Below are 113955 nucleotides of genomic sequence, written 5' to 3'. Positions count from 1 at the left end.
GACATCTGGAGGGAGCCCAGGCTGTGTGAGTGGGACTCAACTCGGGCCAGTAAACTCAACCGCCACTCACTTCACAACACAAGCCATGTGACTGCAACAATGAGCACTGTGTGTGCGCTGGATGACTTGGGGATGCCGGGCGCTGGCCTCGGGCGAAACCTCACACCGCTGGGTGTTTCATGGCCAGAACAGCAAACAAGTTACATAAAAATGTGTTAAATGGGCCCATCATTAAATCCGTGTGGTTTTAGGAGGTCTCGGACGCAGTGCCAGCACTGACAGAGAGCGTGCAGTAAAACATCATAAAAGCTCATTAGGAGCCCCAGTCGGACACACTAAACACAGCGGCCATCCCTCCCATGCATGTGTGAGGTGACTGGGCATTTGAAGTGGCAGGGCTGAGGGTGGCATGGAGCAGTGCAGTGCCGCTACAGCTGCCAGGCTGCAGTCAGCTTTGGGAACTGGCAGCTGCTGGAGAGCCCTGTCTCTGACCCTATTCATCTCCTCAGCAGGTGTCACATCAGCCCTCTCTGGGTCTCTCTCTCTCTCCCTCTCTCTCTCTCTCACACACACACACACACACACACACACACACAGGCTAGAGAGGGGGGTCGGCTGGAACTACTCACAGTATGGCCGGGAACAAAGAGGAGAAATCAGGAAAAAATGCAGTCTCTCGGAATAACTCTCACCACAATGCCTGGAGAAGAGACAGACCCCCCCTCACACACAGAGAGACTCACATGCGCACACACACTCACAAATTCACCAGAAATGCAAGAAAAACCTGGTTCCTTTCTTTCAAAAGCACCCTCCGAAAGTGTCTCACAAAGGCACAAATAGAAAACATTTTAGATAAAAGGTTCCAGGCCCCTTTTATGGGAAGGACCTCACACCGAGTGGTGTGTAATTCCTACCAGAAACCGAATTTATTTACCGAAAAATAATAAGATTTAATGCCAAGTGCCACGCTACAAATACATGGCACCAGAAGGAGGGAGGGGAAGAGGAGTAGAGGAGAAGGAAAGAAAGGAGAAATCACAAGGGAGTGGAAAGTTTCTTTCTCTACGGCAAGTTATTCTGTTTATGCAGGTCTCCCTCCCTGCCTCTCTCTCTTTCTCTCCTACTCTCTCTCTCTCTAACATGGCAGTGGGAAGGGATGCTGGTACCCTGGTGGAACGCTCTTTCGCCGGTACAGCGGAGGAAAACAATAAGTATGTAAATGTAATTTGGACATCTGCAATTACAACAACCCTCCTGGGCCCTGCTGTTTGGGAATTCAGCGCCCAGCTCCACTTTCATTATGAAACAATATTACCATTTCCCAAGCAGCTGGAGCACTGACTCGCAGGGCCGCAAAGAGCCAACCACAATACAGCCGGGGGGGAGGGGGGGGGGTTGGAGGACAAGGGCTGGGGGGAGCAGGAGAGATGCTAGTATATCCTGCCACCCACGTTGCAGAGAAGAGAGCGCTCTCTCTCCCTCTCTCCCTCTCTCTCTCTCTCCCTCTCTCTCTCTCTCTCTCTCTCTCTCTCTCAAACACAAGCACTGAACTGTAAAAACCACAGCAACCCCTGTGTTACCCCTACTGTCCCTTTCCCTCAGGCTGATAGAAAGCAGACGTCCTCTTCCGCCAGGGCTTTTCCATGGCCAATGCCCCATTACCACCCCCCTGCCCCAGCACCCACCCCCGCGCTCTCCTGCTGAGGCCCTTACTGGGCAGTGACAGACACCCGCTCCAGGAGACGGAACACCCTGTTTCCATGAATGAAGTCAAAGTTGAGAGTGCTGACCTGCCCACACCCAAGGGACTGTGAGTCCAGCGCTCACTCCTGGCATGGAATGAAAAAAAATATTTTGAAAAAGAGAGAGAGGGAGAGAGGGAGTGGTGATTTCAGCACTTTCCTGGCCAGGGTTGCCCTGGGAGTGACACACACACAGTGACACTCTGGAGGAGCAAACCTGTGAACTGCCTCCTCCCAACCCTCAATCTTGGCAGTTTTAGGAAATGATCCAGACTCATTTCTCTCTCCCTCTCCTCTCTCACTTTCATTGCTCTCACTGAGTTATTCAGTGCTAATTAAGGCATTAATAGTTATTAGCTATTAAAGAAGAAATTCGGCAAGTTTGTGGCCATGTACTTGGGTACTCCCAGACATGCCCCCAGAGCGCAGTAGCAGCACTGTGCTGCCTGGTTACGTTAGCTAGCTCGAGCTAGGTAAAACTGATTGTTTTTGTTTTTCTCATACCAACAGCACTCGGTGACCTTGAGAAATGGAGAACTATGTATATAGGGGCTACTCGTAGGATTTCTCCTTTAAGAAATATTTAAGAAGCATTTAGGTAAAACAATTATATTAGTGAAATCATTCCAATCTGGGATTTGTACACATAGGCCTACTCAAGAATTTTGAACACAGTCAAAGACATAAAATATAGTAAGCACTGTAACAAATGATGTTTATTTTTCCTCAATCAAGTTAAGTTACCAACAACTGGTGTATTTATGCAACTCAATTGAACAATGGACAGTAATAGCTGTATTGAACACACCTCATCAGCAGGAAAGACATACAGTATGAATTACACAGTTGAGATTGACAAACCTGTGACATCTATGTGCTAATCAAACTTACTTAATTTCACATTGAGAGCACAGGGGAATTGTGGAAATGTTCAAATAGGTCTTTTACGTCTATTAAGTCTATTAAGTTGTTGGTAACATTGTGAAATGTGCATTTTTATCATTTCTGTATTTTTAGTAAAGGATCATTGGAATTTCAAATACTCAGAATTATTTTCGCTCTAAACAAGCGAGTCATGACTAAAGTAGTAAAAAAGTGTTTCTACTTTTGGTTTACTTCTAACACTTATGGTGGATAATGAAGCATACATGTCAATGCACAATTTTTTTATGAAACAAAATTGTGTAGCTCCATTCTATAGGCATAGGACAAGAGTTTTAGAAAACTGGTTAATTTTTTTCAAATGTAGGCCTACACGCTGCTATGTGTAGCCAATTCCATTTGGTAGTGAAGCTTTGATTGTGGCAACATATAGTATGCTCTGTGAACAGAATGCTTTAGTTACTTGTGCCTGGTGTAGTCATTTGAATGATCTGGCAAAGGATCTTGGGAATCCAGGTAACACTCAAAACAGTTGAGTTTCTCTTTAATCTTTTTATTTTTTAGTTAGAAAAAAATAATAGATATGACTTTTTTTCTAGAATTAAATTGTGTTACATAATGATTTTGGGTTAGTTTGATTATTTGGGTTTACAGTGAGGATAGAGAATGCTAAAATGGTCATATTTAAGAGAACCAAGGTGGACTACACAAAGGAATACAAGAGAGTTTCCCGTTTTATTTAAAAGCAAAGTGAGTCCATAGATAGAGACTCTTGGGAAGAAGCTGAAGGAGTGTCTTTTTTGTGTTTTCTTCCAAATGGATGTGGCTCTGAAACTTCCAGTGGACTTTCCCAGTCTCCAGTTCACACCTATGTGATGCTCACAGATTTAATAACAGCCCTCATGCAAAAGAACTTGCTACAGCCATAGATTTAAAAAAATCTCTCTACATCATCACCCACATGCAAAAACAACTCAATTCTCAGTCTACACCCAAGGCTTGTGTGGTGGCTCAAGTGGCCACAATCTTTTCCCACCATGGTGGCAAAAACCCCAACAGGAACACCCAAAAAGCCGCCCAGCGTAAAGGGTGGCCGGAGCTGACCGGAATACCGCGGTGGCGTAATCGCGTGGGGTATGTGTGTGGAGTCTCCCTGCCCAGGGAGATTATCCTCACCCAGCAGGAAAGATTTCAAACTAATCTAGAACGGTATGCCTCTCTCCACCACTCATGACAATTCACTTTCAACTATTATTTTTTTAAGGACGGGGTGTAAGGAAGTGGATTGGGTAAAGTGGGGTTTCTTTTGGAGGCCGACTGACTCACCATTCCTTTGAGTGGCAATTAAGCCAGAGGGGCATGAGAGAGTGGGAGTGAAAGCCAGCCCAATCCTAATAACAACACATTTGGAGGATCCGGTGGAATCGCCCAAGGAGACCAGAGAAGAGAACACTCACCCAAAATGTGTCCAAAGGGAAGCACAAGAGCTGATGGGTGGAGAAACGCTAACATGGAGAAGGCCTGCTGATCACATGACAGTGCTAAGCGTGTTGGTGGCCTAACCCTCTGCTCTCTCCTGAGGGGGCTCTGCTCAATTAGCATCGTCCTCTTTACTTGTATCACTTCTGTTTTTGTTCTCTCTCTCTTTCTTTCTCTCTCTCTGTTTTCTACACCAGCTCATTCAGCACCAGAGTAGTACCCTACATGGGAGAGAGCGTAAATGAGAGAGGGAAAGCCCAAACTGAAGGAATTCATTACATGAAGATGAAATCAATGAAAGGGGAAAATGGTGATGGACATAAATTGAGCTCACAGAGAAATTGGTCAATAACCCTTTCGGAGTGTGTGGTTGCAGGCAGCTGTAGTTTGAGGAGGTTGGCAAAGAACGAAGACCTGGCAGAACGGGAGGGGTGGGTGTTGGGTGCCATAGAGAGGCGTGGCACTGAGGAGGTGTGGCAGGACAGGGTTTGGCACTGACTGGGCCAGAGGGGCGGCTGTCCTGGGCTCTCAGGGAGGGGCGACGCAGGCTGGGGCGCTGGATGGAGGGGTACAGGAGGGGGGCGACGCAGACTGGGGCGCTGGATGGAGGGGTACGGGGGGGGGGGGGGGGTGTGTTGGCAGTGAAATGGATGGGTGCAGTTTTAATTAGCGCTGTATTGGAAGTGAAACAGTGGGAGCGTTGTGAGGCAGAGCTGAACAGCTGCAGCATGATACTGGGGGACTGAATGACTTGATCGCTTCTCTTCTCACAGCTAGATGTTGCCCCACTTCTCTCTTCTGCTGTCTTTCACTCCTCTCTCCACTCCAGCCAACTCAGGTGTCCAGCTGCCTTGTTATATGAAAGCTGGGCTGTATTGTCAGACAGATATTAAAACACACATACACACACACACACACACACACACACACACACGCACACTGTCTCTCTCCCTCTCTCTCACACACACACACAGAGAGAGAGAGAGAGAGAGAGAGAGAGAGAGAGAGAGAGAGTATTTGGCAACAGGCACTGTTGGGACGTGTCAGTGAGAGCTCAGGGTACCTCTGTACCCTCTGGAATTGCTTGACGGCCATGGGCATTGGCCAAGACCCTGTCACTGTACAATCTCTCTTACAGGATAAAGCAGACAATGTGGTGAATACACTCTCTCTGTTTCTCCCTCTGTGAGAGCAGCAGTCAGTCAGACATTCCTCATAGGTACTGATGAAAAACCAGGCCGGCCCTCCACATTGGGCAAAGTCCAGGTCTCAGGGAAACAGCCAGCAAACCTTTCTTTTCTGTTCGAATAAAATCTGGACTGCGATTGCTTTCCAGATTGTGTGAGAACATCTAACATTCTACCATGTCCATGAAGGTGAAAAAAGGTTCAATCTATTTTCCTGATTAACACAACTTATTAAATAAAGAAGTATATAAATATAGAACAGATATCTGCTAAAGCACCATCATCTCAAACATCAACTGATATTGAATGGCATTAATGATATATCCACATAGATTCAAGTTATTAAGGTTTTAGAGAGAACTAACAGAACAGTTGCATATGCTCACTGGTATTATTCAATTTACTTCAATCCAGTGATGCCTTACACAGCCTTGAATGAAAAAAATAAAAGATAAGATTATCTGTAGTTCTCTGAAACAAATGTTTTAACCACAGAATTGAAAACCTTTCCTGTTGGGCCAATAAGTGTTCTTAGTTTACAGCTGGTCAAAGCATCCAGTTTACATTATTGTCCTTTCTTACATAGCTGTGTGATCAGTGACTTCTCCTGATGTCAGAAATATTGAAAATATATATTCATGTTCATATATTCAGATGAATTAATTTAGCTGTGGTTGCAAGAATGGGAGACATCGAAATGTTTTGAATTTCATTTTTTAATTGAAGTGCTTAAAGACTGTGTTCTTAAATTTATTATTACTGATCTCCAGGAGAGACACCCACTTTTGCAATTAGTCCCTCAGTGTTACTCCTATTACCGGTACTCTTCACAATATACAATATTGTTACTCCTCATCACAGTATACAATATACAATAATACAATATACAATATACAATTAGTCCCTCAGTGTTACTCCTACTCATCACAGTATACAATATACAATAATACAATACAATACACAATATACAATTAGTCCCTTAGTGTTATACTATCATTCATCGCAATATACAATATAGGCCTACTGTTACTCCTATCACTCATCGCAATGTACGACAGTCTGAGTTATATGACTTTAACCCAAACTAGTGTTTCAAGTGTGTTATATGAGTTTGGACTACAACTCGTGATCAAACACTTGGACTAACAACCCACAGAGCCACCTGCCTAAACCCCAAGATGACCGCACCACCATCCACAGATCCACTCAAATGTGAAGACATTTTAAATATTATATTACTCGTGCTCCTTTGCTCTGTCTATTTTGGCACCTTGTAGATCAACACTTCTTAAATGTTAGCTAGCTTACATCTATCCTTTGCGGATCAAAGAGGTTCCAACCTACATTCAGTGAGGTATTTGACTAGGTTTGATGTGTAAATCATCTGACATGGAATGAGTCTTGAGGTCTGGTTTTCCATGTCCCACTGAAAGGCACCCAGCTTTCTGGTAATGACTGCCAAGAGGCACAACACCGTCCACTTGGACACCACAGTTGAGTTGGAAAGTTTTCATTAAATAGCACAATATCAGCCCCTAGTGGACAAACTAATCTGAACGCGCTGACAAGCGCAAAAGGAAATCTTTTTTTAATTGAGCCCACGGTGGCACCTAGTGGAGATACACAAATCCACAATCAATGAATTACTGTTGGAAATGAATGATAGACGGCTTTCATAATTTTACAGTAGCAATGCATGTAATTACCTACAAATCTCACAGATTAACATGGATTCTATATCCCAGAATAACTGTCACAGTAGCACTCTCTCTGATATGTATAATATAAAACATACAGATCAACATGAAGAAGGTCAACTGTGTGTTATGTATGTTTCCTCAAGACCAGCATTGACTTTGATATGTCAGACCAGCTGGAACATCATCACCACAGGACGTATAGGCAACTTCTAAATTATGCATCTGCTTCAAAGAAACTTTTAGGCCTTTACATGGATCAAGTCCCACTGTTGTATGACTTTCAAATACCAATTATGTTAACAGTAAACTATGTAGATGATGTATACCAAATCTTTATAGGCCTATGTAACTAGGCTATCTGATGGTGACTTGCAATCACGCAAGAACTTTCTAAAGCAAAAGACAGACAGAAAAGACAAAACAAAATCTTTGAAAATAAAGTTTAGGAAGAGAACATGAACTTGGCGTCACTATCATATATTTTACAACTGAACTGTTCAGATTGATTGTTTTAAGTGTGTTAGATTAAAACCCACATGTCATGTAATAACATTCAGCGATCTGGTATGATAATAGATAGAAATTGTAAGGCCACAGCTAGCATATCAGTTATTTACAATAGAATTAAGCAAAGAAATAACTAATATTTACATTGATTTTAACACAAATTCTCGGTCAGCAGTAGTATAACCTATTTAATAGAACATGAATAGAGAGCGATGTAAGGTCCCTTCACTGAATGCTGAGCTCTTTCAGCACACTCTCGCAGCAAAGTGAACTGGTCATTGTGTGAGCGCTTCACCACTCAACATAAACAAAAGGATGCTTCCAAGAGAATTGCTGACTCAATCCACAGTGACAAAATGAACTCAAATCACTTTTTATTTTCAACAAAGCACTAATGTTAACTGCCATGCCAGTGGCTGAAAGTGCTGAAAAGTCATGGTTGTGTCTCTAAGATGAGATTCCTGTTTTGCTGTCACCTATGGCCTGCTAATATACCATGTACTAAATATGAATTGTAGCCTACATTGTATTAAATGACAATTAAATGACAGTTCTTTGTCTTAGAGAGTGTGAGCTGTCATCAAGAAAAGCAGGTGTGGACTAGGGGTCATATCACAAAACATACCACATATAGGGTTTCCATTTCAAGAAAAGTAAATGTTATCTTGAAATTATAAATTATATTAATAAAAATATTAAGTATAGGGGTACGTTCTGTTTAGCAAGATAAGCAGGTCTAATAATAATGCTTGATTTGATTTCAGTGGCAGATTTTGAAGGGCAGGCGAAAATCAAAAAGGGCACATATCTCACAACATCTATTTACTTCCTTTCACACTATTCAGATGTGCAGAAAATATGCTACGTAGTTCAAAAAAACATTTATTCTACATAGTTCACAGCTTCTCTGTAGGCCTACAAGCCATCCTTAAGCAAGAACGTGTTTTAGAAGAGTGTTCAAGCATTACAAATCTGTATATGCGAATTTAATAGCCTACAAACTATTTTAAAAGAACCCGCAGGGTGGCATTACAACACCACGTAGGCTATTACGCCCCATGACAAGTGTCAAACGATGACATTGTTGCTCAGTTGTAAGCTGGAATGAGTTTATCCACCTCTCAAAAGAGTTTATTCACCAATTGCAACTTTTACCATTCAAAAACCACCATGTATTATCCACATTCACAATATATGCACTCATCAACATGCTAGGAACCATTTAATAGCTTACCACTGGTATTAATAAAAACATTAGACAATAACCTCCACCATCAAACACGTTCTGAATGCCTTTTTAAAAAATCGATACTGCATGACGCAGTCTCCTACAGTAGATCCCAGAATTGATACTTTACCCACCTCTTATTTTACCACTACATCCCTGGTTGTAAGTAAGATCTTTTGGTGACCATTTGGTGAAATACTACATGATTTTGAGACAATAGCTATAAGACTACTTAGAGCATAAGTTGGCTTAGCATGTGATTAGAAAATGTGAAACTGTTTCTTCTTGTAGGTTGAGAATGCAGTCAGGCAAGGTGAGACAGGGACAGCATGCACTGATGTGCAAAGGAAATGGAATAGTGGTGCAAAGAAGAATGTAGGTCTGGTAAAGGCAAAACATATCAATTTCAAGCGCCACAGACCCCAGGACACATATTCCCACCCATCAAGGCGAGAACAAACCAATTCCACGCCATCTCCCCGACTCTTCAGAAACCATGAGGATTTCCGAAAACACATCAACTCCGCAGTAATGGCCCCACTCTATCAGCTCCAAACTAATGGTCTTATCCAGCTTGCTGACAGAGCGGATGCAGAATGGAAATTCATGAGGCACGCATTCAGAAAATGTCCCACAAGGATGACACAGAACCATTGTTTTTCATTTTTTGTTCCGTCGCCCAACCACCACACCAGCTACCCGAGAGACACAGAGTATAATCCAAATTAAACATATTTTTGTTCCACATTTACATTCATATAGCATTCATTCATTACCTCTGACCTCTGAACTTGCATAAGCAACCTTCAGGTCAGGCTAGGCTAGGCAAGGGATGGGTGTTCAGCCCATTTTGGCCTCCTCAGTTGACTTTTTCCTTTTCATTTTTTCCATGTCCAGAGGGGATCATAAAAAAGAGAAATGTTGAATGTAACACTTTTAAGTTGGGCACAATGTGGAATACTACATAAGAAAAGGGGGAAATGTGTTTACATGTCATGCTGTCCTTCCAAAAGGGTAATGAAATTGGCCTTTTTATGGACAAATCGTTACTTAAGTTAACTCTGAATAAAGGGAATTGCTCAAGGGGTATCACTGGGCACCCTCCCTATTCTTATTGAGTAACCCCACAACAAGACTTATAGGCCTATTACATAGTGATCTCTCACTGACCTCATCCACAAGTGTTAAAAATCTAGGAGTTAGAATTGATCAAGAACTCTCACTAAATAATCACATACAGGTAAAACAGATCACCATTTAACTTCTTCCAAGAATTTCAAAAACTACAGTAGGAGGCAGAGCTTTTTGTTACCGCGCACCCCTCTGGAATAATCTCCCTCAATTTGATTAGCAGGCACCCTCCCTATTTCTAAGTCTAGACTTAAAACATACCTGATGGGTTAGGCCCTTGAGTCGTGGATCTGTCCAAGTTTTCTTCCTATACCTATCTCCAATTCTTTTATTTTTTGTTTGAGATTATTTGTTGCCCTTTTTATGCCTTTAATTGGACAAGACAGTAGAGAGAATGACAGGAAGTGAGTGGGAGAGAGAGTTTGGATGGGATCCGGAAAGGACCACAGGGCCGGAATTGTACCCGGGTCGCCGGTGCACGGTGCAGGTGCCCCAGCCAGTTGCGCCACGGCCGGGGCCGTATCTCCAATTCTAGGGAGTTTTTCCTCGCCACTGTTACTCATGGGCTCTCTTTGAATGTTTAACACTCTGTAAAGCACCATGAGACCATGAAGAAACAGCAAAGAAAAAAACAATGGATAAAACCAGGTTCACCAAGATTCTGACCTTTGGCTCCCAAACTATGATAAGCATAGCTTATTGTCATGGTTATACCTTTTGCAGGTGACGCTTTTTAAAGGTTCAATATTGTAAGAGGTAGTAAAAAGTGCAACACTGCTGCTTTAGAATCACCACTTTATTTGACTAAAATGACATTTCAGCACTAGGCCTTCATCAGAATCCTGCAAAATACAATTGACAAAATATTCTAAAGTAATTCAATACGTATTTGAAATACATATAATTGAAATACTGCTCATGTCTGCTCCTAAATAGCAACATCATGTGATGCAGGACTAACTTGGTGTAGCTGCTACTGTCAAAAACGTCTTTGCTCTGTGCTGCCCTGATATCCACAAGTTATCAGCATGATAACTACCATGAATCTCTTGTAATATCACTTTGAGTGCCATTATATTGAGTGTAATACAAGTCAATGGAAGAGTTCTGAATGTAAAAAGTAGTAGGCCTTCCAAGATAGACTGAAATAAGGCCTATATCCAGAGCCCTATAGAATGGATAATATATAGTAAGTAAGTCAATACAACACTTGGAATGATAACAAAATGCTAACCAATTCACTGACATAAATATAACCACAAAAATAACAACTTAAGTTTGGTTCCCCTTCTGTCACAATTCAGAACTCTCTCACTCTCACATACTGCACGCCACGGAATGCCAAACTATAGCAGAGAGAGTTAGTAGCGGAGTCAGTAATGAAGGATCTTTGACTATAGGCATATTATTGTTTCATGGTATTCCAAATGGTCAGTTCTCTTTCTTAATATTCCAAACAGTAGGCTATTGATTAAAAATGGATTGAGGCAGCTCCAGTTGTTATCTATTAACAGTCCCTCAGTGGTATCACTCTGAATTGGTGTGTGTGAATGTGCATATACAGTAGGATGTAGGATGATCTATTGGCAGAAATGGGATGTATAATTTCAATATAATCACCTCTTCAAATCGCTGTGTTTTCCTTAGCCTATCTAATCAAATGTGCAACAGGCCGCTACACACCACTAGGCTCCCTGCCATTGTGAACTTATTATGGCGTACAGGCTTCTCTGAACTTTTGAAGATACCATTATCCTACCAATCCAATAAGCTATGTGACTTATCACAACCTTAATATGTCTGACTCAATATAATCATAAGCCTATAGGCCTACTAGGCTATTAGAAATAAGAGGGGTGTCCCACGTGTTCTTCATTGGCCATGATGCTGTTTACTCGAATCCTCCAGAAGTCCACACATAGCCCCTAGCGTATTGTTTGCATAGCGAATACCAATGTTGATACTCACAGGCACAGGCACAGACACACTCAAACACACTCACTCACAACACAAAAAGACACACAGGCTCACACAGGCTCAATGGACATGTGCTCACAGTCACACAAACACAAACAAACACACACACACACACACACACACACACACACACACACACACACACACAGAGGTGGGCACAAATACATCAAAAACTATTTTGTTACAAATTACAAATACTGGCTAATAAAATATAAACGATGATTGAACTGACAACAAGCAAGCTTTGCAACAGTGGAATCAACTGTGACAAAGCAAACTACCCACCATCATTTTCCGTATTCAATGAAAGTAGTACGACAAATTGAACAGGTTAGCTTTTTTAAATTGAACAGCATTTCCCTTTTTGTGCTATAAATGCATGCCTATTGCCTTCATACGTGACTGGCAACATGGGGGACAAACAAAGTAACATTCTGTAAGGTGTCTTGATATACAGAATTAATTAACTGGGTGGTGAAAACTCCACTGTTTCACATCAGGAAAGTTTTCAGGGGGGGGGGGGGGGGGGGGCAGCATGTTGAGATGGGTAGATGGGTGTTCAGGCCTGTTTCAGAGCTTGACAACAATGAGGTTGAATTTACAGAAGGTATCCAAGTGTGCTTAAAGTTTGTAGCAGCAGTGTGGTCAGCAGTTTATGTACCAGGTATCATTCCACTCAATGCCAACTCATCTACATCCAAGCTGGGCTTGAGCCCAAGGGACATTACCGGGCACCCTCCCTATTCTACTGAGTACCCTAGGCAACAAGAAACCGCAAAGGAAAAAAAGCAATGTACAAAACCAGGTTCGCCAAGATCTGACCTTTGGCTCGCGGACCATATTGCATGGTTATAGGTAAGAGGCTATATCTAACTGAGTGATGCATTTTTGGCTAATTTGAGGGGGGGGATTACTATTAATATTTGTGTTAAGTATTTAAGCATTAAATACAATTCCTCAAAGTATTTTGTTACAAATTACATTTGTTTCTTTCCAATCCTGCAAAATACACTAAAGTAATTAAATACGTATTTAAAATAGGCTACATATAGCCTAATTGAAATACTGCCCATGTCTGCGCGCACGCGCGCACGCACACACACACACACACACTCACACACACACACACACACACACACACACACACACACACACACACACACACACACACACACACACCACCCTCACCTACACATAAATCCACACAGAGAGTGCAACCTATCTGGATGTCAACCTTTATTTTCGTAATAAACGTTTATATACTGTGTGTGTGTATATATATACAGTACCCTCCAGAATTATTGGCACCCTTGGTAAAAGTTGACTAAAAATAGGTATAAAAAATAATCTTTAGGTGATTTATTGTACTCCCACAATGAAAACAACGAGGAAAAATATACTCTGCAAGGCAAGCAAATTTATTCTGAGAAAAAGGAAAATCTCATAAAGAAATAAATATTTTTAACAAAAACAGCTTGCTCACAATTATTGGCACCCCTGAAACATATTATGTACAACATTTAACAGGAGCATTTTCCTATGTAAATGCAACATTTTAAAGTAAATCAGAGTGTCTGTGAACTTTCAGAAGTAGTTCATGACGTTCTTTTTCACTATGGTATGAAAATGAAGTCACTCAGAGGCTAAATCCTCTAGTCATTTTTCAACATGACTAGAGGATACACTAAATTACACTAAATTAAAATAAAAAGAAATTGTGTTGACATTTGTAAGTAAGAGAATGTCTATGGAAACTAGGTATTTTGTTGAAAATGCCTATATTTTCAGTTAAAATTATGACTAAAAGGTTCTAATAATCTGGAAATGTGGCAACATGCTTGGACAAAGACCCATGGCTATTTTGCTCCCACGCACAGTATAGAGGATGGTATGATTGGCAAAAAAATCCATAAGAACCACTGTTGAGAGTTACAGACAAAGCTATCATCTTGGGGTCACCAAGTCCCCCCAAAAAATCTTCAAAAGTGACCTCACTGCTAATAGATTATTTAGACAGCATGTCAGGTTAAAGCTAGTAGAGTCATTTAATGAACAATGTAAATGGCAGGAGTTACTGAATGGTACCATGACATGTCTGGGAGTGTGGTCTATTGTCAGATGAAAATAAAATTATGCTCTTTTGCTAAAAACACTTAAGGTGTCTTTGGCGTACATAGAAGAATGACTATACTAAAAAGAACCCCATGCCTAATCAGAATTATGGTGGAGGGGCTGTGCTATTGTGGGGCTGTTTTAATTCCCAAAGGCCTTGGGAACCTAATTAAGGTGCATGGCATCATGAACACCAAGAAAAACCTGAACATTTTCAAAGGAAATCAAACAATCTCTGCCAAGGCCCTAAAAGTTGGTCATGATTGGATCATTCATCAGGTCAATGAACCAAAACAAATGCACAGATCAAAACAAATATGGTTTACTGAACACAAAATCAAGCTTCAGACATTGCCATAGCAGTCCCCTGATCTAAACTCCATAGAAAAACAGTGGGATGAGTCAACGAGAAGAATGCACAAGTGTGGACCTAGCAATCTGGACGATCTGGGGAGGTTTTGTAAAGATGAATGGTCTTAAATCCCTTACTTTGTATTCTCAATCTTAATGGGGTGTCAGAGAAAAATATTATATGCTGTTTTATTGACAAAGGGAGGTTTAAGAAGGTATTACAAGTAGGGGTGCCAATAATTGTGAGTGACGTGTTTTTATTAAAAACATTTATTTCTTTATGAGATTTTCCTTTTTCTCAGAATAAATTTGCTTCCCTTGCAGAGTGTATTTTTCCTCGTTGTTTTCATTGTGGGAGTACAATAAATCACCTAAAGATTATTTTTTAGACCTATTTTTAGTCAACTTTTACCAAGGGTGCCAATAATTCTGGAGGGTACTGTATATATATATATATATATATATATATATATATAATGTAACTTTTTCTCATTTTAGCTATGGTGTGAAATCTAACAGTTTTCAGAAGAAGTGCAAAAACACAGCAGAAATGGATGAAAAGGAGAAATACGTTTTGTGCAAGCTATCACAATTAGGCCGCGAGCTAGATAGGCCTACCGTGCACCCCCCCCCCACCTCCCAACAAAACCATACTTTTTTGAAAGGTCTGGGTGTGTAGAATATGAATCTGAATGTTAACATTGAAAATTTTGGGATGCACTACCTGTTTTAGCCCTGAGAATAGGGAAACCCTAAAAACCGATTATAAGCGATTCTAACACATCAGATGGTCCTAGTCAATCAGAACAGCTTTTAAGTGACCTATTACACACTCAAACTTCACATATGAAGACTTAGGTCAAATGTCTACCATGCTGCTTATTGGTAGGTGTCTTAAATTAACACAGGTAAAGCCTTATATTGATATAATGAGCCAATTTCATGTATAGGCCACAAAGTAGATATGACTACCATACACCGCCTACCCCCTTTTCTAACAAAATCATGCTTTTGTGAAAGGTTTGGATGGGTAAAATATGAATTTAATTGTTAACATTGAACATTTTGGGTTGCACTACCTGTTTTAGCCCTATGAATAGGGAAACTCTAAAAACCGATTATAAGCGATTCTAACACATCAAGATGGTCCTAGTCAATCAGAACAGCTTTTAAGTGACCTATTACACACTCAAACTTCACATATGAAGACTTAGGTCAAATATCTACCATGCTGATTATTGGTAGGTGTATTAAATTAACATAGGAAAAGCCTTATATTGATATAATGAGCCCATTTCATGTATAGGCCACAAAGTAGATACACCTATATACACCCCCCAAACCCCCTTTCTAAGAAAACCATGCTTTTTAAAAAAGGTTTGGATGTGTAAAATGTGAAACTGAATGTTAACATTGAACATTTTGGGTTGTACTACCTGTTTTAGCCCTGTGAATAGGGAAACCCTAAAAAACGATTTCAAGCGATTTTAACACAGAGATTATCACAGTCAATCAGAACAGCTTTTAGATGACCTATTACACACTCAAACTTAACATAATGAAGACTTAAGTCAAATATCTACCATGCTGCATATTGGTAGGTGTCTAAAATTAACATAGCTAAGGCCTTATATTGATATAGGGAGGTAATTGTATAGGCCACAACCTAGATACGCCTAACATACACCCCCAACCCCCTCTCCTAATAAAATTCTGCTTTTTAGAAAAGTTTCAGTCTGTAGAAGACGAATCTGAATGTTAACATTGAACATGTTGGGTTGCACTATTTGTTTTCACCCTCTGAATAGGGGAAAAAAATATTTTAAGCGATTTTAACAGAGGTTGTTCTAGTCAACCAGAACAGCTTTTAGATGATCCATTACACACTCAAATTTCACATAATTCCGCACTAATATGATGACTTAGGAGAAAGAACACCCTATACTGCTTCTTGGTAAGTGACTACATTTAATATAGTTAAGGCCTTGGGCCCTATTTTCATGATGCAAAACCTGGCAGAAAGTGTGTAATAATAACAACGCAAAGCTTATTCCTATCGTAGAGTTTTTCGCCATGCGCGTCTCTTTTATTGAGCAATGTGCCAAGGGGTGTGGGAATTAATGACTTAAGAACGGGTCTGGCACATTATCTAAGAATCATTATCTTACATCAACTAAAACGCATTGCACTACTGACCAAGGGAAACCTGGTCAGAAATCAGTGGCGAGTTATTATTTTAAGAGTGCATTATCAACAATGATACGGGCGCTGATTGTTAAGTTGCGCTGCTTGCTCTTAAAGGGAATGACCGATGACACTTGCATTAGTTTAAAGGATGTTTTGCCCGAAAAACACACCCATTACTGATTAAGAAACATAGGAATGGCTTGTTGTGCCATTCGTTATCCATTTGATAATGAAAACACTCCCAATGTGGACAGGACAGCCTACTAAATTTAAATAAACTTTAAATAAGTGACCATGAAGTGTCGTAATACAGCCCCTTATGTTGATTTCATGAGCCCATTTCATACCCAGCATGCACATACACACACAATGACTATACAAGAACTATGTAAATACAGCATGGAAAAGAACCATACAGCATGCACACACAAAAATGTGCAATACAGCATGCATGCATACAGACACACAATAACTACACTGAACAAAATAATAAACACACCACTTTCACAACATTTCTCTCAAATATTGTTCACAACTCTGTGTTAGTGAGCACTTCTTCTTTGCCAATATAATCCATTCACCTCACAGGTGTGGCATATCAAGATGTTGATTAGACAGCATGATTATTGCACAGGTGTGCCTAAGCCTGGCTACAATGAAAGGCCACTATAAAATATGCAGTTTCACAGTATTGTCTTCACATACAGTGATTTTGCCTTTTGACACCGATGTTCTAGGCATGTCAATAATTCCTCCGCATAGGGTTGATCAGGTTGTTGATTGTGGCCTGTGGAATGTTGGTCCACTCCTCTTCAACTCCTCTTGCAAAGTTGCTGGATATTGGCAGGACCTGGAGCATGCTGTTGTATATGCCGACCCAGAGCATCCCAAACATGCTCAATGGGGGTGACATGATTGGTTAGTATGCTGGCCATGCAAGAACTGGGATGTTTTCAGCTTCCAGGAATTGTGTACAGATCCTTGCAACATGGGGCTGTGCATCATCATTCATGCTGCAACATGAGGTGATGGTGGTGGATGAGATGCTATGGATGGATGCCATCAATAAAATGCACCTATGTTCGTTGTCCATAACACACGTCTGCCCATCCCATAAAGCCATACATGCTGTCTGCCATCAGTCCTGTACAGTGAAAACCGGGATTCATCTGTGAAGAGAACACATCTCCAAAGTGCCAGACGCCTTCGAATGTGAGCATTTGCCCACTCCAGTCAGGTACGATGACAAACTGCAGTCAGGTTGAGACCCCAATAAGGATGACGAGCATGCAGATGAGCTTCCCTGACACGGCTTGACACTTTGTGCAGAACCGATTGTTGCAGCAGCTGTTTGGGTGGTGGGTCTCAGATGATCTTGGAGGTGAAGATGCTAGATGTAGAGGTCCTGGGCTGGTGTGGTTACACATGGTCTACTGTTGTTGTGAGGCTGGTTGGATACAGTACTACCAAATTCTCTGAAATGCCTTTGGAGACGGCTTATGGTAGAGAAATGAGCATTCCTGCAGTCAGAGGGAGCAGCCAACTGTATAGGCTCCCTTAAAACTTGCAACATCTGTGGTATTGTGCTGTGTGATGGATCTACACATTTTAGAGTGGTCTTTTATTGTGAGCCTGCCAACCTAAGGCACACCTGACATCTAACAGTAATAGGCCACACCTATGAGGTGGATGGATTATATTGGCAAAGGAGAAGTGCTCACTAGCACAGATTTATGAACAATATTTGAGTGAAATAGACCTTTTGTGTATAAAGTCTTAGCTCTTTGAGTTCAGCTCATTATAAATGGGGGCATAAAACAAAAGTGTTACTTTTATAAGTGTGTTTGGTGTAGTTACAGTGTCTGTTTACATGTTGTAGTTCATTGTGTGTGTGTGTGTGTGTGTGTGTGTGTGTGTGTGTGTGTGTGTGTGTGTGTGAGAGAATGCTATATACAGTAGTTCTCTTGTATTAAGTTATTGTGCATTTGTGCCTACCATACACCCCCAACCCCAAAGCAGAGGGATTGGGGGTGTATGGTAGGCGTATCTACAGTAGATTGTGGCCTATGAAATTAGCTCCCTATATCAATATAAGGCCTTAGCTATGTTAATTTTAGACACCTACCAATATGCAACATGGTAGATATTTGACCCAAGTCTTCATATGTGAACTTTGAGTCTGTAACAGGTCATCTAAAAGCTGTTCTGATTGACTAGGACCATCTTGATGTGTTAGAATCGCTTATAATCGTTTTTTAGGGTTTCCCTTTTCATAGGGCTAAAACAGGTAGTGCAACCCAAAATGTTCAATATTAACATTCATATTCATATTTTACACATCCAAACCTTTCACAAAAGCATGATTTTGTTAGAAAAGGGGGTAGGGGGTGTATGGTAGTCGTATCTACTTTGTGGCCTATACATGAAATGGGCTCATTATATCAATATAAGACTTTGCCAATGCTAATTTAAGACACCTACCAATAAGCAGCATGGTAGACATTTGACCTAAGTCTTCATATGTGAAGTTTGAGTGTGTAATAGGTCACTTAAAAGCTGTTCTGATTGACTAGGACCATCTTGATGTGTTAGAATCGCTTATAATCGTTTTTTAGGGTTTCCCTATTCATAGGGCTAAAACAGGTAGTGCAACCCAAAATGTTCAATGTAAACATTCATATTCATATTTTACACATCCAAACCTTTCACAAAAGCATGATTTTGTTAGAAAAGGGGGTAGGGGGTGTATGGTAGTCGTATCTACTTTGTTGCCTATACATGAAATGGGCTCATTATATCAATATAAGGCTTTGCCTATATTCATTTAAGACACCTATCATTAAGCAGCATGATAGATATTTGATCGAAGTCTTCATATGTGAACTTTGAGTGTGTAATAGGTCACTTAAAAGCTGTTCTGATTGACTAGGACCATCTTGATGTGTTAGAATCGCTTATAATCGGTTTTTAGGGTTTCTCTATTCATAGGGCTAAAACAGGTAGTGCAACCCAAAATGTTCAATGTTAACATTCATATTCATATTTTACACATCCAAACCTTTCACAAAAGCATGATTTTGTTAGAAAAGGGGGTAGGGGGTGTATGGTAGTCGTATCTACTTTGTGGCCTATACATGAAATTGGCTCATTATATCAATATAAGGCTTTGCCTATGTTAATTTAAGACACCTACCAATAAGCAGCATGGTAGACATTTGACCTAAGTCTTCATATGTGAAGTTTAAGTGTGTAATAGTTCACTTAAAAGCTGTTCTGATTGACTAGGACCATCTTGATGTGTTAGAATCGCTTATAATCGGTTTTTAGGGTTTCCCTATTCTCAGGGCTAAAACAGGTAGTGCATCCCAAAATTTTCAATGTTAACATTCAGATTCATATTCTACACACCCAGACCTTTCAAAAAAGTATGGTTTTGTTGGGAGGTGGGGGGGGTGCACGGTAGGCCTATCTAGCTCGCGGCCTAAATGGCAATATCCTCCATGTGTGTCGATAAGTGTGCTGGGGGGTCATCAACTCTGCTTGCTGAAATAAAAGGTCATCTACCGTAGGCTATGCCTCCCATAGATAGGCTTCAATTCTGTTACCTCAAATAACACCGATGCAAGTGGACTTGGTTCGCGGGAAATTACGTCAAGCGACAGCGCCTACGGTTTGACGTCGACGTTTACGTACGGGCGCGCCATATTGCATGATTTCCTCCCCGGCTTTTTGCTGTTCAGCGAGAGCACCACGTTGCTCTGTAATCGTTGCATTTTTAGCCAAGCTTGTAACAGATAAGGTCATCTAGAGGAGTCTATACGTTTGTTTGCGGTAAGTATGAACGGAATCAGAAAACGATGGCTAACTATAAATCTCCCAATGAGTACATTGATTCATTTGTAGGCTACATTGCCATCTCGGTGTCGTAGTTACCATGACGTGGTGGTGCTAGCGTTAGCTTGGTCAAGGGAACGTTGCTAGATGATGTTATCTTGATTAACTAACTAGCATACACACCAACCAGATTAGCAAACTAGCGTTACTTTCTAGGCTATGGACATTAAGGATGCATTCGTGCCCGGATTCTAGTCAAGTTTTTCAACGACGTAATGTTCAACATTATACGTTGTCTGACTTGTGTCAATTTGAGAGTTTGACAGCATGTTAAGTGTGCCGTTAGAATGATAACTTAATTGTTAACGTTAAAAGTTCATGCCGATTCCAATTTACTTGAAGGCGGGGATTGTAGTTTGTCATGTGAGAAGCAAGAGTTCAAATACCTGCTTCAACAATGCCAGTCTGTCGGTAGATGTCATGATGTCCACGACCATAGGTTTGGCTTCCAGCTAGCTAACGCCACCAAACCTACGATGTGCCACCTAGCCAGCTAACGTTATGATTGCGCAGACATTAACATAACGCTAGTCAAGCCAAGTCAGTTATCCTCGTTCATTTGCTCGAATGCCTCAATTTATCTATTGTTAGTCCTTAGTTTAAAAACATCTGATGGATATGGTTACCACTCTGTTGTTTACGGGCTACTCTTTGGGAAAAAAGCTAACCTCAGAATGGTAACTGGTGGTAGGCAGCATGCTAACTCTGTTAGCTGGGGTAGGTTAACGTTACTTTACCTTGTTATCCAGGGAAAGGGAATCGAGATATCTGAGCCGGGTGGTTAAAGAGTTGTGTCTGATTAACATTAGACAAGCCAATGACTCGTATTATTTGAACAGTGATAACTGTTAAGCTCACTGTTAATGCCTTAGCTGATTAGCAATGATTGAAAAATGAAGTGTTAACTAACTAACCAGATGTTAGTGAATTAGAGACGATTAGTCGTTAAGGATACATTTACATGTTTTAATTGACGTCGGATGTTGTTTGTCGCTGTGCAATATCTATTTAATGCTCTCTAGGTGTATTTTGTGAAGTTCCTCTGGGTCAAGGGCTGTTTAAATACTTTTTTTTAATCAGAGGTCTTGATTATAAGGCTTACTGAATGTCCCGTGATCCCATTGTTTAAGAAATGTATATCTCCACAGAGGTCCCAATTCGGGCAAAGGAGTCTGTTCTGCTTTGTTTTGGAAAGAGGCAGGCAGAATGTCGGAAAAACCGACTCGAATCGCCATTGTTAACCATGACAAGTGCAAGCCAAAGAAATGCCGGCAAGAGTGCAAGAAGAGCTGCCCAGTTGTCCGAATGGGTAAGTCAAAACTAGAAGAAGGCCTATTGATCTGAAATTAGCGTTGTGATTTAGGCCGTTGTTTTCTTTCTTTGGGCGCAAATGTACGGTTCTGTAGACTGAACCAGACTAATTTGATATACAGTACTATGTTGTTTACTCTATGATCTCATGTTGCAATTTAGCTTGAATGTTATTCTTCACGTGTAAGTCATTTTAGGGAAAAACATGGTATCTACCAGACTTGTGACTTGTGTTTTTATTTTCTAGGTAAACTATGCATAGAGGTGACCAGTCAGTCCAAAATTGTGTGGATTTCTGAATCTCTCTGCATTGGCTGTGGTATTTGCATCAAGGTATACCATTGATCTTTTCACTGTCTTTGTATGTAGTGGCATTTGTACCTTTTTGTGTTGGACTAATTTTGTGATTTGTGCTTTGTTTGTGTAATTATTTAGAAATGTCCATTTGGGGCCTTGTCAATTGTTAATCTGCCAAGCAACCTTGAGAAAGAGACAACTCACAGATACTGTGCCAACTCATTCAAGTTGCATCGGTGAGTTAACTATTGTTTTGTATTAGTGCATGTCAGCAGTAAATCATGTAGTTTATTCCCTGTGATGGTTCAACCTACGGTCCAATTCCTTCTCATTGAATACTATCCTTAACCTACTAAATTAGCTCACTAACATTAATGTGAATGTTATGTGAATGTAATTGTCTATGTTAGGAAAGCATAAGGGTAGTGTTGACTCATCGTTTGAGCTCACTATTCTGTAACTTGATGTTTCATGATGATGTGACAATAATGGCTCACACAACTTTGCTGTGATTCATGTTACATTGTTTTAATGTGTTTAACGGGATTTAACGTTATGGACTAATGATTCTACAGGTTGCCTATACCTAGACCAGGTGAAGTCTTGGGACTGGTGGGTACCAATGGTATCGGGAAGTCAACCGCACTCAAGATCCTTGCTGGGAAACAGAAGCCCAACCTGGGGAAATTTGATGTGAGTCGCAAGTTTTGATCACCCTCATGGCTTTCCTGACTAAATTACAAATTGACCTTCATGAGCATGAATGTGTTATGAAGCACAGCTGTTGGATGTTATTTTGTTTCAGTATATAAAACTGGTATCTATTTTGTGTAAGAATGCACCTTCATAGAATAAAATTCTCCCTTGCCACTGTAGCTGTACGGTAAGGGACAGGTTGTATTTTGAAGACTGAATTGTTATCATATAGGCCCCACCAGATTGGCAAGAAATCCTGACCTATTTCAGAGGGTCTGAGCTTCAGAACTACTTCACCAAGATCCTGGAGGATGACCTGAAGGCTATTGTGAAACCCCAGTATGTCGACCAGATTCCCAAGACCGTCAAGGTTAGTTGAGAGGCATCACATGCATTTTCCTATATATGTAAAGGATGTCAGTACACTTTACCTTGGTTTGTGTCCTATGGTTACTTTTTTCCATTAGGGGACTGTTGGTGCTATTCTGAGCAGAAAGGATGACACTAAAACAGAAACTATAGTCTGTGCCCAACTCGGTATGTGTGATTAAGTCTCGTTTCATATTTTTTAAGTATGGCTAACTATTCTACCTGATCATGCTGATTGGGTATGTGGCTGCTCATTAACAGAGCTTCTGTTGTGATGTTTTAGATCTGACCCATCTAAGGGGGAGAAATGTGGAGGATCTGTCTGGAGGAGAACTCCAGCGCTTTGCCTGTGCTGTGGTGTGCATCCAAAGAGCAGACATGTGAGTGGTGGCCACATGCTGATTTGCCTGCTCTGTATTGTGTGGAACGGCAGGCACCTCAAAGACACAAATGTGTATTATATTATAACATTACTGAGAGAACAAATGGAATGACTGGGGTAGGGTGAATGGTCAAGACATGGCTGTACAAATTATTGTGTGCACAATAACATACATCCTCTCACTGAACTTGGCTCTGGGGTTATATGTTTTTCTTTGTATTTTCATCAGTTTTATGTTTGACGAGCCATCCAGTTATCTGGACGTGAAGCAGCGTTTAAAAGCTGCCATCACCATTCGTTCTCTTATCACTCCAGACAGGTAAGGGTGTGTGTCTGTGTGTGTACGTGGTTGTGAGTTCCATTTGCACAATTATTTGGCAATCTCAGTATAGTTTCATGACCTAGCATTGACTTTTTGGAGCCCAGGTACATCATTGTAGTGGAACATGACCTGAGTGTACTGGACTACCTGTCAGACTTCATCTGCTGCCTTTATGGAGTGCCCAGTGCGTATGGGGTCGTCACCATGCCTTTCAGTGTCAGGGAAGGTAAGACCAACTTGTAGTCTTGTAGTTCTTCAATCTTTATTGCATTCAGCAATATGAATTGGAATATTGTCCTCAAATGCATTAAAGATGCTGAATGATCGGAGATCTGTTTAATCAGGAATCAACATCTTCTTGGATGGGTATGTTCCTACTGAGAATCTTCGCTTCCGAGAGACGTCACTGGTTTTCAAAGTTGCCGAGACTGCAAATGAGGAGGAAGTGAAGAAGATGTGCCGCTACCAGTACCCTAACATGAGGAAGGCCATGGGGGACTTTGAATTGGCCATTGTGGAGGGGGAGTTCACTGACTCTGAGATCATGGTTATGCTGGGAGAGAATGGTGAGTGAGTAGTCCGAGCGGTAAAAAGGAAAATGTTGAAATGGGAAGGTTCACGATGAGTCTGGCACTGTAGCATATAAAAGTTCTCACTTATTTTTTTGTTCATATTTTAGGAACTGGGAAGACCACATTTATTAGAATGCTGGCTGGCCGACTAAAGCCAGATGAAGGAGGTGAGAACCAGTAGCTGCCATTTTAGATATAATTGCAAGGTGGTGTTTCGGGGAAGATAAGCTGACGTAAACCTGTTATTAAATCCACTGTGTCTGACTTACAGGTGAAGTACCCATCCTGAATGTTAGCTACAAACCTCAGAAGATCAGCCCAAAATTCAAAGTGAGTCTGATCTGACAGTAACTACAGACCAAACAGATTTTATTTGTGCCCCATACACTACTGTGTTCTGCAGTGTTTCCAGTAGATGTCAGTATTGCATCCAGTGCTGCTTGAAAGTATGTTTTATCAACTCCAGTTTTTAAATGTGTACTGTCAGGTGTGTGTATATGTATCAAATACATGGGCTTGTTTAGAGGGTCCAAAAATGAGTGAACCCCAGCTACATTGGTAAAAGCAAGTAGGTAATTGATTTATGTAAAACATATTTGCTGAAATGATCAGTTAAGTACACTAATCAAACAGACTTCCTTTGGAAAGGGTTTGAGCAGCCATGATTAAAAGAGAGAGGAAATCCACTAAACCACTAGTGCCAAGGCATACACAGGGATCATCAGTTCCAAAAGGAGAGGAGATATTCGAGGACATAAGGAAGAGACTAGTGAAAGCTAGTAAACTAGAAAGACCCTCTAATAAAAGATTCCAGCTCCATTTATCCATTGTGAGACAAATTATTTGCAAATGGAGGGCACTCAACATCACAACAACTGACCATGTCTTAGGGTTCACAAACGTTCAAAAAGGCACTGTGTTTTTGAACTGAAGAGATTTGATAGACTTGATATTAAGTTCTAAATTAGTTCAACTGATCTGTTTGTATGTGTATGTGTATGTGTGTGTGTGTGTGTGTGTGTGTGTGTGTGTGTGTGTGTGTGTGTGTGTGTGTGTGTGTGTGTGTGTGGTCTTTTAGGGAAGTGTGCGTGCCCTTATGCATGACAAGATCAGGGATGCTTACATGCACCCTCAGTTTGTCACAGATGTCATGAAGCCCATGCAGATTGAGAGCATCATTGACCAGGATGTAAGTGACCCAACTTTTTAAAATGATTCTTCTATTCTGTAATGTGTTGGCTCAATGTCATAGGTGCAGAGGTAGTTCAGGGCGTTCTCCGGCCCTAGTTCTCCATACATTTGGAATGGGCTTTAGTTCATATCAAATGTTTCCATTACTCCTCACAAATATTTTGGTTAAATAACTCAAGGTACTTAGTATCTGATCAACTGGTAAGTCAGTATTTTATAGTGCAGTTATTGTTTGCAGGTCCAGAACTTGTCGGGAGGAGAGTTGCAGAGAGTAGCCCTGGCCCTGTGTCTGGGCAAACCTGCTGATGTCTATCTCATCGACGAGCCCTCTGCCTACCTGGACTCTGAGCAGCGTCTCATGGCTGCTAGGGTTGTCAAAAGGTGAACAGCCAAAAGACGCCTCAAGAAGAGCCTTTAAGGGTTTAAATTGTTGTACTTACATTTGCACTGACATTTACTCTCCAGGTTTATCCTCCATGCTAAGAAAACTGCATTTGTTGTGGAACACGACTTCATCATGGCAACCTATCTGGCTGACAGGGTCATTGTGTTTGATGGAATCCCATCAAGAAGCACAACTGCAAACACGTAAGTACATCTATAAAAAGATGTGGTGTGGGATTGGTTAGCACTTGGGTGGGAGACCTCCTTGGAAAACAAAGTTGCTGCTGGACAGGGACCAAACACTGCAAATATGTGCTAAAACAAACTATACATTAGCCTTTATTTTTGTTTGGGAATTAAATAACCTATTCCTACCCTAGACTATGTTTGATTAACTGTATTAAAGTGTGCGCACTAACGTTGAGAACAAATATAAGCTGATTTCGTTCTAACATAGGCTATTTGGCTGTAACAACAAGTGAGGGAGACATGGCCAAACAAAAATATTGTGAACCAGATAGGCATGTGTTTTAAATCTGTTTTTAAGGTTTTATTCTGATTCTGGTTTTTAAGGTTTTATTCTGATTCATTTTATCAGTGAATATGTATGTCTAGGCCTTGGGATTTTACGTATTACCCCGGAGTAGCGTAGCGTACGTTATTTAGGCCTGATGCTATTTATTTTTGCGTTATGCACATGAGTCGAACACTGAATTTATTTGAAAAATGGCCTAATCATGTAATATCGTTCTTTACATACTCTGCCTAACTGTTATTTAAGGTCACTATTAACAGATGGGCCTGATATTTGACCAGCAATGTTTCTATTTCCTAGACAATTTGGTGAAATGCTGGTCACGCACAGTGGCACCAATGTTTTTCTAGCAGAAATGCTCCTGTTGGAAGTATTAGGTGGCACTCTTCCCTCTGACCAAAAGTCGGTCCCAGTGACCTAGTGCAGTGATGGGGACACTGCTATAGGAGATGCCATCCTTTGGTCCTGAGTCGATGTGATCATTAAAGGGACACTTCACCGATTAGCATTAAGCTTTGTATCTTTAGAAAACCAGTCATGTTTTTAAATGGTCGTTCCCTCAGTTTGCCTTGAGATGGGAGACATACGGATTTCAATGAAACCCATGAATAGGACTTCCTGCTTTCAATGATGTAAAATGATGATTTTTTACATCAGTGAAAGTAGGAAGTCCAACATTGAAATCCGTATTTCTCCCATCTCAAGGCAAACTGAGGGAATGATGCATGACCATTCAAAAACATGACTGGTTTTCTAAAGATACAAAGCTTAATGCTAATCGGTGAAGTGTCCCTTTAAAGATCCCATGGCAGGGATAGGGGGTTCCCCAGTGTCCTGGCTAAATACCCAAACTGGTGTGTGGTGAGCATTCTGGCCAAAATGGCTGTGCATCACCTAGATGAGTGCTAGACTTTGGTGGTGATTAGTGGGATTCCTCCTTCATTGTATAGGGGCATAAGGCATATAGGTGGATACATCACCTTGATAAAGCAGTGTAAAATACATATATTTACAATAATGTCTAATAATTATTATAAGACCCCCCCAATACAGTTCAGTTTGACTTAAATGTCTGAAAGACATTAATGTGTGAATTCTTGACCTTTCAGGCCTCAGACTCTACTCGCTGGCATGAACAAGTTCCTCTCCTTGCTGGAGATCACTTTCAGAAGAGACCCCAACAACTTTCGACCAAGGATCAACAAACTCAATTCCATTAAGGTATGGTGATGACACTTGATCCGATGCTACGTTGCAATATACACCTTAGTAGGCTGTGCAGATGAAGTACTTTCATCTCAAACATTATGATTTTTGAAACCTTATAGGAAAGATCGAAAGTTTTTTTTTTTTCTTAAATGCGTTTTGTTCTTCTCCCCAATTTTACCTAAAGGACGTGGAGCAGAAGAAATCCGGAAACTACTTCTTCCTTGATGACTAGCCACACCTCCTTTCCCCATTGCTTTGACCTGCCGTGCTATCCATCCCACTACAACCGTCTAGCATAACATATACAGCTTGGAGAAGAGAGGGGCCGTAACCTGCTTCTGAGGGCCCAAGAAGGGGGCACGGACCACAGACCTGCTGCTTCTGCTTCCAGCCTTCACGTGTTGGTGCTCAGCTGGGCCTTTGTCATCCCTCCAGGAGTACCAGCAGCTATACAAAAAAATGTTATTTTATCTTTCTGATTTATCATATTGATTCTTTTTTTTTTTTTTTTTTTTTTTTTTTTTAAGAAAGAATATTCCTCTCCTCAATAAATGCTAGTTCCCCTACCTCCTCTGCATGGCTGTACCTGAGTGTATGTGAATATGTAGAGGTTTGTCCATCAGAGAGCCATTTGTAAAAACGTACTTCAATCAGCTCCTGTCAGCTGAAATATGATCAGGTCATGACCAGATCCTCACATTTACAATGGTCAGCAAACTTTTGAAACTGACCCTAGACCAGTGGTCAGGGGCATGATGTATCAACTTCTAACCTCCACTGGTGATGGAGCATTGATATCTTAACTGATTATTCACCATCTATGCTCAAGCCATGCTCCTGGCTTTACATTGATTGCATCCTTTCCCAGCTCCATGATACAAAATGGTCCTAAGGTATGGCTAATAACTATTAATTATAATGTTTATTACAGTTAATTCCTAGTGACATTTCCTTCTTTGTCACAACAATTGGAAGTGCACTGGAATTCAGAAAGGTTCCATTTTTTCGGTCACCATTAGCTTAGTGTGTATGAGTGTGTTTGTGTGTGTATGCGAGTACTAAACCTGGGTGGTAATTGTTGAAGGCAGTCTCATTTCTCGAAGCCTGAAGTGGAAATTGTATCCAAACAAATGAAATAAAATCCATTTACATAGATTATTTTGAAAACTAGTGGTCTTGCTCTCTGAAAATGATACTCTTGAGTGTGTGAATCTCTTGTTCATTTTCAGGCTCTAACTACACCTACATGTACATGTCAGGCACCCCATCACCTGTTGATATTAATGTCCCGGTCATTGCAAGTAGTTGAAAGACATTCTGCATTATACAGTTGCCTATTGACATGTAAGATAGTATGATATATCAAAATCAGAATGTGTTATTAAACTGTTGGAATCCTAAATGGAAGTTTGGGAGGAGTTTGATGAAATATACAGTTTAAAGTTATTCATTATTTAAGTAATTAATTCCCAGCCATCCTATTCAAGCTGCAACATTTGGCCTGGACCCCACCACCTCCCATCTGCCTGGTAACAGCATTGGGGCGTAGGCCTACGCATGGATTGTGCTTGACTCCACCACCCTCGCCAGCGACCTTGCCAAACACTTCTCACTTTTGCCTATTTCAACATGTGTTATTGTAGCAAAAGGAGGGTTCAAACATTCTTAATTTCAGTGAGTTCAAGGGTGCTTCTCACTCTTTCTATCTATCCTCCCTTCCTTCCTTGGTCTTCCAGCTTGTTCCCACTGATCTAAGGAACACTGGATAGACCATCCCATTTTTACCGCCCCATGATTCTTTATCTAGATCTGTGGGAACGAGGACCGAGGAAGGAAGGGAGAATAGATAAAAAAGACGAATGAGAGGCGCTCTATGTAAATATTGTGTGTATGACCAACCAGCAGGTGGCACTGAACAACAACCGACCAACAGTCATGAGGAGCACATGGTACATTATTGTAGGAAATGTGAATTTATATATTTTATTGATATTGTGAATTTATATTTTTAATTGCAGACTAAACGACAAACAACTCTAGAGTAGCATCATGATATCAAATTGTGCACTTTGTGATAAGAACATGAAACCTGGTACATACAGTATAGTGAATTACAGTATAAGAGAAACATTTTGAGGTATTGGGGCATTTCCTATAAAGTAGCCCTGCAATCTTCAAGCCAAGTTTTCACAGCAAATGGCAGCAGCACTAATGGTCACAGTCAAAAATATTTTTTTAAAAGGTTTGTAAAACATCCATCTGTGACAAAAAAACAAAACAAAAAAAACGTATGGGACATAATTATGTTTTGATTTTAATCTAAATATGTGTATGGGAAATATAGAGGTCATTCTGTGTCAAATCACCCAGAATTCAATGTTGTTAGTATAATAGATTATTATATATAATATATATATTAATGTGAACATTTGTTACATTCATGTGACCCTGCACATTCACACTGTAAGCTAAAATAAGAGTCAGTTATAGCATGTAGAAATGTGAAATAGCTGTGCTGGTCCGGTCTTTTTTCATCATTCATGGATAAGTGGCAATGTCTTCCATTTAATGTACTTGGGACTCCATCATCATCCAACATCCATAATGATCATCACCATCCACCATTTCATGACTGATCCAAGCCATCACTTCCCATACTAGATCATGCAAATTATTTTCCCAGACTACACTATCAAAAAAAATCAACTCAGGTGCTGATGCTGAAGTTGATATTTTTAGAGGAATCACGTTTCTAGATGGTGGTGACTTTGAGAGTTTGGAATGTAACCAAATACTTACTCCAATGACTGGCAACACAGAACATGTGAAGAGGTACTTCAGGATTAACTATTTCAACGCAGTCGACTACAGTCTCCACATGACATGCTGCTGAGGAACGCTGCATGTCATGTGGATATATTTAGAGAAAACGTTTCTTTTACATGTAGCCCAAGTATTGAAAACGTCAAGACAGACCAGAATTTAACACTATAGCTGCATGAGATTGGCTTATTCGGTTTCACTTCACTGGAGAGGCCTCGCTCATTTCAGAGTTCCTGCCTTGACGTAGCTTCCCGATACCTACAGCTGAACACAGGCCCTATCTGTGTACAAGTTCCATGCTTTTATCGCAAAGTGCATGATTGGTCCAATATTTAGGACTCTATTGCTGTACTATATTAATAAAAAAAAAAGAAAGAGAAAGCTGTTTCTCAGTGCAGTGCCTTTAAGATATATATTAAGGTTGCTTTTTGGAATTGAAATTAAATGACTGGAGTTGTTCAAGAACTGAGCTCCAAGATGACAAAATACAATATGGCCCGAGTGACCAGAGATCGATTCCCATCCCCCAAGAGATGTTTCTTAGGTGACATGCACAACAGAGAGGTTATCAGAGGGCAAGAACTCAGCTGCAGCTGGTTGGCCAGTCTCGGTCCTAAGAGCTCGTAATTGAACTTGATCGATGGCACTTTCCAAGGGCTAGGAAAGTGTGGGGGTGGGGAGGGCGATGAGGAGAGCAGTGTTGGGGAGAGGAGGGCTTCCTCTATATCTGCTAAATCTGATCCAGGGTGAGCCTGGCAGAGATGAGCCAGTGAGACAGCTAGTTAACCAGGCTAACGGCTTGACCTTTGACCTGTGCAGCCCACAGCTGCTGCCTGTTGCAGGGGCAGCCGGGACTGTGGTGGGGAGATCAGCGTGGTGTCAGACAGTGACCTCATCTCTCGGCACACCTCTAGCCCATTCCTCAAGTGATCACAGACTGAAACAAGGTCATGTTGAAGGAAACTGAAGTTTATGTTAAGCTCTCTGAACAGGTGAAAGCCAAAAAACACAATCTGCATAAAAGCCCACCAATTCACTAATGCTAGACATGGAAAATTAAAGAACCAAAATTATTTCATTATCTATTTCATCTTTGGGATTTGGCTTTATTGTAGCTGTGTGTGTGAAATAAGCATGTAAAAAATTGAGATAAATACTGTGATGGATATATCATTGGGTGTCATTCATAGTATCCTTTTCCCTAATATCTGCCATTATCAAAATAGCCTGTTGGGTTAAGTTCTTGTGTTGTAAAGTTTCATAATCATAATGATATTTTGCAATAATTAAAAATATAAACTTTATCACATTACAATGTGATATGTAGGTGACAACCGAATGGACTTCGTCACAACTTTGTCTCAGAGGATATTAAACATTCTCCTTCAAAATAAGTTGAATTTTAGGTTTGAACACATTGCCCACTGTTACTGTGATCTGAAGCTGTGACTCCATTCACCAGCAAGTGCTACAGCAGCTGTTGTGGTATTGCCAGCTCCAGGTCTATAAGCTCACACAAATGTGCAGACATACCTCATACACAATGTTATGGGGTGAGGAAGTGGAGTCCCAGGAACTAAGATTTGGGTGTGCAGGGGGCAGTGGGGACATATGGGGTATGTGTATGGAAGGGGGTTGGGTGGGGTTGTCCAACTGTGTAAAGCCGCTTTGACAGCCCATAGGAGCAGCTCAGCTTACACTTCCAAAATACCATCTATTTACAAATGGCACATTGTTCATTTTAACAACTGCACATCAGTGTTGGACCTTTACTGAGCATAGTGCAGCGTAATGAAGGTGTCAGCTGGTGTGTGTGTGTGTGTGTGTGTGTGTGTGTGTGTGTGTGTGTGAGAGAGAGAGAGAGAGAGAACTCAGGGCACTCATCTACACAGTGCTCAACTGTGCACTCGACAGTGCCCTCACTACCTCTGAGTTACTGTGTAACCATAACAATGAAAAGGCAATTAACAGTAGGCCTACACAATTATTGTGACAATCAATGATATCCTCTCAGATATTCAGACGCATTGTATTGCACTTCACTATGCGCAGGCACTAAAATGAATAATGTTGTTAGCTGGACTTGTGAAGGTTTTTTTTTTTTTATCACTCAGTCTTTCACTGCTTAGGCTACCACACCATCACAAGGGATTTGAAGATGAAGACCAAACTTATAATATTAGCCAATAAGTTTCAAATTGTTGCAGAGTTGTTTTACAACTCACAATTCATTACACACGTTAGCCTACCTGCAATAATTCAGGGAGATAGACTTTCACTAAAACCTTGCATCTCGAATCAAACCCGTTAAACGGCTCCACTAGGACAAGAACATGGCTCTTATGTAGCCATTGCATATTGATTCAAACAGAATTTACTTACGCTATTTATTTATGAATAGCTTACAAGTGGAGCGATGCATGCTTCAACTCCTGTAAAGCGGAGCCTCCCTGCAGAACTATCATCCAAAATGTCAGCAGCCACAAGTTTCATTAACCCAATAAGCAATACCCTACTACAGACAATTCAATAAAAGTAGGCTACACAGGCTGATGTTTCATTGGTCACAGAACTACCCGAGCAAATAACAGTTACGACATCAGGCTATAACAATACTAACATATAGACACATCACATACAAATGACACTCGGCTGAAATGAACTATTTTTTTCTTAATTCGGAATCTGTGACAGACACCGTCGTTTGGTCTGTTCGTCTACCAGCTTACCCTCACGCTCTTGACTCGCACTGTTTTCCCAGATTTCACATTCACGTGCAGCTTACTCGCGCCTCACTCAGACATTCTGTCGCCAGCCGTGTGACGTAACCAGCGCGCTCGGGGCTTCCACTTTCGTTGTTTTCATCCGCCGAGAAACCGATCCAGCCTTCAGGAGAATGTAGTTCCACCTCTCACACTGGTAGTTCAGCCATCTGTAGATGGGGGTGAACTTGAGATTTCAATTCTACCAGAATCCTAGCCATACATTTCAGAAAAAAACAGTGTGAATAGGTAACATAGTTTGTACAAAAGTCAACTTATTCGACTGTTTTCGGTAGATTAACTGCAGTGCAACATAAAATTTGCTTATGATATTCTTCACAATTGATTATCACTCTCCTCTCAAGTTTGTGAAGCTGTTACTGTAGGCCTACTGATGTTAATAATAATATGTTAATAATAGGCCCACATACATAGAATAAACAAGATTATCTGCTATTCTAGATTACATGCACCCCCCCCCCCCCCACACACACACACAAGTATAGCACATACACTCATTTCATAATTAATTAATACATAATATACTAAATAAAAGAGGAAAAAACATATGACTGCATTAACCTTCGGCAAACATCTATAGGCCATATTATGCACTTAAATGGACAAACCTGTGAGAAATCCATATTCATATCCATGCTGTTTGCCCAGAACTGTGTATTTTTTCATAATTCTGACATTTCTCTTAAATAACTTATTTACAATCTCTACAGAATATGTATTTCAGACAAGCTGTAACAATACACTTGGCTAACAACTCCACGAAAGAATACATTGTTTCACAGTTACATAATCTCATTCCAGTAGGCCTGCAAATGTTAGATGTGTAAAAAAGTAGGTCTCATTATTATGGTACCGCCCCTAACTCTATCCCGCGGTGTGATACCTTATTCGTGCGGAGGGTGAGGCGGTTCCGCGACACACTGACGCCAGGCGAGAGCAGATTGAGCCCTATGATTGAGCCAGGCTGTAGGACGGACGCGCGGAGGGAACGCTTGGAAGTGGCACTCGAGGTAGGCTACAGCAAACTTCTTCTAGTCTTCACTAACAAAGCATGTAAAGTTACGAAGACGCAGCGCCAGTAGTGTATTATGCATTCATATAAGACAAGGGCATCTTATTCAACATACCGTTGATATCCTTAAGTATCTTCTTGGAGCTTCGAAACTTTTGTCTTTTATAAGGGACGTCGACAGCATGTTGGGGGCTGTCGTTACTGGAAACATTTTAATCAAACAAGATAACTTTTCTGTTTTTGTCATTGTGGATACTGTCTACATCTTTAAATGCATACGAGAGATAAGATAGCCTACAGTTGATCTCCCATCTTGTGTTTTTCGTCTACACCCTACGATGTCTGGCTCATATTTTGTATGCATCATAGCCTATGTGTTTGGCTACCATAGTCAAGCGTTCATTTCTTGACGGGGAGATGTCATGTTTTTTGTTGTGTTTTTTTTTACAAATGTTTTGCTAAGTGTAGAATTATTGAAGGTGTAGAATAAGTGATGTAGACCCTGATCAACAAGGTGTCTAGTTTAAGACTTTGCAGTCTACATTTTGGAGACTGTAAGACTAATGTGTATTTTAGAAGAATGTGCTATTTTAGCATACATTGTAATGTGTGTGTCTGTGCACGCATGTGTGGGTGGGTGCTCTGTGGATGCAGAGGCTGTTAGTCCTGGGCCAGAGCTCCTGACATCATTGAAGATGACATATCAGATTACTCACAGGACGCGGAATTTGTCCTTGTCTGTGATTTGGTTGAATTGTTTCATTCTCTCACATTCCTCTCATGACTTAGGGTTATGTTTTCCGTTTGAGTTGGTCTCTGGTGACTGGAGGTATGATATTTTACAGTCCACATGTAGCCCAGGTATACTTATAGGCCTAATCGTTTTGTGTCTACCACTGAGGCTTTTTTTAATGCAGGGCATTACATTGCATTACACTCATTATCACAACCCTTTCTTGAATGTACAAATATCCAACATATGTTTATTCAGAAATGTAGATGACTGCTCTTCACTGGAATACTTAAAAGGCTGCATATCTGAAATGTATGGACCAAGAAGGCGTCCTCCAAAGGTTGGCCTGTCCCATGTCGGTCCTAGAATCTACTGGATGTTATGATGAATAGATGACTTTCTCAAGTGTATTTCTCTCCCCCCTCTCTTCATTCATTCTTCTTCCTGTGTATTTATTTATTTCCCTCCATCGCACTTCCCTCCATTTCTGGCTACATTCTGGTGACAGTTAGTGTCCTTTCCTTTATCTCGTCCAGTCAGCCTCTCTTCCTCAGAGATATTGTAATTTCTGTCCCTGGGATATCCGTCTTTTACCATGCATCATAAATTACGTCTGACCAAAACCATGTATATGGAGGTTCCGAGATGCTGGTGTGTGTCTCCAAAGATAGCACAAGCTGCATCACATTTTCACCACCACAGCCCATTTCTTGTGCAAGTACTCTGTCTCTGTTCATTTCTATTTCCCTACTCCTTTCTTTCTTGCTGCCCCCCCCCCTCCCCTCCCCCCCAAGCTATCACTTGAACGTCTCAATTGAACTGCCAGCTCTTAATGGAGAGCCACAGATCCAGGCCCTGATAAATAATGTAGGTTCTCTATAATGCGGCGTCCCCTGGGATTCGAGAGAGAGCACCATTACTGCCCCCTCATCCTCTGCTGCAGGGGGCTAAATTGATTAACAGCACTGAAGCAGCGCAAAATGATACATGCAGGAGTAGGGGTGGTGCGGGATAAAGCCTGTCATGTGATCAAGCAGCGTTAGCCTGGCAACACTAAGTGAGCATGGTTTTGCACACTTCCGCTAGTGTTTTGGCATTGGATTTGACATAATAATAGTAGAGTATGTGTATGCAACAAGAGACCGGTCATTTGGTGTTTTTAATCTGTGTTTTTTTTTTCTTTTTTTTTGTTCATGAAGATGTGCTTTATAGCCTACAAACGATTGTATCTTACATCCACATTAGTTTCATCTCCTTATTATTCCCTAGACAACCCAAAACATCTATTGTCCTTAAAACACAAATACAAATAGGATACAGATCTATATGTGGTAGAGTTAGTGGTTGCACATATAGATTCTGCGATGAGGGGCTCATTTGGAATGCTCTTGAAGATGACAGTTGGTGTCATTGTGCTCTCAGACTCCAGATGTTTGGCTGATGTGCTTTCCTGGAATTGGTCATAGAGCTGGATTAAAAGTTATTGTTTTTTTCCTTCATCCTATCCATCTGGTGGCAAACTGCAAGGTCTGTAAGAAGTTATCAACACAGATCAGTGATGCACGGATCAGTGGAAAGGTAGTCTTAAAGATGGTGTTGGGCTCTACTATGACTGCGTTTACATCATACTCCGATTTCGGAACCCCGGATAAGCCCTTATCCTGGTTACGAGTATTCCGGTTATGCTAGGTGGTGTACTCCCAGAGAAACCGGGATACTGTTCCATGTATACACCTTATGCCGGTTTCTCAGGCAAAACACGTATTGCATTAGTAACCGGGATACGGAGTGCTAATAGAACGTTATTGTTGGTAACCGGAATACTGTTATTCGTCATGTAAACAGGGATATTAATAACCGGGTTTCTCTGTGTTCATGTAAACACCATATCCTGAATATGATCAAAATCGGGATAAGCCTCATAACCGGAATGCTAAAGTGCATGTAAACGCAGTCTATGTTGACAAAGTTATAGTTATCTAGTCTTAGGTATACATATAACAACATTTCCCTTTGTTCAGAGACTGTTTTGTCAAATATAGTTATTGTATTGTAGAAAAAAATGTAGGAAGATATGCAATGATTGTTCTTGCTCTGACATATAGTGTATTGAATGTCACTGTCCATCAGACCCCACTGAGAATCTGTCATCAGTTTCACCTTGGACATTCAGTTGAGATCATGTAACTTCTGCGAAATTATTTCCTGATTCTATTTTATTGAACTCGCATAGCGGCGTTGCAATAGCCTCCTGCAAGTCTTCTGTGCCTGTCCCCTGCACTCCTTGTCCATCCCAAAGAGAGGTCTGTGGCCGATGCACAGACCCCGGGGACGAGTGGACGGAAAGAGTCACCACTCCCTCAATTGTTCCTCTCCCCCACCTGCATGGAGCCCTGGTGCCTCCAGGAAGTGAGATCAGTCAGTGCTAGAGCAGAGGAGGGGTTTTGCCATGGTGGCTACTCAGAGAGGATATAAGATGTTTCCTTTGATGCCTCTTCATTGGAGAAGAGAAGGATGTGGCTGCCTTCCTCTGCAGTCCTCCCTGGTAACAACACGGGGTCCAGAGATTTTAAATTAGCAGTTGGCGCAGAGATTGGCCTGCTATGCTAAATATAGTTGAAAACTTTTTAGCTTTCCTGTCGCTGTGGACCATGATAGCAGCCACAAACCCCACACAACCCAGCCCCCCTCTTGGGATATAAACAGCACCTGTTTTCATAGCATGTCTCTCAATCTTCGTATGCCACACTCAGAAACAAACACACACACACACACACACACACACACACACACACAGTCCGTAGACCACTCAGATCTGTAAACTGTGCCAATCTCCTAGTGTCAAATCCAAAAATAAGATTCTGTTCTTTAGGCCCTGGGACCTTTAGGAGAGAGGCCAGGATTCAAAAGTGTCTGGTTTTCCTCTTTCTTCATAGATACAGGATTTTCAGGCTTCAGCCTGACACAGTTTTGACATTCTTTTTGTGGCTCAAGTGATTAAAATGTTGCATATGAGGTAGCAGAGGATCTCTTTGAAAGGGCCATATGTGTTAGCCATCCACACATGTAACTAAGTCACCATGTTCTGCACATGCCTAGTCTGCTCTCTCCTGACTGATTCTCGTGCAGGCATCTGATGATGTTGAATGCATAGCTTTCTCTTTATGTGCCTTTTTCGCACGTTATTGCCAACATCAGTGGTGATACTGGAACTTGTTTGATTGCATTTGGGTTTGTAAAATAAATGCAAGAGTTTTCTCTGTGTCTGCTTTGAGATGTCCCAAACTATTTAAAGGGTGACAAATACCACATTCACACTTTTCATAGAGTATCACATTACATGAATGCAGTGAGTCACCACTGCTTCTTTCTAGTCAACTTCAAAGCGGGGTGTGAACTTTCAAGTCATACGTTCCTGTTTCCCTCCAAATTCCCACAATGTCTGCTCCTCTCTGCTAAATGGGTTTCCTGGGACTGCCTTAAAATTGCACATCTATGGCAAGTTCAGTTCCGCTAGCATTTCCTGTCCCATTGTCATGCGTTGTGTTGATTGAGGTTTCTGACAAATTCACAATAATATCTGTCTAACCATTTACTGAAAGGGCAATCTAATATTATGGCGTAGTTTGTGGTTGTGAAAATGCATTAAGAATGATATAGTAACAGGACATGGAAAGCACACCAGCACCATTGGAATGGGCATGTCAGTTTTTTATTGGACAAAATTGCAAAATGGCAAAACCCCTCTATACTCCCCATACGGACAGCTCTGAAATAGTAATGTAATTAGTTACAGTGAGAGAATAATCATTCTACATCTGATTCAAAGAAGCCTGATGTTAGGATGAGCTTTGAATAACCTAATGTAATGATAATATCTGTTTTATCTGTCCAAAATCATGCCTAGTGTAGCTCATCTGTTGCAGAATGTTTTGTAGAGGAGAACAGAGGTGCCTTTTATGCCTTATTTGAAAGGTTTCTGTGTAGTGTTTTAACAAAACCTCTCTTTCTGTGTCACTTCTCTTTCAAGGTTTCTTGGGTATTTTCTCAGATCTCCCTGATCATCAACTCCAGAGGACCAGGAGTGTGGTTTGGGTGCCTTTGACGTGCCTCCCCTCCACTAGAAGTGTGGTTGTGTGTCCGTGTATGCTTATGCCTGTGAGTCCTGCGTGGGGATCAGCTGGAGTCTTCTCCTCTCTGTGAAAGGCCCCGACCAGGACAGGTGGTGTGGGGGGGTGGGCTTTGGTTGCCTGGGCGTGCAAGGCAAAGCCGCCACCATGAACGTCACATCGCTGTTCTCTTTCACGAGCCCGGCCGTGAAGCGGCTGCTTGGCTGGAAGCAGGGTGACGAGGAGGAGAAGTGGGCAGAGAAGGCGGTGGACGCGCTGGTCAAGAAGCTGAAGAAAAAGAAGGGCGCCATGGAGGAGCTGGAGAAAGCCCTCAGCTGCCCAGGCCAGCCCAGCAGCTGCGTCACCATTCCACGCTCACTGGACGGACGCCTCCAGGTGTCCCACCGTAAGGGTCTGCCACATGTCATCTACTGCCGCGTGTGGCGCTGGCCCGACCTTCAGTCTCACCATGAGCTGAAAGCACTGGAGTGCTGCGAGTTCCCTTTTGGTTCCAAGCAGAAGGATGTCTGTATCAATCCCTATCACTACAAGAGAGTAGACAGTCCAGGTGAGGCCATCTCCATCTCTATCCAGAGCAATTCCTCTCTATTCCACAGAGCAGGGGTCCCCAGATGGTGGGCCTTGTGAGTGGCCCGTGCCGGCGTATGTGTTTGGCACGTGTATGAATAGAGGGAATCCTCACTGCATCTGGCTTGTGGAGCATTGAATGGCGTCTGTTCACATTGATTCTGTTAAATGCGTCATATTTCTCATTCAAATTAGCAGAGTAATGCGAGTGACTGAAATAAAATAGAAACGGGGCATCTGACAAAAGGTCTGCTCTAAACACAGCGCTGAACACCACAGCACACCACCAGCTTCACGTCTCATAGGCCTACTGTCAGAATATTCCAATTGAAAACAATGTAGCCTAGCCAAATTAAACTGACAGTTTGTGGTAAACAACTTGGCAAGTGCAGCACACTGGTAACGTTAACTTTACTGTAACATGCAAGCTGTAAAAAACGTATTCAGATCAACTACAGTACGCCAGAATGGATCCCTCTCTTTTAGTGGAACATATAATCATGGCAGGTGTGTAGGATTGATCTCAGCCTACCTTTTATTTGAACAACCAGTGAATTTCATCTGATTGTAATGGTGCCCTTTGATGTGCATTTAAAAGTTAGGCAAACTAAAGAATTAATAAGATAAGCATCTAATTTTGCCAACACATCTAAACATGATCCATTCCATGGTTAAATAACTTGTGATCTAACACTGTCTAGCAAGGTAGCAAGCGCAGAATCATAGAAAGCTAAAGGATTTGGGTATATCAATGATGTGATGTAACCTAGCAAAACTTATCCATTCTAAAATATTTATTCATTTATTAGTTCTGAACACACGGTGACAATATGGGCAGGTATCATATTGTCACAATAATGTTTATTTGCTTTCGGAGGTGCAGTAAATGAAAATGGGTCATGACATCAGATATACAAATGTGTGTGTGAGTGTTAGGATGATCATTTTTACATTTTTAAATGTGTGCGGGTAGATGTGTGTTTAATCCTGGATGCTTTGGCCCTTGGTTTGGCATGCTTGACATCATTTGGCCTTTGGGCCAAACTATTTGGGGACCCCTGCCATAGAGTAAGGTGAACCTATTTGTTTTACACTAAGAATAAATGTTAAGCGGTTCTGACACCTATTGGAGACTGATAATATGGGGCTTTGTTCTCATTCTTTGTTCGCATCATGGAAATAGCCTGGACACTTCTCTGGTGGAGGTCAACACCAGTGCCTAAAGCCCTTTAGGGTGTTGCTGATGTAACATGCTCACATGTTTATGTATCATATGTTTATATAATTACCTAAAATTAAAAAAAGTGAAGAAAGAAAAAGAAATTGAAAATGTATACACGTATACAATATATACATGTTTATCCACGTCATGATATTTCAGGTGGTAATGTCATGATATTTCCTGCTCTGCTTTGAAAATGGGCCCTTGTCTTGTGTTAACTTGATTAAGCTGAACTGACAAAATATTAATCTACAGCAAAACAGCAATAATCAGTTTTACTGATCACCTGAAAGCATTTATTTAAACCACACACACACAAAACAAAGATTGGCTGTGTTCCTATAGTCCAGAACTCAGAAGACTGTTAGAGATCAGATTTTTTAGCATCTCTCTGTTTCACCTCCCTCATAACTGGTGCATTCAGCGTCCACTTCGGATCTGGAGCTTATCGGCATTCCCTTTATCTTCTTACTCATCCTTCCTGTGGCCTCTGCAGATGTGCGGTCTGCTTGTTCTCCCCACCCCCTCCCTCTGCTCTCACGCTCCTCCATTTGTTAGCCAGGTGATTCTGCTGCAAAACACTTCTGAAGAAGGAAGGGTGGTGGAGGGGTGCACATCAAAAGCGCAGCCCTCTTTTGTTGGCTAAGCAGAAGATGAGGGTCAGCTGACGAGACAGAAACAGCTGTCTGCAGGCTGTGGTGTGTGTGTGCAGGCGGGGTGTGCAAGTCTGTGTGTGCATACATGTGGTTGTGTGTGAGCAGAACGGGAGCAGGAAATTCCAGCCAGGGGAGAATGAGGCCTTTGTTTCATGGCAAACTCTGTGTGTGTGTGTAGGTGTGTGTGTGTGCATGCGTGCGTGTGTGTGCAAGTGGGGTCTGTCTGTTTGTGTGTGTGTGTGTGCTGCTGCCTTGCAGGCACAAGTGAACATGTGGCCATGGAGAGGAAGAGTGTTACAGGAACTCCCTCACACACACACACACTTGCAGGCACACACAGAAACACATTCACTCACACTCTCACACACAATAGGAGGAAGGAGTGGTTGCCTAGCTTTAGTGCTCTTGCTAAGGGTGCGTTGTAGTCAAGATGAGGACACCTGTCTCCCTTCCAAACACAAGCCCTCCTCCAAGTATGGAAATAAACAGATGCAGCCAATGACTCCCCTAAACCAGTTATTATTGGACAGACTCAGTCTAGTTTCACAAAAGGATAGCAGACGCCATATTTATATGCAGTTGAGGTGAAAACTGGTTTTGTGTACAATTAAAGACTCCCTGTTGCCAGGGAAGTCCTGTAACAGGATTTAATTTCACTCAGGATTTTCTTTTTTTAAGAAAACACAACTAATGTGTTGCCTCTGTAAAGAGTAGGTCTGCAGCTGTTTACTTCACAGAACCAGAGTGAGCACATGTCTGGTGCACACGTTCCTGTATAACTCCCCTATTGTTTGCACAATAAATATCTGTTGATGGAGTCCACAGTTTCATGTATTTAGATGAATGTGATGAAGACGAAAAGCTGTCTAATTCATGGTGGAATTTGCCAACCCTCTCACCTTATCAAGGGAGAGACTTAGAAATGACTTCTGTAGAGTGAGCCTCTCTTCTCTGTCTGTAGAGTGAGCCTCTCTTCTCTTCCTCAGTGCTGCCTCCCGTGTTGGTACCACGCACCAGTGAGTTCAACGCAAAGCTGAGTATGCTGCCTCGCTTCCGGAACCCTCTACATCAGGCTGAGCCTCACATGCCTCAGAATGCTACCTTCCCTGACTCCTTCCCACAGCAGCCACCTCAGCCACCAGCCGCCAGCCTGCCCTTCGCTCCACACTCGCCCACTAACAGCTACCCAAACTCTCCGGGCAGCAATGCAGGCAGCAGTGCCACTTTCCCACAGTCTCCCTCCAGCTCTGACCCCGGCAGCCCCTTCCAGATGCCAGGTGAGGCCCTCTATTGCATTACAGTTCTATTGAAATATTGTACATGACTATATTCCTATGAAGACATACAATCTATTTTAATTGTTTCGAACAATATTAACACAATGGCATTATACTGATTTGATTACTTTCAGGTAGGTTTTCAGGAAAATTACAGCACTGAAACAGCTCTTGTTAAGTTTTTAAATTACATATGCCTCAATACAGATGCAGGCAAAACATCAGTCCTAGTGTTAGTGCAGCATTTGACCTTTTGATATTCCACTGTTGACTTATTATTACACATACTAGAACACTGGGTTGGATTGACCGGTATCTTCACAAGATGAGCTTCTTTGTTACCATCGGCAACTGTACCTCAATACCAACATCCTTGACCAGTGGTGTTCCCCAGGGGTCGGTCTTGGGGCCACTATTATTCAACCTGTATATGCTCCCACTTTGACACTATCACAGCTATACTGATGACACCCAAATTTACTTAGCTCTTTGGCCAAATTACTATGGTCTCCTTGAATCTCTTTGTCAGTGTATTGACCAAATCAACAACTGGGTGTCTCAAATTTTGTGTTCAGCTGAACAAAGAAAAAACTGAAATGATTATATTTGGTGGAAAGGAGGAAAGACTTAGGGTTGCCACTCTCTTTGACACAACGGGGCTCAAAGCAAAGGATACTGTTAAAAATCTTGGTGTCTTTATGGACAGTGACCTAAATTTTAACAGTCATATGCATTCATGCATTTATCTCCAGCAGGATTTATTATTGCAATGGACTTTTCACAGGCCTTCCTAAAAACACCATCAAACAGCCTCAGATGATATAAAATGAACAGGTGATACGAAAGCTAAAAGTACTGACCACATTACTCCAATACTTAAGTACCTGCACTGGCTTCCAGTAAGTCACAGAATTGATTTTAAAGCACTACTGCTTGTTTAAATCACTAAATGGAACGGGACCTTACTAATTACCTATCAGATGTTTGGGTGGTACCCACCTGCAAGACCTCTCAGGTCTCAGGAGAAAACCTTGTTAGTAAAACCAGCTGTTAGAACTTAACATGGTGAAGCATTTTAGCCTTTAGCTGCTATGCAGTTCAACTCTAGAACCTCTAGAATCTGATATTAAAAAGAGCCCAAATGTAGCCAGTTTTAAATCTAGACTTAAGACTAAAGTGCTCTCTGATGCCTTCTACTAACTCATATGCTGTATTGAATTACACATTCTGTCCTTTAATTATTCAACCTTGTGCATTTTGTCTAAGTTTTCTTTAATTATATTATGTACTCTACTTTTTAAACTGTTGTTTAAACTATTGCCCTAATGCCCTTTTATGCTTTTACTTACCATTACTCTTTGCTTTTATTTATGTAAAGCACATTAAATGGTCCCTGTGTATGAAATGTGCTATAGATAAACCTGGCTTGCTAGAATTTATTTAATCAATCAATGACAGTTAATGATAGTAGGATTATATTTTTCTGTAAATTACAAAAACAGCTGGTACACTCAATCAGATGCAATTGTGGTAAGAATTACCTATTGTTCTCTTTCACTTTTTATGTCATTCGGGGAAATTCAACTTCACTAGTAGTGAATACTGTCTTCATCTTAACACGGTCTGGTTGAAAATCACTGAGCCTGTAAGTTAAATGAGTAATTGTTAATATGTGTTTGTGTATTCATGTTTTATTGTATAGAAACCCCTCCACCAGCCTACATGCCCCCAGAGGAACCAATGACCCAAGACTGTCCTCAACCAATGGACACTAATCTGCTGGTTCCCACTCTGCCTCTTGAGAACAGCAACCGCCCAGGTACTTTAAAGGGATCTATGTGTCTGAGGAGCAATCCAACTCTGATCAAAATGCAATTAACTCAATTTAGCTGCTAATATGGTAAGCATTACACTACCAAGTGAAAGAAGAATTCCTTAGAAGAATGAAGAGTATTTTGGAGAGTTTACTAAATGCATATAGTCAATATAATATCAATACCTCATGTACTCCTCAACAATATTTATATTTGCCATCCCTTAGGCCAAGGAGTTTACTGTTGTCAAGAGCTTTGCTGCTGCAGTAATTCCGTAGCAACTGTCCTTTCTGACTTGTTTGCCTCAGATTTCCTAAGTGGTGATTAGGAAGAGGCACCACCACCATCAGAGTTGATCTAATTCCAAATCTAATTTAGTTGTTGACCTACCTAGTCTACATCCAGAAATGTTTACAAGAAGGAACCGATAAATACATGCTTGAAGAGCAAGGTGCAAAAGATTAGTAGTAAGTCAAATTCTTTTAAAGGTTAAAAAGTTTTTTTCACAACATTTTGCCAATTGTTAGTAGATTTGTCCTTGATTTGAACCTAATCTTCTAAAATGCTACAGTTAAACTTTGCATCAGTTACAGACCTACAGAGGACTACTGCAGATTCAAGGATGTTAGCAAGAACAAGTTGAGTTAGGAAATGAGTGCAGATGTGGGGCTAGGAAGTGATGAGTTTTGGGTGGCTGAGTGGAGGGCCAGTGGGTGGCTTTGGCAAGCTGCATCCTGAATGAGTATTTGTGTGGGTGGGGTAGCTACATTCACACTTCTATTGTTGGAAGCTTCTAGAATAAGGGGCCTAGACAAAACACACCTGGCGAGCAGAACCACATGACAGAGGAAGCAGGGGAGAGGTATGCGCTAGATCAACACAGCCAGTTCCCTGGCCATTGGCATTGTGTAGCTGGCAGAGCCTGCCAACAGATACCGCTTTGAGGGCACAGAATCAGCAGTCAGCACTTGCACACATCATGCATTCATGTATATAAAGACCGATGTGAACTTCTATGTGTGTCTAGATTTACTTAGACATAATGATCCATGTGACTTTTATGATAAAGCCTTTTACATTACAATTAGTGATTAGCAGTGCTCGCTCATGATTTGATAATAGTATTCATTTCATTGCCTTCCCAATCCCACCCCATCTCTCTCTCCCACTAGCTTCCTGTCACTCATCACTGTCCTATCTGAATAAAAGAGAAAAAAAATCTCTCAGGCATATGATTAAGTGTTAGTCCACTCTGTTTGTCTATCTAAATCATACTCATTGGGTGTGCTTGTGTATTTGTCTTGCAGATGTGCAGCCAGTGGCTTATGAGGAGCCCAAGCATTGGTGCAGTATTGTTTACTACGAGCTAAATAATCGTGTTGGCGAGGCCTTCCAAGCGTCTTCTACTAGCGTACTGGTGGATGGCTTCACTGACCCCTCCAACAATCGCAGCCGGTTCTGCCTGGGCTTGCTCTCAAATGTCAATCGCAACTCCACCATCGAGAACACTCGACGCCATATTGGCAAAGGTACAGTTTTGGTACAGCATGTAAATAAATGGATCATGTTGTTGATCATGTCACAAAAGTAGTCTCTCTGAATACTACAGTTGTATGAGCAATACATTATAATACAATTACTGATCCAATCATTGTATGTCGAGGCACAGTATATGACATGGAGATGTATTCATGGTTATATCCTGGCTGATCTCTCTACAGGCGTGCATCTATATTATGTGGGTGGAGAGGTGTACGCTGAGTGTTTGAGTGACAGCAGCATCTTTGTGCAGAGCCGTAACTGTAACTACCACCATGGCTTCCATCCTACTACGGTCTGCAAGATCCCTAGTGGCTGCAGCCTCAAGATCTTCAACAACCAGGAGTTTGCGGAGCTACTGGCCCAATCGGTCAACCACGGCTTTGAGGCTGTTTACGAGCTTACCAAAATGTGCACCATCCGCATGAGTTTTGTAAAGGTATTACATACACTTTATCTGACAAAACAGTCTACTTTTCTAGACTGGAGCACGTATAGAAGCCTCCCCCAACACATACGGACACAAATGACACATGTCTGACTGTGCCTCTGTCTTATTTGTCTTTGCTCTTCTGTCTTGCTGCAGGGCTGGGGCGCAGAGTACCACCGGCAGGATGTCACTAGCACCCCCTGCTGGATTGAGATCCACCTGCATGGCCCACTGCAGTGGCTGGATAAGGTCCTGACCCAGATGGGCTCTCCTCACAACCCAATTTCCTCGGTGTCCTAATCGTAACTGAGCCTGGGTGTAAGGGTGGGCTGGGGTGGGGTAAACAGAGCACACACACCCCCCCCTGGGCATCCAGAGCATTAGTTTGACTGATGGGGGGTGGGTGGGTGGGTGGGGTGGGGTAGCTCAGGTGGGTGTTTGTACTCAATTTCAGAGTATGCATCAGATCAGTTCTACAGGGCCAGTGTGTATACTGGTTTTCAGGAGTGAATTTCATATTGCAGTCAGTTGCTTCAACCAGTCCCTTTGTAAGCTTTCTGAAAACTGGTTCACACCATGCCCCTTAAGAACCAGTCTGTGCAGCTCTGTTCTACTTGAAGGAGGTCTAACTAGGGCATAATGGGGTAGAAAAGACTGACAGGGGAGTCTTCAGAGTTGTTATTTGGGAATCTGGAAGATACTTGATTTAAAAACAAAGTGTGACCAAGCGTAATAAAAAAAAAAAATCAGACTAGCATACTCATTGCCAAGTATCCTTCCTCTAGAATCTTCTGGTGGCCTTCTTTTTGCTATTGCATTTTGTTTATCTTTTCTCTGTCTTTTTTCCAGTTCCTCCTCCGCTCTCTCTTTTAAAGTTTACGTCACAGTATTCCATGTGGGAGCCCCTGGAGTGTTCCATGGGGAGTTTGGGACAATGGGTGTGGGGGGGTGGGTTGGTGGGGGGGCATTTTTTATGTGTACAGACTTTGAATAGTGAAGGAGACAATGAGGGGTATGTCAGTTGAATAAAAACTGAAAATAAAAAAAATGTTAAATTAATGTAAAAATGGATGTCACTAGATTTTAGATTAGGCGAGTTTACATATTCAGGTTAATAAATAAACCAGTGCGCCAGATACTTATAGGTGGTTATGTCATGATGGCGGGAGGAATGTCACAGAGATTGTTAAGCAAGTGACAGAAGGATTTGGACACACATGATCTGCTCTTTAAATGACATGCAATAGTGTAATTTCCTGTCTACAGGCATCAGTGTGACTTGTCATGGTGTGCTCTGTTCATCATACTATTGTGTCTAAGGGAATGTGCAAGTTGGGCAGAGCCATTTGAAAATTCTGTTGTCAATGTGCATAAAACATATGCAACAGTCAGCTTTTTGGAAGATTGCCTCACAATTCCAAAATTCTTAATGTGATATCCCTGATTTTTTTGTAAAAGCAATCAATTGCTGTAGAAGGGGGTGTGAAGACAACAGTGGGTGGTCATTGAATAAACATGTTTCGCTACATGTTTCAGTTGTGTTAAAGGTGAGACAAAAGGCTTGGTTTTAGATGCACTCATCCCCTAGACTAAGTGCTATGCAGTCTTTATCTTTCTTGCTTGTTTTATCAGAGTTTGTTTGGTCACATAAAGAACATTTTAAGCCAACAATGTATTTTTTTCCGGAGAAAATACAGGCAAGTCAGTACTGACTTGCAGAGTGGATACCATAAAGATGCACTGCTCTTGTTTCTTTGACTGAATCTGACTCAGCTAAATCATGTACCAATTCAAACAGTCATGTTCTGCCTGAGCCTCTCCAGTTAGTTCTTACTGGAAAAAGTAAACATTTCATATCTGTGCTCTTGTGAGTTGCTGTGGGTTATAAATTGATCTTTTTCTAGTAAAATGCAAACTAGATCATACTTATTTCTTGTCCATTGTTTAGGCAAACAGAAATCCCATCCGGTGTTAATGTAAACATTTTTGTATTTTTGAGATGTTTTACTGTTTTTTTATATGCACTTTCACAGATGGCTCCTTTCTGCATTTCTCGTTTGTCTTTTTTTTTTTAGCTGGTTTTGCTAGTAGTAGGCCTATTCCCAGAAAGCAGTTTTATTCCATGAATATCAAGTCTACTGGAAGATTCAATTAAAAAAAACTGTTTCTTTATTTATGTATTTTGTCATTATTCTTCTACACCACTCCACCATTAAGCTGATGATACACAAGGCAACTTTTGAGAGCTGACAAAGTGAGCTTTGGTGAGAGAGTAGTCTGGCTATCACCAGACTAAGCTCAATCTTTTAAGATTGAACATTAGTCTGGGGAGTCTGTACTGTATTTTACGGCACAAGAGGCTTGATCAATGGGCATAATTCAAATGATAATGCATCTGGATAGCCCTTCAACCAATAAGACCAACGATCCAGGTGCACCTAGAGGATGAGCTGGTTTCTGACCCCTCCAACAAACATGGACAGGAAATAGGAGAGATAAATGTGCAGGTTTCCAGCCTGAGCTGCAGGGCGAAATCCTATCGCCGACAGGTCAGGCTGGGTTTACCCAGTCTAGAGAGTAGGTGCTCCAGGCACAGGGGCAAAAGGATCTAGGATGTTGGTGAGGGGGGCACAGTCACATCTTTCATTGAATGATGGGAGAAAAAAAAGATCCACCAACATTGTTAAACCCTCTCCGGCCCTTCAGACAGACTGGGCTGGGTAATTCAATAACTGCTAGAACAGGTAGCCTAATGTAGGCTATGTGATTATACGTCCCAGGTTCAGACTGCTGATACACATAGACAACATAGCCTACTCTTGTCCACCAGTCACACACATAGACCTAAAAGTCACACACAGCCAAGTAGTTTGGTAAAGAAACTGACTGAAACATGGTACGCTAACTCATCTGATAGCTGCACCCAGAAACTCGGTTCTCAATCCCAATATCCTAAACCCTTAGGCTCACGCCTACACTTGACTGCCTAGAGTTCAGCTTTTGGTAGAATATTCCGACATAGAGCCAATCCAACAAAACGCTTAGCTTAAAATATAATAATAATTAAAAAAAAAAAAAAAAAAAAAAAAGGTAGGCCTAACACACCACAAACTTTCGTTTGCGCACCAAAACGTTCTTAGGTAGGCCCAGAGTGGGTAGGCCTACACGGCTTTGGGTAGGCCTACACACGAAGAGACGTTCACGATTATGTTTCGGCTGGGAAAAAAGTTTTTCACCAGACCTCATGAACGCACCATTAGAAACTGTCCCTAGAACTGCGACGTGTCTCAGTCCAAAATTCCCGGATGTTCCTATTCAACCTATGTTAACCAGATAACAGAGCAGGTTAGCTAACGTTAGCATGTATATTGCGGGTGCGATACCAGGAGCCAATTTCTCTGCTATTACCAACACAAGTTTAAAGAAGCGTTCTTTGGTTGTCATAGATGTGCCAGGTGTGTCCCGTTTAAGGTACGTTCACTGTAACATAACGTTAGGGAACATAATTAGCTGTAACGCCTACTAAGAAAGTAGACAATGTTTATGTAAGTTGGTGATGATACGGTGTCCAACTAGCTGGCTAGCATCTTTGGTCAGTATCAACGTGCACATTGGGGGTAGATATGATGTTTGTTATGGCTTGCCAGCTGATTTATCAAGCTACATACGGCTGTTTTCATATTAAGTGCATTATTAGTGGATGCAAATTAAGTTGTATATGTGCTGTCTTTGTAGTGGTCTGTTATTGTGAATAGCTGCAGACTGTTAATAACCACCGAGTCTCGTTCAAGTGAATGAGCTGCTAACTTTCGCTTGGCAGAAAACTTGGCTAGTAGGCTGTCACTTATCAAACTGAAATATGAAGTGCAGGTCGAGTTCACTGTGCATGTAAACTTTAGACCAACTCTAAAGTTACGTGTGCATTGCACGTAAATATGCATAATAAAACAAAAAACGTGATACCTAAAATGTCGTTTTAAATTCCTCCTAATATACCATAATACTAAATACCTTTAATGTTAGCGCTCTTATACTAGGACCGACTCCATTAATTGACAGTCGTTCTGGAGCAATTTGGGATTAAGTGGTTTAAATTGCGTAGGCAGAATGGTCGGGGGCCTAGATCACAATTTTCAGGTGCCACATAATGTATTGCCATGCTTCTATCGACAGACCAATGTAACCCTCTGGATTATCTTAATGAGATAGTAATATGAGTTGGGCCAGTATAGGCCTGAGAGGAGTTTTGTGTACAGAATTCCCAACAGTGGCCAATGATAACCAAGCCACACATAGGTCATTCTTATTTGATAGATGTGACAGATGGCAGGTGTTGCATGGCACTGTAAAGTAGTGGACTATCAAGGACGCCAAGAATTATGTTTGAATCTCAATAGTTACTGAGATAACATACTGTGAACATACAGTACAGGCCAAAAGTTTGGACACACCTTCTCATTCAATGAGTTTCCTTTATTTTCATGACTATTGACATTGTAGACTCACACTGAAGGCATCAAACTATGAATTAACACATGTGGAAAACAAAAAAAGTGTAAAACAACTGAAAATATGCCTTATATTCTAGTTTCTTCAAAGTAGCCACCTTTGCTCTGATTACTGCTTTGCACACACTCTGCATTCTCTGGATGAGCTTCAAGAGGTAGTCACCTGAAATGGTTTTCACTTCACATGTGTGCCCTGTCAGGTTTAAGAAGTGTGATTTATTGCCTTATAAATGGGGTTGGGAATCAGTTGTGTTGTGCAGAAGTCAGGGGTGATACACAGCTGATAGTCCTACTGAATAGACTATTAGAATTTGTATTATGGCAAGAAAAAAAGCAGCTAAGTAAAGAAAAATGAGTGGCCATCATTACTTTAAGAAATGAAGGCCAGTCAGTCCAAAAAATTGGGAAAACTTTGAAAGTGTCCCCAAGTGCAGTCGCAAAAACCATCAAGCGCTACAAAGAAACTGGCCATCCCAGGAAAGGAAGACCAAGAGTCACCTCTGCTGCGGAGGATAAGTTCATCCGAGTCACCAGCCTCAGAAATCGCGCGTTAACAGCAGCTCAGATTAGAGACCAGGTCAATGCCACACAGTTCTAGCAGCAGACACATCTCTAGAACAACTGTTAAAACGAGACTGCCTGAATTAGGCCTTCATGGTAGAATAGCTGCAAGGAAACCACTGCTAAGGACAGGCAACAAGCAGAAGAGACTTGTTTGGGCTAAGGAACGCAAGGAATGGACATTAGACCAGTGGAAATCTGTGCTTTGGTCTGATGAGTCAAAATCGGAGACCTTTGGTTCCAACCACTGTGTGGACTGCAGAGTGAAGGCAAAAGGGCCAACAAGTGCTAAGCATCTCTGGGATGTTGGAAGACCATTTCAGGTGACTCTTGAAGCTCATCAAGAGAATGCCAAGAGTGTGCGAAGCAGTATTAAAAGCAAATGTGGCTACTTTGAAGAACCTAAAATATAAGACATATTTTCAGTTGTTTCACACTTTTTTGTTAAGTATATAATTCCACATGTGATAATTCATAATTCTAATGCCTTCAGTATGAATCTACAATTTTCATAGTCATATAGTATGAAAATAAAGAAGGGGTGTCCGAATGAGAAGGTGTGTCCAAACTTTTGGCCTGTACTGTACATAGAAATACTTTGGAGGTGTAACTATTAAAGAATTTGTTAAATATTCAATGTAGTGGCCATTTCTTGTGTGCAGTTCAGCTGGTTTTTACCTGAGCATGCATCCAAGAGTGTCAAATTTCAGAAAAAACTGAACTAGGGTGGAGAGTGATTCCTTTTCAAACCAGACATGGTGTTGATATGACGCATAGGGCCACAAAGCTGGAAAACCATTCCAACAAAGTGAAAATGTTGACAGTAACATTTCACTGTCAAGCATAAAGTTGAAATACCAGTTCATTTTATTTATTTAACCTATCAGGCTGGGCTCTCATGTGAATGATCGGCAAGTCTGTCACCACAAGGCATGTCACAATAGGCTATGTGCATGGAAGGCTGTTCAGCTACCTTATTTGTTTCCGATGGAGCGTTAGCTGTGTTCTAACTGCATTTCCTGTTATAATTTGCTCCTTACATGTTCACTCCAACATTGAAGATATGGTTTAACCAATAATAACAGTTTCAACACACACAAAATCCTTTTTCAGCATAGTCTGCTCTTTCACTAGGTGCAACAACCAAGCGAGTCCGTGTAGGCACTACATACATTAACAATAGCGTCAGTTTCAAACACACCTAGCTCCACCGGAAACAAATGAGGTACCTGAACCGCGTTCTGTGCATATAGCTTACTATGTATGGTAGTATACCATGTCATCATTCACATTTTGGCCCAGATGTTCAGAATAAAGATGTTGAGAATAACACCCTGATGTTGAGAATAAAGTTGAAATAATATTTTAAGAGTAAAGTCTTAATAAATGTCAAGGTTAATGGCTAATTAGCTGGTTTGAATTGCAGTGAGCTCAATGAGAATGAAACCAGCTAATTAGCTAATAGCTAATAAAGCATGCCAAACTCTTAGTATGTTAAGGGTATAGTGTTGACATGGGGTTATTTGAATTCCAAAGGCCAAGGGGACTTTATCAGGGTGCCTAGTGTCCTGGATCTATGAAATAACTGGCCTTTAAAAATAAAAATAAAAATCCCCTATGGGAATTTAACATGGGCGTTCCAATACTTGTGACCCCCTGTATTTTAAGGAAAACATTTATTTATTTACAATACATTATTCATTCACAAAGAAAATTAATGTCCTTAAAGGTTGAATAGTTCCTCATTGTTTCATTTAAGGCATTAAGATACATTTCCAAAAGATGATTTTATATTTAACTTTAAGCATGTGTTCTAATACTTTTGGAGGGCACTGTATGTACACATATGTAAAGGAAAAAAATATGTTATTGACGTTACAGCTTTCAGTTAAGAAATTTTTTTTTTTTTACAATGCTGAACATTTGACCATTTGATTACTTCCAACTGACTATATTTCATCAAAAATAAAGATAAAGGCTTCAACCTTACATCATTTTTTTACAAGCTCCTAAAAATGTTGTATGGTATTTTATGTCCAAATCCCACTTTTCTCTCCCTGCAGCATCTGACAGTCTTAGAATTACATTCAATTCAAAATAGGGTAGAGTGAAATCAGTGTACTAAGCTCACTTCTGAAAAAAAAGTCAAACTGTACATCTAAATGCGGCCTGTTGGCGGTACTATGGAGGCGGCAGTGGTGGGACTTTGGATGGAGGATTTGTGCGTGTGTGTGTGTGCGTGTGTGCCCGCGCCTGCCTGCATTCGTGTGTATCGTAGCCCTCCCCCGCCATCACTCTTTACTGCCGGATGCTGAGTGGGTGGGATCTAGGATGCTGAGTGGGTGGGATCTATTGCTTTATTTGTCGTGCTAGGCTGCCAATCACAGCTGCTAGCGTGTGTGTAATGCCCTCCTTCTGGGGGTGTGGTGCTTTGTGAGGGGAAGAGGTAATCGGAACACTGCTCTCAAAAGACTGCATGAACCGGGTGAAAAACGAGAGAGACGGAGGAGAGTAGGTGATAGAGGGAGGCTGTTTTTAAGGCACAGCAGAAGAATACAGTTGCTTACAGATTGCAGAAGGAGACATGTTCCCTGGTATTGAAGGCCGTAACCCACATGTGAGTGCTACCGTTTCTGTCTTGGTCCTCCCGGTCCCTGCCCCCATCCTAATGCCTAGTGTGCTCCAGTCTTGTGATGCTACTTCTTAAAAGAGCTCTGGCCGTGCTGCTTTGATGACAGAGGACTGTAACTAGGCTGTTAGCCCTATAATGTTAGCATGGGGGAGTAAAACAGGCTGCTTAAAGAATGTGCGACTGGGTCCAGCAATTATGTTCCAAAATCTTATTTGTAAAAGACTGCTTCCTCTTATTTTGCACTGTTGTACTGAGTGGCTGAATCAGCCTAGTCTATGGCTATGATGAGCTGTGTAATGAATTCTGTGGTTTTGTTGGCATGAAGGACCATTTCACACTGGCTGTTAAGTTAGGCGAATGGTAAGGAAATATTAACAACACAGTGTCTGGACTATTATGAGTAGTAATCAGGCTCTCAGATGACTCCGCTAGAACAGTGTAGAAGCCCTCAATTAGAATTCATTCAAGGGGTGGAATAAAGTAAAGAGTGGTAGGCCTACAGTGTTGGTTGATCCATTGGTTGATTCAAAGGACTGCATTAATTGGGCTTTTTCAAATCGCTATATTACTGAGTAACTTTTCATTAGGCTATTTCTCCCCATGTTCCTTCATGAGAGCAGTTTGTTTGTCAGTTCAGTCGGCAGGAGGGGGCTTCCAGCTGATGATACAGCTCTTTATAGCAGTTTAATGGTCAGCAGACCGTTTAAGGTTCTATGGACATTCTTTGAAAATAGTCTCAGTTTGTCATGGAATTGTCATGCTTTTGTGTGAGTGCAGTTATCCAATTGTAAGCTCTGACTGCTCTGGCCTAAGGCCATGGTTAGTCCTAACTTGTCTGTGCTGTAGGCTACATAATTGTTTGCCTTCTTGTGACAGAATGGCATTCTGTCACAACTAGCTAATTTCACAGTTACATTTAAGGTTAAGGACCCCCCTCGAAAATGAGATGCATCATCTCAAAGGGTTTATCCTAACAAATAAACTTACACATTTACATACATGCTCACACCACATTCAATAATGATGTCTTCTAAAATGAGTCCCCTTGTTCATTCACGCTATTGGCCAGGTGCAAATTGGAGAGGTCGCACTTACCACAAATCAGGAAGTGAGCCCTGAATGAATAGAGAGAGCTACCTGTTCGTGAACGGTGAAACGTTGAGTGCGATTGAGCTGCTGAGTACGTTTCGGTGTTTGGTGAAGCATTTTACGATCGACCAGTTTCGCGATTGGAACTCGGACGTGGATCGGACGTGGACTGTACAGGTACCGATAAGGAATAGCAGACCTGCCTATTTATTAGGAATAGTGCCTGGGCCTGGCTAGCCCTTGGTCGGGGGGGAGATTGCGCTCCTCCTGGGTCAACCACTGTTCTGTCACACAGGCACGCTCATGCTCGCTCTCGCACACACTTTATCCCGCATCCACTTTTAAATTTTCATTTTGTTTATTGACTATAAGCCTACTGTTTGATGTGACATCGTATGACTGAACGAACTTTGTGCTGGTCTTTTCTGTTAGGCTACCGTTTATTGAACTCTGTGCACTGATAGTGCGTTAATGCGGCGGGGAAGTGGGAAGGTTCCCACTTTTAAACTCGCTTCCGAAGTGAGTGTTCACTGTCTTTAGGGACGTCAAAACATTCCCCTGGCCCTGGGAACTGTCCCTCAAGATAGTGGGCAAGAAAGATAGTAAAAGCCCCCACTTCAAACTGCAAAGTTCTCCCTTCAGGTGTGACTTGAACCCCTCAAACTCTAGAATTCTCCCACTTCCCAGATGCTCATGAACGCACCCTTATTTATATGCTTTGCTCACGTTAAAATTGGTGTCTTTTTGAAGTGTTTTATATGTACCACTGAATAGTGTTGTGTTTGCTTGTGGTGAAATACTAACTCGAACTGATTTTTTTTGTAATACAAAAAAGTGTGACACAATTTTTAACAATAGGCCTATACAGTGCCCTCCAAAAGTATATCATATATAAAATCATCTTTCGGAAATTGATCTTAATGCCTTAAATGAAAAAAAAAGGGAAATATTCCACCTTTAAGGACATCACTTTTCTTTGTGAATTAATTATGTATTGTAAATAAATAAATGTGTTCCTTAAAGTACAGGGGTCATAAGTATTGTAACGCGCATGTTAAATTCCCATGAAGGATTTTTATTTTTTATTTTTAAAGGCCAGTTATTTCATAGATCCAGGACACTATGCACCCTTATAAAGTCCCCTTGGCCTTTGGAATTAAATTAACCCCACATTAACATGGGCATTCCAATACTTATGACCCCTGTATTTTAAGGAAAACATTTATTTATTTACAATACATTATTCATTCACAAAGAAAATTGATGTCCTTGAATATTTCCTCATTTTTTCATTTAAGGCATTAAGATACATTTCCAAAAGATGATTTTATATTTAACTTTAAGCACGTGTTCCAATACTTTTGGAGTGCACTGTATTTGGGATATTTGGTACAGGGTTCTTTTCTCATCAAGTTCCTGTAACTGCTCTGCTCTGTTTGACCAAGAGACTCATTGTGTCAATATGGCCTTCTCCCAAACATGGAGTAGTTTGTTGAGGGACTGTGGAGTGCTGTACTTTTATCAATGATTATCAGGGCCTTAGCAGGGCACTGGGGGAGGGGATAGGATAGGAGGAATGACCACTTGTTAGAGAGATAGTTTGGTAGAGGTGGGAGTTCATTCTGAATTGTGTTGATTGGTGAAAATACTTGTTCACTGGAATCAGGACCAAGATTATCATTAACTGCTTTTCAGTCAATTGCATACATTCCCTATTTCTTATTATTATTATTGATTAATGGCTTTCTCATCTTAAATTGTTCACCTGACTTTTAAAACACAATTCCACATAACAAAATATTGAGGAGGTGTTTGATTATAGTCTAGTGATTATTACCCATTTGGCTCAAGGAAATCCTATATTGATAACAGTGTTGTACCTGAATACTAAGTATCCTCACAATAAAAAGTGACTTAGTTGTGTTTGCCCCTTTAAGTATTTGTTCTCATTTGTTTTCATGCCTCAGCGACTCACTGAGAGGAGAACTCATGTAAGTATGGTCCACAGCCTGGCAACCTTCTGGCATGGGGATCTCAGGCTTGCATAGATACCAGCGTTGTATCTCATGCCAGGACTGTGCACTGTGAGCTGAGCACTGAGCTGCATCCTCTTTCAACACAAGCCCTGAGGAACTCGTGTGACCTCTGTTATACATGGTCTCACCTCAGTTGGAAAGATGATAACTGCAACAACACAACGATGAGTCTATGACATAATTAGTCTTAATCAGAAGTCATGTCCTCTTTGCAAACAAATAAAGAAAAAAAGTTTTCGGTAGAGAGACCAGATGTAACAGATGTCAGATGTTGAACTTCCCTTTTGCTGGATGGTGTGTCTTAGAGATCTAGTTTTGTGTATCTCATGCTGTCTGTTCTTTTGTTCTGAAATATTATCTGATTCGTGGAACTAGTCTGACAAGTACAAGTCTGACAAGTCTGTACTATCTGTCATCCACACCAAGAGTGACAAAAGGGATTTTGGCATGCATTGTATTCTCACTCACAGTTCTTTGTTAACGTACATTCAGTTAACGTACATTCAGTTAACGTAATTTGTGTATGTGGTCTGTAATTTGTTTGCTTACTAACTGCTCTCTCACAGGGATGAGACTGCCGATCGTCAACAAACACATTAGTTTCTGACAACATAATAATCTTCTTTGGTTCTCTCTTTTTGGTAGGAGCTGTATTACCTGAGCATGCAAAGGGAGAGAGAACGAGTGGAGAAAATGGAAAATAATGGCAAACGGAAGCTGAAGGTGTGCGTCGCTACCTGTAACCGTGCTGACTACTCCAAGCTGGCACCAATTATGTTTGGCATCAAGGCCAACCCAGAGGTTTTTGAGCTTGAGGTGGTGGTGCTAGGATCTCACCTTATTGATGATTATGGGTAAGCTATCATTAGTCAAGATATACAGATATACTGTAAGCTACTGCTCCATTATGTGCTGAAGAAGTTGAAATTCCATGTAAGTTTGCCAAACATGGTTTAAATGCCTCCTGATATTCCCTGTTCCCCACAGAAACACATTCCGTATGATCGAACAGGATGAGTTTGACATTGGCTCCAAGTTGCATACGATTGTGCGTGGGGAGGATGAGGCAGCCATGGTGGAGTCTGTTGGCCTTGCGCTGGTCAAGCTGCCGGATGTCCTCCAGAGGCTCAGCCCTGACGTGCTGATTGTCCATGGCGACCGATTTGATGCTCTGGCCCTGGCTACTGCGGCAGCCCTCATGAATATTCGTATCTTGCATCTGGAGGGAGGAGAGGTGAGAGCATTTCGCAGCATTACGACTGGAAATTACAGAAACTTGGGCTGGACAGTTTTGTTAATTGAGTAGGCCTGCTTTCATATTTTGAACTCATCACAAAACAAGAGTGAGGCTGGATTGGATCAGGACCTGGGAGGCAGGAAGGCTCAATCAGACATCATGCTCTACACTCATGTAGAAGGTTCGCATTCTGTACAACTGTGCAGGAAACCCTTAGAATTTGAAAGGATTGGCACTAACACCTATTGTCACCTATTTTGTAAATGTAATTCACAGGATCACAAACTTATTTTATTATTTACACCTGACACCATTTTAGCACAACACGTGTAATCAGACACTCAAGTTCAACTCCTGTCAACCATAGAGTATATGATGTCAACCTGAACTAGGTGTCAAATTTGGTAAATTTGCAGTTAAGTAAGGGATAATGTATTGAACGCCGGTCATCAGGGCGAACCGGTCCACCCTGAAAGGACCCATTTCCTGGTAATGACTGGGCGTTCTATACATTATACTGCTTATTACACGGCTGCTTGCCAAAACCAGAAAAGAAACTCAACACAATGTGTCTTATGCAATGACTTGGCTACCGTTCCGTGGTTCCGCTAGCAAAATATATAGTTTGCCAGACAGATGGAACTTGACAGTTTCAGGTGTTGCATGGCAACGTTACTAGCTGAGTTTCACTTTCAATGAAATTCCATTGCCATAAGCAAACATATTGGTTGAGGATTGATATGAAAGACTTGAATTAGAAGCACAAAACCCATTTTCCTTGACAGCGGTCTGTTATACTTAGCAACATTCTGTTGTTGAGAAATATTAGACCTCCGAACGTTGGGAAGGCCCATTTATGTGAATTGAACTTTCTGCAGCACTCTATAGAGTGTTGTAAGAAGCAAATAATAACAACGTCCCCATTATCTAACATGGACTACTGTTCACAAAGCCCTCAATCCAAAACTTATAATGATGGTCCATCTGAAGCATCACATCTACCCTCTAACACGTGAACAGCCAACTCTAAATGGGAACCACCCTATCATTTAAATCAGTCAGTTCTGTCTAATTGTGACTCTTCCTACATGTTGTCCATTTTGTGCGCTATGAATGTTTTTTTCCACTATTGGTCTCAAATTTAGAAAATGAAATGCTTTTACTTGGATGTAAGAATGTGTGGTGTGGCATGTGTTTTAAGAAATTTCACAGAAATTATGTGAGACTACAACTTTGTTGTCTGTGTGCTGCCTCACCCATGTTTAAGTAAGATTAGATTATTTAAATGCTGAATTGGAATTTGTTTCTACATGGTGGTATCAATGCTTTGCCTGGTGCATTGCATGTCTTACAAATTAAAGTCCTGTATTTCATATCAAGCGTACTGAAGACTAATGCTGGCCTTACACCATATGATTTTCAAACAATGTCACAGGTGGAAGCTACATGTCCAACGTCAGGATGAAGTAATGGGAGTTTTACTAGAGTTTCAGCGTGTCCCGTGACTCAGATCATCTAGATTGTATAATGTAGGCCTAAGATAGCAACCCTAGCGGTTTTTAGCCAGTCTGAGTCAGTGTTTTTCTAATCTTACTCTTGACGTTACGGCAATATTAAACGTGTTTGATATTATCGGAATTATTTTAGTCTTATCTCATCTCTTCAGCACCGGACAGGAACAGGCAAAGAGCTTGCAGCCTTATTTGATTAATTGATACTTCCACGGAAACACTTCACGTTTGCCTGCTCACATGCAGACGTGACACCTAATTTGATGACGTTTCCGCAGGTTGGGGATGTCACAGATGAAACAATGGCGCAGAAGCAGGATGCTTTGCTATGAGCAGGATATGGCTAGTTTATGAACGCTTCGTTGAGTTCCGGGTGCTATCTGGCACACAATGGGAAATGATTAAAAGGAATCTAGTTGCTGTCTTGTAAAGATGTCCTGTAAGATTCCTAGTTCTTGCAAAATCTTCGTCTGTGACTATAAAATCGGCATCTTGTCTGTTGATGTGAGAGGATGTGTGACTATAATCTTTTAGTAATATTTTCCAAATCTTTACAAAGTCTCCTGGTGTCACCTAAAGGAATTTAATCTGGACTTTGTACCAACTTTATGAGATTGACAAAGGAGATGAGATGATAGCGAGGGCACGGAGTCCACCCATCAAACCGGAAAGCAAGTGAACCCAACGCCCACATTTAGCAGGAAAACACAGAGCAAATTTTCTAAATTTGATTGAATTTGATATATGCTGTATCATGCTGTACCCCTAACCTACACCTTTTGTGCTATCAGAACCTTTTAATGGTTGTCCTGATTTTGGAATGTTTGTGACATTTTTTTTGCATGGAAGTTCAATCACATCTTCCTGTGATTCCAGGTGAGTGGCACTATAGATGATTCCATCCGACATGCCATATCCAAGCTGGCCCACTACCATGCCTGCTGCACACGTAGCGCTGAGCGCCACCTCATCGCCATGTGTGAGGACCACTCCCGCATCCTCCTTGCTGGCTGCCCCTCCTATGACAAGCTGCTGACTGCTCACCAGCGTGATGATCATGCTGATATCATCAAGGCTTGGCTGGGTACGTCCTGACAAACATGCCTGTAGAAACAACTCTATAACAAAATAACATCTCTGCTAAACACACCCATGAAGTGTATTCTCGGGGACTTTTTTATTATTATTTATTAACGAAACATGCCAGCATTTTGGGAAATTGGCTTATTCACCATCTCCCCCAGAGTTCGATAAGATGATATGTACCCCTCTCGTAACTCTGAAACACCCACCATTAGCATAGCTTCGCATAGTTCATGGTTTTATGTCTTTGAAGATGGAGCATCTCTTAAACCTTAACTCCCAAATGCTCCTCTGTAATAAAGATTTACCAAAGTTAGTGAGACCTGATCTATTGCTCAAGCATGGAGGAAACCTTACTAGAGTGAACTCAATCTTGTTATCATGAACAGGAGACTGTGTCAAAGAGCAAGACTACATCGTAGCATTGCAGCATCCTGTGACAACCGACATCAAAAACTCCATAAAGATCTATGACCTGATGCTGGATGCTCTTATCTCATTCAACAAGAAGACACTGGTTCTCTTCCCCAATATTGATGCTGGTAAGATTGAGAGACGTGTCCTCTTCCTCTGCTCTTTTAAATTAGAGCCTCTACATCTTTTTTTCCATCACACACACTCATATCAACTCTTTGGTAGACTTCAGTAGTGCTCTGAGCAGTTGAAATTTACCACAATATAACAAATTGTAGGACGCCTGTTGGTTCTCATACTTAGCTTTTTATACAATGGTTATTTCTGTGAAGTTGCCAGATCAGTTAAATGTTTGCTCTGTGTGTCAGTTTTAGCAGTCTCATTGACTTCTTGTGTTCTAACCTTGTGTGTGTAACTGAAGCCTTTTCTTTCTCTCAGGCAGTAAGGAGATGGTACGTGTGATGCGCAAGAAGGGTATTGAGCAGCATCCCAACTTCAGGGCCGTAAAGCATGTTCCCTTTGAGCAGTTCATACAGTTGGTGGCCCATGCGGGGTGCATGATTGGCAACAGCAGCTGCGGGGTGCGAGAGGCAGGGGCCTTTGGAACCCCCGTAATCAACCTGGGCACCAGGCAGACTGGCCGAGAGACAGGTACTGCCAAGCAATGAACACTTTATATCTGACTCATGGGGAGATTGCAGATTGCATGTGACTGAAATGGTCTGATAAGTTATAGCTTGATTCACTAGAAACATTCTGTCTGTCAGAAGATTGGGGCTTTTCTACATACTTATGTCTAGTACATACAAGGTTAATATTTAATTTAATTTTTGATGCATGATGTTTGTTGGATAGGGGAGAATGTTCTCCATGTCAGAGATGCGGACACTCAGAATAAAATATACCATGCGCTGGATCTACAGTTTGGGAAACGATATCCCTGGTGCGTACTCCGTGATCCTCACCGACCTATTCTCATGATGTAGTCATTTACTAATGTAATCATGTATCCAAAAAAGATGTAGCAGTTTAACTCCGTTCTGCGTATCTCCCTCTCAGCTCCAAGATCTACGGTGATGGAAACGCAGTTCCACGCATCCTCAAGTTCCTGCAGTCCATCAACCTGGATGAGCCGCTGCAGAAGACCTTCTGTTTCCCAACAGTAAAGGACTGCATTTCTCAGGACATTGACCACATTTTGGAGACCCAGAGTGCCCTTGCTGTGGACCTGGGAGGCACTAACCTGCGTGTAGCCATTATCAGCATGAAGGTGAGACGCAGGCATATGTGTTACTGGATGTGAAATGCTTTAAGGTCACCATAAGTGCTCTGATGTCCAGCACCTCACATGTCTAAATGCTGTAGGTACCCTACAACTCTATTACAGGCAACACCTCAAGCCAAACTCACTGTCAGGTACCACAACTTCGCAGTTTGATCTGTACTTACTGATGGTATCAGTAAAATAAATTTTAAGCATGCCATACGGAACGATGTGATTTATGGAAGTAATTATTAATCAGCCCAGATATCGGATTGACAATGGTGAGGGCAAAGCCTTGATTCAAGATGGGGACATAGGAAATCCTTTTTATCTCAATAGTTTTTCATTTTGTATAATAAGCATGTTCATATTTCAAAATGATTGAGTTTGGGGTTTTTTTTCCTCTTGGGGGATGTTTGTCCCACCCGTGTCCATTCATCCTTTGTAATTCCCAACCATGTGATTGCGCTTAAGTCTGGTTTCTGTTGCAAGCTGCCTCTCTTTTGTGTTATACAATAGGGTAAAATAGTGAAGAAGTACACCAAATCAAACCCAAAGACGTATGAGGAGAGGATAGATCTCATCCTACAGATGTGCAACGAGGCCCTCAAAGATGCTGTGCATCTGAACTGCAGAGTCCTAGGAGTTGGTGTGTAACCCTTTACTCCTTTGGATAAGCTGTACACATTTGGAAGTCACACATTTAACACTGGATTTTTAGATAACAAAGTGTATAAGAAGTGTATTGTAAGCAGGATGTCCCTATGTTATATATATATTTATAACACTGCTTGGTCAAATTTCCTATTGTGATGCGCTATTTGGAACGTGCATTATTTTTCTATATACCGCACGGCTATGAAGTAGTTCCCTTCTTTTGGGCTTATTACACTTGACTATTAATTCGCCAATGTGAATGTAACGGTAAAAACAGCAATGTTGTATCTAAGACAGCGGCAATATAAACGAAAATGATAGTAGCAGTGGTATAAGCGGGATAATCAACTCCGCGCCCTGTGCGTTTCTAGGAAAATAATGCACTTATCGAAGTGTAAAGTCCCCTCCGCCTGCGGCGTCGGGTCCTTATTACCACTTTGAACGTGCATTATTTTCCTAGAAACGCACGGCGCGTCGTTGATTATCCCTTACATATGCATATAATATAATATGATATGTATATCAAATATATAAATTATATTTGAGAACCATCAAAACGGCAAGTTATCTTGGCCATCATGTAGTCTGTACTAAGCACAATGATTGGTTGCTTATCTATCTGGCCTAGATATCTTTTAGTTGTATGAATATTTGATGTTACCTGTGACCTACTTTGGTCTGCATATCTTTTCACCTAGTGATACAGTCTTTGTGAAGTGTGGATTATGAACTAATTTAGCTTCTAGTGCTTCACCGGCCATCCATTGTTTTTGATGATGACTGCTGTAGAGCAGCTTTGGCAGGCACCAGGCCTGTATTGGAGTGACAACACCTTCATCTATTACAGCTGATCTTTAGGAACTGGTGGAGTAGACTGGGTAGATTACAGAATGCCATGTGTGGCTGTCTAAATCTGGTTTCTCATCACATGTTTTGCCAACTTCACATTGAAAAGTGGGCCCTTACATGTTTGTGCTCCTTTTCCCTTCTGTTCTCTGTCAGGTGTGTCAACGGGGGGCCGAGTCAACCCCCAAGAAGGTGTGGTCCTCCACTCCACAAAGCTGATTCAGGAATGGAGCTCAGTCGACATCAGGACGCCTGTTTCCAACGCATTGCACCTACCTGTGTGGGTGGACAATGACGGGAATTGTGCTGCCTTGGCTGAGCGCAAGTTTGGTCATGGAAAAGGCGTGGAGAACTTTGTAACCATTATCACAGGAACAGGTACGGTCTGACCACCAATATGAATCCCAAATAATATCTGTTGATACTGTAACAATTCAAACTTCCAGGGCAGTTATGTTGGCAAACAGCAAAATTGTAAAAACTATGGCTTACGTGGTTGTTGATATGGTGCATCATAATGTATTGTATGAATTGGTCAGAATTGGGTAAATAGTTTTCTGTAAATTGTGAACACCGGCCCCTCATTCTGTAGGGCTTTAGCAAGGCTCCTACTGTTCCTCTTTGCACAAAAGAGCAGATATTGGTCCTGCTGTTGGGTGAAGGACCTTCTACCACCCTGTCCTGCTCTCCTAGAGCAACTGCCTGTCTCTTGGAATCTCTTCCATGCTCTTGAGACTGCAGTGGGAGACACAGCAATCTTTTTTGGCAATGGGAAGTATTGGTGTGCCATTCTGGAGGAGTTGGACTACCTGTGCAACCTCTGTAGGCTCCAGATACTGGTTTATGCTACCAGCACTAGCACTGACCCTATCCAAACGCAAAACTTGTAAAAAAAAATCAGTCATGAAGGCTGAAGATGGAAAAATTGCCTCCCCCTGTGTTTTTTTGAGCAGTGTACTTTGAGGGGAACATGTTGCACTTGTTGTCCAATCTCTGAGACCAGTTGGAGCGGTTTAATTTCTTTTGTTGCTGAGATAGTGGGTGTCAAGACGTCAAGTATCTTGTGTGGGCTATTTGTAATTATTGGACTAGAACATGCATGAAGCATGACATTTAAGTTGAATTGTTTGAAGTTATTTGAACAATTAACTTGGATACAGAGCTAAGACAAGTGTTTTAAAAACCAAAAGACCTATTGTTAAGCCCTGGCAGATAAGCCAATAGTAGCCACATGCTGACAACTTAAGCCTTAAAGGGGCCATTTTACACAAAACTCACTGTGCTTTTGTTCTTCCATTTGGGTCTCTGATGTTTCTACAAACACTCTAGGTGCGAAACAGGGCCGTGTGTTGAGTTTTTGTGGGGTTTTGTGGGTTACTTGTTGCTCCATAGAGTTAACTGTGATTTTTGTCTGGTTTATAAGATTTTATTTACGGTAAATTGAAAACAATTTACCGTAAATAAACAATATGCATGGGATTAATGCAACACTGATGCTGGTTAATTATTGTTGGTTAGAGTGAGTGATAGGCTATCATAGTATAGCAAATTATGTATATATTAGGGGTGACATTTTGATCATAGTTGAATGTTGAGGGGGACATGGTCCCCTCAAAGTATAGTATGATTACGGCCGAATAACTCAATTCAACAGGTTTCACTCAATACTTAATCAGGATTACAGAGAGAGAGACAAAATATCTTATTATATTGTTGTACAGTTATTTGACCTGTGTGTGTGTGTGTGTGTGTGTGTTAAAATGAACAGGTATAGGTGGTGGGGTTGTCCAGCACAACGAGTTGATCCATGGTAGCACATTCTGTGCAGCAGAGCTCGGCCACATTATGGTGTCTCTGGATGGACCAGAGTGCATGTGCGGTAGCCGTGGCTGCATTGAGGCGTACGCGTCTGGTATAGCCCTACAAAGAGAGGCTAAGAGACTCAACGATGGTAAGAATCATGCACAAGCATCCCCACGATCACACTCCCTCACACTCGCCTACTCATACACATCCAGATGGAAACATACATTTTAGAATACTGAAATGGATGAAGCCGAGTTGCAGTTAGATGCAGTTCCTGGCCTGGTGTGGCCACAGGTTTAGCCCATGGCTATGAGATTTGCCTCAACTATTGTGTTCTTTTAGCCTCCTTGTTTGTTAGGTAGCCCAGGTTATGTAGTCAGTTAGACAATGCAAATACATTGCCAAAGGCATTGAATAACTTGTTGTTAACACAGTATAACATTTCCTAATTATCTGAGAGAAAACCGGGTCTACCAGTACGAGAACTGAATTGCAAGTAAAGGTTTGAGATAATACCAGGCATCTCTCTCTCTCTCTCTCTCTCTCTCTCTCTCTCTGTCTCTCTCTCTCTCTCTCTCTCTCTGTCTCTGTCTCTCTCTCTCTCTCTCTCTCTCTCTCTCTCTCTCTCTCTCTCTCTCTCTGCACAAGGTTTACGGTTTACCTAGATAGCATTGTGTCTTGGACTTAGAATGAATGAATTCTGTTAGCAGACTTACCTCTCTACCTCCAGTTGATGATTGTGTCTCTGCATGTGCATGCAGAAGAGCTGTTGTTTACAGAAGGAATGACTTTAAAGAAAGAAGACCCAGTCAGTGCCATCGACCTGATCAATGCAGCTCGTTTAGGAAATTCCAAAGCTGATGCAGTACTGAGAACAGGTATGTCCGGCAGTGTCATTGTTAGCACACTAACTGTAGTCCCATGCACTGGTACCAGTAATTCAGCTACGTGTGATTCTAATCACCTGTCTTTACTGTTCTTAGCTGGCATGGCACTGGGTGTTGGTATCACAAATATTCTGCACATGGTGAACCCGTCCATGGTGATTCTCTCCGGCGTTCTGGCCTCCTTCTACGAACATCCTGTGCGGCAGGTCATCAGTCAGCGCGCTCTCACCTCGGCGAAGGACATCCAGGTTCTGACCTCTGACCTGGAGGAGCCTGCCCTGCTGGGTGCTGCCAGTATGGTGCTGGATTACGCCACGCGCAGGACTTTCTGAGCCCTCGCCCTCCACACCTCCACACCTCCAGAGGACCCCAAGCCTGAGATGGCTCAATACCCTGACCATGGCCTCTACATCAACAAATGCAAACTTATGACAAAAAACTTCTGAATTTTATGTTAGATGGATAGCCTTTTTATCTTTTGCTTTTCACCTGAAACCTTACCTGTTCTTATTTTACTCCGTGCACCAAACGCGTGCATAGTGGCTGCCAACTGTTTTCTAGCAGAGGGCTCAGTCTCTCTGGTCAGAGAGCTACTACACATGCTTAAACAGTGGTTCCTGCAGGTGCTGCTGCTGTGCATAGTGACTGATGACCATTTACAGTTGTAGTCAATTGCTGTCTCTCATTTATTTGTCTGTAAAAATGTTGTTACAACATCTATTATTAATTATATATGCCCTGCCCTGATGGTTGAATTGGGATCAAACACCAGTCATTCCTGACTAGTGTGACATGAGGATGACTTCTGCAGTCATAAGGTGTGACAAACTGGGGATTATCATGCCCATAACACAAAGCCATTTGTAAGAGTTCTGGAGAGGACCATAACTATGTAGAAGTAGAGGAACTTGAGAACCGTATCGCCACATAAAGTGCACCTTAGTAGTGACATAGAGTGAGGTATATCTTAAAGGTACACTATGCACGATTTTCACCTTGATATAACCTTTACGAAGCCAATTTGATCACAAACAAACTTGTAATAGGCGAATCGTTCACCAACTTCATACAACTTCATGAACGGCGGCACAACAAATCTCGTGAGAATCATGAAACATTACCTTGTCAGTAGATATAGCAATAGATATAGATTGTTGCCTGTTATTTCTTCACCTCCACAACAGAAGCTTTTTCATTGTGTTCAGGGCGGACAAGTCACAAGAAGTTTGCTATTTACAACAGCAAAGTAAAATATGAATATATCATGACTGTAAAGGGAGCTCTACAGTAGCCAAAACTACCTAGACCTGCATAGTGTACCTTTAATGGAAGCTTGAATGCAAAGCCACATTCATGAAGGCACCCCATCAGCTGCTACAGAATTTGATTAAGCCAACCAACAAACAAATGGACACGCGTGGGTGACCACTTGTCCTTCTGTAGCTTAACAGGACCATGGCGTAGGTATTATTTACATCCAGTGTACGCATGAACCAGTCTGCAGTAGATGTTGCTTGGATCTCACCATTTTGTGTTGTCATCAGTAGTTAAAATGCTAAATTGAGATGCCTTGTACAAGCTTTGCAATTAAATGAACAGATCATAGTATATTATACGGTGGCTTGAAAAGGTCACAATACTTCCAAATGAAGAGAATACTAGCAAAGGCAAAAACACTTGCAGACAACAACAATGCATGCAAGTAGCCTCAACACAATGAAAGAATTCACTACACCAACAGAGATTTCCAATTGGAGAACTTGATTGACAGACCGCTTTATGTTTCCAAAGTCTTTTTGGGTTGAACTTAATTTCAACTTAAAGATGTTAAATTATTTATAGTAAAGTTATAGTTATTTATTGACTTGTTTAAACCAATTAGGATTGTCATAGTTGTCTGACGGTAAGGTTAGGTGAACCTCTTTTCGTGTTGTGAATGCTTCTGTTTGGGTACTATCTGCATTTGTTGTGTGAATTTGCAACAGATGAAATCAAATTGTTGCAAAGCTGTAGGTTATTTTATGTGTTACTGCAATGTGTTGCTATAGTTGTAGTCTATTTTATGTGTTGTTCTGTAGGCCATTTTATATGTTGTTATTGATGTGTTTTCTGTATTTGCAAATATGTTTTTTTTTGCATTTGGAAGCATTCTGACCTTTTCAGGACACTGTAATATTACCTATACTACATTTTAATTGTATATATTGTCTACATGATACGATCTAGTGAATTCTTTACAAATGCTTAACTGTACAATAGCAATGGCAAACAACCAAAAATATCAACTACATGTTGCTGTCCTTGTGATATTCTCATGTGAATACTGGAAAAGACTGACAAGACTGGATGTATGTCACTGAATGCAAATTATGTTATAATACCCGACCTTGTCAAACAAATCATAACATTCACCTTCAGTGCATTCATGACTCGGTACTTGTTAATAATATGTAAATCTGTGGGAATTGTGGGAATGAATCTGCATAGGAAAAATAGAGTATTGTACTAATTATTGTGTCAATGTCATTTTTTTAGTTAAGTTAAATTTTCCCAATTCTGTATACTGCATTTTTTTATTCTGACTTCTTACTGTGCAAAAGTTGCATGCCTGGGAACAGTCAATCTAAGGACATTGCACCCTAATCTGGTCACGCATTGCTGTTGCATTAGGAATTTCATGGAATTTTCCAAATATTGTGTAATAATCTATACAATTATCAATCTCTTATTTGCGTCACTAAAAATGGCATGATTCAAATGTATAATTACATTGTGTGATACAGAAAAGCTTAAACGTACAGTGCTGTACAAGGAATTTCCCCTTGAATCATTATCTGTGGAATCATTTTTCACTGAAAAGGTTAGTGAAATTATGTGCCCAGTTTCATGAGCCTTTAAGGAGTTTTTTTTCCCCTTTGTGTTGACATGGTGGCATGATTGGACTCTTTCTCCTCTTGATGAAGATTACCTTACTTCTTCAGCAAAGTCATACCCTATGGATTTCGTCCCTCCTACTCTTCTGCAGTCTATCGCACCTGCTGTTCTGACAGCTGTCACCCATGCGATTAATTCTTCACTCAGTTCTGGAGTGGTTATACCAGAGTTATACTTTTGCTCTAGCCTGGATGCATTTCAGATGTTCCTGATCATGCAAGAAACTTTTTTAAATAGGCTACACAAAAACAAAACATAATGACATCTAAGGGTACTTTTATTAGTATTTCCCCTACAAACTTTTCAGACTAGTGGTCCAAAGTGTCCCTCATGCCAGAACCTTTTTAATACACAAAAACAAACATAATGACATCTGCTTGTGAATTTGCATGGGACATTTGGCACCGCCACCCCCCAATTGTCGACTCCATGCCTACTGTATATGGCCTTGTACACAGCCAAGTGCATGGATGTACTAACTAAAGCATTTGATGTTTGTTCTAAGCAATGAGAATAGCATTTATGATGTGCACAAGTTAGAATAAGTTATGGAATTTGAACAAGCACCTTTGATAATTCCAATTGAGTCATTCTGTATGAAATCAGATAAAGTTGTTTCAGCACTGTCTCAGATGTTATTTTGTATTTGCAGACAAAATAATGACTGGTGTCATGTGGATACAAGGAAGAAGACCCTCAATGTCATCAGTTTTGCATTTTGTTCCATACCTAGGGCCTTATATAAAAAGAATGGGCGTGCAGTACAAACTGTTAATGGTCCGATCATACTGAGAATATCTCTGTCTTCCATCCTAAGGTTTGAGCAGGCTGGCAATAATACTTTTTTAAAAATGAATGCCCAAACATGGCCTTCAAGATAAGGGATTTCTGAGAGTGTAAAAATGATACAAAATCAAGGGTGAAAATATAGCTGCAAGTGGCAATGGCGGGACCGAGCACCTGTGGGGGTCCGCGACCCATGACATTTCGGAACATATCTGATGTTTGTGCTATTTGTTCTTGCAAGTTTTATGCTATGGAAACACTTACTCACTTACTGTTGGATGTGATGTTTTACACAAATCATATGGCTGCAGCTCTAATTCAGAACAATAGATTTCAGCCTACTTGGCAAGGTTTGGGGGGGCATGACATCATGTCCTCTAATTTTTATATGGTTATGATAAACCACCTAGGAGAAGTGTGTTGAAATTGATCATGTGCCATGACTGTAATTGTCATTCTATCTTTTGTCAAATACGCAATATGGACATGTGAATATCATCATTACCATAACAAGAGGTTTGAGCCGTGTCAAGCAATGCATAGCAAATGTATCACACATTTGCTATTTATGTGGCGAGGTATGCAAATTCATAATGCTATGACAGCACATTACTATAAAAAAAAACTTTCTCAATTTAGAATCATCAACATCATACACCAACGTTGACATGAATCGGATCAATCATCTATGAAGTATTTCAAAATTGATCATGTGTCACAACGCTCAAAATCCCAATTACCTTACTTGCTGTTGGGCACTGCTCACGCAGTGTACATAGAAAGTTGTTCGTCTGGAGGAGTTACATGCACCTACCAAATGTGGTGTGTGTAGCTAAAAGTATATGCCAACCACGAGACTAGTTATATCTAGTGACAATATATCAACCTATACAATAACACAAACACTCTAAGGCTTATAAACCGATATCTACACAATTTCTGCTAGTTAATTCGATGGGCAAAAATAAGTCTTTGTAAACGTGTGTGTAAGAGGCAGGCTAATGTCCACACAACACAGGCTATTTCGATCAAAAGAAAGGCCATGTTTCAACCCTGCTGTGTCTTTCCTGTAATTCACACATTTTGTCCTTTGTCCTAGCTACACATTGTACGAAGGTGGGATGTAGGCTACATACAATTAGGTAGAAGAGAATGCTGCGATGATAGAGTGTGGTGCCATTGTCTGCACCATCACTGTTTACGGGGGCGTGTGTGTGTGTCCGTGTGTGGAATCTGTGGATGTGTGTGTATCTGTGCGTGTGAGTGTGACAGTATCATTAGTAACCAGCAACCCTTCACCCAAAAGGACCATCTGCATGCTGATGGGTTGACAGTCACTAAATGTATACAAAAAATAATTTATTTTATAGCCCCCAAGGATGAAATTCCACAAAACTTGGCATACTCCCAGAGGATGTCAGGTTGATCATACACTGGAAATTTGGTGCAGTTAATAACATTTAATCTGAAGATAGGGGCGAATGAAGCAATATTATATTGCATTTTCATTTTTTACCATGGGGGTGCAAATCACAAATGACTGGTTATAAGCTTAGTTGATACGGGCTCTTGCATACCAGGTTTCAGGTATAGGCCCCTAGTTAGTTTTGCGGGGGTGGAGTGGCCCCCGGACCAAACTAAATTTTTCCGTAAAAGTCTGCTGGGGCTACATGCCCACCAAGTTTCATGTGCCGGTGTTAGCTATGCTAGCGGAGGTCACAATAATAATCCTTACAGGGACAATAGGGCTTTCACACCATATGGTGCGCAGGCCCTAAAAATGCATGAAAACTGGAATTCACCAAAAATATTTGACAGGTCTTCAGGGTCGTTCACACCAAGAACATAACTATAACAACAACTTTAAACAAATAGGCCTATCGCTCTTGTTAGTATGAATGGTGATGTTCACACATAAACTATAACGATATGAAGAACAATATTTTTGGGGATCACTTTCAGTGTGATTTTGAGTAGGCCTAATAAATAAACTATAAAAAGTAATCATCTTTGGCCCAGACCTCAATCCTAGAAAATCTGTGGCTGAACTTGAAAAAGGTTGTTCACACCTGATCCCGTTCAACCAAACAAGGATTGGCCAATCTACTAAATACTTACCTGAATAGGTGAATATACAATCGCTATATTATATTTTGCATTATATATTTAGCATATATATTTTACATTCACTTTGACATTAAAGAGAGGATTTTTATTGTTAAAAAAAAAACACGCGATAAAGGGGTAATATCCAAGGGGATTAAACTTTTGCAAGCCACTATAGGCTACAATAATAATAAATATCCTAACAATCTTTGTACCCAAACATTCAATGAAAACGTAGTTAATGTTACCACTGTAACAGACACAAAAGTAACCACTGGTAAATAAATCTAAGAAATTTACTAACCATAATAATTCGATGAGCGCTCAACTAGCCAATCATCATTGTACAACCCGTGGGTCACGGGACGTGTACGTGACAAGTTCAATCATTCCATTGGTCTGTTGAGGATGTCTCGTTCTATGGTTGGATGGTTGGTCGATCCTTCAAAATATCCTGTACCTTATTGGTCTTCTCTTTGTTTCCGTTTGTAGCTTTCCTCTAGCGCTGGTCTCGTAGGGAAGATAATTGACCACTGGCCATTTTACAAACATTCTTATAAAGTATTAGGTCTATAGTGACATATAGGTAGACATGGACGACTTTGATATGCTCAGCGCACCACAGTCGAATGCTGGTAATGGCGTGGGGACCGAAGAAGATCCCGCTGCCGCTTTCTTGGCCCAGCAAGAAAGTGAGATCGCGGGGATTGAGAACGATGAAGGGTTCAGCATCCTGGACAGCGGAGACGTCCCCTCTTCTCTCAGCAATAATCTGACAGGAGATCAGGATGCCGCTGGTAAATTATGTGGTTTGAGTTAGATTTGTTATGTTTGTTACCAGCGTCAAAATGAAACAACATTAATTCGTATGTGCTTATCTGTAATCCACACATCCATCTTTCAACAGATTTGCCATATAACGGTATTTTAAATGGTGTTAACGTAGCTACATTTGATTCTTTCATACCATTAGCATTGATGTTAACGTTAATTCCTTAATCAATACGTAAAAGGCAAACGTTAGTTTAGGAGCTCACTTGCTAATGTCAACGTTAGACAGCCAATAACATTAACGTTACACCTGGAATGTGGCACTTCAGCTGTCTAGTTCTAGCTAGCTAACATTAGCCTTTTGGCCAAATCAGCTAGGTTTTGTATCGATAACATAGCAACGTTAACGTTACTGAATGAAAGGACGCTAGCACTAACGTTGCCCGCAAGAGAATTGCTATCTGACGATAGCACTGTCATACATTATGAGGAGATTAAATTACTTGAATGTTAATATTTTATCTTGAACTAAGGTAATGGGCAAGTTAAGTTTTGAGTTATTTGTGAAGAATGTAAATTGAATATCACACGAACTATTAACGCTACTTGATTAGCTAGTTAACGTTGGTTACGCTAACGTTAGCTAACGTTGGTTTATTGTCACGAAAGCTGATTGAAAGGTTAACGTTAGACCACTGTCAACGTGGTTGTCCATTGGGTTGTATTAAATACTGTCTAGCTTGGTTTCTGACTCAGCCGTTTAGTTAGTTATGTTAGTGGTTTAATTTGTTTCATGAAACTCGAGATGGTTGATACCATTGTCCAGCTAACTTGCTATGCTAACTACTTGGCTCTGCTGTGGTTAACCTGTCAAATCAGTCTGTAGCAAACATTAGCACTACTCCAAGCTCAATGCGTCGTTATCTTGCACCACGACCTTTGTACCAGTGGAAACTATCAGCGTTTTCTATTTCCTCGCCGTGGGCTGACACAGCTCTAGTTTTTCCTGTCACTGTTGAGGCTTTCGGCTATGCACTTCTCAGAGAGAATTTCCCGGTGTACCACTAGCTGATCATGGTGGACATTGTGAATGCGACTGATGTGGGAAGTCGTGATATGGCGAGGATACACAGACAGTGTGCTTTGGTGTGGAGGAGATTTTGGAAGATAACGTATCATGCACTATTTGAAATTTGAAAAGATGAATGATGGTGTTTGAAGGGCATCGGTGTTGTTTATGGTACGTCAAGGTTGATTTCTACCACACTGTAATTGTTTACTTGGCACTGTCGACAAATGACCTTGTCATTTAGCTTACCACAATGCAACATCATTCTCGTCCCCAGCCGCCGTTTCTCATCCCTCACCGACTTCAGTGTTATTCTGGCTGGAGTAGATAAATAATTGATGAGGTGGATGCCGTTACAAAGCCACCTGGAATGTTGACTGCAATTGTGAGAGAGTAGCAAAGCCTAAATGTCCTTTTCCCGACATCTATGAAACGTTGAATGACTAATTGTTCATAGTTAAATTATGTCCACATCATGTTTGTATTCAATATTGTTTAAAAAATATTTACTGTGTCATTGGCAACAATAAGTGATAGAAAGTCATGGTTATGGTCAAGGGTTACATTCTATTAGAATGCTCTGTATCATGATTCAGTAGATGTTGATGTACTGCCCTTCTCCTTCATTGCAGTACTTCACAGTAGCGCAGTTGTTTCTCTGAACACACTATTAAAACCCAAAATATGGATGACTTAATTTAAATCATTTGAAATGTGGCAGAGAGCCGAAACATAGTCTGTCCCCAAAATAATACACACCATGACATGACTGACATAGCAAACAAACCTGAATGGAAAATTAACAGACAATACAGTAACAAACTATGGAGGTGTTTTGGGTACAGACATGAAATGTAACAAAATGTTGCTGAATTATTTAGGTACAATCATAATTATTATGCAAACCAGCCATTGTGTTAGCTCTGCTGTCAGTTCAGTACCAACATATTAATGAGTTGTCTCAAGGTATTGAAGTCATTCCAAGCCTAAACACAGTAACAGTTGGTGCATATGCAGCACAAGTGTCTGCTGCACTCCTTCGTAAAGTTTTGTGTGTTCTGAAATCTATCTTATAATCTATCTATATCTTGTTGAGCGGTGTTCTCAAAATAATGGTCTTTTCACCTCTATTTCAGGTGGAGCAGTGAATGGAGATGTGCACGAGGTGAGGTGAACATAGGCCTACAGTTTGTGAAGAGTTGCTATCAATATGGTGTAACATTTGAAAATGGGCAAAGCTTGAAACTTGACAAGGTTAAGTATGGGATAATGGATGACACAACGTTAGGTTAACAGAAATGAATGCATGTTACTTCGAGGGGATAATGCACCTCGTAAGTTCATTAATGTCTGTTAGCCGAACAAGGGGTAGTCCATTATTCCATTTATACCACTGTTGCCACTCGCCTTGTGTTATTTGCTGTTATAATTTAAACCTTTTAAAGTGTACTCCAGTGAAAATTGACCCCATGGTCTTTTTCTGCATTAAAACATCAAATAAGCTGTGGAGACAGTTTTTTATGTTGATCAGTCATTACAGAGCTTTCCCCAGTATACGCTATAGCCCCAAATCACACAGTGGATTAGCTAAGGGTGGTGAGCTAAACGCTTCCCATATAGCATTTTTTTAACCAGTAATGTCGTTCAAAACAGCACCAAACTTCGTCCCCCTACCAGCTCCTCCAACTCAGTATGGCAAGGTTTCATTGTACTGTCATGTGTGGTTAATCTATTGTTCATGCTAGGGATGGAGGAGATGGTGTTGAACGTCTGTCAGAATGCTATTTTATAGCTCTGATGCAACGTGACTGTTCACTCAGACTTCACAGAAAATTAATATGCAAGTGCGATACGGCCAAAACACTGGAGCTACTTCATAAGTGTATTTAACAAAATTGAATTGACGTTCTGAACACCGCATCTCTAGGGAAGTCAACCAAACAGTGGTATAATATGTTTGATGTAGCCAGTGTCATTTGTAAATGAGGACAAATTCTGAACAACTCTAAATATGTGTCTGAATCTCTTCCAGGAGAGTAATGGTCCATCTGATGCGTATGCAGCCATTTCCAGCGCTGACCGCTTGCAGGCTGAGCCAGAGAGTCTGCGCAAGTGGAGGGAGGAGCAGAGAGACCGCCTGGAGCTTTTGGGTGAGTGATGAATCCAGCCCATTGGTTTCATATTGATATTCATAACCTCCATAGCCACACTACCATCAGACCTCTTCACATTCCCTTTTCTGCCCCAGATGCCAACTCTCGTAAACAGGAGACGGAGTGGAAGGAGAAGGCCAAGGTGGAGCTAGAGGACTGGCACACACGGCAGGAGGAGCAGCTGGCAAAGACCAAAGTCAACAACAGGTAACATGTTGCTCCCTCACCTGACCAGACCCTTTAATCCCAGTGGGTATCATTTATCAAGCTTAACAGCAGCTGGAACAGAAAGTATCTAATGGAATTAAGCACACCCAAGAACTCAATCAATTTAGCTGTCAAATTTCAGAATTCCGTGATATTGATTACAACCTTCTTTATTCATAGGATCATTAAGACAGAAAAAAAAAAAAAGCAGTGACTGGACTGTAGGTTTTTCAATAGAGAGAAATGGAAGCAGCTTCTGTATCTCTTTAGGAGTGTTTCAGTAGACTACTGAGCTGTCTATCAGTTCCCCCTTCATCTTCACTTCAAAGTAAAATATTCTGTGGTACAATATAATGGGTTATAATATGAGATTATTGGGGTATTCTTGGAGCCGCAAATTCAAAGCATTTATGATCTGAATTTGATCACGTTACCTAACTTCATCAAATCATTGTAATCATGATATATGTTGTCTTAATTGCATCTTATAAGTAAAATGAATTGTCAAAGGACCGTTGTATAAAAGAAATAGAGTAATATTATAGATATACTATAGAGGTAATATACACATTTCTAAAAGATTGCCGATTTTATTACTGAGTAATCTGTCTATCTGCTTGCCATTTCAGAGTCCCCTGTTTAGGGGAGTTGTTTGTTGCCATCCCATGCGATGTGTGATTCTAAAACTGCTTGTACAGTAGCTGTGTTCTACCTTTAGTCCTACTGTATCTTAGACTTTATGTTGTGGAAATTACGAATATGATGTCAATTTCAGCTTTCAACTAAGGGTTCATAATTCTGAACTGCAGATGCAAGCTATTAATGTCTCTCTCATACAGAATCATGCGTCGTGTCATGATTCATGAGTAAGGCACCTACAAAGCCCGAGAGTTACTGACAGACATGCATGGCTAGGATCAGGTTCTGGGGCTGTAGTGTAAGATGTCCTTCCAGCATGAATATTGCAAATGGTGTGTGTGTGTGTGTGTGTGTGTGTGTGGTGGGGGGGGGGGGTGCACGCGCACAAACATTTAGTCAGTGTTGACATGAGACTGAGTCTATGTGCTCAGTGTTGTTGTCTCGTACAGTATGTGTGTGAAATGACTGTGTGTGAACTCTGTGTGCTTGTCCAGATTGATCTTTGAGAGTGCGAGTTAGTGAGCGTGTTTCTTCTCCTTTTTACCGCTCTCTCTCTTTTCTCCCGCTTTGCTGCTGTCCTCTGGAACACCTCTCGATCCAGGGTGTTGGATGAAGATTTCTACAAACAGCCCTTCTCTGAGCTCATTGGTTATGTGTATGTTGCTAAACTAACATCCTTTCTTTTCACATACATCTCGCATTAACACGCTTTATTCCACCTCCTCCCCCCTCTCAGTTTTTTGTCTGTACATTTAGTTGATTATCTTCCAAACCCCACAGTTTAAGTTTCCACCCAACACCTACTTGATGACATTGCTTGTAGTTATCGAGAATGTTTTTTTTTTTTTTCCTATTGTAATGAAATGTAAAGAAATGCGCATCTTTGTTTAATTTATTTTTCCCACCAGTCCAGTTGCCCTTCTTCTATATTGAAAAGGTTCATATGAGTCTTAATGAACCTTTTATCAGAACAACAGTTTTCCGTTCCCGTGACAGTGCATGACCAGTAAGGACAGGAGTTGTTCTTCCGAATAAAACGAGACCATTTTTCATGCTAGTTTTCATATTACGTGTGCGCTATAAACTCTTCATTCATTTATCATTGCATTTCATTCCTCATTATCACGATATCAGTGCCATGTGGTTATTTGAAGTCATTTTACTTGTGTGCTATAAACCATTTGTCAATAGATGTTTGTTTTAGCATAGATGAAAGAAAGTCATTAGCCTTTAGTAGTGATTTTAACATGTCAAGCAGTTGTTTTGATGAAACAGTATGATGAAACATTATGTTACCGGCAAAACAGTGTTTTTATAGTCTAGATAATTAGCTGGTAGACTTAGATTAGTTATTTTGTTCCAAGCAACTGTGTTTCCAGCTTTGTCCAAATGATGCAAACTCTAACTGCTATTCATGCGTTTGCTACCATAGAGCTAGTGACACTGTGCTATGCTGTCTTTTTTAATTTGCTTAGTCACAGTTGATGAGGCGGGAAATCCTGTCACCCTCTGCTATAAAGTCAGTGTCATTCACTCGGCAACAGAATATTTGTGACATATAAAAAATGACATATTAATACTTCTGCTTTATTTAACTTTGAGACCCTGTTAGCAGGGCTCTGTGCACTGCTGAAACAGTGGTGGCCATGGATTGGTCTGCTTTCTCAGATTCTTTGAGGACACAGAGCCCTGAGGATGACCTCCTTTCTCTCAGAGAGTGGTAGTGGTTTTCCCGTTCCTTCCCATAGCTCCTTTGCTGTTTGCCACAACAGTGGATTGTTGGACACCTAGTTGCTTCTAACATAAAACGTAGGCTGTAGGCAATGTTTGGAAAAACTGCTGTTTATCATAGATGGAGAAAAGCTTATGTTGGCATTGCAGCCCTCATATCTGCCATGAACAACCTAGAGGTCAAGTTGAATCTTCTAAAGCCAGTCTTTATGGCCACACAGAACATATTACCGGTAGTTTTAGGTACTTAAAGACTTTGAATTGGCATTTATCATGAAGGCTGCAAGCTAAGCTCACAATTAGAAAAAGGCATATAAAAGATAACCTGGTTTCAAAAACAAAAGAAAAAGAAAATGCATGCTGGCTTTGGTCATCTGCATAAATCTCATTTATTTTCATTTCTATATATCTGACTTCTGATCTGTTTCTCCTTTTTCTTTCTCTTCGCACCTTTAAGCACACACATTAACCATCCTTGCTACCGCCTAGACCAGTTAAGTAAAAATACAACAAAAACAAACAGAAAAAGAATACTTTCAGGAAAAGTAGTATGCCAAAAATAAACAATCTGAGATGCTATATTTTTCTATATATATACGTATATTTATATATTTTCTTTATATATACATAATTCTAATCCACTGCCAAATCAGGAAATGAATGTCCCTCTGTGGTGATGTGTTGGTCCACCAGTCCTGTGCTTTCTTTGTAGTTCGTTGTGACGGTGATCTTCATTGGCTTCTCATTCCCATTTTGCTGTGTGTATTGTGTACTAGTATAGAGGGGTCTCCTCCTCCCCAGAAACTGGAGTCCATGGCAGTGGAAAGGTGTCTTGTCCTGGTTGGGTGGGTTGGGTTTGGTTTGCCATGCCAATGCCCTGTTTGGCTTGCACAAGGCCATAAGCTCTTGCCTGACCTTTTAGTACAAGGTCCCCCCTTGTTTTTCTTTTTCCTTTTGGAGCTACTTCAGCATTTCATTAGAGATGGTTATATTCAAAAATAAACCTTTTCAGTGTTTGCAAAGTTACATAAGGCCCTGGCTACTGTCAAATGCCCTGCTTCTCTGCATGGCAAACCTGGCTTCTGTAAGCTGCTTGATTAGTCTTACAAACATGCCATGTAGTAGGATACCCCGCAGGACAAGCATACATGACAGAGTATTTACAGTCCATCTCAGCTCTCTGAGGTCAAAAGAATATTCTAAGGGGAAGGGAAAAGCATTAAATGTAGCTTTTTTCTGACGTGGCACAAGTCTTTAGCCAGTTCTGTCCGTTTGACAATTACCTCCAATTTTTGGGGAAAATCTGAGCTAAAATGTGCGACTCTGATTGGAGATGGGGCATGCTTTATATTCAAATCTAAATGAAGTTAAAATATCATCTGCTTTTTGATGTGGTCACTTTGAGAATGTTTTTCTATGGTCGTTTTGGATTCTTATGTATGTTTGCCTCTGAGAACTACCACCCAAGCTCCATACACCCTTTTGTATCCCTCCTGCAGCTATAGAACACATTCACTTCTAAATTCATATTGACTATCAATTTATTAATATGTTAATGTGGACACGCTTTGAACAGAAGCTGTGATACAAAATCAATGAGATCATCTCTGTCCTCTCATTCCTAATTGGTTAATATACATGACCTGAGATCCTCTGTTGAACACTGATACACTGTGTTTCAGCACGTATAACATTTTGAGAAGAGAAGTCTGTATACTAACCCAGTGAGATGGGAAGTCAGTCATTGGCAATCTATGGGGCCAAATTCTGGGCCTCAAGGGCTGTAGACGCTGCAGGCTTGAACATCAGGGGTATATTTGGGTGGTGGTCTGAGGCCTGTGGCATTGCAAGTTGCTCACTGCTCTTCCTCTCACCAGGGCGGCAGAGGAGGCCATGGTGTCTGACCTGGACGAGAACAACCCAGGAACAGAGTGGGAGCGCGTGGCACGCCTCTGTGACTTCAACCCCAAGTCAAGCAAGCAGGCCAAAGATGTATCTCGCATGCGCTCTGTTCTCATCTCTCTCAAGCAGTCACCCCTAGTCCGTTAGGCCTACTGGTATAGGGGAAGAGAGAGAGAGGGAGGGGGTAAGGGAGTGGGTAAAGATGAAGAAAGCAAGCGCTACTGATCCAGAACTACAGCAGCCACGAGGACAACACTACCATTCCACAGTGCACCATGTAAAACTTCCTTGTGGCTGTTGTGTTTAATACATTTCAACCCTATTTCAAAAGTCCTGTTGTTTCAAAGAAGAAATTGTCGAGTTATTTTCTGAATGTGTTTGTTTAGTCTTCAAAGGACCAAACGTCATCATGTGTGAGCTTTGTTTTCTGTTCATTTGATTTTGTTCATTCCCATAGAGCTGGCGTGTTTGTATTGTGACTTATGAATCTATGCATTTCTCCTTGACCTCTCCAGGAATTGGTTAATAAACATGACCTGTGTATTTGTCTGTATACATACAGTGTACTATATGTGTCCTCTGTGTGTGTATCTTTGTACATAGAGAGTACTGGCTCCCATGTATACACAAGTAAGAGGACAGAAATAGATAATAGGTAATTGTCTTAAAAGCAGAGCTAACCTGGCTTGTTGCATCACGTATCATCCTCTGTTTGAATATCATTAAAGGTATATGGAACTTCAGACCAGCTTTTGTGTATTTTCTGCCAAGACAAACAAGGAACCTTTGTGTATTTTCCTGCCAACATCCTCTTCCTCCTTATTGTTAAATATTGCACCAAAGCAAATAAGCCAGAAGTCTATCCAATGTCCATCATTCTGTTTGATGGTACTATTTAACATTTATTTCATTTAGCAGATACTAAATGCTATGCAAAGTAACTTGCACAATGGTACAGAAGTACATACATTTTCCTCTTCTCTACCATTGTAATTGATACAATAAGTTATAGCTTGAGAGTGTTTTTCCTTTTTTTTGTTTTATCCAGTGCTTTACGCACCCAAAACCCTATTTTTTATGTGGAGTTAAGCACATTCCTGGATTCCCCTCCTTGAATTTATATGGAACGTCTAGGTTGATGTAACTAGGTAGATTGTAACCCCATCATCCTATTGGATTTTGAATGAGCCATTCAAGAATATTCCTGTTACTGTTTCTGAGCCACTCCAGTGTTGTTTTGCCCTTGTGCTTGCTGGTGGTCAAAACCTTTCCCAAGTTTTAATTTGACCACTGACTACAGCAGGTTTTCTTGTGATGTAGTGTATAATCAATTTCGTAGATCAGATTGGTTTAGATTCAACTGTATTATCATTGTGCAGAGGTAGAGTCATGACTAGTTCTAGTCATTTGCAGTGTGCAAAGAGTCATTTCTAGTCATTCTAATCATTGTCCTTCAACTTTACAAGTTCCCAGTTGAGAAATATTCTCACAAAAATATGTTACCAGTTCAATATTTCATAAATGGAATAGTGTTTCTTGAATCATTGGCGGGAATAGTTAGATTTGCACAGGTACTGTAACTCAGAGGATTGGCCAAAAGCTCTTTCAGCATTGTGATGTGACCATAAAAACCTCCTGCCATCTCTTAAGCAACATCCATAAACACTTTAATGTGAATCTGCTAAACCAATGGCTTCTTTGCCACCCTGTAATAGAGTCCATTTTTATGGCTTTTATGATCATTGAATGCTGTATTGTTGGAACAATGGCTATACTGTGGCCTCTCCCTAGTCACTATCTTCCTGTAGGAAAATACTCCTGCATGTGATTTTGGAGGGTTGACTCAAGGGCGTAATCATAATATACTTTGACTATGGCCTTTAGACAAACATTTGGCCTTTAGACAAACATTTTGGTGAAAGCAAGTCAATCTGCAACACACTGCACTGTGTACAGGGTCTACAAGTGAATATTTCTTGAGTTGTCATTCAGATCAGAAAAAAAGGGACTTTTCCATTCCTTAACATCATGCAAAGTACTTCATTTGATTCACTGATAATATGTTTACTGTTTTCACTATGATGTTCAGAGTAGACTAGAGAGACAGACAGAGAGAGAGAGAGAGAGAGAGAGAGAGAGAGAGAGAGAGAGAATGAAGATGATGCCACTGGGATAGAAGGCGGGATAGTTAGATATCAGATTTCAGGGATGATAAAAGTACACACTTTCCATACTCAAGTTGAAATACAGATGGCATAGCTACACTACAGCACTACATAGCAGTGATTCAACTTCTGTCACCGAAATGTACTACATACAACAGCATCTGCGCCCAAGGTTCCTAATTCAAATCCAGTGCAGAACTGAACAAGAGAATCATGAGGCAATGTATCTTGAATATATCCAGTAGGCGTGAAACTTCAACCTCAAGTATGCCGTTAATATGGGAATACATTTTCTTTTAGACAAAATGAACTTCTCCCCACTGTGGAATGTAGAAAGTGATGCTACATGACGATAATTCAAACGCACCCAATAATTTACCCTTTGTTGATGTCATTGTGACTTATTATTGAGATAATGAGATATTGAGAATCATTTTCTTTCTTTCAAGAACTGGTATAGGGCACAGAGATCAAATTCAGAAGTCCAACAATCTTGTTTGGGCTGTTGTTAATTATTGGGCTAGGCCCAGTTTCACCCTCAGGATGAGGGGATCTGATGTCACACCAGCAAGGCGGAGGTCAACCTGTTCATGACAAGGGAGTTGACACAATGGTGGCTCTTTCCCCCCCAAGGAATGACAGTCTTTCCCTGGGTTGGAAAGCCATGGTGCAGTCAGGGTCATAGGCTCAGATTTGGAGTGGAGCAGATTAGGCTGATTCTGATGTTCAGAAATACCACCCTGTTGGACGGTCCACTGCGAGAGCTCCCTTTCTGTTGTCTTAGTAGACAATGCAGTAGGTCTGTGCGACATCTACATGGGCAGTTTACTCTTACCTATGGCGGGTGTTTATGACTTGGTGTGAGGCTCGCCGCGTGGACTCCTACGTGGCCGGTACATCCTGCTGTTCCTCGAGTCCCAGCTGGAGGCATGGAAATGTGCCGTTAGCGAGGATAGTTCTCCGCCCTAACCTGCATGACTTTCCTGTCAAATGTCCTGTCTGAATTCATGTCTCTCTTAGTTGTCTTAGTTGACCACCGCCTCAGTTGACCACCGCCTCACCTTCACCCTGCAGGTTGACACAATTTACAATAAGGCCCAACAGCACACGTGTCTCTTAAAGGATTTGAAGTGAGACAAGACATGCTATAGTCACTGAGAGTCTGTCATATAGCTTTCAACTGGAACAGCTCCTACCAAACAAATGCAAGCTGGCTAGGATAGCCAGGCAAGCCCTTATAGGCATTCAGCAAAAACAGCCATCTGATCTTTATAAAAGAAAATCCAACTTCATCATCCAGGATGCCTCCCACCCCCTCCACCAAAGCTTCAAGCTATTACCATACAGGAAGAAGGTTCAGAGTGGTTTGGTTAAAAAGTCATTATACAACAAATCCTTCATTCCCAATGCAATGCATACAACTCTCTCTCTCTCTCTCTCACACACACACACACACACACACACACACACTCTGCCTTCAATTTTTATTTCTTAATTATTCATGTATTATTATTTTGTTATTTGCCTCTTGTATCTTTTTTATTGTTCTTGTTTTGTTATTTTGATTATTGTTGTTGTATGTTTTCTAACTCAGGGCATTGCTGTAAAAGAGCTTGATGCTCAGTCAGTTTCTCCCTGAATAAAAAATGGTTGATGATGATGAATCAAGATAACATTTTACAACATGGCAACATATTAGACAATAAAGCTTTTTGAATCTTTGAATCTTGAACCTCTTTAAATTTCAACTAAACATCTGAATAGCTGCCTTCTCTTTCACAAAGATTATTCCATTGTGCAGACATGTTTGGCAAATTGTCACACTTCATAAGCTCTTCTGATGAAAGATGCATCACTTGTAAAGTGTGAACTGAAGTTAAATTTTAAAAAGTAATGGTCGATCTGAAATCCCCTTCCCCAACAACTTTTGAGTAACACATGACTACACCAAGTCTCTGCCTAAGGTGGCCATTCTGAGTTTATTTATAGAAGTTGAAATGTACATGTTTGTACTGTAAGGTTGGGGCTCAATTGTGATCAAGGTACCAAAATGTGAAGGCTACATTAGGGAACAAAATAGACCCCAACCATAGCCTCCCACTTTTTATGAGAGTGGCTATAATTCATCCATATTAGTAGTAGCAACTAATAATATTGGCTGATGAATGGTTGCATTTTGAAAAAACAACCAATGCTTCACCAATAATATATTTTTCAACTAATCTGTTTTTAGAGTGTAGACAACTTAAAAGAATTAGATCAGTCTTTTCAGTTTTTTCATCCCCTTAAAAACATGCCTGGAACTTGAATTTCTTTTTTTTTTTTTAAAAGAAAGAAAGAAAGAAACTAACATCAAGAGCTTGAATTATCAGGTCTATCAACAAACAACAACTATAAATGGATAACGATATAGATACGATACTGAGGGAGAACATTAGGACATGGACCCCATGACCTTGAATACCTGATAGCTGATGTTCATTCTCACTACAGGACATGAAACCACTTAATGGATTTGACATGAGGATTGATGTAGGCTAAGGGATAATATCCATCTGAGTGGAGTTTTTTTTCACCAACTTAATTCATTATATTGGGACACAGGATGCTATTGTTTGTCCCCTGTGTTGCCAGTCATGTACAGTATGTAGGCAATAGGCATGCACCAATGTATAGACTTAATAGCCCCCTGCCAGCCAATCAGAAAATAGTATTTCTTGTCTCTTGGGGATACATTTCCAACAATATGTGTTTTAGTTTCTCTTAAAAGTTAGTATACTATGATTATTGTCTGGGTATTTTTGATTTTTCAAATTACTTGTATAAATATCAAATACATTTCTCACATCCAAAGTTTGTATTTGTAGTAGTTGTAGTTTGTAACAAAATAGTTTTGATTTAGTATTTGTGCCCAAGTACATGATAACAAAGTAACATGTGTTGGAATAAACTGACTTTCTGAATACCTTGTGCTGAAAAATATTTTAATGGACTCTCATCAGGCAATGACATGTCTTGTTCAACAAATAATTTCTTGCTTCATCAAAATCAAAATGCTTTCAAGAAAGTTGTTGCTACACAGAGAGTGTCGTATCAAAATTGTTTCTGTAAAACAACGGGATTCTGGTCCAGCTCACAGACGTGAGAAGGCCGGAACAGAAGCAGATGAAACATGTTTACACATAACTGAAGTATGGCGTACACTGCTCACATAGCAGGGATGTAGTAATGCAGTAATGCCCCTCTCAGCATTTGGCCTTTTTGCCGTATTTGTCTACAACATCCTCGGTGATGCTCTCATCCTCTCCAACATCAGCTGTAACCTTCTTGCCCACCAGCTGGAAGATGTCTTCTGGTGGCACACCTTTTGGCTCCCCCACTTTCACGGTCATCATGTCTAGGGTCAGGACAGTGTCCTTTGGAATGGCTGTCTTTGCCACAATAGACTTCCCCAACTGCAACAGAGTGTATTACACACTTTACCATAGCACACGGATTGAAATACACAAGTGAAATGCACACAGCTTTCTAATATTCATCAAACTTCCATTATTCAACCAATTTCCTGATTCTTAGAGATAATGATGATGCTGATTTCATTCCCCAGCACTTGACTGGGATCATATTTTGGAACGCAATCTTTACCAACTCCCAAAGTCCACAAGGCAGACGCATCAATGGTGCGTACACACACTAATGGCGTGACTAACAGCCATGCAAGAAGACTAAAATAATGGATGATCATCTTCTGTGAAAGCAGTTAACTGCATATTGCATCGTGTGTGATCTCGACAAGAGCACAGTCAATACATCAATTCATATTTTGCTTTACAGTAACCCTGAATACAGAAATGACTCACATGGCAGCATATGGCTTCAGCCACTCATAAACCCACTGGCCTCGCAGCAACAGTTTCACTGAGAAGTATTACTGAGAAGCTCCTTGAAGGGAACTATGCTCATCCAACCAGTTTAAGGAGTGTCTTCAAGATTAGAAAACCTCATTGTGTTGGGTTCATTCTATGGTACGTAGTACACACATATCGATATATTTAGCCCAAGGTTGTCCAACCAGTTAGTCCTGGGGTGCCTCTCAACATCTCTCCTCGATCCTCGGTGCTCGATCCTCGAGGGGCGTTCCCACTGATCTATAACTACTGTAACACTGGATAGACTATCCCACCGTTGCCGCCCAATCATTCTTAATCCAAATCAGTGAGGACGAGGATCGAGGAAGGAAGTGTGGGTGTATAAAAGACCAAATGAGAGGCACCCCTGGTCCCTACCACCCAAAAACATCACCACCCACCTTATCATGGCACTGCACCTCACAGGGCAGCATCTGTTTAGTGCCCGTGCCCAGAGCCCGCTCCACCGTACGGATGGCGCGCACGAGCTCGGCCAGCTCGCTGAAGTCCAGAGAGGCTTCATGGTCACTGCCTTTCCAGGTCTTGTCAAGGGTCACATGGCGTTCCACCAGCTTTGCACCGAGTGCTACCGCCCCCACACTAATGCAGACCCCTGACTCATGCCCCGAGTATCCGATGGGAATGTCTGGGAACTCCTTCTGGTACTCCTGTGATTGCAAGAGAACATTTGCTAAATATAAAACTGTACATGCACAGATTGTTCTGCAGCATTTCTGTACATCTGTATCTGCATACCAACGGTCACGTATATCAGTCTGAAGGACATGATGCATTACTAGTGAATGCTCAGTCTACAGCATCTCCATGTTAAACATGTAAGAATGTGTCATGAACAATGTCTTACAGTGATGACCCTCAGATTAACATCTTCAGCCTCGAGAGGATAGGCACTGGTGCACTGCAGAATGCAAAAGTTTTGGTTGTGCTTCTTCACTGTTTGGTAGACACGCCGCATGGTCTCCATGGACTGCATTCCACTGGACACCACCATAGGCCTTCCTGTTGTGAGAAGAATCAGCACAAAGGCCAGAGTTAACATGATATTAAAACACAACAGTGAAAAGCTAAGAGTCAAGTTACTGGAGATGAACTCTCCAGAGAAGGTTCACTGTGTAATGTAAGCGTTCATATTAAAATTACTGAATTGAATAGAATAGAATAGAATATATACTTTTTTGATCCCGTGAGGGAAATTCAGTTCTCTGCATTTAACCCAATTTAACCGAATTAGTGAACACACAGCACACAGTGAACACACAGTGAGGTGAATCACACAACCCAGAGCAGTGAGCTGCCTGCCCAACCAGCGGCGCTCGGGGAGCAGTGAGGGGTTAGGTGCCTTTCTCAAGGGCACTTCAGCCGTGGTGGACTGGTCGGGGATCGAACCGGCAACCCTCCGGTTACAAGCCCGGGGCCCTAACCAGTACACCACGGCTGTGATAGCATACATTTTGAAGAGTCCTGTAAGTCCTGTAAGTTGTGATGAAATGTTGTGTTTACCATAAAACCTGCCTTTATTTGCTTCAATCGCAGAACTCAATCTTCTTTTGAAATACTTGAAACAGGCAAGGCCTTTAGTTCTTTTCACACAAAACTTTTCCTCAGCAAAGATGGGAGATGCTACTAAATTGATCTTTTAAAACAGTATGAATATTTGCCTTCATGCATAAATAATACACAATCCCATGACATGGATGTGATTTAAATCACAAATCATTCATTTGATCTTGCTTCACAGAAACAGAGAGATCGGTATCAAAACACCAGTAGTATAAAGGGATGAGTTGAGGAGAGGACACATATTCAGACTGTGTCCACTAAAGGCAGGGGGACACCATTTTCTTTCTCCTCTCTTTACCATGATGGTAAATCTGAATGAATTTCACCATAGTCTACTTTGGTGCTCATGGCCTCAGTAAAAATAACTGAATGACTGAATTGTGTTCTGGGTTTTAGTTGTTGTAGCCACGTAAGGCCAGTAATGGGGGCCTGCGTCTAATTGGGGCTCTGCTTTTGACTGCTTTCCCAACCAGATCCTCACCTTTTTTTGCTGTCTTTTCAAGGTATGGAAAGTTATTGGTATCTCCAGATCCAACTTTGAAAAATGGAACATCCAACTCATGGAGGAATTCTACAGCCATCTGAGTGGGAAAAGACAGCAGCATTTCCAGATTAGTATTTCTACAAGATATTCATGGATTACAAGAATATATTTTATTCCAGCATTTGAAGAAATCTTAAGCAATACTTTAGAGACCTAAAACAGAACAGACATGAGGGACCAACAATGTCAACACAAAGAATCCATGCCAACCATGCCATCGATCCCCACAGATAGGCTAAAGAAGCACTTTACCTCGTCCATGCCTGATGCAGTGAAAAAGATGCCAACTTCCTTGGCATACTTCTGCAGCTCTCTGTATTGTTCATGACTAAACTCCAGATGACGCTTGTGTTCCCCATACGTCTTTCCCCAAGAGTGTTTAGAGGTGTAAGGGCGCTCCAGGGCACGTTTATTGAACTTATATTCAAGTTCACTCTTCTGAAACTTGGCACAGTCTGCCCCAGCTTCCTACAAGATGACAAAATAAATGCATTTTTATTAGGCTCATCATGTACAGTTTAAAAGTTAAACACAACTATTCAATCAAATAAACAGTCATTTCCCAGAATATTGTAGTAATTTGGGACAAATCATTATGGTAATCCTACAGGAATACAAGCTATTATAGAAATAAGTAGGCTATTTTAGGACATAGCCTAGACTACTATAGGCTCTTACAGATACAGAACATTATAGAAGTATCATAGCTAGGCTTCTATAGAAATCTTCTCTTGATCATATAAAAAAATCCAGCACTTCATTTAGCCTACTATTCCATTGCATGAGCCTCCACATAGCCTCTGGGGCTGTGAAACCACCACGGCCAGAGGGCTACAAGGAAATGCATGTCCTTAAAGCATATTTGCGTTAAATTCAATAGAAATACACTGTTATGTTTTATCGGATATGTTCACAAACATCATATGGATAATTCGAATTGTTATACCTTAGAAAGTTTGATCATTTTCTTCGCGATTTCAATATCTCCTTGATGATTTTGTCCGATTTCTGCAATGATGAAACAGGGGTTGTTACCCCCGATCATTCTTCCTGGACAAATCTCGAATTTAAGAGGCATGCTGAAGATCTTGCTGCAAAACTGCTACAAAACTTAAACGTCTATGTGCCTATTTGCGAAGGGAAAAAATGACTGAAGGCTTCTTCCAGATACACACACTCCTCTCAACGTCGGCTCACACTTCCGGGATAATCTTTGCCAGGTCACATGTACACGCCCACAGTTTCCAAAATAAAGGTCTTTGGATCATAAATCCATTATAGGCTACCTTTACTATTTCTTACAATTTTAAGAAGATAAGCATTAGGGGCCTTAGTCTGCACACCATGCAAATAGGCTACCATGACATGTAATTATTATGGAATCAAATCAGACTCAAAGTTTTAGGCTAGATGCATGGACTGTTTGATTATGGACTTTGGCACTGAAATCTGGGGGTAGGCCTATTTGATGGTTCACTATTAAGTGTCATGAAAGAGTGTTGGAATTTCCACCCTCTTAAAGACAAGCCGCAAATTTGTAGGCTGGAATGACTCGCGGCAAAAAGTTGTAGGCCTACTATCGAGAGGAAAACATTGTCTATTATTTTCTATAATACATTTTCTGCGACCAGAAACTTAAATCAACTAACCTGCAATGTCTCTCCTCAGCGAGTCACGTCACTTTCACTTTGAGTTCCATATGCAGCCTAACATTTAATCTGAAAGATATACTATGCAAAACTATCTATGACTTTTTTTTTTACTATTTGTCTATTTGATGTCATGCTTATAAGCTGTACTACAAATCTTTTCTGCAGGTAGGCAGACTTTTGCACCGCCCTGGCCCCTGGGGATCAAACGTGTCTCATATGTGTGTTATGATTTGCAACTGTAAAACTGATTTGTGACTTTTCAGAAAATGCACATAAACAATTTTCAGTAGGCTATTGCCCATATGTCCTATATTCTACGAGGTGCAAAATATTTACTAGCCTATGTCTTTTATGAATCCATTCTGGACCTACAGTAGGCTACACCAGGCTATCACCAGACTTTTAACATTAGTCTGGGGAGTCTTCTCTGTATTCTGCACAAGAGGCGTGATCAACGGGCATTCAAACGACTCTGTATGCATTTGGATAGACCTTGGACCAATCACACTCACGATCCAGGTGCACCAGGTGGATAAGCCAGTTTGTGACTGGTCCCCGCAGATTGGACCGGCAGATCGGGCTGGGTTGTAACCTCTGCTGTGTAGCCTACAAATCTCTACAGTTAAGGATACTTATGAAACAGATTTGATCAGATTTGGGTAGCTAATCAGGAAAATATGTGATGTTCTACAATAGAAAATAAGAGGCATTTGTAAATGGACACACATTATTAAGACTATAGGCTATACCCACAAATGAAAAAAGTCTGGACTGCTGTGGGTGCGCGGGGCGGCAGTGCGTGAGTTGAGCTTGAGGCGAGCAGCTATGGAAGGCAGTGCTGAGTGGCTTGTTGTGGCTAAGTTACGTTTAGTTTTGTTCAAGCGTACCGTTAACGTCTGGTTTTAAATAGTTGTAATGCTAGTCTAACGTTGACACGCACACAAATTGTCTACCTTGTTATTGCCCATCTGGAATAACTCCTCTAGCTTTCCTGCCTCCATCTTCCATTCTTTCTCTTTTCGTTGTTTAAAAGAACTTGCGATATCCATGATGAGTATTGAGTTAGTGATTTAGCGTCACATTGTGTGCTGATAACCATGTATAGATAGCCGAGTAAAAGAAGTACAAGTAGCCTAGTTGCGCGCCTGCATGCGTGCGCAATCTCTCCTGCTCAAACAAAATATGTGCGAGTGGATATTCTGTAGCTCTGCATTAAGTTAATTTTGATAACGTGTTGACTAACTTCATATAGAAAATTGTAAATAGCCTGATGGCATGTGCATAGTTATGGTAGGCCAATTTGATGTGAATACACACGCACAAGGGTAATTTTCTCTCCTTGATGAGTAGTCTCATGGTGCGCACAGTGCGTACGGACATACGCCTGGAGGCGCCACTGGCTCGGTTGACTGAAGACCAGATGGGCCACAGTGATCTGACCCATCTGTAACGGTTTCACCACACAGTCTGGGAGGCCCATGAGGAGTATGTTACAGTAAGAAAACCATGGTCTGTACTAGGAGCTGAGTGGTGTGTTGGGTTATATATGGTCTGATTGTTCTAGTAGGGCGAAGCAACACAACTGATTTCTTGCCACCATGGTAGGTGCAAGAGAGGGTGTTAGTTTTGATGTTGATGTTGAGATGTATGATTTGTTTGGTTGGGAAAACCCGTTGTTCAGTCAGAGAGGTTTAGCTGGAGGTGATTTCATCCAAGCGGATATGTCAGAGACACAGCCCGAGATCCACGCTGAGACTGTGGTATCATCAAGCAGAAAGGACAGACAAAGTTGTGTATCATCTGATATGAGAAGCCATGTAAGTCAATAATTGGGCCCAGTGTACACTCTTAAAAAGGGTTATTTGGGTGCTATGAACCATGCAGACTTTAAAGAACCCTTAGGGGTTCCTTTGATGATCCCTTCAAAATGGTTTAAGGAACCAGGGGTTTGAGAGTATGGGTAGTGTACTATAGTATAGGCTAGGATGCAGTGATTGACTGTGTCAAATGCAGCTGATAGGTCAAGCAAGATGAGAGCTGAGTACTGAGGTGCTGCTCTGGCAGATTTTAAAGCTTCTGTCCCAGAAAACAGAGCCGTTTTGGTGTTCACTCTTGAACTCAGACTGAGAAGGGTCAAGGAGGCCATTCTGTGAGAGGAATTCTGTGATTTGATGGAAGCTGCCCTTTCTATAGCCTTAGGAGAAGAATAGGAAAGCTGCTCTTTCTATAGCCTTAGGAGAGGAATAGGAGTGAAACTAGGCGATAGGTCTCCACCTGCGCAAAATGCTTTTTGAGCAGTGGAGTTACCTGAGCCAGTTTGAATGTAGTTGGAAATGTACCAAGCCAGTGTTCATTACATGTGTGATTGCTGGTGTGATGGTGGGAACTGTCTTGGAGGAGGTTGGTAGGAAAGGAATGATGCACCAGTGATTGCCTGAGTAAGCAGTCAGGCGGCTGCAGGCATCTTTATAGGGGAGGCCGGCTGAGACTGTTTGGTTCAGAGAACTGACTATTGATGGCAGCTACCCTCCATGGGTGGAGGAACCGAGGGCTGTTCTGTGAAGTACGTACATACTGAACTGTATAAAATAGTGGAGGAACCGAGGGCTGTTCTGTGAAGTGCACACTGAACTGTATAAAATAGTGGTCGGAGTGATGCAGAGGAGTGACTGTTACGGTGTGTGCGTCACAGTTTGACTGAGACTGAAATCAAGCTCTACCTGCTTTGTGAGTTGGAGGAGTGTGGTGTGTGTGTGTGTGTGTGTGTGTGTGTGTGTGTGTGTGTGTGTGTGTGTGTGTGTGTGTGTGTGTGTGTGTGTGTGTGTGTGTGTGTGTGTGTGTGTGTGTGTGTGTGTGTGTGTGTGTGTGTGTAGTTCAAAGGAATGTATGAGGGACAAGAACTTGAAGAGTTTGGAATATATAAGTGGATGTTCATCTCACCAAGGACATGTAGGACAGTCCATGATGTGTTTCCGGTTGGAAAAAATACAGAAATCCCTCTGTGTTCTCAGTCATCATATGACCATTCGCATGAATCACGTGACTACTCACGCATTGTAAAACGCAACGTTGTAATTCTCGACATCATGGCCATGTCATTTCCTCTTGACCTAAAACGCAATCTATGTGCTGTACTCTGTGAAAACAAAACCACATGGTTGTAGGCCTACACTCAATCGTTAATTGATAATGTTAAAGAATTCTTCTGATGGGTAAGGTAACAGAAAAGGCATTCAAGTCTGGATTGAGAAAGTGCCCCTACCAGCTCGTTCATAAAAAACCTTTGGCGAAATGGCCAAATATTCAGGATCATGTTTTACTTCACTTCAGTTGTCCCAAACCCTTACAGAATTTAATTACACTACATGCTACCAAAAACAGCAAGGCTGACAATATTATAGTAGTAGTAGTATACAGTATATACGATTAAAATCCTCCATTACAGGACCTCGAAAAAACGGAATAATGTGGGTGCATGGTGCCTAAGTGTTATAATTCTACTGGTATAGTCACATCAGAAAACATCAGAAAACGATGTGATCAACTACAAGCTCTTACTGTGTCAAGAAATGCAAGAAAGGAAAGTTAAATGTTGACTGACAATAGTTAGGCTCTAGTTCTCGTAGTTTAGACTTCTCAGTCACCTTGGTGCATTTCTTGAATAATCATTAACATTTGCACCAGCCTGTATAGTATGGTAAGTGCATTTCTCAAAACAATCGGTAGCATTGCACATCACCTACAAAAGTTTGTACTGTAACTCACTCAAAATGTTTAGTTTATACCTCAAAGGCAAAGATGTATGTCAATGAACATGTCAGTTCCTGTTGTCACTGTTATGTTGTCACTGTTATGAACAATAGTTGAAATCGCAGTTTTCTAATGCCAAAGCCTTTTCTGATGTGTAAAAGTAAAGTTTGTTAAAAAAAATAAAAGAAACACCCCTTTGGTAGAACTACATGCAGTGCTATACTTGACAATTGAAGGTTCATATGCAACTCTTAATTTCTATTCTCCTATAGGCCTATATTCATTGTTTATGTCTTATTAGGTTATTGCTTGAAATTATATTGTTGTATTGATAATATTGCTATTCTCCCTATTTTTTGTAATTGTTCACTAATTTGTATTGTTATTTATTTTTATGTCGATTTGGACAAATGCGTTTGCTATAACAATAACCATGACCATAACCATAACTCTGAGCTAGGAACTCTTGGTTGATCTAAGGCATGATTCACTTGCAAGCCATTTATGAATTCAGGAGACATTTGTCCAGTGTAAATGTGCTTTGACATACTTCCATGTTGCATGTTTAGCCACAGGATTATGTTGCATCTGATCTTAGGTTACAGTATGGCACACACTTCAGCTGGCCAAACTCTCTATCTGCTTGGAAATGGGTTTGGGTAGCTACACCACAAAATACTGGCACAAGTGTGTCTTCTCCTATAGAAATGTGGGAGTTGCAGCACCCCCTATGGACAACAAGCAACACAAGTGGATATACTGTGCATCTGCCTAACTAGGCCTATCGGAAGTGCTGTTGCAGGGGAAACATCATGCTGATGACTCCTCTTTAAATCCATCAGTGTGGAGCACTTACCCTTGGAGTAGTTAGGTATAGACGTACATCACCCTTAAGAGCCTCCCATACTGCATTAGTGTTTAAAGTGTTCTCTCCCTCACACACTAATGCAGCCCTACTTTGTGTGAAGAATTCTTTATGAAACATGATTAATTATTAAGGAAATATTTTGCATAGGCCTATAAGGTATAGCACAAATGTAAACATTCTAGAGACATATAGCAAAATAATACACAGATGAGGATTACTAGCTTTACTTAAAAAAAAAAAATTAAAAAAAAATGAGAGTGCAAAAGATTTGTAGTACAGATGGAAAGTTTTATTATGTGGTTATATGGTTTGCTACTGTGTACATAATATGCATAGACAAATTCAGCTCGACTCTTTATGCATTTTGATATCTGAGAATCAAGAGCAATCTCATTCTATTGCATAACCGCATGATATCAGCTAAAACAATAACTTAGAATTAAAGGGCTATAAACTCACTGCAACATCAGAGAAGATTTTAAATGCTGACCATTCCTTACAATATGACAACAAATATTCTCACATCACAGCGTTAATATATTTTATATCAGGACATTTCCATTAGTTCAATAAAACCAAATGGAACCAGGATGTCTGGTTTGCTTTTCCTGAGATTTTAGCAGTAGCCTAAATATTAAGTAGGGCCTTGTGTATCTACCAAAATGGCATAAGGCCTGTTTAGATTTTAGATATAGAGGTTATTTTCTACCAATTCAACATATTAGATTTAATTTCTCTTGTCTATCTTCTGTCACAGTATCACTCATACATAAACATAAAGGACTCTATCTTGGCGATCTAAAATGCATGGTAAGAGGTGAAACTTCACCGTGGTCTCAGAGTCAACGACAAAACAGTTCTACACAGTTAATCACTGTGACTATTGACTGACAAGGGGTTACAATTGAATAATGTTCAACTGAATAAAAAGCAATTTATCCTGCAGATAAGTTGTTTGGGACTGCTTGCTAAGGACTGCTTACATCTCGTGACAGTGCTTCTTCTGCTGTGCTTCAGATGTGCCTTTCACTATAGACCAGGTGTTTCTTGGTCAGTGGCGTATGATTTTTAGAGGGTGTAAAATAGTGATTTTGGATCATGTGCCAGACTACACCTTCTGCCACACCCCTGGGCACAAGGCTTATTAAAAGTGAAGCGCATAGTGCAAAATTCAAGTGTAAAATAAGAATAAACTTTGCGCCGCCTTTCTGATCGTCAAAATAGAGCCCAAAGTGTGGTATGCTTCATCTGATATAGCAATCTGTAATTGGGGTTCAGCATATACATGATAGATCATTTGACATTCTAGCAGTTACTGGAATATTCCATGAATAAGCTCTGTTATCATTACATTGTACAGCATGCTGTCCATGCATGCTCTAAATGAGTATGGAAGCTCTCATAATCCAAATGCATCAGTATAGCTGGTCTGAGTAAAGCCATTTGAAGGTTTAAGGAAGTACTGCTTGTTGACATTATTAACTTAAGTCATTTGTGAAGTTTAACACTTCAAAATAAGCCAAATGTAGATGGTCATTGTTGTAATCGGATATGAAAAACAATTTTAGATTTAGCCTATAAGTAGAGCCATTTCTAAGTCATGATGCACAGAGAGGATTACTCAAATACTCTCCTGTCTTTACTCTGCTCTTCATTACACCATTGCATGCATCTTGCTCGTCTGATTCAGGCTTTTGAATGCACTTACTCACAACTTCCAAGAACATTTCAAATGAAACCTGAACTTAGTAATACATGTATAATAATAATAATAATAATAATAATGATAATAATAATAATAATAATAATATAAACTGCAACTGCAGACATCTTTACACTCCTCCTTCCTAACATCATTGTGTGGGACACAGTTTTAGGCAAAAGACCATTACACCTTTAAAAAGAAATGCGTATGTCAGACAAATGCATTGTACATAATATAAACAATGATCGATGGCCATATTGATTCATAAGCTTGCATTATTAGGAGCATTTTTGGACTTATAAGCTACTGTCAACTGTGACATGCTCAAACACTTTGGTTTTGCCTTTAAAGCTAGTGGCCAAAAGAAAATCCCTTTGGTCTGTTGAAAGAGCGGTGAAAGAACGTGGCCATTGCACATATACCTCCCGGAACTTGATAAAGTGTTTGTTCTTCTCATCCCACCTGTACACCAATGAGAAGGAATAGTCACTTCCTAGAACAAGGAAGTGTTGCTCCCTGAACTTGAAAGGCTGGAGGACCATGGCTCCTCGAGATGGGAATGCTTGCACTTCAACAAATTGTTTGCCAGTCCACTGGAGGACCTTTGAGTCACCAATATAACAGGCCATGGCCAGATATAAGTCCCCATTTATATGAAACGACTTCACTGTGACAATGTCATCCATATTGGGGATATCAGTAAGTAAAGCAAACTTCTGGGTACTCTTGTTCCATTGGTAGATAACTGGAGCTTGTGAGCGGCTTGCCAGGATGAGGTGTCCCTTGCCATCTATATCAATAAACTCTGCATCAGTGTCACGGAACCACTCATGAAGAAACTGGTATGGGTAGAATCCTGTGTCATTCCATTTGTAGAGGGTTGATAAGCCGGCTTTAGAACTATCAACAACCAAAAAGAACCACTCTTCTCCAATTTGAAAGACTTCAAGGTCATTGGGTTTAGAGATGTTGGCTGCTTCAACAACTTGAAATTTTGTGAACTTATTCTGCTGCGGTTCAAATTTGTGGATGTGGGAACCATCAAAGAGCTGAGAGACAATAACAAAGGCCTGGTCGTCAATCAGAACTGATTTGCACCCAACAATGGAACGCCCTGTAGCCACCAGAATACAGACGGAAAGTTAGTATTGTTATTTATAAAAGGTTTACTCATCCATAAAACAGTTATTAGTGTGAAAGCCTTTACAAAGTATGGGCATAGTCCAAAACAAACCTGTAATAGTGTCAAAAGGCCTGAAATTGATTTCAATGTGATCCCACTCCATAATGACACAGCTGTCTGAGTTTGGCACAGCCATTGCCACATATATGTCTTCTTTATAGGAGAAGATATCCGCTGACATGGATTGTGTCGCCAGGGTCTGATGAAGGACAAAATCTGAACAGAAAAAAACAGGAAAAAAAATTACGACACATTTCAAAACACAACTTCAGCTGTGTCCTAATTTTTGTTTTGAATACCTTTATGCCAAATTGAACTGAACTGAAAAATCAACTGAAATGGGAAAAAAACTCATCTGTTAAATACCCATCCCAGGATACTAATGGCAATGTAACTATAATCTGCTGACATTCTGATTACCAGTGGAAAGACACTCCTTCTGCTGGTCGGGGACATCTTTGAGACGCATGCCCTTCCTATCTCCTGGCCCGGCACAGTAGACATCAGACACTGTGGCATTGGATCGCCTCAACCAGTCTATCAGCCACTTGGCCCCACAGTCACACTCAAACACGTTACCACGCAGATCCCTGTCAAAACAATCAGGGTGCAAAAAGCACAACAATGTGAATAAGTGCGACAGAAATAACTCCAGCTGTGTTCAGCAAAACAGCAAAATATCAAGTCTATGACAAAATGATCAATAAACAAAGTACTCACAACTCTATGAGAGAGTCCAAACCAAAGAATAGGTTCTTTGGGAGTGACTTCATGTTGTTGCTGGCAAGTGACCTATTAGATCCACCAATAAAAGCAGAGTGAAAAGTGAGATTCACAGTGAATGTTATCATCTGTGTGCACTGATGAGTTCCTGAGTGTGAGTTTGTACATGTGCATGTGTGTGTGTGTGTGTGTGTGTGTGTGTGTGTGTGTGTGTGTGTGTGTGTGTGTGTGTGTGTGTGTGTGTGTATTACTAAAAGTAGAAACTCACAGGTGGGTCACATCACGAAGACCCCTGAGGGCATTTTTTGTAATGGTCTCAATTTGATTGCCTTCAATAAATCTGGAAACAAATATGACCTATATTAAATATTCTCTGCATGTTTTGCTATGTTCATGAGCACCATTAATGTGTGGAAGACAACAAAAGACTCACAAATACTCCAGATGTGGAAGCCCAGAAAAAGCATCATCTTTAATGGCTGAGAGTGAGTTAGAATTGAGTAGCCTTGGGACAGATACACGTAGAATTGTGTTAATGGAATTGCATGTGTCATGATTTGGAAGCTTACACTGGCACCCATAAATAACTTGCCATACACACAATACTTCCATATTATGGGAGAAATCTATGTAGCCTAAATGTAATGATCTAGGCCTATGTTGGAACACATTGTTTACATAAACTACATGTTACATTATTGAGTTGTGGATATTAGAATGGCAAAACATGTAACAGAGTCTAATGAATGAATGAAGGGAGAACTGCATGGCAGTATCTTACAGTAACTGCAGTGATGGCATGAGGGCAAACATTGCCTCCTTGATTTCTGGAAAGCTTCCATTTACAATACTCCTGTAAAAGGCAGAAGTAAAGCCTAATATTACACTACTAATTCCATTAATGTTTACTAATTCAAGTAAGCTAAGATACAAATGAGGACAGGCTATGTGCTCTATCAGGGTAGGCTACCATAAAAACAGGCTCACTAAGGTTACATGAAAGGTCACAATAATAACAGTAAGAAATTGATAACTTAAACGGTTAATAGCTCATTCAGGACAATATCAGCATGTACTTACAGCGAATTAATGTCATTAGGAATCGTACGCGGAATGATAGACGACCCGACGCAAATGATGGAGTCTTTGGAGCAGGTGCATCCGGAAGGACATTTGAAAACCTTTTTCAAAAGTGACGGCTGAGATAAACTGAGCAACGTAAAAGTTATCCACAGGGATTTACGGATAATGATGCCTGGTAACATTGCAATGTCGTAATGCGCTTCTTTTACACCTCTCTACACGAGGAACAGAGCGAGGTTGCTTTGTCCCGTTGCGCACAGTGGAATGTTGCTGCTGCACCTATACGGGATGTCTGACCTAAGCAGCTTCGGCTGCAGTTATTTGCGATTACCTCATTAGTGATGGTGCATGGAAGGGAGGGTGGCCTTAGCATCACTGAATTCATATGTTATTAGGAATGATTAAATAAAGTCTTATGCCCACGAAAAGTCACAACGAAGTGGACTATACTTGTGACGGATTTGTAAATCGTCAACTGAATTGAGGAAGGGAGTGCCAAATAATGGTTTAGTTTTATTTAGTAGGATTGATGATCATTTCTGTCCTAACTAGCCTTCGGAAACGGTTGCTCTAATAAATAAGCTACGTGTGCCGGATTTTTCTCGTGCCCTTGAAAATGCCCAACCCACTGTGCTGGACTGTAGCCTGCGGTTAGGCTGCAACACTGTCAGTAGATATAGTTTCTAGAAGTTACCACTTCCCAACGCATGGGAATCTGGGTGATGCTACAACACATAATGCCACATTCAGGCTAAACTAGGCTACAGACATGGGCTCAGTAGCCTGATGTCCTCACTAACACCGTGTCCTAACCAGATCCAAGCGAGCGACTGTCAATATTGTCTGTCTACACTGAATCCGTTAAATATGCCATTGTGTTGTGTCACGGGATTCCATATTTCTCATTCAGAATAGTAGAGCAATGCGAGCGTCAAAAAGAAAATAGAAACGGGGCGTCCGACAAAAGTTCTCTTAAAAACGTCGCGCTGCTCGCGTCGCTTCAGTCTGGACACTCCAATTGAAAACAATGGAATTAAATGGATTTTATCGCTAATGTTCGCTCGCATCGCGTTCGGTTAGGACAAGGTGTAAGGTCCACAATGCACCCATACACACCCAGCGATAGGATACTCGTTTAAAATATAGCCTACTTTTAATGCACGTCGTGCTGTCAATGTGTGAAAGCCTAGGCACTAAGCCTCTACTCTAAGCTACTCAAAAATGTAGTGCCTGCCTTGATAGCCTACCACTTCACTTCCAACTTTCACCAGAAGATGACGCAGTGGCCTGATCTTTAACACGTGAGCTTAGAATTATAAGGTTCTATCTCCGTTTAGGGTAGTTCTGAGATATTGAGCATCAAAGTTTTACATAGCTAGCAAAACTGTACTGTAGTACCTTTTTATTTTGCTAATAATTAACTTTTTTTTTTTTTTTTTTACAAAAATAACACCACACAGGCATTAATAAGCACCTAATGGATCAGATGATGTCAAAAACTCAATTTCGACCAAAATGGAGATAGAACCTTATAATTCTCAGCTCGTGACTCACATATCAATGACATTGTGATTAGCCTAGACCTATAGCCCATTTTGTGTATGCTTCATTGATACTGATAGATTGATAGATTGGTTGATAGATAGATAGATAGATAGATAGATAGATAGATAGAGATCTAGATTTCTCACCCTCTCGCAAATAAGAACATATAGCCCACTTTTCTCTGAAATAACTTCAACGTGACAAAAGTAACTGCACCACAGCATAATTTAGTGTTAATTCAAATCAGACTTCAAAAGTCCTGGATGAGAGTTCTGCATCATTACATAGGCTACAATAACCCTCTCTCTCAAAGTTGATGGGTGCCTTACACTGCTTTCATGCATCATCCTTTAGCACAAATGTTCGATAGTAGGGCCTACTCAAAAGCCTCTTCACTTCACTCCCCCCCCCCCCCCCCCCCCCTTAGCCATTCTTGGCTGTGTGCAGTGTGTTTTGGTCATCCTGCTGGAAGACCCATGACCATGTGCCTGAAAAAGAGCTTTCTAACACTACACAGTATGTTTAGCTCCAGGTGTGCCTTGATGTGACTATAGGCAAAAGGCTCCAAAATGCACTATACTTATGACATACACATCCATCCGTTTTACCAGTTCATGTGTTACAGTAACTGGTAGGGCCAATAAATGCATGCATATGCAGCAATGTGTGTGAATTCTGTCCATCTTTGAAATTGAGGGTGGGGATCAAGCAAGCCATGCATTTTGTTTTTAAGTTTGGACCATATAGAGAAAGAAGAACCCGTCACTGATCAATTAATCTATTGGTTTACAATTTAGGCTATTGAGATGTCAAGCCTATGACCAGGGGAGCCACACCTCACTGGCCTCCCCTGAACCAGGCTTTGTAAAATAAACAAGAAATTAGGCATATCTCATTTCACACAATTTACTCTTAATTTATTAAGAGATAGCCTACAGTATATATCTGCAGACATCTGACAGATAGGCCCTACCAACAACAACAAACGTGAGAACTGGCCAGGTCAGTGCCCGTACAGTTTTCATTTATTTCCAAAGTTGAGACGCTTCGATCTGAAAACCGTTGTTTTTTTTTCCTTAAACGATGAGCGCAAGACGAAAATGCCAGGTCTCGGAGGGCTGACATCCCGCCCCTACGAACGCGCACGCACACACACACACACACACACACACACACACACACACACACACACACACACACACACACACACACACACACGCACAGTCTCTCTCTACTCGTAGCTTATGGGCTACCCTAATCATTCTGCGTGCCGACCCGTCGCTGCTCAACTTTTTAGGTCGGAACAAACAGCTGAGCTTCATCGTACTGCTTTGTCAAGTCATTTTTAACCAAGACGACTTTAACGCGGACGTACCCCGGTGAAGAGAAACACAATCCGGTTAAACTTATGAAATAGACAGGGGACAGAGGTCTGAAGTCTTTCACTCCGAAACCTACCATCAACAGCACCTAAAGGTGTTTAGCCTACGAGATAAGGAGCGCAACCTGATGGCCGAAGCCAGACGCGAGGAGGAAGAAGAATTGAAAGATGTCAGCGTTCTATGCAATCGAAATCAAGCAACAGGTATATATTATATATAAAAGCATTTGCTATTGTTGTTGCTGGATCAAATAACTGGGGGGCGGGGGGGATTATAACTGCAATGTTTTTTGTTGTTGTGAGACCTAGCCTACCTGAGATACCCTCTCGGTGTACGCACGTTATATTAGGTTAATAGCAATGTTGTTTTAAGACACAAATTATTCTCATTTATATAGGCTACTTTTCAATGAAAGCAATAGGCCTTCTGATTCCTATCTGAAATCACAGTGTTATGAAGAAACATGTGTATCCTGTTACAGTATCCTATTACCACTCTTAATTTGATGGAAATGATAGGCCTCTCTAATACTTAGAACAGTAGGCCTACTATAGAACAGTTCTTATAGGCTACTCAACAACCCAGAAAGGTTAAATTCTTAGCTGTAGTCTCTCTTGAAGTAGAACAGTAGGGAGAGAGCCGTTTGGCTGTCTGCTTGGCTGTCATGACTACATTTGTCAAAGCCGACTGAGTGTTTAGTCAAATACCTTTGCTCTATTACCATGTGGTCCTGCTGCTGTGAAAAGACCTATTCAGGACCACAAACAGGAAATCAAGTTGATGCCATGTAGGATGCTCATGGAAACCAAACAGGAATGTCCAGACACTGTTACAACTTTTTCACAAGTGTGGGTTTCATATAGTCTCCAAACCACTTGACTGGGTTTTACAGGGCTTTGAATACCTTATACCCCCTACGTGTATTCCAAGCACATCCATGAGAAATGTCATATTCCATGACAAACCTATGGAACATTTGAATATGGCCATACCTCTGATCCTGTCATGTGCTTGTTAAAACAGAATAAGTCAGAAACTGTTTTACACGTTATAATATTCTACTGTTACACATGCAGGGTATCAATTCATATGAAAACAACGTAACTACCACATGAAATAAGAATGAAGCTTCCTTTGTGACCCTTGGATACTACTACTGAGAGTAGCATTATAGGTTAGTAGTTCAAATGTTCTCACCACTTGGTTGTGCCGTTTTAATAAGATACATAAGATATTCACACCTGTTTGTCCGGCACAGTTGTTGAACATTCACCCCACCCAAGCCATTGGGTCTGACTCGCCAGGTTGTTTGTTCAGCCACGGGCCTGTCCACAGCTGCTTTAAAGGCCAGGCCTGGCTAGTGTCTGTCAGCAGGTGGGACCCAGGCTGTGACTGAAAGAGTTAGGGAAAGTTATATGCATCATGCAGTTATCGTGTGCAGCTGGTACAAACCTACGTCAGCATTTCAAATCCAGTTCCAATGTTGTTCAGTCAGCAAATAGTGTTGTTTTCAGAAGTTAATGACATGGAAGACCCACACAGAGATAACAAACACTCTATAATTAGACATGTGTCAGAATGAGCTCATGGCATCAAGTTTGTCCTCACTCACTCGAAAATGAAACAGAGACTGAAAAACATGGAACTAATGTGGAAACAACAGAAAGTCGTTTGGAAATATGCAGGTATTAAAAGAAGGTATCAAAAGGAAGCTTTTTAATGTTGGATCAAAAAGAGAGTGACGAAGAGAGAATATAATTACATTTTCAAACAGCCCAGTAAAGTCATGTGACCAGTTTGATTTTAAATGGTCAGGGGGCAAGTTGAGCCACCACCTTTACCTTGGATACCTTACACAACATTTCACATGTGACCCTAAATTTACATTGCATTTCTAATTTGTTGAGTGTTTGCCAAAACTGCTTTTTGAAATAAACTTTTCTTGGCATATCAGGCATAATCAGTATCACAAAAGGGATTTATCTCAGTTTAACATATTTATATCAGATAGGTTGAATGGGCATTGAGTGAGAGCCATGTCAAAGTAGATGGCTTTTTTCAGCTGATAAGGTTCAACATGTTATTGCAAGTGTCGGCTAACAGGATCCCAGTTGAGATGCATATGTGCCTGTTTACTGCCAGTAAAGAAAATGTAGAACACAAGTGGCATGCTGGTTTGACGCATTGATTTTCATCTGGGTCCCTAGTGATATTTTGAAGGCTATTCCGATGGCCTAGGTTTAAAAACACTGAATTTTCCCTTTTAAATAAGTTGAATGGAAACCAAGGTAAATGGGTTCAATAGGGTGTTTGAGATACATTTTGCAAACTGCCAGTCCACACACCTTCCCATTCCCATCAAGTGACTACAACAAACAGCAAATAGAGTGAGTATCAATCATTGTTGACCTACTTTTTGATGGTATGAATAGTCAATTGATCACACACCATTACATGACCTTTTACAGTATATAGGTCCAGCTTCACTTTATAATCTCTATCACATTCCACAATCAGTGGCTTTCCTCAAAATTTTATTATTTTCTGGGACCAATCATTGCTTTGGTGAAGGAAATGTAATGAGCAGATATGATATGTAATGGTTTCCCTGTGCTGAGTACCGTAATTTCCCGACTATTAGCCGCGACTTCTACATTGATTTTGCAAAATTTCTTCCACTATGAGGTTGGGGCAGTTAATATGGTGTTAATATGGTTTTGTTTCTTTTAACTTTTCTTTTAACTTTTCTTTTAACACTGTCCTGCGGCTTATACACAATGCGGCTTATATGCGGGAAATTACTGTAGACATAATTGGCAAACAGTTGGTGACTGTATAGTCTCCACAAGGAGGCCCGGATTCTGTCAGTATTGTTTCCAGATTTAAACAATCATTAAGCCTGTGTTGTCTTTATTGTTAACTTCTTGTAGGCTACAATAGTTTATTTAATCTTTAGCTCACACAGAAAATCTGTGTGATTTTCATTCATGTGTGAACAGAAACTAGATCACAAGATAAGGGCTTTCTTTTTCTCTTCCTGGTACTTTGGAAATGATCGTGGTGTGCAGGTTTCCGGGGTGTGGCAAGAGAATAGAGTGCAGGAGACTCATTGAAATGGAATGTCAGGACTCTGGAGTATTTCTTTAAAACATTAGGTGGAATGAATAAATGAATTTAAGGTAGTATAGCCACATATCATGTGAGATATACTAAGGCAAAAGGTTATATCAACATATCATGTGAGATATGTGATTTCTTGAATTTCCCCTTGCGGATCAATAAAGTATCTATCTATCTATCTATCTATCTATCTATAGATCTATCCATATATCTATGGCAAAAGGTTATATCCATATCATGTTGTCCACCTATGGCATCAACCTATGAAAAATGAAAGTGCCTATCATCCTTATAAGCTACATTCTAGCCTTCCAGGTCAAATTGCTCTTGTCAACATACTGGCAACTCTAAAGCCCCTCCTCCCTTATAGGTAGCGTCACTGTTGTCAGTTGCTCACCTTTGCTCCGTTGCTGGTTCACACACTTCTCTGGTATGCAGAGAAATAGAAACGCAACACAAATCTCTAACAAGGACATAAAGGGAAAGGGAAATCCTGCTATTTGGCCATCACATTTTAGTCAGGTAGGAGCATCTTTATTATGGTAATAAAATCATTTAATTTATCTGTAAAGTGGTTTGTGTATGTCTTTTGAAGCAAGAACCATGATGTAGCTATAGAAGCTCAGCTGATTAAATGGCTTGAGTCAGGTGTTTTACTAATTGGCCTTGAATACCCACAGATCTCTGATTTGGTATCAGTTGCCTACAATTCGGTTAATGAGCTGAAGTCATATGTTGCAAGATCGTTGTGAATCAATTACATAGATGGAAATAATTCATTTGTATGTTTTCTGACAAAACCAATCATGACTCTGGAAATAGCAGTGTATTGAAACATGGTGAGATAAATAATGTAGATAGAAAAGTCCCTGTTGTGTCTGAGTGGAGTGGAGTTGGGTCTGGAGATTGCTGAGGTAATTGATACAGCAGGTGTGGTGGAGGGCTGTAACAGGTGGACCCTGCAGCTGTAATCCTGAGTGTCTGTTGCTGTGGATCAGGGGCAGACGCTGTGAGCAGCACATGCTTTCTATGACCAATCTTTTATGATCGCATGTTGTTTTGATTAATAATAGAACCGCACTAGATTATTTTTTGGAAAAATATTTGAAAGAAGTCGTCTGACAACAACAATGCCATATTCATCACCTCCCATTTACTGTTAACTGCTGTGCCAAAATAGAAGTCAAATTTGAATCCCGATGCAAAGAGAGAAGCCAGTTTGTTTCGTGCATTTGATTTAGTTTAGATAATTGGTCCTGCTCTGTTATTGTAAAGGGGATCATTCTCTTCCGTCTTAATAGAACTGGTTTCTCAGCATGTTTCACTACGATCATCCCAGATTATGTAATAGTGGAGACATACCTTAAGTTCTGCAAGGTCCATACCGGTGACTCATGACATTGCTAAGTGGTCAATGTATTTTTCTTGAATGGTGCATATATGTAGTACCTTTTTGGAGGCACTGGCAATAAGTCTGCTGCATGCATGTTAGAGCATGTACGGTCTACTCACACAGTGCATGTGTCTGTAGCAGATATACTGTGAAGTCCCATTTGAATGTAAAACTCTGCGGTTCAAGGTGAACTTGCTTTGGTCTCTGAAAGCCAAATGGAACTGCCCCAGCAGGTTCTGTTCTTTTTCTTCTCCAGCACAATAATAGAATGCCACTAGAGAAGTTTGTTGCCAAAATACCTTGTGCTGAGTCACTGACTTCAGCCTTCCTTTTTCTCCACAGATCGATCAGAAAGGAATAAGCCGGACCAAATTCAGCCAAGGTAGGAATGGTAGAGGGCTAGCAATGCTCTTGCTGTTGTATCTCTTCAATCATATGGATGATTCTGTTGTTTTACTGCTACTGTTGCAAAGACCACATCTTTTTGGCAACACAGCCTATCACCATATGGAAAATGCTAGAAGAATGTATCAAAGTTTATCTTTGGGTAAAGGAAGATCTTGAAAGTCTGGAAATTAGTCCCCATTATTTTGAGAATATGTTCTTAATAGCATTATTTCTTAGCTCATTGTAACCCATTGTATATTTGTTGCTGACATAGATGGGCAAATTTCTTTTTGCTTTAAACTGATTCCCAATCCAGAGGTCTTACTCTCATGGTGCTGCGCATTGTTGCTGCCCAAAACAACACCCTCATCATTACTTTATATCTCTCAAGCAATGTCCATGATTAAAACCTATTACAGGAGGATTACTTAAGAAAAGATCATTTATGTTGGAATATATGTTGGGATTTTGGAATGTTTAGAGTACACAATATGAGATGTACTAGTGTAATTATAATGAATATGTTGTGTTTGTGACAAGAGAAGCAGCAGGTTTATATCTATGCAACCAATCCATCCAAAGCATTGAAAATCTCTCAGGACGTTACTTGCGTGTGGCTTTAAGGAGCCTTCTGAGGGTAATTAGCCTCTTACACTAAGGAATTGATAGATTTGTCCCTTCAGCTTGCCGTCATACATAGAGCTATGGACTGTCTCTTGATCAGTGATATAGTTATATGGTATATCGGTCTGTCAGCTAGCAATTCTACTTATCACATTGGCTTTCAAAGAGTAGAGGACAGGAGAGCAAGAGCTGGTGGTGAAAGCAAAGCTGGTGTGTCTTGTCTGACTGGCATGGATGTTACATTAGCATTCCCATATGACAGGCTCTGCAAAAGGGCCCTCCCTCACAGCTAAATGAGTTTCCTCATGAAAGCGGAATGCTTGATCACAACTTTCAACTGCAACTTGTCCTGTAAGATGGGACCTGAAAGCTGAAATTGGCAAAGGCTCAATGCTAATGTCAGTGCTTGCCTCAGGTAGGCGAATGCAGCCTCTAGATTCGCTCTGGCTGCAGTGGATATGGAACAGCTACAGTCAGCTGTATCGATCATGCAGAAGTAGTAAATGCCAGCTCGGGGAATCACATTTCTCTGCAGTGATTTATATCATATTTGGCCATGGTAGCAGTACTGCTATGTATTTGTCTGTTTTGGATGGATTTGTTGTAAGCACAAAAAATCTTTGTGCATGAATACAGAGATTCCATTTGAGTTCAGTGTTTGGGTAATTAGTGGCATCTGCTCAGCATAGTGTAGGGTCCTCAGCTGGACTATCCCTGGAGCAGAAGACTACTGCACCACACCACACATTCATAGGATGTATGGCCAGCTTGGTTTTAGTTAAGTTACAGTAAAGTATGTTATTGTGCTCCTCCAGCTCAAGACCACTGGCTTCCATACGAGCTGCCTTCAAAAGGAGTGAGTACTTTTTAAACATGAATGGTCTGTCAGATGTTTTGGTTGCGAGTATAATGTATAATGTAATGCAAGTATAATGTTTGTCTTAATGCCATACGCTGTATTGTGTGCTTTAGCTACACCTTCAGTTTTTCCCAAGTCTATTAAAATGATTTCTTTTGTTTCAGCTTCAGGGAGAACAACTTCCCAAAGTGACCACACGAGAGACCGAAGGTTTGTTGTACAACACCTAAACATCCACATAAGGCATCAAGAAGCATTTGCTCGTCCATTTGCCACAGAAATACATCTGTTGAATCATAACCTTTATAGCATGTGGACACAAACCAAGAAATAAATTTGTTGAATCATAACCCGGTGGCTGGACACAAACCATCCACAATGGACAGTTGTGAGAGTTGTTATCACGTGCTATACCGATTGAATAATAGCTAATAATGCCATTCTGAGCTTGTCAAGCAACACATAACATCCATTTGTCCACAAAGGTGGTGTTGTACTAGAATGGACCCAACGGGTGGTGTTAAACACAGCAGAAGACTTGAGCCAAAAACTCAAGTTAACTCTTGTTATTCATAGTTGGCTAGCATTATGCTGCTCTCATATCAGATGCAATTGATGCATGGGGTTCATTCCAGAAGTACTGGTAGTTGATTTGCTAAATAAAACAGATAGACCACTTGAAAATGATAAAGGTATCAAGTGTAAGAATAAGCCGTGTCCTGTAAACTGATTAATGTGCAGGCTGTTTTTGTGATGATCTTGATTAGACTTATAAAGCCTTGTGTTGGTTGCAGGCGGCCGGAGATAACCATTGTGTCCGCGGAGCCTCTGGCCTCTAGCTCCTGGTTCCCAGGGGCCTCTGCTCTGCCGTCCCCGCAGCCTGTCTGGGGCGCCAGTATCCCAGTGGCGGCCAAGGTTGGAGTGTGTTCATTACATAAACTTAATACTGATGGAAAGGGTGTGTGTTTGCTTGTAACATTCCGTATCGTTGGGCTGTGTTTGTTTCTCCTCCTTAATAGCAGTGTGTGTGATTCTAGCGTGTGTGTGGTGCAGTGTCGCTGAAGTGCCTTTTTTCTGTGCTGCCATGCCACGGTGTGACCTACTAACTCGCTGTAAACTGACCTTGGGAAATATTTGTAACTGTTAAGCAGAGTTCAGCAATGACAATAGGCAGAGCACCTAAGATACAAGAGGAATTTGCAGTCACTTCAGAGATAAGGGCATGAGTGCTTGTCTTATTAATGTAGAAAAACAATGTAAGACTTGGTTTACTTTGAGCCTTTGTTTTTTTATGGTTTTTAGAAGTTTCTTGGAAATGGTGTGTGACTAAAGGAATGCAAGTCTTCCTCGTCTGTGCACTGAATCGCAGATGTTTGCGTGTAGCATGGCGTTGGGTGGCATTGAATTAGCAAAATGTTATTGCTCATTGATTAAATTAGCAACAGTTTGTGCAGGACGGTATTCCCACATTGAATAGTGCCTGGTGTGTTATACACATTAGAGCCCTTTCACTTTATTCCACATCATGAGTTTGAATGCTAGCCTAGCCTTGTTGATTCAGCACTGTTTCTGTGGTCTTTTTCTCAGCATAGCATATGAGGTCATTGCTAAGCTGGCCAATTCATGAGTCACTGTCCCCATGGCTGGTTATGGGCAGAGTAGCATAGCGCTTTGGAGTGTTTGGGAAACTCTCCCTATCCTTACTCCCTTGTTGATGGGGTAGAAAAGGTTGTAGCGACACTCTTTTTCATGTTTATACATGACAAGAAGAGATGAGCTGATGGATTGATATGTGGATCAGAGTGTGGTAAATTGGCTTGCATCTCTGCTTGCGTGTGAGTGAACTCCCCCTCTCTCATGCCTTAGCCCCCACCATCCTATGATCAGGTCATCAAGGAGAAAACACAGGAGCAGGACGTCACACCAACACCACCCCCTCGTCGATCCCACACCACAACAATTGCCACACAGACGGACACTTTGGGCACTGCCAATTCACCTGACCCAGAGTGCAGAACCCCTTCACAGTCCAGTTGTGAAGCACCTAAATGTAAGGGCCCAGAGAGTTGGCTAGTTGTGCCTTGTTTTTTAATGCAGTGGCAGATAGTTCAGTTCTGATGTGAACAGCTTGTCTTATATTATTGTTTCAGTGAAAAGGCCTCCTAAACCTCCACGACCAACGTTTCCTGTGAAGCCAAAGCCAGCACCAAGGGAGAGCCCACTCCAAACAGCTGCACCTGCTTTCAATCAGAGAGAAGCAAAGAGCACACACACAGAGGAGAATCATTGTGCAAATGCTCCGCTAACCAATGCTATTGACCCAAACACCACTGACGACCCAAATCGCTCTCCAGCAGCATCCACAGCATCTGCTTTGGAATCGGAACCCTCTGAGCCTTGTGGCATCTCTGACAACACTGTCCCTGTCGTGTCCAATCCTGACCCCTCGTCACCCTCTGAGTCGCCCCGGACACAGGCACCTCGGCCTGTTCCACGCCCTCGCACAAGACCCAGCAAACCTGTCCGCACGGAGGTCAAGGTTCAAACTCTAGTCCGCATAAAGGACAGTGGAGATGCCCCTCAGGTGATCTCCGGCAGCAGAGACCCGTCTCCGAACCCTTACCTCAAAGAGCTGTTGGAGGTCTTCAGCGCAGACGCCGGCGCTGACCTCAGTGATTCGGAAGGCTCCCACCGTGAACTAAGTGACGAGAGCGGAGACGACTCCTCTGACATGAGTATTCGCAATAAAATCCAGGCCTTTGAGGGCCAGGCCAGCACAAATGACCATGTCAGCACTCCTGTGCCTGTCCCAAGGCCCCGCAACCAACCCTCCAAACCCCCTGTGGTGGCACCTAAACCAGCACTAGTGCCACGACCCTCAGTTAAGAGACAGATAGATGAGAACCACAATGACAGTGGAAACGAGGTGGCCCGTGTTGCCTCCAAATTGGTCCCTACCCCAGCCCCACGCCCTGTGCCTCCTAAGAAGCCCTCTATTGACCAGAGGGAGGACCCTACGGTGGCCACACCAAAGACTGCCCTCCTGCCCCCACCACGTCCTCCTCTGCAGAATAAACCTAATAGCTTTCCTCCTCAAGAGGAGACAGCCATGCCTAAGGCCCCCCCACCTGTTCTGAGAAAGCCCTCCCGAGAGCTGCTGAACCACAACAACCATAACTCCACCAGCCTCCCGGCAGCCCCCAGCAGTCCCACAGAGTGGCCCAACCCTCGCTCCTCGAGGCTTTACTCAGCTCAGAGCAGACCGGAGGATGAGTGTGCGGATTCTCCTGTACCAGGTCAGTCCGCTTCTTAGCAATAGTGCTGGCAAAAGTGAAGTACACTGAACACTAGAACACTGAACATTATGGGTGTCCCACTCAAATGTGCTAAAAGCTGAGATGTGTTTATCTCTACTCTTACTGTATGGAAACAGTCATGGGCAACTCCATTACTCCTACAGGTCCAACTCCCCCCAAACCAGTCAGAGGAGTAGAGGGCTCCTTTAACCGTGGAGGGGTCTCGCGCAAGCCCACCATGATCCGGGTCCCAAGTACATCTGCCAAGTGTGAGTTCCTTGTGTGTGTGAGAGAGTACTGTTGAAATATAGTTCTGTATTTCTTCATTTGGTCTGGGAACATGTATGGCCTTTTTCCTGTCTCTTTGGGTTTACTGAAAGGTGCTAATGTGATGTGCTAATTAATTGCCACTATACAGTATGTTGTGTTAATACACATGGGCTGTATTTGATATTATTTTCTGTTGGTCAGTGGCGGATGATTCCCAGGATGCCCCCCCACCTCTTCCTGTTCAGAAGCCTGTAGGAGGACCTCCACCACCAAGCCAAAGACATAGCTTCAGATCACAGGTAATTCACTTTCTTAATACTCAATACAGATCACAGATAACTCACTTTCTTAATACTCAATACAGATCACAGATAACTCACTTTCTTAATACTCAATACAGATCACAGGGAACTCACTTTATTAATACTCAATACAGATCACAGGTAATTCACTT

At 41.1% G+C, this 113955-nt stretch overlaps 7 protein-coding genes across 14 annotated transcripts in view; 5 read left to right on the top strand and 2 right to left on the bottom strand.

Moving 5' to 3' along the window:
- Positions 1-20164: 20164 nt before the first annotated feature.
- On the top strand, positions 20165-28803 carry abce1 (ATP-binding cassette, sub-family E (OABP), member 1). The gene is made up of 18 exons (XM_062516705.1): positions 20165-20317; positions 21529-21689; positions 21939-22024; positions 22127-22224; positions 22564-22681; positions 22917-23054; positions 23152-23221; positions 23337-23433; positions 23665-23754; positions 23862-23983; positions 24102-24323; positions 24437-24496; positions 24601-24659; positions 25408-25518; positions 25759-25901; positions 25986-26108; positions 27549-27660; positions 27833-28803. Exons 2-18 carry the CDS (start codon positions 21587-21589, stop codon positions 27878-27880), a joined length of 1800 nt encoding a protein of 599 aa, XP_062372689.1. The 5' UTR covers positions 20165-20317; positions 21529-21586; the 3' UTR covers positions 27881-28803.
- Positions 28804-34189: 5386 nt separating this feature from the next.
- Positions 34190-46955, top strand: smad1 (SMAD family member 1). The gene is made up of 7 exons (XM_062516694.1): positions 34190-34264; positions 39030-39676; positions 42561-42851; positions 44554-44670; positions 45973-46194; positions 46387-46643; positions 46791-46955. The coding sequence occupies exons 2-7, from the start codon at positions 39277-39279 to the stop codon at positions 46932-46934; spliced, it is 1431 nt and encodes a 476-aa protein (XP_062372678.1). The 5' UTR covers positions 34190-34264; positions 39030-39276; the 3' UTR covers positions 46935-46955.
- Positions 46956-49976: 3021 nt separating this feature from the next.
- On the top strand, positions 49977-69726 carry gne (glucosamine (UDP-N-acetyl)-2-epimerase/N-acetylmannosamine kinase). 5 transcript variants are annotated; one of them, XM_062516683.1, is made up of 14 exons: positions 49977-50105; positions 58106-58314; positions 58448-58694; positions 61085-61292; positions 61681-61833; positions 62144-62356; positions 62561-62648; positions 62765-62975; positions 63071-63121; positions 63489-63618; positions 64629-64850; positions 66241-66423; positions 67040-67156; positions 67262-69726. In XM_062516683.1, the coding sequence occupies exons 2-14, from the start codon at positions 58124-58126 to the stop codon at positions 67495-67497; spliced, it is 2250 nt and encodes a 749-aa protein (XP_062372667.1). In that variant the 5' UTR covers positions 49977-50105; positions 58106-58123; the 3' UTR covers positions 67498-69726. The 5 variants fall into 5 exon arrangements, with proteins under 5 accessions (XP_062372667.1, XP_062372651.1, XP_062372633.1 ...); XM_062516667.1 differs by lacking the exon at positions 49977-50105 and adding an exon at positions 54152-54320; XM_062516649.1 differs by lacking the exon at positions 49977-50105 and adding an exon at positions 55400-55601.
- A 3747-nt stretch (positions 69727-73473) lies between these two features.
- Positions 73474-82206, top strand: clta (clathrin, light chain A). Of its 3 annotated transcripts, XM_062516621.1 has the most exons (7): positions 73474-73788; positions 75968-75996; positions 76864-76981; positions 77080-77191; positions 78432-78485; positions 80019-80054; positions 81439-82206. In XM_062516621.1, the coding sequence occupies exons 1-7, from the start codon at positions 73584-73586 to the stop codon at positions 81608-81610; spliced, it is 726 nt and encodes a 241-aa protein (XP_062372605.1). In that variant the 5' UTR covers positions 73474-73583; the 3' UTR covers positions 81611-82206. The 3 variants fall into 3 exon arrangements, with proteins under 3 accessions (XP_062372605.1, XP_062372610.1, XP_062372620.1); XM_062516626.1 differs by lacking the exon at positions 80019-80054; XM_062516636.1 differs by lacking the exons at positions 78432-78485; positions 80019-80054 and having other exon boundaries at positions 73476-73788.
- Positions 82207-86595: 4389 nt separating this feature from the next.
- nansa (N-acetylneuraminic acid synthase a) lies at positions 86596-90871 on the bottom strand. Its single transcript, XM_062516613.1, has 6 exons — positions 90608-90871; positions 89914-90129; positions 89599-89698; positions 88402-88556; positions 87938-88204; positions 86596-87083 (listed from the first exon to the last, which is right to left on the bottom strand). The coding sequence occupies exons 1-6, from the start codon at positions 90737-90739 to the stop codon at positions 86874-86876; spliced, it is 1080 nt and encodes a 359-aa protein (XP_062372597.1). The 5' UTR covers positions 90740-90871; the 3' UTR covers positions 86596-86873.
- A 5333-nt stretch (positions 90872-96204) lies between these two features.
- Positions 96205-100868, bottom strand: lgi2b (leucine-rich repeat LGI family, member 2b). The gene is made up of 8 exons (XM_062516602.1): positions 100623-100868; positions 100324-100395; positions 99976-100047; positions 99811-99882; positions 99540-99611; positions 99240-99409; positions 98871-99035; positions 96205-98750 (listed from the first exon to the last, which is right to left on the bottom strand). The coding sequence occupies exons 1-8, from the start codon at positions 100805-100807 to the stop codon at positions 97933-97935; spliced, it is 1626 nt and encodes a 541-aa protein (XP_062372586.1). The 5' UTR covers positions 100808-100868; the 3' UTR covers positions 96205-97932.
- Positions 100869-103455: 2587 nt separating this feature from the next.
- sh3d19 (SH3 domain containing 19) overlaps positions 103456-113955 on the top strand; it is a 16487-nt gene continuing 5987 nt past the window's right edge. The window contains exons 1-9 of one of the 2 annotated variants that reach the window (XM_062516591.1): positions 103456-103755; positions 108408-108447; positions 109892-109932; positions 110100-110145; positions 110730-110850; positions 111823-111985; positions 112086-113231; positions 113396-113500; positions 113703-113800. In XM_062516591.1, the coding sequence (XP_062372575.1) occupies positions 103680-103755; positions 108408-108447; positions 109892-109932; positions 110100-110145; positions 110730-110850; positions 111823-111985; positions 112086-113231; positions 113396-113500; positions 113703-113800 (1836 nt within the window). In that variant the 5' untranslated portion in view covers positions 103456-103679. Of the gene's footprint in view, positions 103756-108407; positions 108448-109891; positions 109933-110099; positions 110146-110729; positions 110851-111801; positions 111986-112085; positions 113232-113395; positions 113501-113702; positions 113801-113955 lie in introns of both variants that reach the window. The other variant, XM_062516584.1, reaches the window with a different exon arrangement.

Source organism: Sardina pilchardus, chromosome 2 (genome assembly GCF_963854185.1).
Source record: "Sardina pilchardus chromosome 2, fSarPil1.1, whole genome shotgun sequence".
Classification (NCBI taxonomy): Eukaryota; Metazoa; Chordata; class Actinopteri; order Clupeiformes; family Clupeidae; genus Sardina; species Sardina pilchardus.
Note: the sequence above shows the minus strand (reverse complement) of the source record. Positions and strands in the feature narration are given on the sequence as shown.

Coding starts and splice junctions, on each gene's coding strand:
- abce1 (XM_062516705.1), top strand. CDS start 21,587: ATGTCGGAAAAACCGACTCGAATCGCCATTGTTAACCATGACAAGTGC. Junction 21,690..21,938: donor CTGCCCAGTTGTCCGAATGG/GTAAGTCAAAAC, acceptor TTTATTTTCTAG/GTAAACTATGCATAGAGGTG. Junction 24,324..24,436: donor GGTTATGCTGGGAGAGAATG/GTGAGTGAGTAG, acceptor TTCATATTTTAG/GAACTGGGAAGACCACATTT.
- gne (XM_062516649.1), top strand. CDS start 55,455: ATGAATAGAGAGAGCTACCTGTTCGTGAACGGTGAAACGTTGAGTGCG. Junction 58,695..61,084: donor TGCATCTGGAGGGAGGAGAG/GTGAGAGCATTT, acceptor CTGTGATTCCAG/GTGAGTGGCACTATAGATGA. Junction 62,976..63,070: donor TAGCCATTATCAGCATGAAG/GTGAGACGCAGG, acceptor TAAATGCTGTAG/GTACCCTACAACTCTATTAC.
- nansa (XM_062516613.1), bottom strand. CDS start 90,739: ATGCCTCTTAAATTCGAGATTTGTCCAGGAAGAATGATCGGGGGTAAC. Junction 89,699..89,913: donor CTGCATCAGGCATGGACGAG/GTAAAGTGCTTC, acceptor TTTCCCACTCAG/ATGGCTGTAGAATTCCTCCA. Junction 87,084..87,937: donor AGGTGCAGTGCCATGATAAG/GTGGGTGGTGAT, acceptor ACTCTGTTGCAG/TTGGGGAAGTCTATTGTGGC.
- lgi2b (XM_062516602.1), bottom strand. CDS start 100,807: ATGTTACCAGGCATCATTATCCGTAAATCCCTGTGGATAACTTTTACG. Junction 100,048..100,323: donor ATGCCATCACTGCAGTTACT/GTAAGATACTGC, acceptor ATCTGTCCCAAG/GCTACTCAATTCTAACTCAC. Junction 98,751..98,870: donor GCCTTTTGACACTATTACAG/GTTTGTTTTGGA, acceptor TGGTGGCTACAG/GGCGTTCCATTGTTGGGTGC.
- smad1 (XM_062516694.1), top strand. CDS start 39,277: ATGAACGTCACATCGCTGTTCTCTTTCACGAGCCCGGCCGTGAAGCGG. Junction 44,671..45,972: donor TGAGAACAGCAACCGCCCAG/GTACTTTAAAGG, acceptor TTTGTCTTGCAG/ATGTGCAGCCAGTGGCTTAT. Junction 46,195..46,386: donor TCGACGCCATATTGGCAAAG/GTACAGTTTTGG, acceptor ATCTCTCTACAG/GCGTGCATCTATATTATGTG.
- clta (XM_062516621.1), top strand. CDS start 73,584: ATGGACGACTTTGATATGCTCAGCGCACCACAGTCGAATGCTGGTAAT. Junction 76,982..77,079: donor AGACCGCCTGGAGCTTTTGG/GTGAGTGATGAA, acceptor TTTCTGCCCCAG/ATGCCAACTCTCGTAAACAG. Junction 80,055..81,438: donor CCTTGCTACCGCCTAGACCA/GTTAAGTAAAAA, acceptor TCCTCTCACCAG/GGCGGCAGAGGAGGCCATGG.